Source organism: Pelobates fuscus, chromosome 4, assembly GCF_036172605.1.
Source record: "Pelobates fuscus isolate aPelFus1 chromosome 4, aPelFus1.pri, whole genome shotgun sequence".
NCBI classification, from domain to species: Eukaryota; Metazoa; Chordata; class Amphibia; order Anura; family Pelobatidae; genus Pelobates; species Pelobates fuscus.
Genome location: NC_086320.1, coordinates 377,124,541 through 377,268,719, shown reverse-complemented (window position 1 = coordinate 377,268,719; position 144,179 = coordinate 377,124,541). Strand labels below are relative to the sequence as shown.

General features: G+C 40.1%; 1 protein-coding gene across 2 annotated transcripts; it reads right to left on the bottom strand.

Annotated features, from left to right (window-relative positions):
• Positions 1-25,085: 25,085 nt before the first annotated feature.
• WNT9A (Wnt family member 9A) lies at positions 25,086-133,931 on the bottom strand. 2 transcript variants are annotated; one of them, XM_063450832.1, is made up of 5 exons: positions 133,765-133,931; positions 93,983-94,108; positions 53,962-54,209; positions 39,191-39,453; positions 25,086-26,491 (listed from the first exon to the last, which is right to left on the bottom strand). In XM_063450832.1, the coding sequence occupies exons 1-5, from the start codon at positions 133,848-133,850 to the stop codon at positions 26,009-26,011; spliced, it is 1,206 nt and encodes a 401-aa protein (XP_063306902.1). In that variant the 5' UTR covers positions 133,851-133,931; the 3' UTR covers positions 25,086-26,008. The 2 variants fall into 2 exon arrangements, with proteins under 2 accessions (XP_063306902.1, XP_063306904.1); XM_063450834.1 differs by lacking the exon at positions 93,983-94,108.
• Between the last annotated feature and the right edge of the window lie 10,248 nt (positions 133,932-144,179).

Below are 144,179 nucleotides of genomic sequence, written 5' to 3'. Positions count from 1 at the left end.
ACACTTACTTCTTTACTTGGTACTGGCTCCGTCTCCACACTCTTCAATGTCAGCAATAGGGGTAACCTAGTGCGCATTAGTCCTTCCCTTAAGAAAACAATATAAGCATTGCAATTTCTCTCAAACTGCCATGTTTTACATTAGGGGGTTAAGGGAACAGGTACAGTGCACCCAGACAACTTCAATAAGATGAAATGGTTTGGGTGCCCATAGTGTCCCTTTAACAAAAGCTCACTGACATTTACCTGATGGCAGGTATTACATATAGATTAAGGGACTTATTTGCTAAATAGTGCGTTGCCATGACTTGAGAAATAACATTCAGAAGAAAAATAATCTACACTTCATCCAAGTTCTACCAATCTGTCATGTCTAAATATTCCAGTTGGCAATCCACTGCAATTTACTGTTTAGCAAACAGACCCCAGAAAGTTACCTGAGGGTCTTCACATTCCTGTCTACTGCATGACTGCCTGAGGGATGAGTAACAAATCCCAGACATCTGTCTGAACTCTCAGGAGTTAAAAAGACCTGCCTTGAATTAACCCTTTCATGTCAGATGCCATGCTAAAGTGTCATCGTATGATGGGATTCACCTAATCCCTTGGTTTAAATGGGTTAAAATAAATGAAGTTATTAAGCGAGATGAATTGCATTCAAATATATGACGACACAAAAGTGTGAGTAAAATATACCATCTGAGCGGCCCAATCAATAAATAGATGTAAACATGTCTCAGACCACCTACAAACTGAGACGGCAAATCCCTACGAGAAGTTTCCACTTCTTCTAGGCGATGGCCCCAAAGTACAGGCGTATACGAGAAAATCCCTCACTTACCTCGAGGAAGCGATGGGTCCAATAACGCTGGTGGAAACACCTGTAGGGTGACTTAGTGAACGAGAAGAAAATGAATGAGTGGAAAATAATTTAAACAAACAGGAAATGAAGATGACGAAGTGCTGTTTGTCGAACGTTGGAGATTGCATGGCGCACATGGCTGCAGTGACTCTCTTAAGATTTATGATTTGGTAGGGTAACCTTAAAAAATAGCCAATACATCAGTAATTTCACGCTGCATTGAAAGGCTGGTTCACAGTTTCCACTCATTGACCTTTTCCTCTCCCATCCGCTATCTGCATTATGCAAACCTTGTGCACTTTACGACTCCCTGGGAGACCACTGCCTGGTTTATGGCAGCTTTAAGTAATCTTAAAGTATATTTAGGCTTTTTTCATCTCTTGCTTAGCATAATGCTTTTAGTAGTTGTACATGTAAGATTGCAAAATTATAAAATAAAACAAAAACGCATATTACTTTATACATATGTCTGTACCTATCATATGTATTTTTATTTTCTGTATATTGTTTTTATTTATTACGTGTTGTGTTATCAATAAGATGGAATTATAATCATGTTAAAATATTGCCCTCCACTGACTGACATTATATAGCAAAAATAGGACAGACTATAGAATATAAGCAAATTATTTTATATTTGAAAAATAATTATCATCAGCCACACAGGCATAACTGTGAACCTAGGGATACATATATACAGCTGTGCTCAAATGTTTGCATACCCTTGGAGAATTGGTAATATATGTACCATTTCTAAAGAAAACATGAGTGAGCAGGCAAAACACATTTCTTTTATTTCTTATGGGATTCCTATTCAACTGTAGGTTATAACAGAATGGCAAAATCATAAAACAAAACATGGCAACAAAGAAAAAAAATTAAATGACCCCTGATCAAAAGTCTGCATACCCTTAGTTCTTAATACTGTGTATTGCCCCCTTTAGCATCAATGACAGCATGCAGTCTTTTGTAATAGTTGTCTATGAGGCCCCTAATTCTTGCAGGTGGTATAGCTGCCCATTCGTCTTGGCAAAATGCCTCCAGGTCATGCAAAGTCTTTGGTCATCTTGCATGAACTGCACGTTTGAGATCTCCCCAGAGTGGCTCGATGATATTAAGGTTAGAGGACTGTGATGGCCACTCCAGAACCTTCACCCTTTTCTGCTGTAACCACTGGAGGGTCAACTTTCCCTTGTGCTTAGGGTCATTGCCATGCTTGAAAGTCCAAGAGCATCCCATGAGCAGAAGAAAATTGTCTGTCATTATTTCTGGATAACATTCTGCATTTATCTTGTTATCAATTGTCACAAGATTCCCCGTGCCTTTACAGCTCACCCCCCAAAAAACATCAGTGAGCCACCACCATGCTTCACAGTGAGGATGGTATTATTTTCACAATAGTCCTTGTTGACCCCTCTCCAAACTTAAGTTGTTATTGCTTAAATTGTTATCATAAAGCTCTATTTTGCTCTCGTCACTCCAAATTACAGTGTGACAGAAGCTGTGAGGCGTGTTAAGGTGTTGTCGAACATATTGTAACCAGGCTTTTCTTGTGGCATTGGTGCAGTAAAGAATTATTTCTCACAACTCAACCATGCAGCTAATTTTTGTTCAAGTATCGTCATATTGTTCTCCTTGAAACAACCACCCTGTCTTTTTCCAGAGCAGCCTGTATTTCTCCTGGGGTAACTTGTGGGTTCTACTTTGTATTCGGAACAATTCTTCTGGCAGTTGTGGCTGAAATCTTTCATGGTCTACCTGACCTTTGCTTGGTATCAAGAGATCTCCAAATTTCCACTTCTTAATAAGTGATTGAACAGTACTGATTGGCATTTTGAAGGCTTTGGATATCTTTTTATATCCTTTTCCATCACCTTGTTATGCAGTTGTTTTGACAGTTCTTTTCTGCTCCCGATGGCTCAGTATCTAGCCTGCTCAGTGCATCAAAGTGAGAGTCTCCTTCTGCAATACAAAGACATATAACAATGTTATTTTACAGCTTGCAAAACAGAATGAAAAAACATTTACCACTTTTAGAAGCACGGTGCCTCTATAACCAAAGTACTCAAGTAAATGTATAATTGTGTTGGATCATTGCCAATATATTGCATATTTTAATGGCCATGACAACATATGTGTTCACATGAATCACTTCTGCATTCCCAGGCAAACATATTAAGGGTTTACTGCGACATTTCATTAGCACCAGGAGAGAATGGAGCAACATTTGGTAAATATATGAAATAATATTGCTGCTGACTTTCATGATAACCATACATTTCACCCTTACTCCCAGATTATTATTTAATAACAGAGCATAGCCGCACACCATATTCACAGAGGCAGCTCAAGTTGAACTTATGCTACCTCATGCATGGCTATGTTTCCATGACATGTTTTGTTCACAAATTGTGCAGGTTGATACGATGTTGTGTCATAAACGAGCATTTAGCCATGGCAACACAATTTTTAACAAAGGCAGTTTACGTTAATATGGCACTTTATGCATGGGCATGTTTCCATGACAACATATGTATTTTACATGCAGGTAGTGCAAGCTGATACATTGTGCCTGCTGCCATTACAGGCCGAGACACAGTGAAAGTGCCTGGATTACTTTAACAAACAAGGATTCTGCTGAGCTCAGCAAAGCTCTGGCCAGAGTTGAAGTAATCTTATTGTCACTAATATTTTCTGTCTGGTGTCGTTTAACTTTTGTGAAACAAAATATAAATTCCAAATTTTTACAATATGTGCTCTTGCTGCACCCACTTCCTCTGTGGGAACAGCTGTCAAAACGCAGTGCATCGCAGACTACTGTGGCTTTACGAATCATATTAGCAGCTTCTTAGGAGTCTGGCGAAGATTGAGATGTGAGGTCTGCGCCTAAGATTTCTTATTTTAACTCGGGCAGGAAGTGAAGCCCTGGGTCATGTCATGGACATCGGGGTCAACGCAACAAGATGTACTCATTCCAACACCATCCTAATGGTACGGTTTATGCTACACTAGAAATTAACCCGTACACACTGTTATGAAAATGTATTTGACAGGTGTATAGTTGCCATATGGGCAGACGGAAGCTAACAAAATAACCCCCACATACATAACCCAATAAAACACAGACACTAATGTATATGAGTCAAAATTGTCCACAGCTTTAATTAAATAAATATAGAACTGGTAATAAATTAACATAAAATAACATAAAAAACATTGCGTCACAATCCGTCATACCACATCCGTATCCCCACAGTTAGATATAAAAGCCAATGACCCATATATAAGCACATAACATATAACAGTATTTCAACAGTAACATAAATTAAAGTGCCAACATTTTTTAATTAACCATGGTAGGGGTATGTCAGGGTACCTGTGGTCTCTACCTCCGAAAGAGGTAGAGACTTAGCCGTTCCTCCATCCAGACGGTCTGATGGCTTCCTTCCTCGCGGTCTATCCGGTCATGTTAAGCCGGCCGCGAGGGAGTGACTGCCTTTTACTGCATCACGACCGGAAGTCGACGGCAGGACGCTACCCGAAACGACCTGTCAGTCAATTGCTGCAGGACCAATCAGGACGCCTCGGAGGCATGGTTACTTTCCTGAACAGGGTATTTAACGGAGCATCTTTCTTTAGCTCATTGCCCTGTCGTGGTTCTAGCTTGTTCTAGTCACTCAGTGCTTGTTTTCTGCTTTTCCTTTTGGTTTTGACCCGGCTCGTTTATCCTACTCTGCTTACCTCTGTACCCTTGATTCGGCTTGTCTCTCGCTCACCTGTCTTCTGTTACCCTCGACCTCGGCTTGTCTTTGACTATTCTCTACAGTACTACTTACGTTAGTCCGGCCATTCTAAGGTCCGGTATACGTATCTGGCTACTGTTTGTACGCTGCGTGTTGGATCCCTGTCCCGATCCTGACATTACGACAGGGCCAATGGATCCTGCAAGTACAAACAGTCAGCTTGCGTCTCCTGATCCTAGGTTTGAAGCCATGGATCATAGAATGGATCAGATGGCGCTTGCGCTACAGGCACTTTTATCTTGTGCCAATAACCCACCAGAGGAGATACATAATACCCCTATTTCTCCTGTCGGTTCAGGTCTAGAGGTAGCCACAGTGGGTGCTTCTTCTCGCATTACCCCCCCAGTACGCTATGGCGGGGCTCCTGAGAAGTGTCGTGGTTTTTTAAATCAAATTAGTATCCACTTTGAATTGCAACCTCGCTCCTATCCTACAGATAGGGCTAAGGTAGGATTTATTATCACCCTACTTATTGAGAAGGCTCTGAGATGGGCCAACCCATTATGGGAAAACGAAAACCCATTAGTGTATAACTATAATGCATTTGTAGCTGCTTTTAGAAGAACATTTGACCCTCCAGGTAGAAAGGTGAATGCAGCCAGATCACTGTTGCGCCTGAGACAGGAGAACCGAACACTTGTGGATTATGCACTAGAGTTCAGGTCTCTGGGGTCAGAAGTCAAGTGGAATGAGCAGGCATATATGGATGTATTTTTGAATGGCCTATCTGATGTAATCCTTGATGAGGTTGCTACTAGAGAACTCCCTGAGAATTTAGAAGACTTAATTTCGTTCATCTCTCGGATAGATGAACGTTTCAGAGAGAGACAGAACACTCGAGAGAGGAATCGGAGACCTTCTTTTAGGTTAGCCCCCGCTTTTCCAAGTCCTGACTCCACAGTATCTTTGCTTCCTGAACCTATGCAGATAGGGTATACCCGCCTCTCTGAGGAGGAAAGACAGTACAGGAGAAGAGAGGGCCTGTGTATGTATTGTGGAGCCAAAGGGCATTTACTCTCGAACTGTTCTAACCGTCCGGGAAACGCTCGCACCTAAGTCTCTCTAGAGGACAGGCCTTGGGTGTTTCTATTTTGTCCTCTACTCCTAATTATAAAGATCACAGGCTTCTGCTACCAGTTTCCTTAACTTGGGAGAAGGAAGTAGTCAGGGCTATGGCTTTGATAGATTCCGGTGCTGCTGAGAATTTTATAGACCAAGCCTTTGCTATTAAAAACAATTTCCCATCCCAGCTAAGGGAGACACCCTTGGCCGTTGAGGCCATAGATGGTAGACCACTACTAGATCCTGTTATCTTTCGTGAGACCGTACCCATTAATTTAAATGTTGGTATCCTACACGTGGAGAATTTATCTCTTTTGCTCATTTCGTCCCCTTCCGTTCCCATAGTTCTGGGGTACCCATGGTTGAAGAAACATAACCCTATTATCGATTGGGAGTTAGGGGAGATACTCTCGTGGGGCCAGGGCTGCCAGGAGAGGTGTTTAGGCAAGGTTTCTCCATTAGCTAACATTAACATACCGGAGAATCCTACTCAGTCCACAGAAGGACAGATACCAGACCTTTACCTAGACTTAAAGGCAGTATTTGACAAGAAGAATGCCGATTCTTTACCGCCCCACAGGTCATTTGATTGTAAAATTAAGCTTCTACCCGGGACTATGCCTCCGAGGGGTCATGTATATCCCTTGTCTGTTCAGGAAAACTCGGTTCTAGAAGAGTATATTCGGGAGAATTTAGAAAAGGGATTCATTAGGAGGTCTTCTTCTCCGGCCGGGGCTGGGTTCTTTTTCATTAAGAAAAAGGATGGCACGCTGAGACCTTGTATCGATTACCGAGGCTTGAATAAAATAACTGTCAGAAATGCCTATCCTATCCCACTGATTACAGAGTTATTTGATCGTCTTAAGGGCTCCAAAATCTTCACTAAGTTAGATCTCCGAGGGGCATACAATTTGGTGAGAATTCAGCATGGTCATGAGTGGATGACGGCATTCAATACCCGGTATGGTCACTACGAATACACGGTGATGCCATTTGGACTTTGCAATGCTCCTGCAGTATTTCAAGATTTGATTAATGAGGTACTTAGGGAGTTTCAACATGATTGTGTTATTGTTTACCTGGACGACATACTAATACACTCTAAGGAGATTGAGACTCACCATAGACAGGTCAGAAAGGTATTACACAAACTTCTGCAACATGGTCTATACTGCAAATTGGAGAAGTGCAGGTTTGATCAGTCTCAGACAGACTTTCTTGGGTATGTGATTTCTGGGGAAGGTTTTAAAATGGATCCTGAAAAGCTCCAATCCATTTTAGACTGGCCTTTGTCCAAAGGACTCAAGGCTATTCAAAGGTTTATTGGTTTTTCCAACTACTATAGGCGCTTCATTAAGGGATACTCCTCTATCATTGCGCCTATTACCAATATGACCAAACAAGGGGCTGTTACTAAGATCTGGTCTAAGGAAGCTCTCGTTGCTTTCAAGACTCTCAAGGAACTTTTTGCCTCGGCTCCCATTCTAGTCCATCCGGATACGACTCTGCCTTTCTTGCTCGAGGTCGATGCCTCTGAGACAGGAGTTGGGGCTGTTCTGTCTCAAAGGTTAGGGGTGGATAAACCATTACACCCTTATGGTTTTTTCTCTAAAAAATTATCTGGGCCTGAGAGCAGATATGACATCGGGGAGAGGGAACTCTTAGCGGTCATTAAAGCTTTAAAGGAGTGGAGACATTTACTGGAAGGGACATTACACCCTGTTACTATTTTAACGGATCATAAGAACTTGTCTTATATTGGGGAGGCTAAGCGCTTATCCGCCAGACAGGCTCGCTGGTCATTGTTTCTCACTCACTTTAACTATGTACTCACTTATAGACCTGGTTCCAAGAACTCCAAAGCTGATGCTCTGTCTCGTCAATATGAACCATCCACTATAACTGAACCAGTCCTGTCCTCCATAGTTCCTACGGGGAATATCATCGCAAACACGAATCTCAGGATTCACTCTCCATTGCTTTCCGAGATCATGAAGTCTCAGCATTTGGCACCTAAACAGACTCCTGGGGATCGACACTTCGTTCCTGCCGCTCTCCAACTGGAGGTGCTACGCTGTCTCCATAACAGCAAAGTGGCTGGGCATCCTGGCATCTGCAAAACATATGCTCTGTTCTCTAAAGATTTTTGGTGGCCTGACTTACGTAAAGATATTAAAGAATTCATCGGGGCATGTGAGGTTTGTACCAAGACCAAGCTACCTCATTCGTTTACATGCGGATTTCTGCACCCTTTAGAAGTTCCTGAGAAGCCTTGGTCCTGCCTGGCTATGGACTTTATTGTTGATTTGCCTATCTCGAAAAAGCAGACTGTCATCCTCACTGTGGTGGACAGATTTACTAAAATGGCTCACTTCATTCCCTTACCTAAACTACCATCTTCGCCCGAATTAGCGGAGCTATTCGCTAGGGAGATTTTCCGTTTGCATGGGATACCTTCCCAAATTGTCTCTGACAGAGGCTCCCAATTTGTTTCCCGCTTTTGGAAATCTTTCTGCTCCCAACTAGGCATCAAATTGAATTTCTCCTCTGCTTATCATCCTCAGTCCAATGGAGCTGCTGAACGCACTAACCAAAAAATTGAACAATATTTACGTTGTTTAGTTTCGGAACACCAGGACGATTGGGTCGGTTTGATTCCTTGGGTGGAGTTTGCTCATAACAATCTCATTTGTGATTCTACGCATTCTAGCCCTTTTTTCTTGAATTATGGCTTTCATCCCTCCATCCTTCCTTCGGAGTCTTCTTCTCAGGGGGTACCGTCGGTGGATGTTCATGTGGCCAATTTAAGGAAGTTGTGGGATCAAACTCGACAAATCCTGCTGCACAATTCTATGCTGGTTAAAAAACATGCTGACAAACGTAGAAGGGCAGCACCGGTGTTTGTTCCTGGCGATAGAGTATGGTTAAGTACCAGAAACATTCGGTTAAAAGTGCCGTCCATGAAGTTTGCTCCTCGATATATTGGACCTTACAGGATTCTCTCTCAAATTAACCCAGTTGCGTATCGTTTGGCGTTGCCTAATGCCTTACGCATTCCCAATTCATTTCATGTTTCTTTACTAAAGCCTCTAATATGTAACAGGTTCTCCTCCGCAATCGCCCCTCCTCGCTCGGTTCAGGTGGAGGGTCAGGAGGAGTATGAGGTTAATTCCATCGTTGATTCTCGAATCTCCCGAGGGAGATTGCAATATCTGGTCGATTGGAAAGGTTATGGTCCTGAGGAGAGAAGTTGGGTACCTCAGGAGGAGGTGCATGCTCCCCGTCTCCGCAGGGCGTTTCACTCTCGCTTCCCTTCTCGCCCTGGTACCTTCCGCCCGGTGGGCGTATCTGAGAGGGGGGGTACTGTCAGGGTACCTGTGGTCTCTACCTCCGAAAGAGGTAGAGACTTAGCCGTTCCTCCATCCAGACGGTCTGATGGCTTCCTTCCTCGCGGTCTATCCGGTCATGTTAAGCCGGCCGCGAGGGAGTGACTGCCTTTTACTGCATCACGACCGGAAGTCGACGGCAGGACGCTACCCGGAACGACCTGTCAGTCAATTGCTGCAGGACCAATCAGGACGCCTCAGAGGCGTGGTTACTTTCCTGAACAGGGTATTTAACGGAGCATCTTTCTTTAGCTCATTGCCCTGTCGTAGTTCTAGCTTGTTCTAGTCACTCAGTGCTTGTTTTCTGCTTTTCCTTTTGGTTTTGACCCGGCTCGTTTATCCTACTCTGCTTACCTCTGTACCCTTGATTCGGCTTGTCTCTCGCTCACCTGTCTTCTGTTACCCTCGACCTCGGCTTGTCTTTGACTATTCTCTACAGTACTACTTACGTTAGTCCGGCCATTCTAAGGTCCGGTATACGTATCTGGCTACTGTTTGTACGCTGCGTGTTGGATCCCTGTCCCGATCCTGACAGGGTATACCCGGATACCCCTACCCCACCAGGTTCTGAGCCACCAAACATACCAAGAACTATCTTAACCATTTACAAACCATCTAAAAGCAGAGCCTATTTCCTATTCTTCAGCTCCCTATCCCGCCACAAACTCAGACCTTGATCCCTTAAGCCATCTGGGAAGAAACAGCCCCTCCTGCCAACCCAGGTTCAGAAGGTCCCACCCCACTTCGGAGAGGTGAACTCCATCCGAGTGACCTGTCAACCCAACCTCCAACTCCCTATGCCTCACTACCAATTCCCACAATTTTCCTGACAAAACTAGCCATCAAGCTAATCACCTTTCCTTGGCAGCAAGTGATAGCTAACGAATCCCGCGCTTCCCACCACTGTTGCCGCGGAACAATCTCCGACCAAACAAACATGACCCCGGGAAGCATGCTCCTCAACCTATTAAGGTCCTGCTTCATCCATTTCAAGAGCTGACAATGCGGTGTTAGGCCCAAATCATTCCCCCCTGAGAGTAGAACAAGAAAATCAGGCCTACCCCCACGCATCACCATCCTAAACACAGCATTACATATGTCCCCCCATCAAAAACCCCTGTAACCAAACCAACAAAGTGCTAACTGGTCCTTCAGAAAGCCCAGCTGCTGACGACGTAACTCGAGCTGCAGCCCTCCTCTCTGTCCTGAAAATGAATGAATGCCGATGATCCAGGTGACTCAACATAGGTAAACAAGTAAAAACATCACCACCGACTCCCATTACCCCCATGCCCCAGCCTTCTCAATCCAACAGACCCAAACACACATACAAGTGGAACCTGACCGACTCCCATCTCCTAATAATCTTGACTAAAGCCTCCCCCAAGCCCAAACATGCTACCCCTGTAGCAGCCCCGATGCGGAAGGAATGAGTCCCAAACTTACCAGCATGTAACCCCAGTCTTGCCAGGCCTAACCGAAAAGCCTTGGTAAACTGAAAGCAAGACAAGGAAGAACCATCCACATGCACCAGCAACGACCACCCAACCCCGGGTCTCCTTGCCAGATACTGCAACACTGCGGGCACCAGGCACAATGTGGATCCTGGCAGAGCACCCAGTATCGCGTCTCTTTCCACCCCCTTGACATCGGTCTTGGACCAGGCCAGGTGAAGCACAAGTCACCCCTCCTGCATGTGCACATCGGATACCTGAAGACCCCCACTAGCCACCCGATTAGCACTTACCAGTTCCCCAAACCGAAACGCACTAAAGAAGGCCAAGAGAAATGCCGCGCTAAACAGAAACCCTTCATATTTGTTGAAACAAACCTCGGGTAACACGCGAATGAGAACCCCTAATACCCTCATGGACACCAGCCTCCGAGCATTAGGAACCCTGTATCCCCTCCGATACCCCTTAAGCACCTGGTGGATCACAAAGGTCTTTGTAAGATCTTCCCACCCATGTAACTTGAACCAAAATGCCTTCACCACGATATTCCTATCCACCACAGCCAGGGATGTGCCCCCCCTGCTAACAACCTGAATGTAAACCAAAGCAAGGCATTGAGTCGCGATTCCCCCACAAGCGCCTGATCCATCCCGTCCTACAAGCGTTCCAATGAGTCATAGACCTTATTGTATGCAGCCCATGTCCTCTGTGCCAAAGACGCTCTCATGCAATACCCTCCGAGCTGGCACATCTCGTCTGGGCATGCCTCCCCCACCTCCTGCGCTCCGGGTGCCACCGTCTGAAACTGGGACCTCTGCAAACGAGACAAAGTGGCAGTCACCATGCTCAAATACCCAAGAACATGCTTGGCACAGAAAATCCCATTGAGAGACATACAGAGTAAAACAAAGCGCCGCAACAGACGCACCACAGGTTTTGACAAGGTGGACAGATTATTGACTGCGTGTACAATGGACTTGTTATCCGAAAAGAAGACCTTTTAGTCCCGAAGCTTGTCACCCCAAAGAGCGAGCAACACCACCAAAGGGAACAGCTCCAAAAATGCCAGGTTATGGCACACCTCCAGCCACCCCACACCTCCAGCCACCTCTCTATGCACCAGAGGCCACCAAAATAAGCCCTGAAGCCCACGCTACCCGACGCATCAGTGAAGAGCTCCAGATCCGCAACTGAAACCCCCGCCTTCCGAAAGAACACCATACCGTTGAAATACCACAAAAATGAATCCCACTTCTCCAAATCAGCCTGCATGGGCCACAACACCATGATAAAATGGTGCTGCAACCACACACCCGCTGTAGCCACAGACAGGCTCCGGCTGAGAATCCGTCCCATCGCAATCACCCTAAAAGCAAAGTTGAGCTTCCCAAGGAGCATTTGCAGCTGTCGGAGCGTCACCTTCCATTCACAAAGAACCTCTGCTATCACGCCCTGCAGCCCCACCAGCTTATCCTGAGACAGCCGACACTCACCTAGCTCCGAATCTATCTCAAGGCTCAGACAACTGAGACACTCAGTCGGAGAACTCCAAACTGCCCCACCACCCATTCAATGGTTTGCAGCAGGTGAAGACAGGCCAAGGAGTTTGCCGGCCCCGCACAGAAGTAATCATCCAGGTAGTGCACCACCGACTTACTCCCCGCCTCCATCCGTACCACCCACTCCAAAAAGGATTGGATTACTTTAATTACTCGATTTAAGAGCAAGAAATCGAACAGCTCATCGGGAGACATAAGTTGACAAAATACCCCCCGTCAAAGAAGCAACCCAGCAAGTGATGACAGTCCGGGTGAACTGGAAACAAGCGAAAAGACGCTTCCACATCAACCCATCCTTCATAACCAACTCACATGTTGGAATCATGCATAAGAGACCAAGAATAGATCCTAATTGATGTCGTCATTCACCAATGCCCCCTTGGGTAGGAGGGGTGGTGAATGAGTCAAAACTTCCCAAGGTCTTTCTTGGGAACCACCCCAAGAGGAGACACCCACAAATTAGCCAGAGGAGGCGCTATGAAAGGGCCCACCATCCTGCCCACCTGCACCTCTTTTGATAGTTTCTCCCGCACCACCCCCGGAAACTTGGTTATTAAGTAATCTCCATCGTGGTTATTCAGTAACCTTCATCTTGGCTATTCAGTAACCATCATCTTGTTCATTCAGTAACCTCCACCTTGGTTACTCAGTAATCTCCATCTTGGTTATTCATTAACCTTCAACTTGGTTATTCAGTAACCATCATCTTGTTCATTCAGTAACCTCCACCTTGGTTACTCAGTAATCTCCATCTTGGTAATTCAATAACCTCCATCTTGGTTATTCAGTAACCTCCATCTTGGTTAGTCTATACCCTCAATCTTGGTTATTAAGTAGTCTCCATCTTGGTTATTCAGTAACCTCCATCTTGGTTAGTCCTTAACCTCCAAGTTGGTTAGTCAACATCCTCCATCTTGGCTAGTCTGTAATCTCAAACTTGGTTAGTCAGTAATCTCCAACTTGGTTACTCAGTAATCACCATCTTGGTTAGTCAGCAACCTCCATCCTGGCTAGTCTATAACCTCAGACTAGGTTAGTCTATAATCTCAATCTTGGATAGTCAGTAATCTCCATCTTGGTTAGTCAGTAACCTCCATCTTGGCTAGTCTATAACCTCAGACTAGGTTAGTCAGTAATCTCCAAGTTGGTTACCCAGTAATCACAATCTTGGTTAGTCAGCAACCTCCATCCTGGCTAGTCTATAATCTCAGACTAGGTTAGTCTATAATCTCAATCTTGGATAGTCAGTAACCTAAATCTTGGTTAGTCAGTAGCCTCCATATTGGCTAGTCTATAACGTCCGTAATGGTTAGTCAGTAACCTCTATCTTGGAGAGTCAGTTACTGCCATCAAGATTAGCCCGTTATCACCATCATGGCTAGTTAGTTTATTTTATCTTGACATAAACATAGCGAGCCACTGCTTAATAAATGTAATTAATGAAAATGTATCAATTTATAAATATTTGCTTCCTGGCTATAATATTTAAAGTGTTACGTCAAGCATTGTAACCGCTAATGCTCACTATAGTGTCTATGATGCCAGGAAACTCTGGCCTGGTTCCCCAGCAGCAGGGGGGAGGGATACTGGGGATTTGAACATTGAGGGAGGAAGAGGCCTTGGAAAAGAATGCTACGTAGCGAAATGCTACACTTGCAGACTCCAGGCACCGTGTTTGGAGTAACCCTTTAACGCAAGATAAAGAAATTGCATGATGGAATGATGGATACTGGCAACTAGGAGAGTATAAAACAATGAGCCATGAGCTGCAGAAGTTGGATGTGAGGGTTGGGGCAGGTAAGTTACATTTATTGATTCACAAGTTATGTGGTGCCAGGATGTGTCCACAGAGAAGGCATGCCTGGTGCAGCACAAGAACATAATGTTCCAGAAGTACTCATGCATGGGTAGCAATCCCCTCAAGCACTTCTATTGCAAGAAAAAAAAAAAGAAAAAAGCAGGTTGGTGGTGCAGGTTCTTTATCAGGACCGTCCTGCCAGATCTAGGACTTGTGGCTAATATCTAATCTATCCGCTTGCTTTGCTTCCACTCCTCGGAACTGATGGAAAACATCACAAACATCTTATGAAAATACGTTGATGGATAAAACCTAATTCTTGCAAGATTTTCCAAAAGGTGGAAAGTACCTTATTATGCCATTTTTTTCTTTCCTCAGAGTTTTCTTCGCTTACTCTTATTCCCACACACAAAATAGATCTCTGAGCCGTTTATAACCCTGATTCATTGTAATAACTCGCACTTTCCGGAAATGTTCTATTAACACCCAAGGCAAATCATTTTAATTGTACAGTCATTTCCCGTATTGTAGAATTGAACCTTATGACAAATCTTGGGGTGTTTTCTTTTTATTTATTTTTTTATAACAGCATCCTGTTATAATTGGTTGTTCATTTGTCTATTTTTATCAGATTTTGTGGATTTGGCCACAACAAGGTTAAAACAGGAAGAATGAATGAGTCGAATCAGCACAGATTTACCGGCAACTGGCAGATTGAGAACGGAGCCAGCATAGGGAGAAGCAGTGCACGCAAAGGTTAATAATGGCTAAATATAAAAGGCTATTATAAAACGTGCTCACTTACAGATGTTTTCATGTAATGTAAAGGTAAAGCTGGGCCTAGCCTGGATTAAGAGAAAAAAGTTGAAGACTGACTGCTTATTTTTCTCCAATACTCTAAAACGTGCCTTCCTGAATATGGGCATTTCACTAATTTCATTAGTTTCTATATTTGTTGGATCTTATTGTTATTGTTACCTCTATAATGATATTCATTTCAGGTTTGTTTAATGAAACCTTCATATTTTACTCATTTTATTTCAATACATTTTGTAAAAGCTTTCAATAATAAAAAAGTTGTGTTCGGCACCTGGAAAATTATTTTTTACTGAATTATACTAAGGTATATCACTAATGAGATAAAGGTGTATGATTTGGGTTTACAATTTAAGTCATTAGACTTGGAGATTTGGTTGGGTCCAAACTGAATTTTAGCGAATTTGGTTTCCAAATTCTGAACCAAAATGTATTTGAATTATGAACAAACCGTGATAGTGGGCCATTTCGTTCAATGCAGAATTTAGAAAAGATGTTATGGTGCCTACTGTCACAGCCACTTAACACTTAGACTTTGAAACATTAATTTATAGTTTGGTAACTTTTTTTTGTTAAAGGAACACTATAGGAGCCTTTTTTACTTCTTTTTAGGATTTCCACTAAATCAACTGATCTGAATTTTTTTAATCAAAATGAATTTTTGACCCAAGGATTAAACAGCGGTTTTATGTATAGATGTCTGTTTGCAGATACCTTGAAAAAAAATATCATGCAAAATTGTATTTATATTTTTAATGTATCTGTTTATACTTTACACAAAGATTAACAGAGGATTATATACATTAGATTATATACAATATTTTACAGTATTTCAGTATCTGAAATATTATCATAAATGCAAAAATACCACTTGAAAAACTGAAACGTGTAGATGGTCTGCTTGTGTTTATTTATCAGAAGCCTGGTAGCAATAGCATTTTTTTTGGAATAAAGTTTTTCTAAAATATCTTCAGAATCGAAAAAAAATGCATGTTGGTCAGCTCGATACCTCTGCATAAAGTCAGTACAGTTATTTGACAAATTTGAAACATTTTCAATTTAGAGAGTTGCGGTAACCCCTCTTCCCACTATTCCTTGACTGCTAGAATTCAGACCTATTCTTTGATACAAAGGCCTCTGCAAAGTATCGAATAGCAATAGGGAGGGTGATAACACTTAGAATCCCTCTGCAGAGATGCAGAGGGGATAAGTGGAATCCTTTCAGAGAAATGTGTTTCAGTTCTTAATGAAGACCTGCATTGGAACAATTGGGAATGCAAGGTTTCATAACTAAATTTAGATTTGACTTTGTCTCATAGAGTCTCGGAGCGAGCATCTCTCCTTTGTTATGTTGGGTCTCGCTATACTTGGCAGAGTCTAATGCGATCTCCCTCTCTAAACATGCTTCAAATAAATGAAAGGGTCTCCATCAAAATGAAAGTAAACAGCTTTCAGTTTATTGAGAACATTAGGTGAAAGCAACATAATTTGATGTCAGTGATCACATTATTATATATGAGATGTTTTTTCTTTATTTATCGGATCATTGCCCTGCTGCCTTGTTACCTGATCTTCTGCAGGTAAAAGCAAATGAGAGAACACAGATTAAACATATAATTTAAAATACATTTATTGTTTTTCTTTTTTCTTTTTTTTTGTTATACAAAGAAGTTAAATAACTTAAATACATTCAAAAAACAGCCACCCAGAATCAGATTTATACCTACAAGCTGTACACATGAGGTAGAGAAAATATAATTTAGGCTCCCAAAAGACAATGAAACATTAAGTACAAAAAAAGTGTTAATCCTTCATCTCATGGCCCTTTGTAAGGAAAATGCTCTCTCAAGTGCACAAAGCAAAGTCCTAAATCGACATTCATTCTTATACTGAGAATGGTGCGGTATAATAGAAGCAGGTGCCTTGCAATTGTTTACATTTCCGCTATGGCGTCTGATCCACTATCAGCGTTCCATAACAGGGCAGATGTTTAGTGCATGCGGAGCTTGGGTGGCAACTAATTAACTAACCTTAGAAAAGTTATCTCACGTTCACCCAGGTTAAGACAGCTTTGACTGTAACGTGAGCTTGGCTTTTGTTGAGTCTTAATCATACAATAAATTTTATCTAAAGACCTGGATTTCAATATTTACCTGTATGTTGGTAAATATCATTCGATTGAACGACATCTAAACCCTTCCAATTGGAGCATTCCTGCATATATTAAATGTATTCACTTCTGAGAATTCTTACTTCAGGATAACTTACTGTCCTCCGGGATTTAAAAAGCTTAGATCTCAGACACTTTTAAACACTCATTGACTTCAATGTGAACGCAAGCGTTCTATTTTAAAGTTTAATAAATTCACCAGAATCGACTTCTGTCAATTATTCCCAAGTTGAAAAATTTGCATTAAAATCAATAGTATAATCATCCATTTATACAAGAATTTGCGAGTTTTACAAATAATATTTTCTTTTATTGTAACACCATTCTAGGGAGTACCGATGGCAAATAATTATTGTCTGGCTTCATGGGTCAGATTGGGAAGTATGTCAAGAGATAACTGCACTAGGACAGGAGATGTTGCAATGTAACATACTGAAATAAGCAGACCGAGTCAAAAACTGAAATTTAATCCCATCCTACCATTTATGTTACAAAAACTTTAAGAACATGGGGGTTCACAAGGACAATCTATCCTCCAACCTCCACATTGCACATCTCATTCCTACGGGAGCAAAAATGGAATCATTTATTTCCCAGCCCTAATCCCAAGGCACCTTCTTGTTTTATTCTTCTTTTCTTTTCAGATATTGCATTTTTATTTATTGGCAATTTAGTATTGATATTTTTAATCTAGTCTATCACATTTTATATTTTTATTTCAAAATAGAAATATTGTTTTATCTAAAGCAAATGAGCACACAAGGGATATTTTTAATCTTGCTCCATTAGTACATTTGTATGAGTTACAGACTTTGTAAACCTACATTTCTGTCAAGCTTGAGAAAGCTGATCTATGTTGGCACCAAACACTAATACAGAACATACTACATATTGGTGCCCCCCAAAATTATTTTGAATAGTCTAAACCCTCTAAAAACGAAGAAATGGATAGAATTAACTCATGTGATAGCGAAATAGGCATGTCTAGTTTAAGGCAACGTTAGATTAGAGATTAGAGATTGTCGGAATACGAGCTGCAGGTAATGTTGAAATATGGAATTCACACTATTTTCATGGGGGAAAAATGACCTGCACATTAAATAGAGCAAGTCAGTTAGCTCTCTCTGCAAGTGCACTTTTAGGAAATCACAGAACGTGCGAGGGGTTTATTTTTTATTAAGAGTGTGCTATGGTTAGTGTTTGTGACAAATAAATTACAAAATTTAGAAGAAAACTGTGAATTTGGTAAGAACTCTCCAAGTTAGAAATATTGTTTATGGTTCTAGTCTAAACTCTGTAATCAACAATTAACTTACGCAGTCTCACTATCTGGTACATAAATTATTAAAGGGACACTATAGTCATCTGAACACCTTAAGCTTAATGAAGCAGTTTTGGTGTATTGAACATGCCCCTGCAGCCTCACTGCTCAATCCTCTGCCATTTAGGAGTTAAATACCTTTGTTTATGAACCCTAGTCACACCTCCCTGCATGTGACTTGCACAGCCTTCCATAAACACTTCCTGTAAAGAGAGCCCTATTTAGGCTTTCTTTATTGCAAGTTCTGTTTAATTAAGATTTTCTTATCCCCTGCTATGTTAATAGCTTGCTAGACCCTGCAAGAGCCTCCTGTATGTGATTAAAGTTCAATTTAGAGATTGCGATACAATTATTTAAGGTAAGTTACATCTATTTGAAAGTGAAACCAGTTTTTTTTTCATGCAGGCTCTGTCAATCATAGCCAGGGGAGGTGTGGCTAGGGCTGCATAAACAGAAACAAAGTGATTTAACTCTTAATGACAGTGAATTGAGCATTGAAATTGCAGGGGAATGATCTATACACTAAAACTGCTTTATTTAGCTAAAGTAATTTAGGTGACTATAGTGTTCCTTTAACGCTTTTTACCACTGACTACACCGATTCTGCTACACAGCTTTAGTGCTTTGCAAACCACTTGACTTTAGTTTAGCCAAGAGAATTCTCTCTGATTCTAAAGAATTATTTGTGGAAAATGTAAAATCCTTTTTCTACAGCCAGTGGTAGTTTACCAACCATAGTGCACTTAATGATAAAACCTAGTGCTTTACTATAGCAAAACTATTTTCACAAATCAAATTCAAATGTTTATTGACTATGATCTGCAACTCACAAAAACTGCAATATATCAGTATCTACAGATAAATATTACATATTAAATAGTATCATTTTAAGTGGATTTTCCCCTTTAGATAAAATATTGCCTCCGTGATAATAAAATATGATTTTTGCAAATTTTTGAGACCGGTCTGTCCTATATAACAAATCTTATAACTTATAAAAAAAAAAATGCAAATAACTTGAAATTTAATTTTCTTTTTTTAGACTGAATTTGAATTACACCAATTTTTGTTACACTACATAAAAGGTATAATGTTGAATAAATAATGGCTTTGTATGTCATTGCAAATCCTGTTTTCCTTTAACTACTTTATTCCATGTCTATGGGAATCCAAATAAGAAAGAAAACAGACATATGTACAATACAATATAATACACAGAAGGAATTTTCTCACAGCTATATATGAATGCAGCTGGGCTTACGTATTTCTAATTTGTAGCAAATGCTCTAAAATGCAGAACTACTGAGGGAATTGAGTTTCTGACAGGGTAATATTTTGCATAAAAGTGCAATTTAAATTACAACAGGAAATAGGCATTTGGAAAATGCACAAAATTACGTAATCGGTAATCTAAAGGTTTTCTCCCAAATGAAAGATTTTATAACATTTGTACATGCATTAATAACAATATAAACAAATGTAGAGTCAGTCATCATGAGAATCACTCCTCTGGACTCTGTTTAGCAAATTTACAGTTAGTTTCCGCTTATTTCTTGTTTTACCAGAAAAAAAAGTAAATGACAAGAGCAACAAAAATAGTGTACTAATTTCATATTTCCAAATAAATCCACAAATAAATATCAGTTCAGGCTGGAAGTCTTTGCAAACAGAACAAATTTTAATATAACATACTGAATATTACACAGTTTTGATTATATATATAGTAGCGTTCCTAATAATTTGAAACTACTACACTATTTTGTTTTTCTTGTCTTTTTTTTTTAACAAAGTAGGAAAATGGTGTAAAATGTAAAACACATTTACTAAATATAGGCCAGAGACAGCAAGCTGAGTATATAGGGGAGTTGGGAATAAAAATCTGAATACATCCTCTTCAAAAATGTAGACATATCTGTTTCTGTTTTCCTGATGGGTATTGTTGAAAATTACTAAGGCACAATTAGGTGTGGTGTCATAATTCTGCTCCTCTAGCATTTGCAGCAGAGAACCTCCATATTTAAAAATGAACTCAATCTATAATTAAAAATGCATTTAAAGAAGAACTGTCACCTCCCAGGATTGAGAATATTATGTTTATTTATCCCATATATTTAAAATGCGTTTATTTGTGTAGTGTATAAAATAAAATTAAAAAAATAGTGTAGACACCTGCACCTGGGCACTGCCATCTTTGCTCCCTGGCAGTTATTGTTATACGCTCTGTTTTTTGCACCTGGCATTTAACATTGAGAGAGAATACAGAGAAAATAAAAAAATGAAACAACGTTTCTATTTCTCCTCATTAGCAATTTGTGCCTTAAATTAAATGGATTGTGATATAATGTGCCGAATGTTTTCTAAATTTAAAAGAAACTGCAGCATCACATGAAAAAAAAAAAGGTTAACACAAATTATAGTTGGTTTTCAATGTTTTATTGAGTTTTATTAATTTCCAGAGAAGTGACAGTTCCTCTTTAAACTCCTCACGACTCTAGGTGTTTGCTTATTCTTATTGTCGATCCGGATTTAAACGTGGAAATGAACATAGAATGCATAGGAAAGGATTTGTTTCAATGACATCAGACATACAGACTGAAAATAACAAATTAAGGCTGGCGGGTGCAAATAGTATGTTTTGTATAAACATTTCTGTTACAAAAAAGAGCAAACACTCTCTTAGTTTGGAGGTATTAAAACACACAAATACACTGAAATCTCCAGGAAAACAAAAAATACAAATAAATCCAAAACATATTCTTAAATGCTTAAACTATTTGTAAAAATGGTATATAGTGCGAATATGTTGCAATGACAAAAACATTCTACCATCTTGCATATTGGTACATAAAATAATAAATAATTTTTAAACATCCTGGTGTGATTATATTCCAAAGCCAACGTAGAAACCACGAGTTAAAGAAAAAGATTTCTAATATGCCAAATTAATCTGGCAAAATAAGGATTAATTATTCATTTGTGATTTATTAAAATAATTTAAAAATCTACATAGTTTTGTAATTTAACATTTTATAATGTAAAAGTTGACCATATTTGACAGATAGAATAAGTTTTTTTTGTTGTTGTTTTTTATGGTGTTCTGTGTTAAACTAGTCCAGTGGCAGGGAGTGAATTGTATTTTTGTCATTTATACGCAGATTGAAAAGCTATTTTAAAAAGTCAAAGTGAATTCCAATTTTCAGCAAAAATAGAAGAATTGAAAACATAGCTTAAATGGAATTTTTTTTTTTCAATTCAGCTGTTTTAGCCTACAATTTAAAATTTACGCAAATTTTAGAAACTTCACACTTTAAAATAATCTAATGTATCCATTACGAAAGCAGAATTGTACTGTTCCTCTGGGTCTTCAAAGTGTGAATGTCTTGTAAAAAAATTCACTGCACTATTTATCTGCTTAATATGGTACATGCTAATCTTACAAATCAGAAGGGGGGACAAAATATTTTTTTCCTCTCTTAATCCGCCAGCACAATGCTTAGTCTGAGGTCAGTTCATGAACCAGTGGGTCGTGTTTACTAAAGAACCAACTTGGACATTTAGGACAATTTAGCAATCTACGGCAGCTATTTTGGCCTGGATAGTGCGTCAATTCTTAAGTCAGGCTGCGGTAGTGTTTTGTGTTCTACTATGAGAAGACACGTTCTCTCGGAATTTCTTAATGTTAAAAATATTTGCCTTAAATCAAACTTTGTAGTTCAGCCACTGAGAATATCCAAATACTCATTGCTCAGCCGTTCGCATTGATTGCTATCTAGAAAAGGAAGATTTAATAATCAATTGTAGAAGATTGATATAAAAAAATAAAAGACATGTATAATTACGGTCCTCATCACCTAAATCGAATATTACTGCATTTTATACACTAACACAATCAGTGATACTCAACCTTTCAGCCCTGAACCATGGAAGTGTAACAATGCCTTGCTTGCTCGTATAGCATAATTGGTCATTTAAGGAACAGTGAGAATCCCACGGAAGTGCTATAAAAGTATGAATAAGTAAATATGCTTTATAAACATTTATTATTTATCACCTGGTTACTAAATTTATGTACAAAACAAGTGTGCACGTTATGGTGGGTACTCTGTGTCAACCAGGTCCTCAATAGATCTAGTAAGGTGTCTTTGTTTTGAAAATAATCAGATTAATTATTCTATATATTATAAGAACGAGATCAAGTATGTTTAGTGAGAATTTTAAACCATATCAGAACGAGGCTACCTGTGATAACTAGTCTGTAAAGCAAATGTGAAATGTGTTGGCGTGAATACACTCAGAAAATGTTGAACAGATCACCGTGAATTTAGATAATCAATTACAATCCAAGAAGAATGACTATATCATGCACACAACCTACATGTTTTTCATTATCACTCCATTTGTCAGCTTTAGGTATAGTTGAAAAGGTCGATTTCATCGCTTATATTTAACGTACAATCATTTGCCAATTGATTTTCATAGTAAATTACGTTCATTAGCAAAGGTTGAGTATCACTGGCCATTTAAAACATGTGCCTGCTACTATTTAATTTTATTTACTTTTTTATTTTTTATATACCACAGGAAAATAAACCCAATTATGTACAATATATAACAGGAAAAGCAATATATCCACATTGTTATAAATACATTTTAAATACAGAAAAAAAAAGCATCCAGGCTTCAGTGCGTGAAATATATTACACAATTGAGCTGTCCACTCAGTAGTTCATTCACTCTCTCCTCCTCGAATCTCACTTTGCATTTCACCCTTACTAATGATAAAATGTCATTAGAAAAATACTATGTGCACACTCACTTTATCAGATTCAAACATTTTAACACGATTCTCAATAGAAACACAGACATGCAGGGTTTTTTGTTTTCATACATATTGAAGGCACAAAGTCTGTGTCCGCTCTGGAAAAACATAATAATATGAAAATAAAAATAAAAAATAAACAAAATCTACTTGAAAAGGATGGATGGCAAAAGGACTTCATTGGCTGTTATAATGGGATGTAATACCACATTAAAACCATGGTAAAATCCTTCAAAATGCTTTCTGAATAAATAATTGTGTATATATACATACACAAATATATGTGCATATGTGTGCATACACACGTGTATACATATATATATATATATAAATATATATATATATATATATATATATATATATATATATACACACACACACACACACACATATAGGCATACATATACATACACACATTGCATAAAGTATAAAGTTCACTGTTAATGACCAGACAATATATATATATGTTTTATATAATTAAATACTTATGTATTTGGTCAATGCTATAGAGTCCTGGGTAGAAAGCTCTACTGCAGTGTACACGTTGAGATGGCCGCGGCTTGGAACATAAAGCACTGTCAGTATTTATAAACATGGGATATCTTGGCCTGTGCTATTGCTCAGCTATACTATACACAAAGTGTATACAACGTAGCCATTTGGCCCGTCACTTTCTTTCTGGTACGAAAGAGCATTGTCAATGTGATTTAGTTCCGTGGAACGTTTAGTTTCTCTGCAGTGTAATTACATATTCCATAGCTAATAATACTGTATTACAGTGCTATTCAATATAAAATTCTATAAAGTTGTATAGGCAATAGGCAATTGTCACATCTCCCTTTTCAATGATGAAATTCAATGACTGAGATTATAATTTCCAGACTGCTAGACTAATACATATGACATGTATCTCATGTTTAATCTGTATATTTGCAATCTATTGATATATACTACACTATATTATCCCCAATACAGGGTTGCTGGATTAAGCCATCGTTGCTTATTACAATTTAGGTAGCTTGAATTATTATAGCACAAGCTGCAAAATTAGCAAAAACCCTTTTTTACTGCATTAATTACCATGTGACAAATTAATAGAAATCTGGTTCCAACGTAACACAACTTTAAACTCTCTTATCATATAACTAAAATTGCCTCTTATCAGGGGTGCAAGTTGCAACACTATTTAAAACGGCCTCTTGTTTGTTTGGCTAATATGCAATATATATCAGAAGATTGCAACGTATTGTATTTACAAAGAGAGTTAGCAAAGCCTAGAGAGTGTATTATGTATAGAAAAAAGTGTTACTGCCCATGTACGAGATATTGATAAACCGGTCTTCTAATTTTCAGACCTTTTTAGAAATTTGTGAGTAAGGACAGAGTAGAACCCCTACCATTCCTCACAAACCATCCAACATTATCCAATCACAGAGGACCACATTCTACAAAAAGCTGTCAAATGGCTTAGCAAGCTTTGTAAATATCAACCTAAATTATGTAAGTGTCGCTAGACAGATTAGAACACATCATCTTGGAAGATTGGCAGGCATTCCATCTAATTCTGGTTTATAAATATTTAGAATCAACTCCAGTAGCCCTGTCCAGGTGATAGAGTAACAAGGTCAATATGTTCCGACTACTTTCATTGAAAATGCCCTGAACTATTTCACAGCTTAGAAGAAAATGTTCTAATTTTTTATTTATTTATTTATTTATTTTTTAAATGTAAATGTTGGGCATTTTACTCCAAGATTGCTATAGCTGGCACATTACATTAACATTATGAATGCCAGAGGTATGAACGATTTATTGAATAGCTAGAGAAGTCAATATTTGTTGTACGAACCTCTGACATGTTGTGTCAACAGTGCCATAGTCTAGTATCTAAGTGATTTTAATGATATTACGTGTAGGAGGGTATATTACTCCTGACTGTTGTGTATATGGAATTGCATATAAAAACATGAATCTATATGGGTCAAATCAAGTATAGAATTACATTGCCCTCAACAACGATGCCCAAGTATTGTATGTTTTTGTTTTTTTCCGATGAACGCTAACAAGCAAATATTTGGAATATAAATCAGGGTCATCACAATAGGACTCTATAATAGAGAGTTTGTTTAAGTAACCCTTGTGGGCATAGTTTTAATCAAGGGAAAAGCAAAATATATACGTCTATATATTTATATATTTATACAATGAAAAATAAAAAAATTCTAGTGGTTTTTGAGACAGTGATAGTGCTATAAAAAGGTATTTGAATTTGCAGATTCTGAAATCTAAAGACTTTTGATCTTTACTCGTCTATAAAGTGATAAGATCTGCAGTTCAATGTTTAATTAATAAAGTATATTCTCCTAGCGTAATACAAGACCAAAGTTGTAATTCGGTTTTGTATGTTTGTTTGTTTTTTCTTCTAAATGCATACTAAACAAGAGTTTTGCACAAAAAAAAAGAAACGAAAGAAAGAAAGAACGAAAGTAAAAAACAAACAAACTGATAAATATATTTGTTTTTCTTGCAAACACCCAAAGGCCTAACTGGATGAAATGTCCACACAGAGAAATAACTGTTCTCTTTTCTCTCCAGTTATATGCTACCAAAAAAAAAAAATAAGTTTATGTCTCCAGTCAAAAATCCAGGTGTAATTTAGATGTTAAACTTTGTCGTCATTACAGAACCTAAATGTTTGAAGAAGCTGGTGAGAATTGAAAGGACCAATACAAAAGTAACATTAAGAAAGAATGTCCACTATCTACATAGGCACTTAATAATATTAAGGATAGATTCCAGCTCAGCCTACAAAACCAAAACAGCAACACGTTCGGGTCTTCGGTACCCTGCGAAGTGCGTGTGTCTGAATATAGTTTTAGATCCATAATGTCAATCAAACCCTGTTTGTCTCCATCTGCTGTTTATGGACTCATATTGCAACATAGTCTACATACATTGGCTAATCTTTACAGGTGTAAATCTCTTCTCTTTGTGTGCATTGTTTGCACTCCACATAGCAGCACCAGCGGACTTGGCACTGGCACGGTCTGGTTACCACTTTGCTCTGAGTATTATGTCCTCGGCCACAGCAAAGGCTTTCACAGTTTTTTTCTTTGTAACACCTCCTCCCAAAGGTCCCAGGAGAAAACTTGCTCATTTTACAAAAGTTTGGAGAGTCTTCCATATAAATTAAGTCTGTAGTCCTTGGAATTTGGTCACTGTGGCCCGCAATGGGCTTTTTTGGTGGAGCAATTTCTCCATCTCCTGTTGCTTCATTGGCCTCATTGGTGGTACTTCCTACTTTTAATGAAGTTTCATACTTTAGCTTTAGTTGTTTTCCAATTTCATGAAATGGCGAAAGTTGTCTCCAACACGTGCGTACTGTGCAAGATCCCGATACGCCATGACATTTGCAAGTGGTCTTAACACCAGCTTTTATTACCTAAAATGAATGGAAACATGGATAATTAGTCCATAAATGTAAAACAAACAAAACAACTCAAAACAAGAGAATCAGTTACTTAAAGCAAACATGCAGGTAAATTATATGTTGACTACAAAAATAATAATCATTTTGTTATAAACAAACATAGTTCAAGTAGGATGCACAAGAGTAAAACTTTCCAAGTTTTGTTTGGAAGATTAATTTTACTAAACCAACATCCCCTCAAAACCATTGTGGGCTAAAAAATACAGAAACAATTAAATGATGGAGGCAAGCGAAAATTGTTTAGGTTGGAGGCAAAAGCAGTGAGCAAATTCTAAATCAAATTGTTTGTTTATAGGAACACTATAGGGTCAGGAACACAAACATTTATTCCTGGCCCTATAGTGTTAAAACCACCAACCAACCCCCTGCCTCCACCCCTCCCCTCTTGCCCACCTAAATATAGCAAAATCTTACTTTTATTCCAATCTGCTACTGCTGGGTCTGCCTTTGGTCTGCCTGTCCGGCTGACATAATCAGAAGTGATTCTCTGAGCCAGTCACAATGCTTTCCCATATGATTGGCTGAGCTTGTCAATGAGGCAGATCAGGTGCAGAGCCAGCACAAGCCAAACACAGCCCTGGCCAATCATCATCTCCTCATAGAGATACACTGAATCGATGCTTCTCTATGAGGAAAGTTCAGTGTCTCCATGCAGATGGTAGTGATACTGAATGGCAGTGCTGCACACTAGGCAGGACTTCCCCAGGAAGCACCTCTAACAACCATCTGAGGAGTGGCCACCAGAGGTATCCTCTAGGAAAGCATTGGGTTGGCTTATGCTTGTCAAGGAAGCAGATCAGGGGCAGAGCCAGCACAAGTCAAACACAGCCCTTGCTATCTCCTCATAGAGATGCATTGAATCAATGTATATCTTTTTAGGAAAGCGCAGGGTCTCCATGCAGAGAGTGGAGACACTGATTGTCAGTCACACTGTGCAGCACTGCCACAGGAAGCACCTCTAGTAGCCATCTGAGGAGTGTCCAGTGGAGGTATCCCTAGGCTGTAATGTAAACACTGCATTTTCTCTGAAAAAAACTGTGTTTACTGCAAAAAGCCTGAAGGGACTGATTATACTCACCAGAACAAATACAATAAGCTGTAGTTGTTCTGGTGACTATAGTGTCACTTTAAAGGTACCATCAAAGCCAAAACCAAAAGTCAAATGTCATCTTAATCTATTGGTTGGTGCATAGATCCTGCCCCCTCTTTTAGAGAAATGGCAATGTTAACATTTTGCTGAAAACGTGCCTGTAGTGGATGTCTGACAGCAGCTAGAGGCATTTTCTCTCTGGGTCTTCGATTTTGTGCAAATATTTACATTTGGTATCAACACACAAAGCCCAAGTTTGAGGCATTGGATTGGTGACGGGGATTGCTGCACATGTGCCATAGGTCCCAAATGCTTCTCTATGAGAGCAAATGGACTTTTCAGATTTGATCATCAAATTAGGAGCAGCTGTCAGCATTTGAATTACAGGTAAGTTTAACCCCTTAAGGACCAAACTTCTGGAATAAAAGGGAATCATGACATGTCACACACGTCATGTGTCCTTAAGGGGTTAAAGTCTTTTTACATTATTTTTTTTTAACTTGAGATGATCAGTAATCTAAACGCATTGAACGCACACTAACATTAATAAGAAATATATATAAAACACATGCCTGTTTTGAGTCAAAGAAGCAAAAGATTTGTAAGATCAAATAACAAAAAGTTCTCAAATTCATTGTATGCTCATCATCGTGCAACGGCATTGTAACACGCAGGTACTGCATTTGTCAAAATCAGCCAATGGAACAGACACAGAACCTCATTTATCACACACATGGGGGTGGCTCTCGCTGTTATCACAGGAGTTGGTCATTTAGTGAATTGGCACTAGCACTGCAGAAGAAGTACATTGATAATTAGGGTCAAAATATAACTAAGAATTACGTCTTACATCATTATTCCTGGAAGTGTTTGTATACGTCTCTCTAGCTTGTATGTATAAACCTCTCTCGCAAGAATTCCTTTATTGAGCTGCTTCGAAGACCAAAAAAAACATTACTATTTATTGACATTTTCTTTATTACTTGACTGTGAAGACTGTGTTTAAAGTAGGCAAAGTTCCACTCGTCCATGTAGCTCAAATTGGCCATTCGTGCATGTAGCTCTAATTGGCCATGTGTGCACATTTCTCTAATTGGCCCCTTGTGTGTATAGTTCAAGATGTCCTCTTGCCAGACTCAACTTTTGCTACACAGCATTGTAGGAAAAAAAATATATAGAGAGAGAGATCCCTGCACTCACTCATTCACCAAACAGCAACGTCAAAGCTCACAGAATAGAATAAAGGACCTATAACACCTGTCAAAGGTAGGCGCCTCATTCAGGGACACTATTTAACCTTGCCCTGCAGAGAATCCCAGGAGGAAACTTTTCCAGAGTAATGCAGTGGAATAGGTAGTGGATTAATCTCATAAGAGCAGGCATTAGGTTCCTCAAGTAGGACCTGCCAAGAATGGGGTACATTGACGTTGTGTAACTAAACCCCCATTGCTTTTGTAGAGGTTAGGTTTTTTTTTTTTTTTGGTTTTTTTTAAATGCTCCTAAACATACTGTGAGCTTTGAAGTTGCCGTTTAGTGAATTAGTGAGTTTGCTTGATCTTGTGTGTTGTATGAGTTGGCCATAGCCAGGGCTCGAGTCCTGCAGGAACGCGTGGGAACGGCGTTCCTGCACTTTTTTCACAGGAGGAACGCCGTTCCCCCTGCAGGCACTCAGGGGGCGGCAAAAAATGCCGCCCCCAAATTCCCTGTGTTCCCCCTGTCATGGAGGGGCCACCTGACTCTCCCCCCTCCCCCCGGCGGGCGGCTCAGCCTCTCTCCCTGTCACACGCGGCGAGGGAGCTGTGTCCTCTCTGCTCCCTCTCGCCGCGTGCCGTTTTCTGATGCAGGGAGCCGGAATATGACGTTATATTCCTGCTCCCTGCATCAGCAGACAACCCACGCGGCGAGAGGGAGCAGAGAGGACACAGCTCCCTCGCCGCGTGTGACAGGGAGAGAGCCGCCCGCCGGGGGGGGGGAGGAGGGGGGCAATCAGATGGCCCCCCCATGACAGGGAGAGAGCAGCCCGCCTCACTGCAGCCCCACTGGACCCCAGGGACCCATCCATGCCAGCTTTCCTAAAAGGTAGGGAGGCTGGGTGGGTGGGAAATGTTAATTTTAGTAATTTTTATATATGTATGTCAGTGTATGTGTGTGTGTATGTCTGTTAGTGTATGTGTGTGTGTGTGTGTGTGTGTGTATGTCTGTTAGTGTATGTGTGTATGTCTGTTAGTGTATGTGTATGTATGTGTGTGTGTATGTCTGCTAGTGTATGTGTGTATGTCTGTTAGTGTATGTGTGTGTATGTCTGTTAGTGTATGTGTATGTATGTGTGTGTATGTCTGCTAGTGGATGTGTGTGTATGTCTGTTAGTCTATGTATGTGTGTGTATGTCTGTTAGTTTATGTCTGTAAGTGTATGTCTGTTAGTGTATGTGTATGTCTGTTAGTGTATGTGTGTGTCTGTTAGTGTATGTTAGTGTATGTATGTGCCTGTTAGTGTATGTCTGTTAGTGTGTGTGTGTGTGTGTGTATGTCTGTTAGTCTATGTATGTGTGTGTATGTCTGTTAGTTTATGTCTGTTAGTATATGTGTGTGTTTGTGTCAGTGTGTGTGTATGTATGAGTGTATTTACGTCTGTTAGCGTATGTACGTGTGTGTGTGTATGAGTGTATGTGCTTCTGTTAGTGTATGCATGTGTGTGTGCGTATGAGTGTATGTGCTTCTGTTAGTGTATGCACGTGTGTGTGTATGTGCTTCTGTTAGTGCATGTTTGCGTGTATGTGCTTCTGCTAGTGTATGTTTGTAAGTGTCTGTCAAATCAATGAGAGTCTGTTTGTCATTTAGTGTGTGTGTGACTATTAGTGTGTGTCTGTCAGTGTGTTTGTGTGTGACTCTCTGTCAATGAATGAGTGTGTGCAAGGCTCGAGTCCTGCAGGAACGCGTGGGAACGGCGTTCCTGCATTTTTTTCACAGCAGGAACGCCGTTCCCGTTGCTCCTACAGAAACCCCCGTGTTCCCCCTGTTATGGGGTCCAGTGGGGCTAAAGCCCGGCGGGCGGCTGTGGTGGCTGATACACGCGGCGAGGCAGCTGCTGGTCTGTCTCCTCTGCTCCCTCGCGCGCTGTCTACAGAAGCCGGAATATGACGTCCCAGCCCGCAAGGGAGCAGATGAGACAGACCAGCAGCTGCCTCACCGCATGTATCAGCCACCACAGCCGCCCGCCGGGCTTTAGCCCCACTGGACCCCAGGGACAAGTCCACGCCAGCTCTCCAGGTAGGGAGGCTGGGTGGACATTTAAGCATTTTGTAAAAATGTATGTTTGTGAGTGTATGTGTGTGTGTGTGTGTCTGGGAGTGTTTGTGTGTGTGTGTCTGCGAGTGTGAGTTTATGTGTGTGTGTCTGTTAGTGTGTTTGTTTGTCTGTGAGTGTGTGTGTGTCTGGAAGTGTGTGTGTTTGTGTGTGTGTCTGAGTGTGTTTGTGTGTGTATGTGTTTGTCTGTGAGTGTATGTATCTTTGTTTGTGAGTGTGTGTCTGAAAGTGTGTGTGTGTGGCTGTTAGTGTGTTTGTCTGTGAGTGTGTGTTTTTGAAGTGTGTGTGTTTTTCTGTTAGTGTATGCAAGTGTGAGTGTGTGTATGTGTCTTTGTCTGTGAGTGTATGTATCTTTCTCTGGGAGTGTGTGTGTGTCTGTGTGTGTGTGGCTGTTAGTGTGTTTGTGAGTGTGTGTGTCTGGAAGTGTTTGTCTGGAAGTGTGTGTCTGTGAGTGTGTGTATGTGTCTTTGTCTGTGAGTGTATGTATCTTTCTCTGGGAGTGTGTGTGTCTGTGAGTGTGAGCTTATGTGTGTGTGTGGCTGTTAGTGTGTTTGTCTGTGAGAGTGTGTGTCTGGAAGTGTGTGTGTCTGGAAGTGTTTGTCTGTGAGTGTCTGGAAGTGTATGTGTGTGTCTGTGAGTGTGTGTATGTGTCTTTGTCTGTGAGTGTATGTATCTTTGTCTGTGAGTGTTTTTCTGTGAGTGTGTTTGTCTGTGTGTCTGTGAGTGTGTGTGTATTTGTCTGTGAGTGTATTTGTGTGTGAGCCTGTCAGAGTGTGTGCGCATGAATGTCATCAGTATGTGTGGGTGCGTGCGCGCGTCTATCCATACAAGTGTATCTTTGGGGGGGGGGGGGATCTCGGGTGAGTTCCCACACTTTTCCCCCCAGGACTTGACCCCTGGCCATAGCAGCAAAGACTAAAAGAATGCCCAGATGGAGGCACCCAGTTGCAGAATAATACGGTGGGAAAATCTATATTTGATTCTATTTTGAGAGCCCACAAAATTCAAAATGCAAACACAAAATTTAACATGACCCTGTTAAATTTATCAATACTCCAAATATATAGGGGTTGCTGGAGAATGTCTGACTAATAAGCTGGACAGATCACAGACACTGCTTAAAATGGTTTATTAGGGAATGTTTTAAAACAAAATAGCACCTATTCTACTGATCTTGAAAGTATAATAAATGAAAACATTTAAAAATAAAGAATAAACAAATAAAAGCTTTTGTCTTGGAACATGCCAAATCAAATTGCAGTTCTGTTTATTCATGAAGCAGAAGAACAAAAAAAGCACGAAAATGTGCCAATTAGTGTGCTGCAAAATATATACATAAAATTATAACATCTTCCCACCATTTGGTTCACAGATCAGCTGATAAAAAGTAACCAATAATGTAGAGAAACAAGGGGAACGATAAAAAATAATCTGTATTTATAAAATATAGATTTTATTGATTTATTTTTACTGTCCCTCCTTCCCCCCCTGCATTACTCACTTTTTACTTGATCTGTGAATAAATCAACATTTAGTGGCTGTCACCAAGCCATCAATCATCTTTTTCTAATGTGGTTTTTTTTTGGTGCCATCCAGAATCACCACCCCAAAAAAAACAAGTTCTGCATTTCGAGTTTCAGTTAATTCGGGTACAGACCGGCTTAAAGTCAGGACATTCGTCCAATCACCTGATCAGTCCAAATGCAGCCAAATTGCAGTTCATTCTCAAATGATTCTCCAAGTCTAATCATATTGCATAGCAAAGAGCTAAGTGACAATGTTGGTATTTGAAATGCATTTTAATTAAGTCATCGGCTTGCTGCATTTAAATGTCTTAGTGTGTCTCCTTTATTGTTTTTATTTTGTTTCATTTCTACAACATATAAAAGTCCCTCAGGTTAGAGAGAAGATCACAAAAATCTAATGACTTAGCAGGGGTGCGCACATTTTCATGCACAGTGCAACATTCATTGGCTAAGAGTGGTCAGCTGATGCTCTCGGACAATGAATGGAGACTGGATCAGCTTTTGGCTTCGGCAGCTCTGCAAAAGCTGAGAGAAGATCAATAGACATGGAAGGAGTCTCAGACCCTGGTGGTGGACTCATTACTTGGCGAACCTGGGCCAGGGTGCTCCTGGCACCATAACCACTGAAGTAAGTTTGGAGGAGTGTAAGTCTTAAAGGAACACCTGAGAGTTAAATATATTTATTTACATACATTTTTAGCACAGTCTATTTTTTCTTTTCTATTTTACCAGAATTGTTGGCTAGTTGTGTTTTAATGATCGATAGGCAATCTCTAGCACTTCAGCTCTTAATAACCTGGTGAGAAAGATATGATTTGTAGTCCTCTACAGCTGGAGCAACAGTGACTACCTAGCCATAAAATGACAGCATGTACAAATGATGTCTGCTTGTTGAGTTACAGAAATGCCCCGATATCTGCTACCTTGCTCACTGACCCCTCAAATTCAGGTTCAATTATGTAAGAGAATCACAGCACATTCAAAAACACTGGGTTGCAGCCAAGTACGTCTTACCTATCCCCAACCAACAGATTGCTTACCCGAATACAAGATGGGATGATAAGTGTATGTGCTATTACCCAGTAAAATTAAATTCATACGATGCAATGAATGCACCCATTCAGTGCTCCAAACTAATCTTCGGAATCAATGGCAATTTGTTTTATGAATGTAACAAATTTTCCTGAATAATACAGTATCTTTAATACTATATGCATATGTTTATGATCCTAATTGGTTTGCTGTCATTAAATAAAGTGTTTTTTGTGTTGTAGTGTTGGATATAATTGTCAAGGCTTATTTCCTCCTCTTTTTTGTACATGATTAAATTATTAAGTAAAAAAAAACATTGAAAAATCTGTATTTCTTCAGCATATCAAGCTGGCTGTGTGGTTGTTGAGGGGGGCAAAAAAAATAAAATAAATCAGTATTACTGATATGGTACAATGCCATTCCTGACTAGGTAACTACATATCCTTTTCATAGTACCCCTCACATTCGTACGATATGGTTGACCAGACACACCTCACAGAAGGTCAGACCTCGGGGGATTAAGAAACTTAGCAACGCTCCTGAATACTAGTTTGAAAGTCGTGCTTAATGATACTTTGCTGAGAAACAAGTACAAATTTAATTAAAACATCTCATACTGCAGCCTGAAGTGGAACATGAGTTAACCAAATTAAATTTGTTGCTGGAAGCGTTCTGTGAGCCTGGCGATGAATTTCATGCACTTTGACCAATAATAAACATAGGACGGGATATTTCTAAAAGTGTCGCTAATCAAGTAGTCGGGCAAAGTTCGAAAAGTGGAGCAATCGTCATAGAAACCAGTTGAATCGACAGCAACATTCCATGTTTGCTGTAACTGAACTTTTTAGAACATTCAACAAATTTTGTGCTTCAAACACTTTTTATTGATTCTGTCCACCACGACTCCTCATCCGCAGCAAACATATTTCACACTGGATGTTTGTAACAGAGCAAGTCCCATCAACAACCTAGAGCACTCCAGTTGCTAGCAGATTACCAGTCCTATTACTGCCAGACCGCAACTGTCTATTTTGTGGATCCTAGTGCTGAGTTTGTTTTTCAATAAGGAACACAGATAATTGCCTAAAATAAGGGAGCCGGCACATTTTTGTAACGCTCAAGCTCTATGCAGAGGCAGAGCGTCTTTTATGCAAAGGTTTAGAATGAATGCAATGTTAATAACTAGGGGCTTCATGGATTATAAATCCACCCAAACCAGTTTTAGAATACTAGAAATCCCGTCTATACACCACAAAGAGTATTATCATATGGTATCTAAAAAAAATACAGCAATACAGCAAAAAATGACCAAGCAATGGACAAAGGATAACTATATCAGTAATATGCGGAACAGGGGTTCAACACTGTGCTATTTATATTCTTTAGATTCTTGGTAACAAGATCACAATGATTGTAGCAAAAAAATGGAAAAAAGGTATCCGAAATGCATCTGTAGCAATATCATGTTAAGGTTCCTGAGACATTTTTCATTTGCTTAGATCGTAGCAAGATATGAGCTAGTTTCTGATTTGCTAGGATGTTGTTTGTTTCCTTTTTAGGATATAGTGCGTTTGCTTATACACTAATCAGCCACAACATTAAAACCCCCTGAATAATAATATGCAGGTCCCTCTCCTGCTGCTAAAACAGCTCTGATGCATAGAGGCATGGACTCCCCAAGACCTCTGAACGTGTCATGTGGTATCTGGAACCAGGACATTAGCAGCAGATCCTATCAATCAGTCCTGCAATTTGCGCAGTGGGGCCTCCATCGACATCACATCCCACAGATGCTCAATCAGATTGAGATTTGGGGAATTCGGAGGCCGAGGCAAGACCTTGAACTTTTAGTCATGTTCCTCAAACCATTCCTGAAGAATGTTTGCAGTGTGGTGCATTATCCTGCTGAAAGAGGTCAATGGCATTAGGGAACACCATTGCCATGAAGAGGTTACGTGGTCTGCAACAATCTCTAAGTAGGTGGTACATGTCAAAGTAACATCCACATGAATGCCAGGATCCATACGGCCATCCACATGATCTTAAAGAAAACGTAATTCCTCAGACCAGGCAACCTTCTTCCATTGCTCCATGGTCCAGTCGTGCTTTCAGTAGTGGATGGAGGTCATCATGGGCACTCTGACTGTCCTGTGGCTATGCTGTGCCATACACAACAAACTGCAATGCACTGTGTGTTCTGACACCTCTCTATCCTGGCACGCATTACATTTTTCAGCAATTTAAGCTACAGTAGCTCTTCTGTGTGATTAGACCAGATGGGTTAGCTTTCCCTCCCCAAGTGCATCAATGAGCCTTGGGCACCCATGCCCCTGACATTGGTTCACTGGTTGTCCTTCCTTGAAGCACTTTTGGTAGGTATTAACTGCATAGAGGGAGCACCCCACAAAACTTGCCATTTTGGAGATGCTCTGACTCGTACATCTAGCCATCACTACTTGGTCCTTGTCGAAGTCACTCATTTGCACATTTTACCTGCCTCCAACACATGAAATTCAAGAACTCGCTGTTCACTTGCGGCATAATATCTCCCACACCTTGACAGGTGCCATTATAATGATATAATCACTTCACCTGTTAGTGGTTTTAATGTTGTGGTTGTTTAGTGTATATGTTACAGATGAACCACTGCATATTGCTAAAGACTCGCTGCTGATTAGACCCTACGTTTCTATAGTTTACAGATAATATTTTGATAATGTTACCTAGCTTAAAGGAAAACTATGGGCACCATAACAACGTCACTGGAATGGTGCCAGGAGGTCCTGGATGCTGGCTTACCTTTAGGGGGTTAAACCATTTACAACCAGTTTAACCTCAAAGTCCAGTAACCAACACCAGTTAGCTCTGCCCTTCCTCTGCTCAGAATCTTCAAACAGGTCATCTTGGACTGCCATGGCTAGAAATGCTGCATATTAGCTGAAAGCATCTGCTGACACTATTAGTCAATGAGTAGTTCCCTTTCAAAAAAACAGCTTGAGAAACATATGTATTTTTTGTAAGCCATTTTATGAATGGGGAGCTACTAACTGGCTTAGAGTGTTGGCTGCAGCACTCTGAGGATTTGTGTTTTAAAATTCTGAGCAGCAAAAGTACAGGAGTATAGCTAGCCGGAGCTGGATACTGGACTTCGGAATAAACTGTTGGAGAACAATGGGATTGTTATGGTGTCCGCAGTGTTATGGTAAGGAAATAACAAGGTGATATTGCATATATTTTCTAATGGAAAGAACTACTCAAGCATAAGGAGAAAAAATGTTCTAAAATCTTCATTCGACTATAAACTACTAAACAACTATAAATGTCACTAAAGTAGTACAGACAGAAAACAATAAAATGCAGATCTCAATCCTGCTGCCAACACTGGGTCTATTTAAATACACTCTGAGATACCGATAGCCAGGAAATCGTGTTTTAATAAGTAGCCCATTCAGAGCTCATGATTCCTAATAAACTGTGGTTTGAAGAAAATGCTTGCTCTAATTACTTCATACCCTGCCAGACAATATTACCCTTTCATTAACCCCGAGGTCACTGAGCAAGACAATAGGCCGAGCGGGCGGCTCGGTGACTTCATAATGTAAAAAATAACTCAGCAGACAAATTATAATGGGGAGTTTAGCTTAATGAGACACATTAACGATTCGTCATGCGTGATATGAGCATGTCTGTTCTCTTCTACCACATACTGTGCTTTACACATTCAGATAGTATTAAAGGCACACTCCACTGCCCAAATACAAACAAAAATGTATAAATAAAATCACTGGTTAGTAGTTAAACCCCCAATAAGAACCATGCTTTCATTTATTTATTCATTTTTGATTGGGGATAAATATATAAACAGCTCGCAAAGCCCTATCTCTTATCCCCCTCAGAATTTATTTGGCTGCCCAATCACAGACTTCCTAATGCAGCTCAATGAGAAGACTTTGGGCTATTGCTGACTCTTGAATTTAGCTCCATTGAGCTAACCAAACCAGGAAGTAACAGGACCGGGTGTCTGATTGACAGCCAGTGGAGTGACAAGGTTCATTTATCACAGTGACAATTTCTATCATTATTATTGGCATTTATTTCCGAAGTGCTTTAGCCATCTGGAATGTCCCTTTAAGTAATAAAAAATACTATTTACTTTAATTGAAATGGTAATTACCCAATCTGTAGCTCTGTACAACAATGGATACATTTTCCTGCAATTGATGCACTGAACAACGGCTACAGAAATGTCTTTCTGATTTCATTCGAAAATGTCCAAATTTTCAAAGAACTCAGCATGCACAATAATTCATATGAGTAATTAGTAAAACAATGGATAAGAACAGGAGTAAAAAGAGACTTGTGACTTATATTGTAAAATATTGTATATTGTAAAAGAGACATAATTAGAATAATATATTAAAATAGCATAAATAATCTGTACATTATCCAAGCAGGAACTCTGGCAGACGTATAGATTTTGAGATATACGTATTGTAAAATATGATCTTTCCCACAGCCGTCAATCCGTTCTCAACATGTCGAATACTAAGTGACAACGGAGAGCAGGAGAACCCTGCTCTAAGCAGTTCTCCTATTCTTCATCACAGATATTTTCACAGATTCACAAATAAAAACAGCGACCCCTCTGTCTGACATATAACTGCTAACTAGGCAAAGGACTTGGTAAGCAGTGTTTATTTTGTTAACTAACAATTTTAGTCAAATTGTAGTCGACTAAAATTTTTGAGATTTAGTTGACTAAAACTAGACTAAAACTAAAAAAATTCAGATGACTAAACTACAACTAAAAATAAAATGGCTTTTTAGTTAAAAGACTATGACTGGAACTACATTGAAATTTGCCAGCAAAATTAACACTGCACAGAGGGGCTATGGAAGGGGCAAAAGAGACAGACCAGGGCTTGGGAGAGAGACACCTAGAGGGGCTGAGAGGACACAAAGAGACAGACCATGGCTTGGGAGAGAGACACCTAGAGGGGCTATGGAAAGGGCAAAAGAGACAGACCAGGGCTTGGGAGAGAGACACCTAGAGGGGCTGAGAGGACACAAAGAGACAGGCCAGGGTTTGGGAGAGAGACACCTAGAGGGGCTATGGAAGGGGCAAAAGAGACAGACCAGGGTTTGGGAGAGAGACACCTAGAGGGGCTGAGAGGACACAAAGAGACAGACCAGGGTTTGGGAGAGAGACACCTAGAGGGGCTATGGAAGGGGCAAAAGAGACAGACCAGGGTTTGGGAGAGAGACACCTAGAGGGGCTGAGAGGACACAAAGAGACAGACCAGGGTTTGGGAGAGAGACACCTAGAGGGGCTATGGAAGGGGCAAAAGAGACAGACCAGGGTTTGGGAGAGAGACACCTAGAGGGGCTGAGAGGACACAAAGAGACACAGAGGGGCAGGGTAAGGGGAAAAAGAGACAGATAGAGGCTTTAATTAAACCAATTAGATTTTAGTTGTGTCGACTAAAATCTACTGGAGATTTAGTTGAATAAAACTAGACTAAAACTAAAACAATTCAGATAACTAAAATACAACAAAGTGAAAATGGCTTTTTAGCCAAAGACTATGACTAAAACTACATTGAAATGTTCCGCCAAAATGAATATTGTAGGTAAGTGCACCCGCTGAAGTCAGCCATTTATAATTTCACAGACGTTGTGTTGCAATGTGTGGGCTCACCTTGATTCCCACATTAGTGTTATGTAAATCCACTCGTGCTCGAAGATCTTTGCTGTTCTTCTTCCCCAGAAACTCTTTGACAAACTTGTTGCTGTATTTCAAGTTATCCCCACACCCGCCCCATTGCCAGGCTTCCTTATTCTCCAAGTCAGGCGCCTCGTCACACGTGCAGCGTTCCATGCGCCCAGCGCTGCATGCTTTAGCCATGGCATGGGTGAGACCCGCAGAGGAGATGGCATAAAGGAACGCTGTTTCCTTACAACCTGAAACAGAAACCAGAAATAATAAGTTAAACAAATCTGGATTATTTTATTCTCTTTTAGTTTTATATACGTGCCAGTGATGAGTGTTTAACGAGAGATGACGAACACGTCAGTCAAAAATTACCATAAAGGTTTGATAATATATACATGCTATAACAGGTGTATTTCATATGTATCCTGAGCCCTTTATGTTTTATTCAATTTGATACAGCAGAGCAGATATTCCAGAAGACGCTCCATAGTAACATTTTATCATAATAAACTAGTTTGCTTTTAAACATTTTTAGCCTCAACGTTTCTCGTGTCTGTCCACCGTATCAATAACTGTAATCTCCTCAAACTCCATGTCCCAAGGACAAATAAATGGAGTTGGTAATTACACTCCCGTCATTTGCATCAAAACACAGTAATTACTAATGGTCAGAGACAAAGTACCAGCAATGTTTTATATATAAATTCAAACATTCTGATAGTTTGAGTAAATAACCGTCTGCACTGAAACTACAACCACTTGCCTGTGACTAGTGGGTGAATGAAAATGAGTGAAAATATTAATTTTCAAATAATAACAATTATTATTATACTAATGTACATATATACATAATACAATACATAATGTTTACAAACAAAACTTTTTCTTTGTTCTTAAGTATAAGTTTTGATATTTTTTTCCGGCACTTCCTCGAGATATCCTAGATTTATTTAACTGGTCCTGGCAGCTGCATACCTGGAGCTCATCTGATAAACCCACCTTTACACTATGCCAATTACAATTATTTAAATAGCACCAACATAATCTGATGCGCTGTTCAATAAGAACTGTGAAGCGGGATGTCGAGCGCGGGGTAAAAGGAGGCAGAATCAGCACTGCCCAAAGAAGCAGGTCCTTCTAGAAAAAGAGAGCAGGTCTGACCAAAGAATTTTTCCTGGCAATATAGGGTTATTAGGTTCCCCCTCCCTCAGGGCCCCCCTCCCGCTGAGCTTATGGGGTTAAAATTGTTGGGAAATGGCAGAAGAAGGTAATAGGGGATGTGGAGTTCATGAGGATAGCTGATAGGCTTCTCTAAAGAAGTGTGTTTCAAGGGAATTTTAGAAGGACTGCAAAAGATGTGGATAATCGGATGTCCCCTGTCTCCATAAAGAAGGGGCAACCCTGTACGCGCCTGTTTTTAAACTAGACTGGCTTAAAGGCTCACAATGTAAACAGAGGATGGTTTTACAAGTCTTTAACTCTCGAGAACCCTATATATCATCCATAGATTTCTTGTTATCACAGTATAAATATTTGCTGGTGAGCTTGGCATCCTAACTCTGATTCCCGCCATCCTCTACTATATTTATTTAAAAGCATAAAGTGTTTGAGTAAAAAAAATAAAGAATACATTTTCCATTTTGGAAGCAGTCTCATGCCTTAACCCCATTTCTTTGTCAGCCACTCTCAGTATGTTGAATTTTTTGTGATATATTCAGCACTGCGGTGGTCAGTTCCTAATTTTGTGAAATGAGCAACGTGTAACAGTTTTTTATTCTGATTTTTTTTTTTTTGCTTTTTTTTTTTACAGGAGAAACATCTGGAGTTAAAAAAATAAAAAGAGAACTGGAGACATTCGAACAGAAACAGAAAGTTAACAATGGTTTTGCGTACACTTAGAGGGTTCTCCAAGAACCCTGATAACTTAATTGATCTGAAGTAGTCATGTTGCCTGGAGTCTGTATGTGCAGCGTTTCGCTTTGAAACTCAGCGCAAGTGAAGTTTAAACCCTGTGCTGCCTGAGGGGTAACTGCACTCCCAGCAGCAAATCCTAGTTTTAACTTACAATGAAGCTGTTAATGACTGTCTATAGTCAATATGAAATTAGTTACGATGTAACGTGTAATATTTTGAACATATTGTCTATACACAGCAGCTATTTTAGAAGTGGGTTACGCTCACTATGCAGAGGATTTCTCCAATTTGGAACTTTTCTATTTAATTAAAGTTTATCACTTTGCGGGTTATTCCCTGGACAGATCTACTGATATTTAACTGACTTGTATACTATATTTGGTCTAAGTGTATATCGTTTTTCTGTTCATGTTTTTAAGAGCGATGAAAGGACCAAAATGTGACCCTTATCTCTGTCAGTCCCGATTACACTGTGCTGATCTTCTTCTGTATGTCAATCATTATATCTGACAATTCTTTTCTCCTCCGATCCATTTAGATGTCTTCATTTATAAATCCTAATTTCATAAGTTTTATCACAATGCCGGTTCTGAACATTTTATATTAACACTGATCCCTTATCACATGACCTATCACATGACACAGACATGTTGTACGAATTATTTCTCTATGCACTTAATTTATTCATATTGTTCATTGAATTATTCTTGGGTTGATTGTGCTATAAAAGTGAGGATTGATGGGGTGGTGTTTTAGCCTTGACAAAGGTCTCATAGTGAGACCCAAGCAGTGTTGTTAATCCTTGTGATCCAATAAAGCTGCTAAATCAAAGTTGTTTTGTGTTCTGTCTATCTTGAATTATTGGAAATTATACTGCGGAGCTTGCCATGTCCTTGTCTGAGTTGCACCAACTATGACTTCTGGCTGAGTGCAGTCCCCTTTTCTACTCTATAACCTGAAAACCTGGGTACATCTTATTCACCTCCTGTGGACGTTTATTAAACTGCAAGATAAAAAAAAGATAATGTAGCAAATTCTTTAAATAAAACCAATAAATTCTGTGCCAGCTCATTGGTTAGACCATTAAAATAGACTGAAATGGTCCTATGTCTCCTGTGATAGGGAGTAATGGGGGCCAGCATAGCATGGCTGGACACACAACGGTAGCTATCAAATTAGATTGCTACCATTTCGGATAGTTGTGAGAAATTAATGGGTATTTTAAACAACAGCTCAGCACTAGCTTAATAAGGTTTTCCATTAACTAAATAAATAATATTTCCCCAAATTAAATCCACCCGCATTGGTCTAGCTACGCTCCCATCGGATCCTGGTCAAATCTACCAAGTTCATTTGACATTTAGTTAGTGGCAGAGCCGACTGTCCCCATAGCACAGCACTTGATTGCACAAGATATTTAGTAACAAGATAATAACTCTATCTCAATGCATGCATTCTAGCTTCAGGTGTCTCCAAAGCCTGCCACCCACAGCTATCCGATTTCGGGGCTTTTCACATCACTAACCAGACTATTAACCCTCCATTGGATGAGGGAACAGCTACAACTTCATAATGGATTCTTCTGCAAACTTTTCACAAGGGTTAAACGATTTGGGTGGAAGACTAGATACAGAATGTGTTTCTTTATGATTCTATTTTTTAGTCAATGAAAGTAATTTGTGCTTATTCTGCTGTGAGCTACAAATTGTATGATAATTACAGGGTTAAAAAAAAAATTGGGCTGACAATTTTTGGGAAGAATAAAGTCAGGGTGCTCAAAGTTTCAAATGTGAGGGCTAACATTTCCCTAAATGCAACAACCAAAAGTTGAAATATATTTTTCTTCTCTGTACATAAATGTTTTTGGGTCTTGCAGAGTTGTTAATTTGTCACCAATCGCCGAGAGATTTGCTACTGCTATTATGGCAGAATATCGTCCAGGGGTAAAGTACTGGTTTGGGGCATTCAGTATAGTAACCAATAAAAGCTGTTTATACAACTTATACCAATTTTCTCTCCATTTGTAAATATGGCTTTGATCGTCTGTGTAATTTGGTCACTGAACTCATGAAGTTACACCGGAGTGATTATTTGGTGAGCAATGCGCAATCACATAAAAAATAAAATAAAAATTAAGAAAATTAAAGTTTTACTTAACTTTTTCCAGCATTGCTCACCTCTCCATCTCCAGTGACGTCATCGAGGAGGTAAGGCCTGTAATTCTCCTCATAGAGGAGCATTGAGGACTGATACGCATGTGCCATGTGTCAGTGCTTTAGAGGTGGCCCTAGTGACTGTCAATATGATAGCAACTAGAGATAGATTTAACCTTGCAATGGAAACATGTCAGTTTCTAAAAATGCAAGTAATTAATCAACACATCTTTTAATGATTTTAAGCAGCCTCTTAAAATGTAAAACTGTATTGTTGTTGTTTTTTGTGCAATGCAATGTTTTTACATTGCAGGGTTACAAGGACAGGACCATGGCACCCAAACTATTTCATTAGGATGAAGTGGCCTGCAAGACTTTAGCGGTCCTTTCAAGGGACACCTCACTGCCCAAATGCAAAAAATATATAAATCAATACAAATAATAATAATAATAATCAATCAACACTTGCGTGCATTTAATAATACATATTTTTAATTTGGGGGGAGGGCGGGGTATATCTAAAAACAGCTTGAAAATCTCTAAATCTCCTTTCTGCATCCTTTGCAAACCCTCCCCTTCTAACCCCACCCATACTTTCTGTAACTGTCCAATCACAGACTTCCCAATGCCGCTCAATGAGAAGTCTTTGCAAGGCAGGTGCTCTGACCAATTGTGCCTCGTGTGTTTAGCTCCACTAGGCTAGCCAAACCAGGAAGTAACAGGACTGGGTGTCTGACTAACAGCCAGGAGAGAGTAACAAGATTTATAAAAGTGTAAATTTGTATTGAAATCTGCACTTTTTGTAAAATGAAAAAAAGAGGAAACACTCTTTACACATAAAGCACTTCAGCAAGCTAACGTAATTTAGGGGTCTGCAGTGTCCCTTTAACGCATTCCAGATTTGTAGATCTATCCGCGGACATTTTAAAGGAATTCTAATCTTCCAAATGCTAGGTGACATTAATCATCTGTGTGAACTGTGATTATCTCTGAGGTCTCAAGAAAGAATTCGAAATATAAAAATGTAATTATAGGTTTTAACAGCATTATAATCACACATCTCCTATTTACAATGTTATACATCTCTGGGTAATACATTTGAATTAACGAGTTTAACTTAAACAGAAACTATAATTATAATACTTTATTGTTTTATAGTACAGAGATAATGGTAAACTAACTTTAGATTATCATAGTGCAGACGTTGAGTGTTTTCCCCCCCATAATCTTAGTGTTGATACATTGCTCTCACATAAGATTACGGTAGGATCATCATAATTGTCTACATAAATCCCAGACAGCAAACTCTCACTTAAAGCTTACATAGAGGATTCACATAAACTGACATGGGGGGGAGGGGGGGGGGATTCTGGGGACATCTGCTGGACCCCTAGGACCTTAAAGACATCATAACATCTGCGGTAAAAGTTGACCACAACAACGCTCTGTATGCAAGGCTACAGGCTATAGCCTTTACATGTCACACAACCTCAAGAAAAAAAGTAGCTCTGTCACATTCTGGGGTCTTTGCATATTTTGCAAATACCTGAGATGGTGACATTGCCACTTAGGGGGAGGGTGGGTGAGAGAGAACCAGGGATGCAGTAAAGTTGAGTTATACTTACCTGATGTTGTCCCCCGCGTGCGCATCCAACTTTGATTTTCAGCTCCTGGAGCTTACCCACTCCGCGGGAGCTTCCACGCCTGTCTTGCAATGAGCCCAATAATGCCTAATTCCCCACTGCCAACACTAGAAATGAGGGCAGTGTGGCTAGGGAGCATACACAGAAACAAAAGTTATTTAACTCCTAAATGGCAGAGAATTAAGCAGTGAGACTGCAATGGTATGATCTATACACCAAAACTGCTTCATTAAGCTAGAGTTGTTTTGGTGACTATAGTGTCCCTTTAACATCAATCTGTAAATACTGGCACGAAGGCAGCAGACAAACATGACCTCAATGAGCTAATAATACAAATTAAAGAAAAAGCTCAGTTCTAAATAACTCTATAAGTCATAACCGGAGTTGGTCCTTTAAGGATAGCGTTCCACACTCGAACTAGTTAATCCAAGCACTGGCTATATTATTACTGCCGTGTAACAGAGCACACTATTACGCCTTCATGGGTCAGAGTAAATTAGATAATTGGAAATGTAGCAGTTGACCCAAAAATGTTTAACAATAATTATATTTATAAGGTTATTAGACTCCCCGAGCATTTTCGCTGATGATCGTTTATTTGAGTAACAAGAGAGACCTCCCCTTAGAAAAACACACAGTAATTTGGATACAGCTTCAGCCATCTGAGATACTCAATACAGATTTCAACAGTAATTTGAAAAAACAAATAAAGATATCAGCAAACATAGGTAAACCAAGATTCATTTAGCAAAATCCTACTTTTGGCATGGCAGGGAGACACCTTGTTTTTAACCCTTTAGGGCAAGGATGAGTCCCATCATTCACTTCCCAACCATCAAACACAGTTTGGAAGAAGCAAAATGGTTCACGTTCACTGGGCCAGCACAGTGAGCTCAGCAAGTACAGTGCCAGCACACCATGCTGCACATGGGCGGCCCTTTGTGGAGCTGGTAACCACGTCTCCATGTCAGCTTGTTGTACATTAATGCCATTGTTGCATTCCATTTGCAAAAGTAGACAACCCAGGGTCTTCAAAATGTCCAGTCTTTTTTATTAGCCTCTTAGTCACAAACCCTGGTCTAATTTAGTGTTCATATTAGTTTTTTTTCCACTTTTCACACTTTCACTGATGATATAATTGTCATTATACAATTAAATGCTCTAAAAGATTCATATTAGTGTTCAGCAATGTATCACAAGTACAACAGTACCCTGCATGTCTTGGTTTACACTTAGACTGAAATATATATATATGTGTATGTATATATATAATTATTTTAATTCCAAGTGTGTTTTGATGTTAATATATTTCATATTTCACATTTCACGGTAATTGTGTAAACATATATTATTTCGATATAATGAGATTATTATATTAATTCCATATTGGAGGACGTGTCTGACAACCCAGGCAGTCCACCGCAGCCAATCCTGCCCATCAAGCTGGTCCGGGTCATCACGACCACATGACTCCGATCAGCTGGCTAGACTGCAGGGGGAAAGTCTGGGCTACTAGGAAGTCCCCCAGATCGAATCATCATGACCACATGATGCAGATCGGCTGGATAGACTGTAGGTGGGCTGCCTGAGTTGTCAGGCAGCCCCCCCCCCCCCCCCCCGATCAGTTCCGCTGAGGTGAGTATGATTTGGGAGGGTTGCAGGGGCACAGACATTAGAACGTGTCATTACGTCCAAGCGTCGTTAAAGCCCATGTCATTCAGCACATAATGACACTTCCTAATGGCCTCAAGAGGTTAAATAGACACTATTAACACCAAAACAACTTTAGTTTAATGAAGCCATTTTGGTGCATAGATCATTCCTCTGCAGTTTCACTGCTTAATAGTCTGCTATTTAGGAATTAAATCACTGTGTTTATGCAGCCCTAGTCACACCTCCCTGCATGTGTCCTACACATGTTTAATATTTAAACTTTCTTTATTGCACAGTTTATTTCATTTAGAATGTATTATATAATTTTCTGCTAATTGCCTGCTAGAGTGTGCAGCTGCCCCCTCTGTGTGAATAGAGTTCAATTAACAAAGCCAAGATACACATTTCTAAAGTAAACACACGTTGCTGTAAGAGCTGATTGAAAATGAAACCATTTTGTTTTCACGCATGCTGTGTTAGTCACAGCCAGGGGAGGTATGACCAGGGCTCCTAAAAGTTATTTAACTCCTAAATGGCAGAGAATTGAGCAGTGAGGCTGCAGGGGCATGTTCTATACACCAACACGGCTTCATTAAGCTAAAGTTCTTTTGGTACATATAGTATCTCTTTAATTAGTAAATAAGGAGTTAGACACAATTTTAGGTTCATAACATTTCCTGACTTTGGTGGCATTACCAGCATAAAAAGGAATACATTGTAGGGCAATTCTGTCTGAAGGAAACGCTATTGATTAAATATCGGTAATGGGTTGTAATTAACCCCAAGATTTGCTACCAGTGGTAACAGAATAAAATACTAGAGCTGAACACAAATTGCCATCAATGTCCTATTCTTGGCAGACCTATAAATCCCCAAAACACTCCACCTCAAAATGGAACTCATGGTCAGTAAGCTGTTGTAAAGGGAACATTTGCTGCAGTGGTTATGGTGTTTGCTGTAATCTTTTAACTGTGCTATCAGGGTTGGCATGTTTAAAGTCATGATCTAAATTGAGAGCACATCAAGGGTAAATCAAGAGCAAGTACCCAAGTACCAAGAGTTTGGAGACGGGAGCCTTTTAAGTAGCAACACCTGCAACTAAATAAATGTATTTCAACCAGTTACATAAGGAAAAAGCTGGCTGGAGATTTAGAGGGATTATACAAACTTTGTAATTACACAGCGGATACAACGTGAGTCTTTGTTGCTGTAAATGAAAAATCAACTGTTTCTAAACAGTCACCGATCTAAAGAAGGAAGAAGTAATGAAATGAATGTGACTGCAAATACGCGTGTCTGGTGGGCTCACTGTGTGTTCCAGCACCAGCTAAAAGCTAGAATGGGGGTGCAAGCAATGACGAGCATGGCTGCCAGGGTTCACTGGCAAAGGATGTCAGCATTGAGAAAAGCAGCTGTATGGGGCAAGACAGATATCCACATTAAAGGGACACTCCACTGCCCAAATACAAGAACGGTTTAGTAGATATACCCCCAATTAAAACATGCATGCATTTAGTTATGCGTTTTTGCTTGGAGAGTATCTAAAACCGGCTCGAAAGTGCTGCAGATCTCTTGTTTGCAGCCTTTACAAGCCCTCCCCTTCTAACCCCGCCCAGACTATCTGTGTCTGTCCAATCACAGGCTTCCCAATGCAGCTCAATGAGAAGTCTGTGCAGGGCAGGTGCTCTGGGCAAGTTAAAGTGCTTTATATCTGTGAAGTGGTCCTTTAAGAACTAGAGTGAAATTCAACTTAAGCAAAGTGAAAAACATCCTTCAAAGTATATCTGAGGCTTGAACCTTTTCTATCCCATTGTCTTAGCCAAATTGGAAACTACCTCCACCTTTCCTTATAATGCCTCAATAGTGATGGGTTCTATGGAAAAGGAGACGTTCTAGAGTAGAGGTGAGATCGATGGAATGTTAATGCTCAATGTTCCACCACTGGAATGTTGACCTAGAATAAATGTCCACATATAGCCCAACAGGAAATGTGTAGCTTTAAGAAACCAGGAAAGACCTGTAGTACCTTTAGCTGTGGTTGGCTGAGGTTACTGAGAGTTACAGTCACACACAAGATGCAGGTACACAGGCCCCACATCTCCAGCATGATTTTCTGTGCACTATGACACACAAACAGAACGATTGCCAAGCACATGCTAAAGTGGTTAAGTTATTTTGGGAAAAATCTTTTTTTTTTTTTTTCATTAGGGATGAACAGGTTTGAGTTTTAGGGTCAAGAAGAAGTAAAACACGGTCAAAAAGTCAGAGGAAAATTGTAATTCGAAATGAGCAATCTGAGATAATTAGCCATCTTAGAGAATTTTGGCTCTTATAAGCAGAAAGTACTAATTTGCTGCTTCAAGGGAAATATTTTTTAGAAATTAAGTTAAGTCATTTAAGAATAATCTTCAGAATTTCTGAGTTCTGCAGTTTTATAAATAAATTAAACTTTGTAAAAATAAGTCTTGTTGAATGAAGGGCAGGACCAAAACTAACGTTATCCTACAGAGTTGCCCTCCAGGATTTAACACTTTTTATATTTCATAGCTTTATTTTTTTCTATGTTTTTTTTTTTTTTTTTTAATAACATTTTTGCATTATCATTTGTTTATAGTTTTTGGGAAAAAATTATCTGCCACATTCTGGATCTTAACTCCCCCATTAATGCCCCACCCATCCTTTATGAAAAATACTTTCCTGACTTCTGTACTTGGCATGTGATATCACAAATTCATTAAAGGGACACTATTGTTACTAAAACAACTACAGCTTATTGTATTTGTTCTGGTGAGTAGAATTATTCCCTTCAGGCTTTTTGCAGTAAACACTGTTTTTTTCAGAGAAAATACAGTGTTTACATTACAGCCTAGGGACACCTCCACTGGCCACTCCATATGGCTACTAGAGGTGCTTCCTGGGGCAGTGCTGCACAGCGTGACTGCAATTCAGTGTCTCCACCTTCTGCATACAGACACTGAACTTTCCTCATAGAGGTGCATTGATTCAATTTAACTCTATGAGGAGATGCTGATTGGCCAGTGCTGTGTTTGGCTTGTGCTGGCTCTGTCCCTGGTCTGCTTCCTTGACAAGCTCAGCCACTCGGATGCTTTCCTATAGGAAAGCATTTTGATAGACTTTGATCATCACTTCTGATGATGTCAGCCAAGCACGCAGACCAGGAACCGGGCCAGCAGCAGCAGCAGCAGACTGGAATAAAAGTTATATTTTACTTTATTTATGTGGATGAGGGGGGGCTGGGGGACTAGATGGTGTTTTTTACACTATAGGGTCAGGAATACATGTGTGTGTTCCTGACCCTATAATGATCCTTTAATTTGTACTCTCTGTCCTTCCCTTCTAACCTGCAGTGTTTCTCCAACAACGTAACTGCATATGTCATCTTCAGGAAGCACAGCAAAGGTTTCTGGGAGTTGAAGTTCATCGAAATGTTTTCATAAGTAAAAAGCTGACAACTGAACTGCTGGTCCTTGCAACCCATGAATTGAGCAGAACTGAGAAATCCGCTAGTCAGTCCCTCCTGCTACACAACCTGTGCTAACGTGCATGTGATTGGAGATAAACAGATTTGAGATATACAGAGAACGTATTTCTCCTTTATAGGCTGTGTCTCTCACATTTCTAATATCTTTAATAATTATTATTTTATTTACATTAAGGGCTAAATCAAGCCTGGAGTCCAATTTCAACAATAAACACACAATCCACCTTGTCTAGACACATTCTATGTGAACGATCAGTCCTCCATTTGTAGCGCAGAATACTTTTTTAACAGAAGATTTTTACTGGAATCAAACACATTATCTATTTTGTTTTTCTTTACATTCACACATTTCCACCGTTTTTTTTATTCATGTAAATAAATGTTGTTCAGATGTCTTTATAAGTTCTACCAGGGGGCATATTTTTGAGGAAGTCATGCTTAGTGGTTGCACATTGATTTACAAACACTTGGAAGTATAACGTCATTTACAATTCCCATAATACTTATCCAATGACAGACAGGGAACTTCTGTCTGACAGAGTTTGCTGATATTTTATGGAATATGAGTTATTAAAACAAATAATGATCAGCCAATAGCGAACTCAATAGCGAACTCATTGACAGCTGTACAACTCTTAAGATCATCATCAAGCCAAATGGTTAGACTTTTACGAATACTGTTGGTTGCCCTTGGTTCATAGTTTCATTCTTGCTATTTTTAAAAACATATTCATATTTAACCTTACTCCATTCAGAGAATGTATATGTGGAAAGTATACATTTTTATTGTTTTGCATTCAATGTAAATCAAATAAAAGATGGTTAGAAGTTTGATGTACAAAGAACTTCTCTGATTGTGGGAATATGTACTGGCAGTCACTGGCCAGACCTCTGCTTGATACCTGACTGCTCTACGTAACATGTATTTGAAATATTAAAGATAAATAAAATTAGTTACGTAGAGTAGCGTTAAGCCACAATAGTCATTGAATGACCCATATATAAATGGGAGCCAGCCTACATTATTTAAGGAAATATTAATGTGGTCTATTCATTAAAGCAAGAATTTAAGGTGAATTTAGAGTGAATTTCAGAGTTAAGGTCATAGTAGCCAAAGCTAGGCTTTCAGTTGGTCTTTTTGGATGCTCACTTTGGTAAATAACCCTGTAAATAAATTGACCTATGAGCACCTCACAAAAAACCTAAACCCCCAAACTAAAGGTGTGTTAAGTGTTAGTTAAATGTATCGCCATATCATCCTACTATCCTGCTTTGGGATGACCTCAATGGATCGCATGGTGAGAGGATGAGTCAGGTTGCAAAGCGTTATATATTTAGCTGCATATGTGGAAATTATTCTGGGGTGGTGTATGTAATATCTCCATTGGTGCAAGTTTAGTACATGTTCAACTTGTACAGCCGAAACAATGCACCACAGTAAAAATCTTAAAGGGAGACTCCAGTGCCAGGAAAACGATACGTTTTCCTGGCACTGGAGGGTCCCTCTCCCTCCCACCCCCCAATCCCCAGTTGCTGAAGGGGTGAAAACCCCTTCAGTGACTTACCAGAGGCAGCGACATGTCCCACGTCGCTGCTTCCTCCTCCCCCGCCGCTCCTCCTTCTGCTTACGTCGGCCGGTGGGCGAGACTGATCCCGCCCGCCGGCCAAGGAGACCTAATGCGCATGCGCGGCAATGCCACGCATGCGCATTAGTGCACCCCATAGGAAAGCATTGAAAATGAATTTCAATGCTTCCCTATGGGGAATAGAGCGGCGCTGTGCTAAAGAGCAGGAAGTTCCCTCTAGTGGCTGTCTAATAACTGCAATAATTACACTTGCAGGGTTAAGGGTAGTGGGAGTTGGCACCCAGACCACTCCAATGAGCAGAAGTGGTCTGGGTGCCTGGAGTGTCCCTTTAACTGCATATTCAAGTTTAAATGGATAATGCAGAACATACAATCACATTTCTCTTGGCATAGGACTTGTATGTTAATTTTACTTTTATTTCTTATATGACAGCAAAGACCGAACCTAGGGAATGGAAAAACAAATAGGATACTTAAAAATATCGAATACAGAATTAGAACTGTTAGAATTTCTAATAAGGAGATCAAGTATTGCCTAGAAGCAGCAAGGAGCCATTTGATTAGGAATCTATTTGTCCTGCAGGTGTCAGAATGAGCCTGTGAGTTCACTGCACGGAATCTCTGCTGGAAGAGACAGGAAATGATCATCTGGATCGAGCAGCAACTTGCTCTGGAAGGACAGAAACCCTGAACCTCAACTTTTAGAGCCCTCCAAAGATTTTGCTGCACACTGAGATTTTGCACATGGAAATGTAGTTCACAAACACTTGCAGAACTAAGGCAAGTCATTTCATTGTGTTACCCATCTTAATGCTACTCATTGCGTGGACTTCGGAAGGATGAAGGGCTGAGCTGAACCTGTAGATCTAAACACATTTTAAGAAGCAGTGGTGACAAACTTGTGGATCCCTTGCAGTTTTTACAAAGACCTCCCCAAAGAATATATGTGCACTTATATGGTGACACCTCGGGGCAGCAAGAAATTGAAGGGCTCAATACTGCTGTCTTGTGGTCCAGCCGGCTCTTTGGCTCCTGACTTTTTCTTCTGGCACAAATCGTGTCTCGATCCTTTGAGACTTTGGGATTCTCTATAGATTTTTTAGAACGTGTACTATGGCAATATCTATTCCTATCAGTCTGTTACATTTTTGGCAAATGGCTAATATGTCAGGCTGTGTGAGGCTTTGCATTTTGCCATAATTTGCCAAAGATAAGCTCATCCTTAAGACAAAATGTTCCCTTCCATGTGTTTGATAATGCAAGAAGTTCTGTGATATCCCAATGCAGTCTGTACATATTCCTCATAAGCAATCAGTTTATATTAAAAAAAACACATGAGCGACAAAGCTAATTGCTTGACACTAGCGTCAAGGAGTTCAGTTATTAAGGATAAATACATCACAGGGAATGTGGTCACCATTTCTGTGCACAGTCACTGTTAGTATGGGCATCGTGAGATGATTCTTAACCCTTTGGTCTGGATTCAGCTCATTCATCTGATCTCATGTTCATTGCAAAACAGCAAAAGTAACAACAATAAGATGCTCTGCAGAACTGAATCTAGAATATATTATATTACCAGTCAAAAACGGAGAACCAATCTAATTTTACAATGAAAGAATGGGACACTAAGAAAATCCTGGTATACAGTTTGCATCCCTGTCACCAAGCATTACGTCCCATTGAAACGTCTTTCTTAAAAAATGCACATCGTGTATTCATGATATAGGAAAAGCTAAACAATTATCTAACACATAATAAAACCATCTCCAAGCCAAGATCTTCACCAAAAACAGAATATCTCAACTTGCTATCTGGGCTACTCTGTCAAGTATCACTTCAACTGATCATATGTTTGTGGCATCGTCACCTCAATAAATCAACATTCCGAGCCAGTGCATTCTGGAGAACGTAAATATTTTTATAAATTATCTCATCAAAATAATCCCAAATTAGCAGCCATTTCTGAGGCACCAAGAGTATAAAAAAATCAACTAGTAGAACGTTTAATCAACTGCCAGAACTTTTCTATTTTCCAGCAATAATACTAAGTGCTAAGTAATATTAGTAAAAGCACAGCTATGATTGCACACCATACGGGACCAAAATATTTAGTTTTCAATTTGTTTGTGAACTTATCAGCTTTAGTACATTTGAATATTTTTTTTTGTTTATTTTTGTTAACACAATTCTTCTTGTAGCATCTTGTAGCTCATTGTATTTTGGTAAAGTGACAGGTATTTAAACCTGCAATTAACCTAGAGTTCCAGCATTTTCTCATTTCATGAAGCAGTCTTAGATGTACCTTTTTTAAGTAAACTGGCTCTGTATTTCCCCTCCAGAGTGCAGTTCCAACGTTCAAAATGAAACTGGTACTCGCACTCTTGCGCGCTCATGCTAATAGCCTCTATGAGGGTCTCTGCTACGCCAGGGTCACGTCGGCACATCTTGCGTTGCTTTCGTTCAAGCTTCAGCCGGTCACAGATTTGGACAGCAGCTTCCTCCGTTTCTGAGGTCAGAGGGAGGATGGTCAATGGCTCATTTCCTGTCAGCCTGTAAAGGACATAAAAATAGAACGCGTTAAGTGGCATACACAACATAGTCACAATAATATTAGTGTTTCCAAGTCAAATTGCATGAGAGATATACACTTTATATACCTATTAAGTATCATTAGATTGTTTCAGAGTTTGGTGTGAGAAACTCGAAGACAAAGATCTTCTCCCAGTAAAGTCGAACCCTTGGAGCTCAGTTAGGACTCCAATCTGCTGCAATCTGCTAACCTGTAGATTCACCACAACCAACATGGTGATGGCAACTATACTCAGCTTCTTAAAATCACTCAAGGCAAGTAGATGCAAAGTTCGAAAACTCATGTTGTGCAGAGAGGATAATTGTCAATTGTCATGTCAGCTTTGCTTCTGATTAACAGTGAGACCAGTATGTCGAAGAGCATGTTGCAAGGCTGACGTTGCTATTTGTAAGGTTTAACTGTGTGTAACTGAAACTCGGCTACACTGATCAACATTGTGCCTCTTCACCCTCGTGAGACAATTATTCCTGCTTTAACATCTACCTTCCCCGTTCACTCCTCCGCCTGTAATGAATCCAGTTGATGCCTTCACTTACTGAGCTGGGAGAGACCAGGGAAGACAGAGCAACTTAACCTTTAGAAATGGTCAACAGGGATTGTATGCTTATATAGCAGACAAAGCATATAAAGACTTCAAAAAGTGCCCTACATTGAAAACTCACACTTGTTTGTTATTGCATTATATCATGAAATTGCACATGGCATATCTATATATATGTACAAAACAGTCCAGTCCTTGCACTCAGATATATCCAGCAGTATTCTGCAATATGTAGTTGCCGGGTGCAATAAGTAGCCACAAACAAAAATATATAAAATGTAAATATGGGCTAGCACTCACGGTCTTGAAGTAAAATGGTTCTTTATTGAATAATCTTAAAATCGATTTTTAGATTATTCAATAAAGAACTATTTTACTTCAGGGCCGTGAGTGGTAGTCCATATTTAAATTTTATATATATATATTGCACACTAACATGACCTTACATGCATAGAACATAATGCTTCAGCCCATCCTGATATTACATCTATATAGCATCACGTCATGCCGCCTATAATGCACATACATCATCAGGTACTGTATGACATCAGACATGTGGTATATTAGGAATGGAAGTACAGTACCAGCACGTGCTATGGGAAGGGCCAACCTCAGACATGGGGAGACCATGGAGAGTCCCCCTACAGTTATTAACAATGACTAGCACACATTCTTATGCCATCCCCAACACAACTTTTACTGGTGTTTGGAAAGAGGACCTCCACACCAGTTTAGAGTTGTTCCCAGCATTGTTTTGTTTTCTTAACAGCATTATTCTTACTCTTTATTTTTTTTAAGATGGCGGCCGAGAAGAATTATTTTAGAGCCAAACAGGTCCAGGAGGCTTATTATAGTAAGTTTGATTTTTCCAAAGTCCGCTTATATCAGGATTTTTTTCCCCAATACACAGCTGCTAGAACTCCTCACGCAGACATCTTGAACCAACCTGATTGAATTTTTTTTTTTATTGAGTTCCCTTTGCAATTCAGTTGAAAAACTAGGCGTTAGTGAATCGACCTGTCTTTATTTCTCCGGCAGCCTAATCGTACACACAGCGGAATACTTTCTCCCACCAGTCGTAATACTTTGCTGAATAAGCAGGTTGCTCGCAGTAACAATGGAGAGCAGCGGGGTAACAGCTGCCGCCGCATTAAAGATTCAATCTGTTACTAATTCAAGAAGAGGAATAAAGACCAGATTTTTGCAAACGTACAAACTGGGACCGAATCCTGAACTGACTGAAGAAATATTCCATGTTTCATTCTGTCATTATCACTCACATCATAGTATTCCATCTTAGAAGCTGTTAGCAGGGTATTAGGTTTACAGAGTTCTTGTCTTCAAAAATGTGCTGGGTCAGCTCAAGTACAGCGCAGTAACAAAGGGCCGATGGTGAACACGTGATTAAAGACAAAGTCTTCTGCTTTTATATACATCCAGGAACTGTCAAAGGTGACAACATCAAGAGATACCTACTGGCAACATCAGAATTGTGAATCAAAGCTTTCATTTCTCCCATTCAGAGGTGCAATGGGGTAGCCAAATATATAAGCCCCTATAAAAAAAAATATATTGAGGCCTTAAAGGGAAACTGCAACCATCCTGGAATGTTTATATTTGTTACATTAATTTATAAAATATTAAATTATTAAATATTAAATTATTAATATATATTTTTAATATTAAGTATACTTATTCTTTATTGTTAATAACGTGTATAGGTGTATGTGAGAGACGAAAAATTGCAGAAATCAGTAAATGTCTGTATTTACCATTGGACTCTTGCAAGATTTACGAACATTAGAATGTTCTTTATCAATTGAATATATTGAAAGGAAGTTCAAATGGCAAAATGTGCGTTTAAAAAAAAAAACGAGTTGGAGAATTTCCTTAGAGAACCTATTCTAGACTCAGTTTTGCTACCTGGTTTTTAATTCCATGCATTTCAAAGGTTAGGGAACACATTCATTTGCATTGGTGCCCAATATGTAAGTATTCTCTAGTGATCGGTGAATTTCACCATCAATTAGACGTTTTATTTGTTTGTTTTTTTAATTATTTCTATTTAGTAAAAAAGGTGTAAGCGGGGATCTATAATAAATAAATAAATAGTAACAAACCGGAGATGATTAGGAGTCTTGGAAAAGAACATGTGAGTAATAAAATATCGCAGCACACCCTGTAAACAATCCCCAAATTCCCAGGCAGACACAGCACGTACCCCGTATACCACACGCATCGCAATGTGCCATGATGGACACGGCAATGGACCACATGTGGAATTTCTCCTCGCTTGGCTTGCTGACTGCTTAACCCTCTCATTGCTGGTGACATACAAAATGACGTTAACCCCTCTAACGAATCCATGTACCTCAGTATACAAAGAGATCTTTCCAAGCCTTGGTTCCTAACAGGTTAATACAAGATTTGTCAAAATCCCCAGACCTGACCCACAGGCAGTGAGAGGCAAAACAATCTGTGATATTGACTCCGGACAACTTAATTAAAAAAACTTGGCATGGACCAGGCTTCCAAATATGCCTCCTGCAGCTGGGAACTTTGGTCCACGATGGCACAGTTTGTAACTTTGTATATTTAGCAGAGCAGCCCAGTGTGTTGGGTTATTATCTGACCGTATCGAGAACTCAGCTTGTGCACACAGAACTGCGCTTACTGTAGCCCCATGTAGCTAGAGCGCAGCTAAGCGGAAAAAGGCCTTGACAGGGGTTAGGAGGCGGGCTTAGGAGGAAGTAAGCAAGGGTTGGATTATGGGTAAGTAGGATTGGCTATTTAAATGAGCAGCCATTTTAGGTGAGTCATTCTAACTTTCTACCTGGTTGAGTTTGTCCCACCCACCCTCCCTTTGTTTGTTATGTGTTTATTTAACCCGTTTCTTTCACAGCGGCGGGACGGGGAGCCGAAGGAGAGGAAATAGGCTCCCCTGGATGAACGTGAGGTGGAATAACAGATTGTGGTCATCGGTGGTTAAGAGGTTTCGAGTCCTGGAGGTGACTCAGAACCTGGTGGGGCAGGGGTATCCGGGTATACCCCTGCCGTGGTTAATGGTTGGTTGGCACTTTGGAATGTTGGTGTATGTTATAAATATGTTATAAATATGTATAGGTGTTATTATATGGGGGTCATTGCCTTTTGTATGGTAGCCGAAGGAACAGGATGCGAGGGGGCGGAGTATGGGGGGCAATGACCCATGTTAAAATATGTTAATTTATTATTGTTATTGTTATTATTATTATTATTATTATTATTATTATTATTATTATTATTATAATTATTGGTTAATAAAGCTGTGGACAAATTTCCCCATAATACTTAGTGTCCGTGTGTTATTGGGTTAGGTTATGGGGGTGGTTTGTCCTGGATTCCGACTGCCCAAATGGCGACTATACACCTGTCATGTATTTATAACAAAATAAACTCACTGACAGAGTAAATATTAGCCACCTAAAATGTTACAAATTGGATTCTAGAGCTCGGTTTACAAAAGCAAGAATCATCCAGTATTTAGGATGTAGAGGGCCCTATGGATCTTAATCATTATCTGTGTTGGAAGAGCTTGGGGATGTCTAATGTACACTGTGAGACCGTCGGATATCACTGGATACCGAGCACTGCATTATCTCACAAGCACGTTGTGGCCACATCCCGTAAAGGGGACCGGGTGTGATATTTATGGACTTTATCATATTGTACCGGTTATATCTCAGCATTGCTTTATATATACCCAAAAAATATGTATTCAACAAGTGGCTACAAAATAATTTTTATTTTATTTTAACGTTTCGGCCTTTGTGGCCTTTATCAATACAATGAAAAATATGTATTCAGAGAATACGTAACACAAGTGTAAAGATGACTTTCCTACACTCAATTGCGATATACTTATTGGTCAGACTGTCACCTCGTTTTATTCACCACACAGTTTTGCACTTTACTTGTTTCCCTGGTAACCTAGCAACCGATGATTTGGGGTCCGTACGCGTTTACAGGTGACGTCACTTCTTTCACTCATTCCGAGGACACGGCGTCACTACACGCGTTTGGTATTGGCATGCCCTCGATATGCTATATATACTCAGCTTACATTTTCTTTGTCTTAATGAAGTCCCCAGAGGCCGAAACGTCGATAATTGATTTTGTAAGCACGTATTAACTACATTTTTGACACAAGACTCTACAAGTGCTCTCATTCTTTGGTTTATGTGTTAGATCACTGGAGCAGCAAGTGGGCAAATACTGCTTTTATACTTTCAATGTGAGTGCCAGACTTTTGTTTTTTGATTTATATATATATATATATAACACATTTATTTTCTTTTTCAGTTTAACAATTTAGGCCGAAATAGACCTGTAAGTGAAAGTATTGAAAAGTGGTTTAAAATGCCTTCTTTAAAAAACACTTTATCACCACTCGCAAGCGCAGATGCACATTGGAAAAATTGATACATTTTACCCAATAAAACTAGATAAGAGGTCACTTTATCATGCTTTCACTGTGAATATACCATCCATACCTAAACCAAGATGGAGGTGATTATTCTGTAAGCTGGAATTCGGGGAGTCCTGACATGGAAAATGCAAACTTTAGCACCAAATCGCTAAATTAGAAACATTCTCAGACTCTGCTATTTCAGCCAGAAAAAGTATTAATCCTCTGTCAGTGCGTCACAATTCTTGCTTTATTCAATAAACCTCCGACGATATTATGATATTCTAATATTGGACATCATTCTATTGGCCAAAGGTCGGAATTATATAGGGACAACATAGTATGCAGTGAATAATATAACGACAAACATGTTGAGGTGAGAATAGCCCGATGGCAGATGAGCTTACAATCTAATGGACTGTTATCAAACATAGATCAGTGGGAGCTCATTGCTGACCAGTGACGTGGTTTAATGATTGAGGGGGGAGTCAATAGCTGAGACCACGTGGACGGTCCTGTCTGTTCCCTATTTCAATCCCTGATCGGTTTACTTTGTGCAAGAATAAGTGGAACCCAGGCCAGGCCGGTGGATGTGAAATTCCTCAGCAATTCTCTGACAGGCCTGCTGAAATACTGCCTTCCACCAGCTTGCCTTTGGGCTATTAGCATGCCTTTTTGTTTAAAAAGGAGCCTTTTTCTTACAAATCTGAGTTAATCCTTACATGACTCCTGTGCAAGCCTTGCCAGCCATTCTGCTAAGCTAGGTCTTCCTCTGGAGCTGTGCAGGCTCTAGGTACAAACTGAGCCCCCTCTGGGTGAAGAGTTCAGGTCGCTGCCACCTTGTACTTTTAACCCTTCCCTACCTGCGAGTCACAAAACATGAGGCAACCGACATGTTACAAAAAAGAAAAATATAGACTTCCTCATACAAAATAATAATAATAATAACTGACTTTTTATATAAACCACAGCCCTGTATAATGCACTGGGAAGGTTGAGCTCTGCAGGAATATAGAAAACACCAGTATTTGAGAAATTAAATTGTAACAAATAGGATTCATTTAGCTTTCAGTCGTTTCCAAGCTCACAATGCTATAGGTGGAATGTTAGGGACACAGTGTTATGATATTTATTGTAACTGGCTCCTGCCCTCGGGACTCTCACTTCTAATTTACCTCAAATGACTACTACAGCTCCAAGACTTGTTTGGTTAACATGAAACAAGTTAGTATTCTGAATGATTAATTACTATGATATATCTCAGCAATCGCAATCCGTCACTGCCCAGCACTCACAGCCAGTCACTGCCCAGCACTCACAGCCACTCACTGCCCAGCACTCACAGCCAGTCTCTGCCCAGCAATCGCAATCCGTCACTGCCCAGCACTCACAGCCACTCACTGCCCAGCATTCACAGCCACTCATTGCCCAGCACTCACAGCCACTCACTGCCCAGCACTCACAGCCAGTCTCTGCGCAGTACTTACACCCACTCACTGCCCAGCACTCACAGCCAGTCTCTGCGCAGTACTTACACCCACTCACTGCCAAGCACTTACAGACAGTCACTGTCCAGCACTTACACCCACTCACTGCCCAGCACTTACTCCCACTCACTGCCCAGCACTCACAGCCAGTCTCTGCGCAGTACTTACACCCACTCACTGCTCAGCACTCACAGCCAGTCTCTGCGCAGTACTTACACCCACTCACTGCCAAGCACTTACAGACAGTCACTGTCCAGCACTTACACCCACTCACTGCCCAGCACTTACTCCCACTCACTGCCCAGCACTCACAGCCAGTCTCTGCGCAGTACTTACACCCACTCACTGCTCAGCACTCACAGCCAGTCTCTGCGCAGTACTTACACCCACTCACTGCCCAGCACTCACAGCCAGTCTCTGCGCAGTACTTACACCCACTCACTGCCAAACACTTACAGACAGTCACTGTCCAGCACTTACACCCACTCACTGCCCAGCACTCACAGCCAGTCTCTGCGCAGTACTTACACCCACTCACTGCCAAGCACTTACAGACAGTCACTGTCCAGCACTTACACCCACTCACTGCCCAGCACTTACTCCCACTCACTGCCCAGCACTCACAGCCAGTCTCTGCGCAGTACTTACACCCACTCACTGCTCAGCACTCACAGCCAGTCTCTGTGCAGTACTTACACCCACTCACTGCCCAGCACTCACAGCCAGTCACTGTCCAGCACTTACACCCACTCACTGCCCAGCACTTACGCCCAGCACTCACAGCCAGTCTCTGCCCAGCACTCACAGCCAGTCTCTGCCCAGCACTCACAGCCAGTCTCTGCCCAGCACTCACAGCCAGTCTCTGCCCAGCACTCACAGCCAGTCTCTGCCCAGCACTCACAGCCAGTCTCTGCCCAGCACTCACAGCCAGTCTCTGCCCAGCACTCACAGCCAGTCTCTGCCCAGCACTCACAGCCAGTCTCTGCCCAGCACTCACAGCCAGTCTCTGCCCAGCACTCACAGCCAGTCTCTGCCCAGCACTCACAGCAACTCACTGCCCAGCACAGCCATAACAAGACTTTAAAGAGACAGTTGTGATTTTTTTAATAATAAAACACAACAAACCCAAAGCCAGGCAGATGCCCACAGACACCCAAACAAGGGACAGGAGACAATTTGGCATTAGGGTGCACACCTTTGATACGTCTGGTAGTATACTCCGCACTTCCTACAGATCTGAAATGGCACTTTATATGTTCCCATGTAGACAGCCAGGCTTTGTCACAGAGTTACTGTTTGATCAGCCCCAATGGCTGATTAATAAATAAATATATTATCTAAAGCCTACCATTGGTTTTCTTTCTGTTTTCTTATCTCCTATTTGCCCGTTCGACTACTGTACGGTATTTAGTTATCAATGTGTGCACTCATTTCAAGCTTGCCTAATCAAACACTGAATCAAAGCATAAACAGGCATAATAGAAGGTTTCATCACATATAACATGCTGTTAGTACATTATACAGAAATCCATTTCCTTTTTACACACCTTGGCACATGGCTTTTTAGGTGCAGCATTTTTTGAAGCTAACCGAATGTCAGATCTCTGTCAAGAAGGTTATCCCAGGTGAATCAAGTCCAAACACGATAAACAAATTGCACGCTAGGTCGGCACGCATTTGTAGAACAGGGTATCCATCTATTATATCAAATCAGATATCAAAATTTTTTTAACTGAAAATGGATGTCAAGATGTCATCCGCAGTCACTAGATCGCAGGGTGGTGAAGTTCAAGACATACTTGGCAAAATAGTTACCAACCTCTCTGGTAGAAACAGTCAAAGTTGCTGTTTAGTGAGGCCAGTCTAAAGCGTGCCAACCTAGCGTGCCAACCTAGCGTGGGGTAGGCAACCTTTTCACAGCACTGTACAGAAGTAAAACGTTGGAAGTCCCATACCCATCCCCATTCATTATTGATATCCAGATACTAAGTCAGAAATAGGCAACAAGAATAGAACCCACCAACCACACAAGTGTGCAGGGAATCTGGTTCTACCTTTACGCAGGGAAGTATAAAGACCAACGTGTAGACCAGACAGCAATCTTGATAAAGACTGTTGCAGTATTCAAAACTTTGTTATTCTACACTTTGGGCACCTGAATAAAGGGACACTGCTTCCAAAAAGAAGTGCTGAAATGTATTTGTATACTATCCCGATATTAAGGCTGTCAAAATGTGTAATATAAATTTGTAAAGGACTGGGTAATACGATATTTTTTATAAATATAGTATATATATGCACACACGTGTACACACATATTACATGTTCTACAGTGATGTACTTAAACAAAATACAATCTCGATACAAAATGTGTAAAGAAAATGAAAACAAAAAATTGAAATCACTGAAATAGTTTTTTCTGAATGTTACATTTTTCTCCCACAAACATTAATAATCGTTATTTTATATTTTTGCACTGTATATCTAACCGTCCTGTCCCAGTCAGAACATGTAAATGAAATTAATCATCAGAGTGAAATATGTCTGTTTCCATTATTTTTCTGCATGTGTCTGGGAGTCCACGATCACAAGAATCATCAGAGGTAAGTGCATTTATTTAGTCCTCACTCCAGTAAGTCTCCGCATTTCCCGGGTCGAGAGAGTGAGGTACTGTCACTTCCAGAGGAGTGAGAGTTCTGCTTTCAGGAGATTGTGTTAATCTCGGCCAGGCTGCTGGACTGTGTCAACCATTCTACACTGTGGCCATCGACACAGCTGATGAACAGATTAACACTGCACATATTTCAGCTAGTGACAAGGAGCTGAAATTTCAAGTCAGGTGTGAACTATAGACATAAATACTTGCAATTACTTTCCTAATTCGGGGTAATTTTTCCTGATCCATCAGTATATAAGACAAAAACTTCAAGTGAACCAGTCAACCAGAATGTGTCTTCTGCGTCAGTGACTTATAGTATTGCTCCCACTGTTCCACTTTCGGTCGGAGCCCCCCAATTCAGGGTGCTGTCCTGCTGTCCTGATTTTGTTCCCTGTGTCCCACATCCGGGGGCGCCAGGGAACTATCCCCGAGCAGCACAGCATGAGAGCATCATTAGACAGGCTTGCACTGAGCAGCGGTCACTAAGACCACACAGAGACCACTTTAGCAACGCTCTCTGTATGGTCGCGTATTATGGAGGGGGCCGAGTGCTTTCTGCAGGTTCGTGTATGGAGGGGCCGAGTGCTCTCTGCAGGTTTGTGTGGAGGGGCCAAGTGCTCTCTCCATGGTGGTGGATGAAGGGGCCGGCTGTCAGTGAGCCTGGAATGATTGACACATCTCTTCAGGGGCTGTCCTGGCCCCTTCCCAGGATTAGTAGTGGTTATGGTGTTTGGAGTGCTCCTGTAAATTGTGCCGTTCCTGAGTTTTTGTTTTTTGGGGGGTGAATACTCTTACAAATGTCCCAAAGATAAACACACTTATTAAGTTTGTACAGAGCACAAACCATAGGATTTCCATCAACTGTAAGCTGATATGTCAGGCCAGCATCTCGTTCTATCTGGGAGTACAGTGTACGTGAGGTGAACAGCCAGAAATAGGCCCTAGGATAGATTATTCACCAGGCATTACTTTCAGTAACGTGACCTTGATTTTATTCCTGAAAAGAGAACACACCAATACTCGCTGAATTCTAACAGAACTCTGTGGAACATTTTAACTCCTGGAAAAATAATGAGAGAATACTATTTATACAGATGAATGAAATCGGCCTCTTGCTTTATTTTATCTGAGCTTGCATTATCTGTTCCATATTTTAATTAATACAAATCCCCAGGTACAGCCAAATTGTGCGAGCACCTTCAGGGATATCACTTTCAATGACTAATTAGTAAGCATGTGATACGCCTACCTGCTATTTCTTCATTGAAAGCAGCAGGCGTATAGGGATTTGCTATGAGATCACAGACAATTGCAATTGATTATTTTGTAATCTTTAGATCTGCATGATTATCCAAGCTCTAGCAGCGTCATAAGAAATCCGTCAACTTTTAAATCATTGTTTTGGTTTTAATAAAATAAATTAAAATAAAGCAAAACAGATTTCAGAAACATCTGCACACTATCTAGGCAGATGCTACAGTGTTATTCCCTTTCTTGCATGACTACAGTCCACAAATTGTGACATAAGGGATAAAGTACCTCCGAACTGCAGAAGGTAGAAACACCCATAATGCAATGATCCACCCTCTCTAGCAACTCCTCTAGAATACTCTGTGCAAACTACCACCATCCAACCAAGATTTGTTTTATTGATTTTTTTTTCGCAAATTGGGAAGATTTATAAACGTGTCACTAACAGGAAAGTGTAATAAAGTTTTAGAACACGTGAGGTTGCCATGGCTACTAATGAAAGCTACAATAATACTTTATTGGTTTCCTTGGTGACTGCCGCACTTTTGGATATCTTTGCATTATTATGCTTGATGGATGGATGGACAAAGAAACGTGGTATCAGGTGAAAGGTCTGCTTTAAGATAACTAATAGTACATTTCACAGATCAATATTTCCAGATGGACCTTGAGGTATGACTCATCCCATTATTAGCTATGCCTGGCATGGATATCTTGGCTCACACAAGAAGTCCATGTGGCAATGCCAGTCTTTTTTTATCTACAACATATGACTTGCAGTGAACTGACTGGCTGGCCGTGAGGCTGCGTCTGACAGCTGTATCCTGTGCCTCGACTGAGCTTACTGACAGAGGCTCTGTCTTACAAATGGAAATCCAATTGATTGCTCTTGGACAGCCTTGTGGCTGGGAAAACGTCATGGAACTGCCCCATTCTCATGTCTCAATTTGACCCAGTAACCCAAACATTTTTAACATATATCCCCAGAAGATTAATATTAATATCCTAGCAGTAGTGAATTTAGCTGCTGTTCCAATTTGAAGAGATTACCATGTTTCAGGTGATATTGGCTCACGATTTAGAAGTCTTTTTCAGGGCAGAGAGCTACTGGTCACTGAACGGCCAGCAGCCAGTCAGACGTGTGATTATCTCTTTACATTCTTTACATCCTTTCAAATGGTGCACTATGCCCAATGAACACAGGTTTAAATTACAGGACTTGCAGGTTAGATAGAAACCTTGTATTCAATTTACTAATGAAATCCTGATTTAAAAAGTGACACAATGAATGCAGTAGGCATAACCGTCTTAGCTGTAATCAAACATTATCCTGCTGATTTGCTTAGTAACTAAATATGTTAACGATATTTCTGCTCATAAACAAACACTTTGTTAGCATTCTGTATGGACATGGCTGCTTCTGCGCCCGGGTGGACACTGCCATCCTTGTACTCCTACCAGCCTGGGTAACGGTACATTAATGGCCGGGCATGTTACCAGTGACACTGCCAAGGGCCACCCATAGATAGTTCTATACTGTGACGGTAGTACCCATCACCTCTACCGTCAGACAGACTATTAATATAGGTTGCTGTACCCAGTATAGGTGAAGGGTGTGTGCAATGTAATTGTTTATATTGTGTGTGTGTGTGTGTGTGTGTGTGTACTGTTAAATAAATTGCCTGCTCTCCTGTCCTGCTGAGGATTGCTACAAACTAGGTGGATTTGGCTTTGGAGCTTGTCTAGTGCCCTCTGTTGGTAGCAACAGCAATATGCACTACCTGAATAGCTGCTTAATTTGCATATTCAAGTAGATTTGCATATTGTTAATTATGCAGGCAGGAGAGATATTTTCTCTTAATTATTGTCTTCCCCACCCCTTTATAAATATGTCATTGTGTTATAATAATTTGCTGTATGTTGTCTGATTTGACGGATTGTATTTTTAATGAGTTATCACATCAATGTTTATGTAATGATCATATAGGCTAGTCGCAAGTTAAATTGAATTTGAATGTTATTTCCTTTTGTAATTTGTGTCCTGTGTGGATTTGTAGGGATTCCAGTGACAGATTCCTTGGACCTGTTAGCTTGTTGCAGGATCTCTCTATCCCTGGGATCAAGGAAGAGAGCTAGGTCTTAGTGTTTCAAGTGTCTTTATTGAAAGAGAGCTGCAGCTCTTGGTGGAAAAGCTTCACAAGGACCACAGTCAATGTTCCAAGTGTCCCAATTTAGGAGGGGCAGTCCCTATTTTTTGCCACAAATCTCTCTGTTCCTCTTTTCTCTCCTAATGCCCCTCATTTCTAGAAGCTCCATATTGTTGGTGTGTCTGAGTGTATAACAGAGCTCCACAGCAATAATACTGCCAGTAATGTGTCTGAGTGTATAACAGAACTCCACCATAATAATACTCCCAGTAATATGTCTGAGTGTATAACAGAACTCCACAGTAATAATAATCCCAGTAATGTGTCTGAGTGTATAACAGAACTCCACAGTAATAATAATCCCAGTAATGTGTCTGAGTGTATAACAGAGCTCCACAGCAATAATACTCCCAGTAATGTGTCCGTGTGTATAACAGAGCTCCACAGCAATAATACTCCCAGTAATGTGTCTGAGTGTATAACATAGCTCCACAGCAATAATACTCCCAGTAATGTGTCTGAGTGTATAACAGAACTCCACAGTAATAATAATCCCAGTAATGTGTCTGAGTGTATAACAGAGCTCCACAGCAATAATACTCCCAGTAATGTGTCTGAGTGTATAACAGAACTCCACAGTAATAATAATTCCAGTAATGTGTCTGAGTGTATAACAGAGCTCCACAGCAATAATACTCCCAGTAATGTGTCTGAGTGTATAACAGAGCTCCACAGCAATAATACTCCCAGTAATGTGTCTGAGTGTATAACATAGCTCCACAGCAATAATACTCCCAGTAATGTGTCTGAGTGTATAACAGAGCTCCACAGCGATAATACTGCCAGTAATGTGTCTGAGTGTATAACAGAACTCCACCATAATAATACTCCCAGTAATGTGTCTGAGTGTATAACAGAGCTCCACAGCAATAACACTCCCATTAATGTGTCTGAGTGTATAACAGAGCTCCACAGCAATAAAACTCCCAGTAATGTGTCTGAGTGTATAACAGAGCTCCACAGCAATAATACTCCCAGTAATGTGTGTGAGTGTATAACCGAGCTCCACAGCAATAATACTCCCAGTAATGTGTCTGAGTGTATAACAGAGCCCAACAGCAATAATACTCCCAGTAATGTGTCTGAGTGTATAACAGAGCTCCACAGCAATAATACTCCCAGTAAGGTGTCTGAGTGTATAACAGAGCTCCACGGCAATAATACTCCCAGTAATGTGTCTGAGTGTATAACAGAGCTCCACAGCAATAATACTCCCAGTAATGTGTCTGAGTGTATAACAGAGCTCCACAGCAATAATACTCCCAGTAATGTGTCTGAGTGTATAACAGAGCTCCACAGTAATAATACTCCCAGTAATGTGTCTGAGTGTATAACAGAGACCAACATCAATAATACTCTCAGTAATGTGTCTGAGTGTTTAACAGAGCCTCACAGCAATAATACTCCAAGTAATGTGTCTGAGTGTGTAACAGAGCCCCACAGCAATAATACTCCCAGTAATGTGTCTGAGTGTATAACAGAGCTCCACAGCAATAATAATCCCAGTAATGTGTCTGAGTGTATAACAGAGCTCCACAGCAATAATACTCCCAGTAATGTGTCTGAGTGTATAACAGAGCTCCGCAGCAATAATACTCCCAGTAATGTGTCTGAGTGTATAACAGAGCCCACAGCAATAATACTCACAGTAATGTGTCTGAGTGTATAACAGAGCTCCACAGCAATAATACTCCCAGTAATGTGTCTGAGTGTATAACAGAGCCCCACAGCAATAATACTCCCAGTAATGTGTCTGAGTGTATAACAGAGCTCCACAGCAATAATACTCCCAGTAATGTGTCTGAGTGTATAACAGAGCCCCACAGCAATAATACTCCCAGTAATGTGTCTGAGTGTATAACAGAGCTCCACAGCAATAATACTCCCAGTAATGTGTCTGAGTGTATCACAGAGCTCCACATCAATAATACTCCCAGTAATGTGTCTGAGTGTATAACAGAGCTCCACAGCAATAATACTCCCAGTAATGTGTCTGTATAACAGAGCTCCACAGCAATAATACTCCCAGTAATGTGTCTGAGTGTATAACAGAGCTCCACAGCAATAATACTCCCAGTAATGTGTCTGTATAACAGAGCTCCACGGCAATAATACTCCCAGTAATGTGTCTGTATAACAGAGCTCCACAGCAATAATACTCCCAGTAATGTGTCTTTAAACTACAATAAATGTGTTTAGAAATCAGTCTCTGTAAATAAGATACATTGTTCGTGTTCTAAATTACATTCAAGTAATATAAATTGTTATTAAGAAATCACCTAAAATTTCTCAGAACAGCCCCATCCATACTCCCACTCAGAACAGCCCCGCCCCTATCCACACCCCAGTCACGACTAGAACTGGTCTGACCACACCCAAATCATAAACATAACAGCTCCACCCCTGGCCACACCTCTAATATTAAAGGGTCTCTCATTACCCATGCGCTCTGTTGGGAGGTGTGTAGTTATGGCGTGTGAAATTTACAGCAGGCAAGTGATAATACAATGATTCTATATACGCCGTGAATGCGTCCACGTTTAAGCCTTGGCTTTATTGTTAAAAAAAACTTAAATAATAATTTGTTTTTGTTTTTCTTTATATTCCAGCATGAGCGTGGACACGGGCAAAAAATTCCACGATTCTTGGACTTTATGAAGGAAACTGTTTAACGAATAAATATGCCTGCTTTGGCCAATGAAAAACTGTATCGCCAGGCAAACCCAGGTCTTGTGACTGTGTCACCACTATTGGACGTGACACTGAGAGTGGGACTTTGCTCTTTAGGGCATTTGGCTACGTCTGTTGATGGCGCTGTAGGCTGAAGGTCCACCATCCATAATCCGAATTGTTTGCTAACCTATGAGGAAAGCTAGGGGCACTGAGCATCCAATACACCCTGCACTGTATACAGCAATAAGCTGTGTGAGTGTTTGATTCTCGGTGAGTGTAATACACAGGTGTGTTAGAGGGAATTCAGTCTGTGGCATACTAAGCTCTCTCCGCTCATCAAGTCATCTGCTCTATTTTTGGAACAGTTTACTGTAATGTAATTCCTCCGGGGAAGAGCACAGCAAGCTATACTGTATCACTTATCCCCGGGACGTAGTATCGTTTTTTTTTCTCCTTGTGGTTAGATAAAAATGAAAACAGGTGTAATAACAAGCGTTACAAGTGCTGGGGGGATGGGCAGCTAGGACGAGGCATGCCACTCAGGAGATGACCACTAAACACACAAGTAAATACAGAGAGCTTGTTACAATTTACCGTTATTATTAATATTATTATTTTATTATTTGTAAAGCCCCAGCAAATTCCGTAGCGCTCAATGCTGATTGCATGAATACTCTGCGAACACATTATATAAACCAGCAATATCACTGATTGGTGAACATACACGGAAAAACTGGCAACAAAATGGTCAGTTCAGTTACATGAACACTCATTATCACACAATCTCGATTTAACTAAAATAAGAGGGTTTTCTCCTAAATTAAGGGGAATTGCAAATAATAAGGCAATCTGGCCAAAATATCCCATCTCCTTTTTCTTATTAGGAGGTCCTGGGTTTTGTCAATGGGTTTTAATTGATGTATTTATTTTTTAGCATTTTATTGCAGCAATAAAAAATCAGTGAGCCAAATCATTTAATATAAATCACAGCAAATAAACAAATTAATCCCTGAATCTGCCCAAATGGACACATTTTTATCTCTTGTATGGACAAAAAGTGAGTGTGTTTATTTACTTCACACCAACTTCTAAGTTTGCATCGGATTTAACAAATATGATTGTCTTGTCCAGTTAAGTTATCATACCTATATTTTGTAATTTACATATTTATTTGGAACACATTAACCCCTTTTAACGACCCCGCAGCCTTTGCAATGCTAAGGATTATGGGAGTAGCAGTTAATCCTCCAGCTAGGTGGTGCAGTTTAGCTATACTCCAGTCTTGCCACAAGAGGAAATACTAATCCAATTCTGATCCCATTTCAACGCTCTCTCTGGGATACAAGGTATCAAGTCCTCGCCATGTCTCTGCAGTACAGAAGTACTATTGTACAGATAAAAACCAGCTCATTTCCAATCATTTGCAAGCTACTAATTATTCATTCTACGAAATGGCAAATGATAAAGAAAATCAGAGTGTAACACATCCAGGTAATATTGTATATTCAGACAGTAATACCCTGTAATTACATACGTCAGTTGGGGAGCACTGTCTGTACCGCAGAATGCTACTTGTGCAGAAAGGCTCATTTTTATTTCCTCGTACGATTGTCTAACATCCTCTCCCTTCTTCCCATTAATCTGAGTTTGTTAGCAGAGTGAAGCAGTGTATCCACATGGTTTAACTATACAGATATTCATTACACCAGGAACGCTAAGGAGCTAGTCTTGTGCACCTTGGGATTGTTTGCTTTGGCCGGATAATTTTTCCACAAATTGAAAGTTTGTTTGGGTGTCCTACGCTCATTCATGTGATGGTTCGTATATATATTTATTATTTAAATATTGAATACATAAACATAAACATATTTTTTGTTTATCTTTTCTCTTGTTTTCCTCTATTGGTCACTTCTCACTTGTTCTGTGAATAAAATCAACATGTAGTGGCTGTCCCCTAGCCATTAATAACCTTTTTTCCCAAACATTTTTTTTATTTTGGTGCAAGGGAGGTTTACCTCAGAATATCGAATGTTTGGCCATTGAACTATTCATTTGCCATACAGATTCAGAGATGAGAATCACAACGCGAACAAATATGAATGCACAAGTCAAAATAGCCAATAAAGCAAAATTCTACAATTCAGCAACATCTTCAGTTTTGCTATTTTAGACACTTCGGCATAATTCATAGTTTAGTTTAATTAGTAACAATTTACTCAGATTTTCTTTTAAGTACATGTTTACGGAGTGACTACGTATAAAAAAGGATACCCTCATGCGCGCAGCGTTTGTACGTGTGCTGCTGAGCCAATTGGGTGGAAAAATGAGGCTTTGCCTAAGGCCACAAAAATCCTTGCACCAGCCCTGCCCTCATGCAATGCTTTATGGGAACACAGTCTGATGGTCTCTGAGGTTCCCAGATGTAGGACACCAGACAGCAAGCACCATACCATATGTAGGAAACCAGACAGTAAGCACCATACCATATGTAGGACAACAGACAACAAGCACCATACCATATGTAGGACAACAGACAACAAGCACCATACCATATGTAGGACACCAGACAACAAGCACCATACCAGATGTAGGACACCAGACAGCAAGCACCATACCAGATTTAAGACACCAGACAGCAAGCACCATACCATATGTAGGACAACAGACAACAAGCACCATACCATATGTAGGACACCAGACAACAAGCACCATACCAGATGTAGGACACCAGACAGCAAGCACCATACCAGATGTAGGACACCAGACAGCAAGCACCATACCAGATGTAGGACACCAGACAGCAAGCACCATACCAGATGTAGGACACCAGACAGCAAGCACCATACCAGATGTAAGACACCAGACAGCAAGCACCATACCAGATTTAAGACACCAGACAGCAAGCACCATACCAGATGTAGGACAACAGACAACAAGCACCATACCATATGTAGGACACCAGACAGCAAGCACCATACCAGATGTAGGACACCAGACAGCAAGCACCATACCAGATTTAAGACACCAGACAGCAAACACCGCACCAGATGTAGGACACCAGACAGCAAGCCCCATATTCAGAAATGTCTGACAAAACCCCAAAATGTTGGGAGTTATGTTGCTAAGTTACATACAAATTAACATTAATTTATAACTATTTCATTTTTGGACAAAAACGCTGCATCACTCATGTTTGTAAAAAGCAGCGTCCATAGATGTCAAGTTTGGTTTTGCGTTTACTGAGCAGCATTTCTTTACTACAAATAATAAAGCGGGGCACGCTAATTACCATAACCACTACACCTCAGCGTAGATTACTATACTATACTATGAGCTTGATACCAGCATGTCTGGTTTCCTGGCAAACCATTTGAGTACTTTGAAAAAAAAAACAGATCTCGTCCTGACATCTACAGACTCTACAGCCACTCTGATAATACTGAAATTACAGTTCCACATCATCAGCCAACTGCGGACTAATTAACAAAATAAAACGTGTGACGACAGAGTAGATTTCACTGACTGGCTGATTTACTGAACTAACTAAAGTGTAACGCATCAGGAATTCACCAATGAATTCCAAGGTTTCGTTTAAAATAACTGAATTAGAAAGAGTCTCCAAGACAGCTATGTCTCTGGCTGAGCTAGCTTGACCTTTGCAAATCCTTGATCGCTCAAAACATATTTTAGTGAATAACTAAACCAGAAATTGGCGAGAATTAGGATGGGAATTGCACATTTTCTGGGCTATTCCCGTTTGCTTGGTGTGATTTCTCATTTTCCTAAATAAATGTGAAAGTTTCAAACAGTGTATTATTTCCACAATAGAGATATAGAGTATTCCATCTCAGCAAAATCCTGCTTAATGCCTTCTTTTTTCCTGGGTAAAACTGAACCGTATATATCCACCCGTCATGTTGCTGCAGGGTGAGCAAGCTCTCAAAGGGTTAAGATAAAAAAAAGAAAATAATCTTATTCAGCAATATCACATTGTTCAAGAATCTATCAGCAAACGGGATATACTGTGAGTAAGGAGCAAGTCGGAACACAGAAAAGACATTTCAGTTATGTATCTTATATAAATAGCTTGTCATTTGGCAGTGGGACAGACGGATTAGACAAAAGCCTCGGCTGACAATAGAGATAATTGCTTGTTCCTTCAGGAGGTTCTTTAGATATAGCAGTGATGAAGCACTTTGTACGTTGATGCAGTCCTCAGTTTATTTTTGGTTTTCTGGTTTGTACATCTGAAGTAGGAGAAGCAACCTTGTGGTGTGTCACTGTATCGAAGTAAATCTTTGAAGTCCCTTGCATACGTTTAAGTATGTTGGAGAATTCTGAATGTGCATGGCTGTCGACCTGCTCTACGAGGCTTTATGTTTGTGTATGTGGGCTGTATCTATTGTCTATGTGTTGTGTATGCTTGTGTGTGTCTGTTTATAGATTGCCTATAGTGTGTGTGTGTTGTTTGTCATAGTTGTGCGGGGATGTCTGTGGTGTTATGTGTGGCTTGTTTGTGGTATTGTGCGTGCATGTGGGTTGCCTGTTGTGTAATGTATTTATGTTTGCTGTGTGTTTTATGATTCTGTGTGGTTTTGTGTGTGTGTATTGGGCTGTTACTGGTATTGTGTGTGTGAAAGCTGTTTCCAGTGTTGGGCTACCTACATTGTTGTATGGGGATTGTCTGTGGGGAGAGATGTCTGCGGGGATGATGTGGGGGACCTTTAATAAATATAGCTTAGTTTTATAAAAACGATTTTAATTCCCCCTCCCTCTTGCATAACTTTAGCCAAGGAGGGGGCATTCATTTTAATTAATTCCTGGTGACCCAGTGAGTAGATCTTACAATATGCGCCTTTCATGGAGGCAGACTACTTGGGCCACCGACTCTGTCCTGGCGATTTACCCGCTAGACAGATTGTTGTCATCATAACATGCAGCAATGCTCTGAATCCCTGAGAAACGCCGGAGTACAAGGGGGGTTTACCTGTGGCTACTGCCCCTGACGGACATTCAGACCACAGACTGTGGCACAGCCCCAGAGGGGATCTCCACGCTGTGCCATAGGCTGCCAACCCCTGATACAAAGTAATGTTTCATTTCCACAGATCAACATGTTAGCATAGTAATGAAGACAAGTATTTCCAGGGAAGTCTGTTCAGTAAAAAGTGAGTTAAGCTAACAAGACATGTAAACAATGTAACCTTGCAGAACAATTTTAAAATGTTTGTAAAACATCTTCATACTGGGATAAAATGATTCCCTGGGGATCCCCGGCTGACTTTTCACACTCATACTGAGAGTAATGATGGCTGTCCCTTAATGAGTAAAATAGTCAAATGCAACATAGTGTCTCCACGTACACAGACTGATGTTGTTGAAATGAATTGCTGCCCAATTGCGTCGTCAAGTCTTGGCAGAGATTTTAATTGGCAGAATGGGAGTATTTACAATAAAATTTAGAGCAGTATATATCTGCTTCAAAAATCACTGACTCTCAAAGCTTACATCTTGTGCCAGCATCGTTTTCTACACCAATATTCTAAATTACTCACAAAAAATATTGTTTTTAACCAAGTAAAATCTCAAACAAAGGAAACAAAACGATTGCTGCTTTGTTTGTTTAGGGATAAGATGTCTTGGACATTGCCACAATGATGAGGCTTCCAACTTCTTAACCCTTAAAATCTAAAAGGGAAAAATGAGCAGCATTTACATGAGTGAGGGAAACTCTATAGTGCTCCTTTTGCAACTCCCAGAAGCCTTTGCACTCTCAGTTGAATTAACCTTTGAAATGCTGTAGTATATTACGATGCAAAGTTTTAACAGTCAGAGCCCTCCTCCAGCCTTTCTAATGTCACTGAGTGTCCAAGCAGTGCATATCAGACTTAACCCCTTAAGGACCACACATGTCTTAAGGGGTTAAAGGGACACTCCAGGCACCAAAGCAACTTCATAAAAATTAAGTTGTTATGGTGCCAGACGGCCCCTGGAGGCATTGTTCAGCTGATGCTCTCAGCAAATCAGTGGCTCCCCCTTCACTAAACTAGCATGAGAAACAATATTATATTCTGCAGGAAACAATATGTTAACTTTTCAATGTTTGGTTCTCAAACTCCATGAAAAAAAAAACATGTACAAGCTAATAAATTAATCAAAACCAATATTTTTTCAGTCTTGAAGAAGTGTAAGTTAAATAAAGAGTGTCTAAAACCGGGGCACTTGGGGATAACGTCATAGGGTAAAAACAAACCAAAAGAAATGTGGAGAACTGACAAAGAAATTGAAGATAAAGCTTTAAAATAAAGCAGAATTCCTAATACAATATACAACCTGTGTAAATGTGAAACACTTCTCATGTTAGTACACACGAGTTAGGAAGGGAGAAGTTCCTCTCATTGGAGAGAAGAATGGGGAATCAGAGCCAGAACCATTTGCAGAGCTTGTTTCACGACCATCACTGATTTCACACGATTGATCCACAAACAAGGAAGTCCGATCCACGCATTACTAATGTTCCTACACATCTATTATCCTAACAAGCTATTCTAACACCCAAGGGGGGAATTTTGGAAAAGTAATGAAATACAATTCGTCCCAAGAACACTGAATGCGTATTGTTAATTTCTCAGAATTATTACAGAAAGGTGTTGGAATTACATTAAATCCACAATTCGGCTTTGAGAATTGTTTGGATAGCATTAACGCCTTTCCATCTGCTGCAGTGATAATTCGATCATTCCCACAGCTGAGGCGCTCCAGCTCAATGACTTGCTCCAGCGTGCAAAACATACAGTGGGATTTGGGGTAACGCTCCCACATTGGTGATCTGCCCGCCCCATTCAAAAGATGCGATTAGGAAGGAGGAGAGAACGTCTCTGAGGGCAGATAGGGTTCAGCACATGCAATTCTCTCCCAGCCAGCATTACAGGGTTATTCACCAAAGTAAAAATTCTAAGTGAATTCCAGATGTAAGGTCAAAATAGTCAAACTGGAATTATTCTCTAGTTCAGCTATGTTTTAGTTTGGCTACTCCTGCCTTAAATTTTAGTAAATTTACATTTAGTTCACTTTAGATTCTCTGTTTAGTAAATAAGCTTTAGATTGTGAGCTTGTTTGGGTAGAGCACTCTTCACTTATATTAAGGTGAGAGCAACCTCCATGGTGATAGAAAGATAGACAGACAGATAGACCAATCGATCATTAGATAGGCGGACAGACGGAGAGAGAGAGAGAGAGAGAGAGAGAGATAGCAAGAGATGGAGAGATAGAGGTATAGAGATAGACTACACAGCACACACGCACATACTACACAAACAAACAAAAAATAAGTACAATACATACAATATACAATGCACACACAACACGCGTAGCTCCTATAGCACAAACACAGAACTCACAGCGATATGTAGGTAGAATGACTGTACTGCACTTTGGAACATGCTAATAAGGACTCTTGTTGGGTTAATAAGAGAGAAGAAAACATTACAAACACACAGAATAGCTTCTTTTGTTAAAGCTGCTGGAATGCAAACAATGCGCCCAGGTGAGATCAGAAATGTGTCTACTTTATCAATGACATCAGACAAGTAGCTGTCATCTTTGAATGGTCATGCTCTATTAGAAAGAACAAAGTGAGTGTTTGCCAACCATTCATCATGCAGCGTTCTTACTGCTCGTGCATTCGTACTTGTGTTTGTTGGCCGAGTCCCACCAGTGATGGAGAATAATCATGAGCATTTGAAGTGCTATGTTCTTCTAGATAAAGGAAACTCATAGTACATCTCACAATTATTTTATAGTTGGGTTTGTCTAAAAACTATGTAATGGGGCATATAGATAGATAGATAGATAGATAGATAGATAGATAGATAAATGGCTGTGGGTGCTATTTATGTGATGTAATGGTTTATTGCGCGCGCACACACACACACGTAGAAATTTGCAATGATTAATAAAAAATATGAGATCTACTTCAAATCTTCATTACTGGAACCCCCAAAACAGGCAAACCCACCCGGGTAAGGGGCATGTCAGCCTTCCAATCATGCTAGATAGCCGCACTATGGGGCTCTGTGCATTCTCCGAGTGCCCTTTCCTGACTTGAGACAGTAGGGTGGCCTGCATACATACACTGCACACTCTGCCACATCTCACACACACTGCACCCTCCTCAGTATATCACCCTACACGCTCCTCTGTATATCACACACTGCACCCTCCTCAGTATATCACCCTACACGCTCCTCTGTATATCACACACTGCACCCTCCTCAGTATATCACCCTACACGCTCCTCTGTATATCACACACTGCACCCTCCTCAGTATATCACCCTACACGCTCCTCTGTATATCACACACTGCACGCCGCTCAGCATATCACACACATCACATGGAGTTAACAAACTAAATTTTACAAAGCAGAAATGGACACCCCCAGTCTGCCTCTCTGCGCTATTTCTGAATCTTTTTATCTCAGGATTAGGGGATTTATCAGTTTTTATTTCTCGTGAAATTCTTTGAATGTTAAACATAGTGAGCACCAAGAGATTACTAAATATTAAGAAGGGCTTACGGAGCGGATGAAGCACACACATAATTAGCAACTTGCTAACACTTTACTACCATCAGGTAAAGCTTCCACTGCTATAAATAGCCCAAATTAAGGATTGGTTTAAATTCCACCGAGCCACAAACATCAGAAACAAGCAGCTCTCTTGTTTCTTGTACAAAGTGATAACTTCACTGAAAGCACAGAGGATCAGGGCTTGGACAATGCAATCTGCGTGCAGGGAACAGACTGGCACCATGGCCACCAATGGGTGTGTGGTGACAATTTGTCTGCTTCATGGCTATCAACGGATGTGTGGTGACCATCCGTCTGTTTCATGGCTATCCACAGATGTGTGGTGACCATCCGTCTGTTTCATAGCTATCCACGGAGGTGTGGTGACCATCCGTCTGTTCTATTGTTATCAATGGATGTGTGGTGACAATCTATCTGTTCCATGGCTATCCATGGATGTCTGGTGACAATCCGTCTGTTCCATGGCTATCCATGGATGTTTGGTGACAATCCGTATTCTGTCTGTTCCATGGCCACCATGGATGTTTGGTGACAATCCGTATTCTATCTGTTTCATGGTCACGATGGACATGTGGTGACAATCCGTATTCTATCTGTTTCATGGTCATGACGGACATGTGGTGACAATCTGCATTTTGTCTGTTCCATGGTCACCACGGATGTGCATGGAATCAGCTAAGACAAGAGAGCTTCTTCACTTAATAATTTGCAAGTGGTATAAATAGAAGTTTGCAGTGTTCATTTATTATAAGATGCATTTGTGTTATTTTATTTATTTTTTGACAGATCCTCTTAAAAAGAGCCCTCAATTCTTCAAAATCCACTAAGCTAATCAACTGTCACAAACAAATTCCATTTAAGCTGTTTTACTTAATGAAGTCAATCAGTAAATCATAAAAAAAATATTTGGCATCAGAATTTGTAAACTCAGATCATCACACACAAATAGAAAAATTAGACTAGTCATTGTCTGGCGTTTTCATTTGAGTGCGTGCTTTTCTTGAGAGCACTACCAGCAAAGCGGGCTAGGATTTGCACCAACACATGAGTTCAAGAGAACTTCATCTTATGTTCCAACGAGCCCACGGTAATTTCTGATAACTTTTATTAGTATAGCAGCACCAATAAAATCTAATTTTATAATTATTTAAACAAAAAAGTAAAGCCAACAATGACAAATGGCTTGATTAAGTGACACTCGGCACTCGGGCAGCCCTGGTTGGCTACTTTCAAGGCTGCCAGTAAATGTGGAACTCACCATTACGGACAATAAAGTCAATCCTCCTCTGTTTCTGATTTTACAAATCTCAATGTTATTATTATTATTATTATTATTATTATTGCCATTTATATAGCGCCAACAGATTCCGTAGCGCGTTACAATATATGTTAGAAGGTATGGGTGCTTTTAGAAGTAATATAAAATAAATAAATAAGAAAAATCATTTTCTTGGCCAACAATCCTTTGAGTTTAGAACTGACAAGTAGCAAAATGTTTGAGAACTATGAAAAAACACTACAGGCCCCTGTTCCGCATTCATGGTATGGGTCGATCAATGACATTTTAAAATTTGCACATTTCCCAAGAGTCCAATTTGGCACTCCTGTCTCACTATCTCAGTGAGCTCCGAAAGCAGAGCACTATCGTTCAAACAATCTCTCTACTGCACTTGGCAAGTCCCATTCACACCTATGGTATACTAGACTCCTTTAGCAGATCTCTGTGTAGAGGAGCCATACTTGGCTTACTCACTCAGAAGCATTTTGGCCATTCTGGCATAAACCGGTCACTCGCATGCCCCCATGCCAGCCCTGCTGCCACAACCCCAAAGTATGAGCTCCGAGATGGAAGATCTGTTTTTGACCAGCAAAGCAATATGCCCATCTACATCCATGGCCCATAATTTAATGCATCCTATTTAAATAAATAACGTGAATGTTCAATACAGCCTGGAGACATGCAATGAGCTTCAGCATATTTAGTATAATAAAAAACTAAACATGATACTTAGATACGGGAATAAATGTCATAAATATCCACTGATTCACTCTATATCCTGTACTCTTCAACTTAAACTAGATAAACATGGGTGGTCTGTGACAAAGCCAGTTCTTAACATGCAGGAGGGCAGCACAAATAACACGATTTTCTGAGACATTTTTACTTTTATACAAATGACATATTTTTATGCCAGAGGGTGAGGACCAGTTCCACGATAGGTAGTGTGCGTAAATGGATAATTGACTGAATTACTAACATCAAATGTTGGATGGAGTTTACCACTACAAAGCTCAGCTTTGCTCTAAATGTCAGTGGTCGGTGAAATAAATGCCTCCTCAACATATCTCTAGACAGGATTAGCATCTTCCTAGATAGAGCATCAATAATTGGCTGTAACACCTAGAACCTTTAAAAACTTCTGACCTAGAAAGCTACCTATTTCTCTTCCAATAAATGCAGGCTGGACAACAGAAGCAGCATCATAACTTAAAGGGACACTATAGTCACCAAAACAACTTTATCTTTATGAAGCAGTTTTGGTGTGTAGATCATTCCTCTGACATTTCACTGCTCAATTCTCTGCCATTTTTCGGAGTTAAATCTCTTTGAATGCAGGCCTAGTCACACCTCCCTGCATGTGACTTACACAGTCTTCCTATACAATTCCTGTAAAGAGTCATCTAATATTTACACTTCCTCTATTGCATATTCTGTTTAATTTATAATTTCTTATCTCATGCTCTTTTAATAGCCTGCTAAACCATGCAGGAGCCTCCTGTGTGCAATTAAAGTTACATTTACAGAGCAAGAGATTTAAAAAAAAGTAGATTGCATCTGATTGAATATGAAACCATTTTGTTTTCATGCAGCGTGTGTCAGTCACAGCCTGGGAGGTGTGACTAGGACTGCATAAACAGAAACAAAAGTGATTTAAACTCCTACATGGCAGACAATTGAGCAGTGAAACCTTAAAGGCATAATCTGTACACCAAAACTGCTTCATTAAGGTGAAGTTGTTTTAGTGACTATAGTGTTCCTTTAAGAGTCACTTTACTTTTAGGGAATTAATTGGGCTGTGACCAGGGGTGTGGATGTTTAGAGAAATATTTAGGTGAATTACTAATAACAATTTATACAACTAAAATGTAATTTATACCAAGAACAATGTCTCTTATTTACACAAACTGATTTCTAAACACATTTATTGTAGTTTAGACACATTACTGGGAGTATTATTGCTGTGGAGCTCTGTTATACACTCAGACACATTACTGGGAGTATTATTGCTGTGGAGCTCTGTTATACACGCAGACACATTACTGGGAGTATTATTGCTCTGGAGCTCTGTTATACACGCAGACACATTACTGGGAGTATTATTGCTGTGGAGCTCTGTTATACACTCAGACACATTACTGGGAGTATTATTGCTGTGGAGCTCTGTTATACACTCAGACACATTACTGGGAGTATTATTAATGTGGGGCCCTGTTATACACTCAGACACATTACTGGGAGTATTATTGCTGTGGAGCTCTGTTATACACTCAGACACATTACTGGGAGTATTATTGCTGTGGGGCTCTGTTATACACTCAGACACATTACTGGGAGTATTATTACTGTGGAGCTCTGTTATACACTCCGACACATTACTGGGAGTATTATTAGTGTGTAGCTCTGTTATACACTCAGACACATTACTGGGAGTATTATTGCTGTGGGTCTCTGTTATACACTCAGACACATTACTGGGAGTATTATTGCTGTGGAGCTCTGTTATACACTCAGACACATTACTGGGAGTATTATTACTGTGGAGCTCTGTTATACATTCAGACACATCAACAATATGGAGCTCCTAGAAATGAGGGACATTAGGATAGACAAGAGGGACAGATGGATTTGGGCCAAACATAGGGACTGTCCCTTCTAAATAGGGACACTTGGGAGGTTTGCTCTGAGTGCATCACTACTGCCTCTAAAGGGAGTACCATTGGTTGGAGCAGTGTTGAGGAGGAAGATATTAGAACTGAATTGCACTTTAACCCCTTAAGGAGAAGTTTGGTCCTTAAGGGCTTAAACTGAAGATACCAATGCTGAAAGCCAAGGAAATTAGCCGTTCTAACGTCTTGTGGTTGCCATCATTATGGGCCAAGAGAAGTAAAAAGTTAATGTGTGAAAGGATAAACCAAGTATACATTCTCTGCAATCACTCTAAACGATAATAAAATATAATTTACTGGGATCAAATCACAATGCGGGAGAGGATAGCTTAGAAACATGATTGCTTACATTAAATAGAGTCCTTTGGTCATTACCTCATATATTCGCATACAATGTGTCCATTGCATGTACTTGTAACCAGTACATAAAGTGTGATAGCCATAGTAAGCCATTGTTACATTACCTGTCACATGACATTTTATACATTGTCTATCTTTGGGAAGTCCGATCTTGGCATTGGAAATGTAATAGACTGTTATATTCATTTCTCCTTATTCACATAACATGACATTTTGGTGAATTTATAAAGAAATTATATTTGATCCAAACTTGCCAAGGTGGGACAAAATTCAAAATTTGCTACATCTCGTTACTTACAAAATGCCACATGGTCTCATACGAGTTGTTCTCATACGAGTTGTTCTCATACGAGTTGTTCTCATACGAGTTGTTCTCATACGAGTTGTTCTCATACGAGTTGTTCTCATACGAGTTGTTCTCATACGAGTTGTTCTCATACGAGTTGTTCTCATACGAGTTGTTCTCATACGAGTTGTTCTCATACGAGTTGTTCTCATACGAGTTGTTCCCATACGAGTTGTTCCCATACGAGTTGTTCTCATACGAGTTGTTCTCATACGAGTTGTTCTCATACGAGTTGTTCTCATACGAGTTGTTCTCATACGAGTTGTTCTCATACGAGTTGTTCTCATACGAGTTGTTCTCATACGAGTTGTTCTCATACGAGTTGTTCTCATACGAGTTGTTCTCATACGAGTTGTTCTCATACGAGTTGTTCTCATACGAGTTGTTCTCATACGAGTTGTTCTCATACGAGTTATAAGAGACCATGTGGCATTTTGGAAGACAAGTAAAATATATATATATACTCTTTAACTGAAGTGCTTTGGAAGCTATAGAAAATCAGCAAAATCCCCCTTGTGCCTGCTGGGAGTATAATGAACAACTACCAAAAAGACAAGTTAAATGAGTCTTTAAGATGCCAAACTGTAATGTATCTGATGCATATATCAGCTTCACAGGAACACTCGTGGACTCAGCAAGGAGATCTGCTTGCACTTAAAAGATTAAGGGTAATACATTGGGAAAACCCTAAAACAGCCAGTGGTCACGGATTTAGAGTGTATCTGCTCACTTGGCTCCAAATATTGCTTCTAATATTTTATATGAAATACAACTTTAGTATCGGAACCAGGAAAAGCAGGAAATTCTGAAGATAATAGCGAAGGTTTTATGAAGATATGGATTCAAAAATGTACTCTTTGCGTGTCCGATGCCAGGCACATAACAGTAACAACTAACAGAGGTCATTCTCAGAGATCGAGAAATAGAGGTCAACAGAGGTCAATCTAAGAGATCGAGACATGTGATCTGTACAGAGAGGGCAGTACGTAGCGTCCACAGCAGGTTATTAAAAAAACATTAAAAGTATCTTGGAATTCACGTCATGCAAAAAGTAACCTGGGTTAATCTATACATCATTTTTGCCAAATTGCTAGAATAACCACGACATAGTAATTACAAATACAGCGCTGTTGGCAGCTGTGTATAGATATCTTGCACCCAAATGATGTGTTGCTTCACTCAACATTTAGTATGGTGACTGCAATATCTCCATCTCAGAAAAGGAGCAAGTTATGTAGTCAATTCTCTGGACATTACACCATCGAATAAAACATTGATGCTTTGAGATGAGATGCTTTGTTAACTCAAATGTATAATAAAGATGTAGCAGTCAGGGCACACATTGCAAAACACAGGAGAAAGAGGAACATTTCTCCTTTTCTCTGTAGTCTCTCTCTATGCTGACTGCCAGGTGCTGAGGACAGAGTTTATAAAAATGGCTGACAGGGAGCTAAGATGGAGGCGCCCAGGTACAGGATACAGAGGTGTGGATTTCTACAGATAATGTTATCTTTCACACTAAACCAATACTTATTGTTAAACATAGCAATAAGTAAACAAAATATAAAGAATCCTGGGAAGTCACACATCACTTTCCAGGTAACGTCCTTGCAAAATGGATAAAAAAAAATTTTCTGGGAAATATAAATTTTACAGTAAACTCAAGTTGTGGAGTTGTGGAACTCCTCTTTTAGACTGTATCCTAGCGTTACATTACTTTTTCTGTGCTGCTCATAGCTGCCTATTCCTAGCTGTAGAGTCTATACATTATGATATGCCAAAATAACCTTAAAGGGCCACTATAGTCACCCAGGCCACTTCATGTTAATGAAACAGTCTGTGCGCAGTGACTCAGACATTTGTACCCTGCAAGGTAAAACATTACAATTTTTTTTTTTTTTTTTTAGAAACGGCAATATTTACACAGCAGGGTGAAATCTTCTTCTAGTGGAAATCCATAGAGAAACACATTGATTTAAGGTTTTCCTATGGGAAGCTTGGATGCGAGTGCAGCTTTCACTGCGAATACACATCGGTTTGCCATCAGAGACAATGTGTCCTCTGTGGCTGTTGCTAAAAAGGATACTTGTTTTCAGTGTCATTGTGGGATGTGGGAAGGTAAGCAGCGCAATGGGAACCATGGCCAGACAAAAGGTAAGTAAAACTTTAATTTTCTTTAGCAAAGTGGGAGGTGGGCAAAATATAGATATATATAATACAGCTTTGTGTTGTTAGTGCTCCTCTCACATTAATTAAGTCTGGTTCCTGGCACCCATCATCGTTATTATCTGCTTTACACCTGTTTATCCTGACACTTTTGTGGCATATAAATGTATATCTTAGCTTGTGTCTTCATTGAGTACCACAGGACTCTAAATTCTGAGTGTTGAGTATAGAAATAGAATTTCTCACTTTTTGGCACACATAAAAATTCCTGGGGAGGGGGGGCAAAAGCCCTCACTTGCCCCTACTGCAGATGCCCATGACAATATCCATTCCAGTTTGTCAGTAAGTAGATATTGACTTTGCAGAGCAGCTGGGCATATAACAGTTTCTGTTCTAAGTCACATTTTCGGAAGTAAATCAGAGTGATCACACTGGCTGTACAGAACCGGCCTGTTCTGTAAGGACAGTCAATCAGAGCGTGAACTCGATGCAATGGTTTATACATCTTTACATACAGACAAGCTCCATTGCAGAGTAGATTTTGATTTTGTTTTAAGTTATATTTTTGCTATTAGGATCACTGTGTGATTGCGTGTCTCTTGGCTTGGTAGTATCCAAAATTGCTATTAGTTGCAGCCGCTCTTGTTTGCATACTCCAAATAGTTATGAATTTAATGTTAGGCCAGTTTGGCACCTCTCATGCCGTTCCCATGATTATATCACTCTTTTACCACATTTTGATTGTGTCAGTGATTGCGTCAAATACAATTCTTTTTGGTTTGAAAGCCAAACTGAATGACTCACAAACCACACAGGGTTATTGAAGGACATCCTTATGGAATAAAAGTCTGGAGAAAAATGTCATACGTAAACAAATGTGAGCATGCACAACATCAAACTCTAGCATTAGTCTTGTGAGTGCCTTAATCATCAAGCATACGACATGCTTCGTGACTTTCTAAGGCCCAATAAAAAGAAAGCCCCACAAGGCTCTGCTGGGAATGGCCAAAGCTCGCAAGGTTCCCTGGTATGAACATACATTTTGATTAGATGAGAATAAACATACCATCAGAGAGCAGTGCTGTCCAATGGGAAGCTGGGCGTGACACATTGATTCCACTATGGCCCCAGTCTACCTACAAATTTAAAAAGGCTTTATTATACTAAAACATTATTTATTGGGGTCCCCACCCCTACCCCCAGCATAGGTATTTTCCATTACTTAATGGGGTTGTAAAAAATAATCTAGTTTACTAATCAATAGTGATGTCCCGAACTGTTAGCTGACGAATAGTTCCTGGCGAACATCGCTTGTTCGCATTCGCCACGGACGCCACGGTCCGCCCCCTATTCATCATCATTGAGTAAACTTTGACCCTACCTGTACCTCACAGTCAGCAGACACATTCCTGCCAATCAGCAGCAGACCCTCCCTCCCAGACTCTCCCACCTCCTGGACAGCATCCATTTTACATTCATTGTGAAGCTGCATTCTTAGTGAGAGTAGGGACAGTGTAGCTGCTGCTGATTTGATAGGGAAATTGATAGCTAGGCTAGTGTATTCAGTGTCCACTACAGTCCTGAAGGACTCATCTGATCTCTGCTGTAAGGACAGCACCCCAAAAAGCCCTTTTTAGGGCTAGAACATCAGTCTGCTTTTTTTTTTCTCTCTCTGTGTAATGTAATTGCAGTTGCCTGCCTGCCAGCCTGTGTGTCAGGCTCACATCATATACTGTGCCCACTTGCCCAGTGCCACCACTCACTCACTGGTGTCACAATAGCTTGCATTTAAAAAAAAAAACTTTTTGGACTGTAATATAATAGCAGTCAGTTTCCTTCACGAGTGTGCGTTTCAGGGCCTGCCAGGGCACAGTGTCACATCAGTGCAACTCATATCTGGTGTAACAGTAGTGTACATTTTTAAACAAAAAATACAATTTTGACTGTAATAGATTGAATAGCAGTTATTTGTCTGCCAGCGTGTGTGTCAGGCTCACAGCATATACTGTGCCCACTTGCCCAGTGCCACCACTCATATATGGTGTCCCAATAGCTTAAGCTTGCATTTAAAAACAAAAAAAATTTTTTCACTGTAATAGATTGAATAGCAGTTAGTTGTCTGCAAGCGTCTGGGTGTCAGGCCTTCAGCGTGTACTCTGCCAACCTCTGCAAGTGTACTTTTCCACTCATATCTGGTGTCACAATAGGTCCACACTCAGAGAACGACTCGACCGACAGGTAGCAGACTACCTCGCCTTAACTGCAGATATCGACACTCTGAGGAGCGATGAACCCCTTGACTACTGGGTGTGCAGGCTTGACCTGTGGCCTGAGCTATCCCAATTTGCGATAGAACTTCTGGCCTGCTTCAAGTGTCCTGTCAGAAAGGACCTTCAGTGCAGCAGGAGGTATTGTCACTGAGAAGAGAAGTCGCCTAGGTCAAAAAAGTCTAGATTACCTCACCTTTATTAAGATGAATGAGGGATGGATCCCGAAGGGACTGACAGTGGGCGATACATTCGACTAAAAAAGGCCTGATGAGGGGGACTACTTAACACACCACTCCTATCTGGTGGCACATTAGATTGCACGCGCAGTGCCCCAAATTTGAAGTAGGAGGACCGACCAAGCATCTTTTTCCATCTCCCGCTTCCTGGGTGGAGGAAGAGAGACCTTCAATGACATCAGTGAGGACAAGGAACGGGACATGGCTAGCTTGGTATCCAACCTTGTGCAAATGGGGAGTTTGCGGTTGTGCAAATGGACTGTTTGCGGTTGTTTGCGGTGCGTTAAACGGGGAGTTTGGTCTGTCACTGTGAAGCGGGCGTAACCCTTACACTACCTGATCGATACAACATCATACCTGATGTTTTAAAGCATGTTATTCCAAACAATTTAGGAATGTTAGGCGTTAGGTGCATCAACTGTTTAATTTTCCATGGGAGTTTCCCCCTCCGGCATGCCACAGTCCAGGGGTTAGTCCCCTTGAAACAACTTTTCCATCACTATTGTGGCCAGAAGGAGTCCCTGTGGGTTTTAAAATTCGCCTGCCCATTGAAGTCAATGGCGGTTCACCCGTTCGCGAACATTTGCGGAAATTCGCGTTCGCTGTTCGCGAACCGAAAATGTTATGTTCGCGACATCACTACTAATCAACATTAAAGCCTTTGCATATCTTTTTTTGTATTTAAACTTACATTTTTGGTCCTTATGAGTCTCTGTACGTTTGTATTGCAAAACTTGATTTAAAATGTAATGTTTTTTTTAAAGCACTTTCTGTTAAGCCTCTGTTTAAAACACTCTATAGGACTTCTTAAAGTGTTGATAAATATGAGCACAGTTTGATGAATTGCATTTTAATTACCATAAAGATATTGGTCAATCAGTAGTATTCCTACTTTTGAAGATCCACTCGCTAAAGAATCCAAGGTGGGGATTATACCACCTATGCTACCAAAAGTGAGCAATATATTCTACTCCCTTAAATGTGAGTATAATACCTTTTATACCAAACTTTTTATACATATTTGTTTATACAGTGAGCACTATTTCTGTTTTGTTTCTTCCTCCTTGCTGGGACACCTTCATTCCGAGAAACCTATCAATAACCATTACATATATCCTACCAGTGGGGGGTTAACGCCACTGAATGCCAGTTACACAAGAGCTTGTACTAGCTCTCATATAGGTGAGTAGGAATACTAATGATTTTGAAGTCCCCATTGCGTGCCTGTGACATACTACATTATTTGAGTTTTTTTTCTCCATTTGCATGTTAAAACCGGACCAATAATTTTGAACTACCTCAAGACTCCCACGAATTTAGATCTACACCACATTTAAGTACCTCAAGAAGTTGGACTCTCTATTCATATACATGTTACAGTCTGGACCTTAATACATTTCTATTTGGATTTTTAATGTAGGTATATATTTTTACATCTTTATATCATCTGTACAATATTATTTTATTATTCTATTATTTTTTACTTTTGTTTTATTGTATGGCACTAGAATAGGTTGTGGAGAAATTAGAAGTACAAGCAGTAAAGTCTTGAGCATGTGGTCACACAAGGCTTGTCATGAGGCATAACTTTAAGGATTGTTCTCCTATTTAGCTTCTGGCTTACGTTGAAGTCAGTGTGTTACCTCTGAAGCAGGAAGACGTCAGAAGAATGAGCGTGAAATGGTGAATTTTAATTTATTTAAAAAAAACAAAAACAGAACGAATAGTTACAAAGTAACATTTAGCCTGAGCAACGTGGGAAGGTTAAATTGCAAAACTGCACACACCACAAAAAAAAAAAAATTAAATAAAAATATCCTTGACTTATTACTAAAGAATTTCAGTGCCCACAAATGAGAATTCCACATGTGGAATTAGAGCCTATAAGGAGATTTCAAAGGTTTCGGATTTCAAAATTAGGCTTCCTTCTGTTTTAAGACACTGGGCAAAGGGAATGGAGGTGATGTAGTGTGCAGTTTGCAGTTTAATCGGTCAACAATTCACCTGGATAGTGTACGGCTGTGAAAGCTATACAAACGCTCTATTGACTTTCATTTTTCTAGGTGCTTGCAGCTCTGCCAAAGGCTCTTCGAGACCACCCAAAATGTACACCTAATTTTCAGTTCTGCTGACAGGAGCAGTGCAGTGGTTGAGTATTGGAGGTAGCCAAGGATACTATTTAAAACAGTACAACAAACCTATATTTTGGAAGTTTAACCCTTTAAGTGCAAGCAGGAGTTCAAATATTAAGTTAATTACCAAAAATATGCAGACTTCCCACTTCCTTCTTGGGCAAAACAAGAAGTGGAGTAATCAGCACAAGCATTGGATTCTATGACGACTGTTCCACTTTAATAACTGCCCCCGAATGACTCTTCTTGCACAATGTGCAAGTACAGGGAACGGAGTGGTGCAAGCTGTTTATTACGGATGGATTTGATGTCCAGGTATAATATTTACCCAACACACATTGTGCGAGGGCAGAGGCATGGGGTGACCACAGCATTTTACAGTGTAGAGTCACGGTGAAAAAATTGTACTAGATAAGTTCTACATGTATGTGCCAGTAGATTAGGGACCCCCATAATCATTGTTAAACAGTCCAAATCTCACAGTCACAACCACAGCTCTATTCGGTTTTATACTCAAACATGTTATTGTTTAAATAAATATAGTGGGTGTCAGACCTACAATTCTGAGTATCCGAACGCGTTTACCAGCAACAAGATGAGCTCAGTGACAACTCATTTCGACAATAAATGGGGGGAGTATGAAGGGAGATTGGACAATTGGATGGACTTGAAGAATGGAAAAAAAGAAACAAGGACTATAAGATATCATGCAGGAAGGCGGGGAGTGCTAGGACGGCTTACATTAGGGAGGGAAGGGACACATTTTAATTGATTCATTAATTTGGGCTGTGCTTGTGTGAACCACACGCATAATGTGCTACAGGCTTCTTATTGCAAGCACGCTCACCACGCTAACTAAACGAGAAGAAACTCATCGCGTGCTGATGGATTTTATGCACAGAACTGACATTACTCAGTCCAGAAGACAGTCGCAGGCTAAAACGCTGCACATGCAGGTTGCTTACACCAACACCATGACCACTTCTAAAACGCAGAAGTAGTCATGGTGGTTGGAGTAACACTTTATGCTACAAATTACACTGTTCCACAAATCCAAAATGTAAATATAATTATCAATAAAAAAAAATAATAGCATATTATTTTTGAATATCATTCCTATAATTACTGGGGATTATTTATATTCTGTAGTCATGTTACAGCAGGAGAGGACAGGTTGGTAGGTACTGAATCCTGCTGTGCACCTCTAGGGAATATTTTGACTATTAAATAAATAGTCGTAATTCTAATTTAATAATTATATGGAATATGTTTCCTTTCGGAACAGAAGAAAACTTCCTAAAAATGTCCGTGTTGTTTTTATAGTTTGAAAACCCGTGATAAAAGAGCAAAATATGCTACATTTTCTTTCCTCTGCGTGAAAAAAACACCTATGTAATATTTTGTCTGCGTCAAAGAAAGCCATTAAAGGAAATATAGGATAATATACTCCCCAATAAATTTGATAAACAACGTAATGATATAAAGATGTTTTGCACTCACAGTCTTCATGCAAACTTATTTTTGTCCTGCTCCACCACTATACTACAACCTGTGCAGCCGCTGATTTGGCTAATGGCTTCCATCGAGCTGCTGTTTTTCTCATCACAGGTCAGGGAAAGGTTTACAAGGTTCCTTTGAAGTGCTGTAGAAATCTGTAATCATTTTAATGCAAGGGGCGAGTGCCCTCCTGCTGTGCTATGCTGATATAAACGCACTGAACTAGTTGTAAGCCTGTGTACAATGGGATTCCTGGATTAAAAAGACCAAAATAGCCTGTCATTAATTGCAAGTCTGTGTTCCCATGTCAGACCCAATTATTCCCAACCAATTACGAAACTTAAACTGCTGGCATTAAAACAAAAATGCTCCAGTTGGTCATGTGTGCATATGTCAATAGGCCATAACCACTAATCATCAACAAGGCTAATTCATCAGAGTCGGCATGTCGTACGCAAGCGAGATAAGACCAAATCAAGGGCCTATACATTCACTGAGGTTGATGTTCTGATATATACGTGACTATACTTCCCATTCGGGTTTCTAGGCATCTCTAGACCTCAGGGGAACCAAAGGAGCATGAGGATATCAAAATACAGTTTTAAAAAAAAAAAACAGTGGACAAAAACTAGATGTGATCTTCTAAAGACAAGTTTTACGTCCTAGATAGAAATGCTTGTTGCTACAGTGGACCAAACTGAGGAGAACTTTCCTCACTACAGATAGTTTGCACAGTATAATGGACTGACATAGTGCATATTATGCCCTCTGAAACAAAACAAATGCATTAACCAGTAATATTTGTAAAAAAAAACGATAATTAAACTTTTTCCGTGCATAAAAAAATAAAACCCTAAGGTTTTTCTAAATTTTTAGCTAGGAAGAGAGCTAAACATGTGAACCTGAAGGCAGCTCAGAGGGAATATAATAACATTATACAAATATAAATGGGGCCAGTACACACAGTTCCCTCATAATCTGTTTATTAATAGGACCGTACAAAGGACAAGAGACTTGAAGAAATGAGATTTTACCCACAGAAAAGGAAAGGGCACTTTACAGTAAGAACTATAAAGAAGTGGAATTCTTTGCCTAAAAAAGTAGTATCAATTCTGTACAGATTTGTTAAACAATGTCTGGATGTTTTTTTGTTTGTTTTTTACTTGGAAGTAAAAGTGAAAAATCATGCAAAGTATAACTAAGGTTATTGCACATTCATAATTACTATGCCATATTGTTTCTATCAGAGTTCTTGCTCCAAATGCCAGTGTTAAAGGTAAACTGCAACTAATGCTTGGAGATTGCAGAAGTAGTCAGAGGCCACTGTAGCTAATGATCCTTGTTACTTTAATTTGATTACAAACCCAGCAAAGCAATATATCCCCAGGCAACCAAGATCTCACAGTAAATGGGGCCACTCATGGAAAACTAAATTACTAGACTGCATTAACGGGACATAGACATGAAAAATATATGTTTATTTTATTTACTATCATTTTATTATTATAAATCTCTATTATAAGAAGGATTCTATACAAACTACTAAAATCAATGTCCTATATGCTCAATACTACTATACAGGAGAGAAGCCTCATAACTCGCGTGAACACAGAGATCTGTGACTTACTGATAAAATCAGCTCTGCTCTAGAAGAGGAATGTATACAGAATATAGTGTACAGGAAATGAGCAGGTGACAATATTATAGCTATTACTCTGTACGGCATGTGATTCACAGGATAGCTATAGGGATCTGTGCCATAACAGGATTGATATATTGCCCCACTAAAAGAAAACATTGGAAACAGAAATCATTTTCAGTTTTTTTCTTAACATTTGTTGTTTAGATGTATTTTCTGGAATGCTGATTAATGTGGTAGCAGAGGATTTACAATATGGCCCTGTCAAAATGTTATGATATTTCGATGAAATAATCTGTTAAACTGTATTCATGCAAGAGATGTTGTATTATTCTGCTTAAGATCGTCATTGCAGGACGTCTAAGAGAAATGTAATCAGTCGATCACTTCGCTGTCATTCGAATCACCCTCTATCATTTTATAGAAATGCACTCAGTCTATTAAATCCACAATCCTGTAAGAACGATATTACGGCTACTGATAATAAAACCACAGCTCCGGTTATTACTGCTGAATCAGTGTCATTAACTCACTTTTAAAAAATCCATATCCTCGGGGGCAGGAATTAATATTTGGGTGTGTCAAGCATAATCCAACCCACTTTTATTCATGGCCAAACCCATATATTATCCAAACATGATTATTTTGGACAAATTATGCTCATCTTCTCGACTTCCTCTTGAGTGAATGGGCAAATGGTAACCAGCAAAATGTATTTATGTTCTCAAATTTCTTAATCACATAATTCAGTTTATAGTTTTCCTTTAGCCACAACATTTAGTCAACCCTTTAATACCCCTCTCATTGGTTTATATCACTGCAAACAGACCTGCTAAATCCTAATCCCATGTTTTCTTAGTCACCATGTGCTATAGGAATTTGGACAAACAGGACTGATTAAGTCCATAAGAAAAAGCAGAAAATTCACAGTTTGCACATTAGAAATTCCACAGAAGAACTTTGATTAGCCAACAAATTAATAAGAGAATTGGTCCAGTTTCTTTTAAGAAAAAAAATAGGTACAGACTCTTCTTCATCTCATATATAAATGTCAAAATAAATGGGTAAAACTTATGATGACCAACTTAAAACTACACTGAAAAACTGTCCGTAAACCAAAGTGCTGAAGAGCCAAACACAGCAAGATGTGTTAAAGTTAAATACATTTTATTGGTTACATAATGATGTGTGTATAATACATTCTGTACATTGATATTTCATATTATATACAAAGATATACATGACAAAAAGGGCCAGATTCTAAATGGTTTCAGAATTTACTCACGTTCGGACGTACGTTCCGTGGCTTGATGCTTCTTCAAAAGACCCGAAGGGGTGTAGTCTCTGGCCAGTATTCTGCCCCTCCGCAGGCAATCCTGTATGGGCACGCGGGGGCATAGGGGCTCGAATTCTAGGGGCACGCAAAAAAAAGGGGGAAATTCAAATATGGTCAAGGGAATCCCCTTTAGCTGTGACCATATAAAGAAGTCTCAACCTGCTCTATATTAAAGCAGAAGTGTAATAAGTGTAATAATGAGTTACCCAGCTCACCTGGCATCAAATCTGTCAAATAGAGAATTCAGAGAGGGTGTCAGGTGAGGCACAGGTGTGCGTTGGATTTACCATTGCACCTCAGCTGCAACTTGCAATTTTGTTAAATTATTTGAATTGGAACATGTTTTCAAATATATTCACATTCTAGTGAATTACAAATTTGAGGCCTAAAAACCTGAATTGGAAAGTGGAGAATTACATGTTTTTCCACTTTGGCAGTTTATTCCTAAAATTTGCAACTCTATTGTCAGTTCCCTAGAATGCCCAGTTTAGTAAAAAGAAATGTGCACAGGTAATTGTTATGAGCCATGAATTTCATGTCACATGTGAAGGGGGTCTCTTCACCAATTGGTGAGTACTTCAGTGGTTTGAAAGAGTTCCACTGGAAAAGCTGTGCCAGGAAAATATTTTGACTCAGCCAGGCGAGACTCCACTGTCTAAATCAAAATAAACCACTGTTTAGTAGATTTACCCCAATGGAAACATGCATTTAATTCTGCATTTTCTAATTGGGATTATATCTAAAACAGCTTGCAGAAGTTGCAGATCTCTTGCCTGCAGCCTTTGCGAGCCCTCCCCTTCTAGCCCCGCCCAGACTTTCTGTGGCTGTCCAATCACAGACTTCCCAATGCAGCTCAATGAGAAGTCTTTGCAAGGCAAGTGCTCTGGGCAATTGCTGCCTCTTGAGTTTATCTCCACTGAGCTAACCAAACCAGGAAGTAAAAGGACTGGTAGTCTGGTTGACAGTCAGGGAGTGTAACTAGGTTAATTTATAAAAGTGACAGTTTCTATTGAAATCTGTACTTTTCGAAAAATGAAAAAACGTGGGCACCCTCTTCAAACATAAAGCACTTCAGCAAGCTAAGTGCTTTAGGGTTCTGCAGTGTCCCTCTAAGTCTAAATTTAGCAAATTACCCAACTCACTGTTTAGCGAATAGACCCCTATGTATAAATGAAATTAATATGTAGAATGTTTCCAATTGCTCTAAACCTTTGATCAATAGATATACGTTTCCATAATTAACACAATACAGGCAAAAGAGAACTCTGCATAAAACCTGCACATTTCAATTATTCAATTAATTACTATACATTTAACAGTACAGCAAACTCTGCATTAATTGCACGCATATCCGCTTTAACATGAGGACAGCTCCCACGGAATAGCACGCAGTCTGCGGTAGTGAAACGTGATCACTTTCTAAGTTTAGAAAACATGTTTGGCTCAGGCTTAGATTACTCAAGGCAGTAATATTCCCTATAGGATTCAGATTCGAGATAGGATGGGGGGTTCCAGCTCTTTTCCAAGATTTGTATTTGTTCATTTGATAAGAAGGGACGTTTCACAGTTTAAAGCAACAACAAAAATTAAAAGATATATTGTCAAAGAAAAGAAGAGAGAGTCATTTCATGGCGAAAAATGGATATACCTCTCCATACAACATGGATATTGAGAGAAGCAACAAATATAGGTCAGCAAGAGCTACAATGTTCTACAATGTGTTCCTCGACATTTACTTGCATAATTTGAAGGCTACATACAGCAGCAGGCGTATGAAGGAGTAATCAGCACCCAGAAAACATTGTACCTCAGTCTTCCATAGATCTCGCTATTTAAATACCAGATTTTACATAGCAAAACACTGTAACAACCAGAGTCGTGTATTGTTTATCTGATTTTGTATTTACCTAATTTTAAGATCTGCTAAGGAATAGATGATTGGTTTTATGCTCTGATATTTAAAACCATAGAATTCACAGAGGGTGTACTTTCTTTTTCCCATGATGGTATGTACAATAACCTTTTTGTGCATTTCTCAGACTTGGTACTCTGCGTAATATGTCAGATCATGTCATCGGTGCCAATTCTGCACAGTGTAGCAAGATGTGTCATGGTTCTGTACGTAAAGGGACATTACAGTAACCAGAACAACTACAGCTTAAAGGAACACTCCAGGTACCAAAACAGCTTCATCTAAACTAAGTTGTTATGGTGCCCTGTGGCCTCCGGATGCACTCTTATCTTCAAGGGTTAAACCATTTTCGAACAGTTGTAACCTCGTAGTTGCCTCCAGTCCCGATCTCAGCCCCCTTCCCCCTCGGTGGCTTCCAACTTCTGCAATTTCACTCTCATCCAATCAGTGACTCCCCATTCACAAAACTGACTCGGAAAAAGTATGTTCCTTTCCTAACCAGTTTTGTGAGTGGGGAGTCATTGAGTGGCTGAAAGGGTCACCTGGCCGTTCTCAGCCTATCAGCGGCGGCGATGCCACAGCGGCACTCAGCGCTTCCTAAACATGAAAATCTTTTCACTGTGCAGACAGGGGGGGGCGGCACACCAGCACTATAGTGTCAGGAATACGTTTGTCTTACGGACACTATAGCGTTCCTTTCATTATTGCTTTTTTTCTGTAGTGTAACATAGGTTCTCTACCATAGCCTGGTTTTAGGTGTGGTTAGCCTTCTATCTGATCTGATGTACAGCTAGCTCAGAACAGGGCAATATCTGTATGACTGGCAAAGCACTGAATTTCACTAACAATCTAATCGATTGGTTTCACCATGGGATTTAATGGTACACTTCAATGGGTTTCTACCCAAATGATACACACTACATTACTATGGCAAACCCCCACTTCAGCTGCGAAAATAATTCAAGTGAGTATTCTAATATACACTAAAATGAATAGCACTTCATTAGTCTCTTCCCAGTATCCAAGGGATATCTGTAGCACTTAGTTGTTACAATTTCAATAACCAGTGTATTGTGGGTAATTACCCATGGTCAGTTAAACACGGGGGGGGGGGGGGGTCACTGATATCGCTTGATCAAACTATCCTAAACACATTGGGTTTTTTATTCAAGCATACTTAAACTTTAAGACAAGGTATATAAATATGAATGTATCCTGTAAGGACAGGAAAAAAATCCATGCACAGTATGAGGGCATGAATTAATGCGTACACCCTGTACTTTATGGTCTCTTTATGGTGACACTGCACTGATTGACATGGACACGGGACCAAAATTAGGACTGACTGACCGAATTCGGGACTGTTGGCAGGTATTGTACAGACCACAAGACATCCCTGCAAATGTGTCTGCGCTGTTAACGTAAGACATACTAAGAATTCTTCGTCGGATATAGCTATATTTCTTACTCTGTTATTTGGATCTAAAATGTGCGATCCCCCTGTCAGCTCTTCATGGATCCCAGTTCAGTGATTAAACCCCCAGCAAACATTGACAGTCCCAGACAGATTTAATACACGTTTGTCTTGCGTTGCTGAGTTAAAGAGCCATGGGTTTGCGGTTCAGACGCCATAAAACGTGCGTGAAACCACTCTTCTTGAGCCTGGTTGGTTTTTGCCAAGTCCATTAATAAACAGGGGAAAAAAAGAGCATCTCTGTGTGTGTTCCGCTCAACATTTCCTGTGGTTGCCTCTCTTTTGACTACAGGTACATATATCCCCGAGCATTCGCATATCAGCAGACTTTTTAATGGACGCGATGATGTTTTTGCTGGCCGGGACTCTTGGAAACGCGGCTAAGGGAGGTGGGTTTGTAGAGTAATAGACAATTCATTCCATATAGCTATATCTAATCATCAGGCAACCAACGTGCAAAGTGCCTGGAAGTCCTTTGCATATTGCAGTGTCCAGTATAGAAAACTCTGCGTTAACTACAATTCTCATCATCCTGTGCCAGCCACAGGATCCTAGATCAAGGATGACGTAGCTCAGCGCCCATCCTTAAGTATGTGTGAGGAGAATGGGAAATAGAATTTGCAAACATCAGGGAGGCCCAGCTATGCTATCCGTGATCCATGAAACATTATGATAATAACGGCTGTGAAATCTATCAGAGGGTCTTTAGAAAAAGAAAATAAATATATCTAATGTATTAGCCGGAGAAATGTGCTGAACTCGGGGTTTCCCAGCTAAAACTCCCAGGATCCCCTGCCAGCTGCAGCCGTAGACTGCTGTAAAAGATGGCTGCCTTGATGCACGATGGCAGATGTATTGAGCAGTAACCTGAGCGTCTGAGTTTAGATAACACTGTGTCTGGGATTAGTATGTGATTACGGCAGGAATTCAAAGTCTCTGACAGAAATCTTCTCACTGGTTGGCGGGAGTACAACTAACATGTACTCTCATCTTGTGTATTTAAAGAAATAGCAACATTTCACTTAAATTATAATATCCCGTGTTTATTATATGTATTATACGTTTACACAAACAGCTCTGTATGTTTAAAATAATATGTGAACATTGAAAGATCTATTAGCTAAGAAACGAGCTGGGAATAAACCAATTTATTTTAGCCTAATTTTTGGAAGCCAGTTTTATTGCAGTCACAACGGGACACATTTGAATAGGTTTTTACATGCTAGCAATTAGTATGGTTTTTCTTCTTAATATACTAACTACTTTCTTATTAGCTGAATTTGTGTTGAATGCAAGGCTGAGTTGGCACTTCTTGGCATTCAATGTAAATTCCAAATGTCCCATGATCCCTTGTGTGAGACCCATAACTGCACATGTATAAGCACAAGTCTCCCAGGCCGCTCCCTCCACTTAAGAAAAAAAAAATACTTCAGTAGTATTTAGAGGAATGAGGGATAGATGAAGGGTCTCCAAAGAAAAAATATAAGCATATACATTTTTCCACTTTCACCTTAAATATGAACGTTACTGTCAAAGACAGAAGACAAAGAATCTCTTATTTCAATAATACGTTTTTCAATCTTCATATTATTTCACCAATTCTAAAGATTCCCCTGAATCAGGTTTTGCCAGCAGACAGTTTAGCAAGCCACATATGTAAGTGAATTTACACGTGTTGATAGATGGACGGGTTATTCCTAAAGGCTATGGTTTGGCTGGCGAAATGGAGAGATTTAATTCTCCTGAGTATTCCCGAAGTCCTCATTCCCTCATTTTCTACACCCTCGAGTTTCCTGGAAGCACAATGAATTTACAGATTTTTCCCAGAACTGGCACCGTTTAAAAAAAAAGCGAAAAAAAAAAAAAAAAAAGCTATTTTACTTAACAAGAGCTGTATACATAGAATTCCATCTAGCTGTAATTAGCAGAGACATTAAACATAAGTAAATGCTGCTTTGAAACATTTTTAGGGTTTTCTTTAAACATTTAAAAAAAAAAAAAAATGTAAAAACAAAATGAAGGGAACAAGGCATTTTCATGTTAGATGATGAAATAGCTGTATGCTGTGCATACGTAATATTTCATAATGACAAATTCTATGTTTGATTCCTTCAGGAGATATTATTTAAATATTCTTACTCCCTTTACAGTACTGATGCCACTGCTATCAAAGTAGGTTAGCGGGTGGTACAAGTATGGTGAACACCCACATCCTTTCATTGATACCTACCTGATTGGCTGAGCCAGAGGAATGAGCACAGTAACCGCAGGGCACGCACTGGAGTTGCTGTAAAAGTGGTCAGTTTAGCTCTTACTTTTTTACTTTTCAAATGGCAAGATTGGATAAAGTTTATTATTTGATTAAAGATCAATCACTAGCATTCACACCTACAACAAATCCTGCTGGTTTCGGACCCATATCTTTCCAGCTATTTTTTTTTTTTTTTGCACCCAGTATCTCGGAACTCGTAATAGTACACCCGTAGTTGTTGAAAAGGGGTGCAAATGGCTCTGTATGAATATGTTTTCCTTCAAAAGATAGATCGATAGACAGACAGACAGATAGATAGGGACAGACAGACAAATAGATATAGAAACAGAGATTTAGAGAACTAAAATTAAACAATATTGGGGCTTATTTACTAAGTACCCAATTGTAATAAATTAAAAACTGAGCTGCAACATTTAGACTTCAATAATAGATTTTGAAACATTCTCCAATTCAATCGCAATAATATTTAGCTATTTTGTCTAAAATTCATAACAGTTGGGTGTTTAGTGATTGCACCTCACATATATATATATATGAAAAATAGTGATTTGTCTTCTTCCAAAATGAGTCAGTGGATACCCACGAATGCGCCCAGCCTAAATGATAATTACCACCACTTAGAGGACACTGAGATACACGAGATCAGCAATGGGTATATATACCTCTAGGGCAGGCATAGGCAACCTTCGGCTCTGCAGATGTTTTGGACTACACCTCCCATGATGCTTTGCCAGCATTATGTGTGTAAGAGCATTATGGGGGATGTAGTCCACAACATCTGGAGAGCCGAAGGTTGCCTATCCCTGCTCTAGGGAAATGGAAACGCTATATAACTATATTTATATAACCATTTAGCTAGCATGATGTACAGGTGAAATTAAGAGAACTTTAAAACGAGACACGAATTCTTTAATAAATACTGAGACAAAGAGTAAAATAAAATAAAAAGTGAGAACATTGTAGTGTGAATATTAAACAAGCAGAATGATGCAAAAGATCGCTGCCCATATAGGCAAAACACTCCTATAAAATGTACGCAATGTTTTTGTAGCTGGGGTAATTTGTGTGTGTTTCTGAAAAATATTGCTCAGCAACACATTCATAAATTAAAACATGGAAAGAAATTCTCGTTTGAGAAATTTATAGCTTGTTACAGAGTTTCCTGTTCTACTTGACAGTGAGAGTCCTTTACAATTCAAGTAGCGTCTGAGTCAGATTCCTGCTTTCTCCTGCCTCGCACTGTCAGGATTTCAAGCCATCTGCACTGGCAGGCGTAAGGCTATGACATCATCACTGACTTCCTATTGACCAAGAACCCTTCAGTGCTCAAGAACTGGCCAGTGTCTTGTGACTGACGGGAGAGGTTACATAAACATCTCTCTTCCAAAGTTGATCCTCATAGGAACCATTACTGGGAAAAATAATCCCATCTCCCCCCGACTCCCTGTTTTTATTGAGATTTAGAATTTCAATATAAGAATTCACATTCGGCTACAAAATGAATGAGCTTCATTGCATGGGGGGGATAGATGTTATACTCGCTGTGTGTGGAGATGTTCATTTGTAAATTCCTTTTAACACACAAAACCAAAACAGAGCTTCATTTACTAAACCAGGAATTGTTCAGAAAGAGAAATATAAACTTAAGAACAAAAGGCGCAGAATCTGAAACATTTTCGAACTTCAGCTATTTTTTTTATTTTAAATTTCCATTTCTTTTGTCGATTGACTATAATTAAAAAAAATGTTTTTGAATGAACCGCACAGACTTTCTATAAACATAGTAGACATCAGAGGTTTTGTTTATTTGGTTTTGACCATCACGTTATAGCCCAATGTTGTAGACGGACATTTTCTACTGTTATATATTTAATTCATTTGGTATCAATTTTCTCCTTACTACATCCTTACCAATACTCCTGAATCAAGTAGGACAGTCCGGAATAATCAAATCTGAAACCTGAGGAAGTGTCAAAAAGTTCAGTGAGACTCCTACCCAGTCCGAATGCAGGGCATTCCTGCTAATGCAAATATGTTTTCGCAGCACCCTGCTCGGACACATTACTGGCATGCTCCCTCTTGGGCCACACCTTTACTGAACCAATTTTCACAGATATGTTTTACAGGAGATATGGCAAGATAAGGATCAAATACACAAAATGCGGACCTTCCAAGTTTGGGAGGCATGAAATAGCAGTGGGTCGGCAAGCCTTCAAGTGAACAACATCAGTGACCCAACTTGAGTCACTGGAGACACCAATTCTGGTCCCCAGCGAGTGCAAAATTCTTAGGAACGCTGGCCGTTGCAGTTCTGGCTTTTATAAGAAACTTACCTTTGCCCACATCAAAGATGGCGCCAATGTGCGTGCGACGTCACGTCATAGACTGGGTTTAGGGGTCAGAGACAGCCAATTACAGCCTAAAGAGGGTTATTTAAACCAAAATTGCCTTTTTATCAGTGCCCTGTCGTGGTTTCCACTAGCTGGTTATCCTACAGTGTGTTCCTGTTTTTTTTTGTGTTTTTTCTGGCATTTGACTTTGGCTTTGTTTTGACTTCCCTGTTTTCTGGTATCCTTGACTTTTGGCTTTCTCCATCGTTGTGTCTCTTTCTGTGTCCCTGACCTCAGCAAGTATTTTGACTATTCTCAGGTTCTAAGGTCCAGTTAAACATTATACTTAGTCCTAGGTGTGCTACTATTCTACGTGCTGGATCAACAGTAATCCTGACACCAGCCAGAGAGTGCTGCTGAAGATCTCTCTGCATGGTCTTTGTGCCAGTCTAATTAAACACTCGTGCTTTTTTGCACGGGGACAGTTCCCTTGTGTCTCCGGATGTGGAACGCAAGGGAATTAAATTTAGACAGTGGGACAGGACCCTGATATTGTAACTTTCTAACTGACCAGGTAGCAGTCCTGAGAATGTGTCAGGAGTCTTGCTCTTTTTCTCCCCTTCCTGTATCCATTGGAAAGTTTGTTTGAGGCATTCTCCCCTTCTGGAGATCCTGCTAGACTTGTTGTATGTTGGTATCTGAGTCTGCTCCTCAGCTCCAGGCATATCTGGCTTCATTTAAAGAATAACAGCTTCATAGTTATATGTATGACTCCATGGATACTTTGCTTCTAAATGATTGCTCATCAGCCAAACCATTAACCAAGATCTCCAGCGTGATCTACTAAATGTCCAACCATACGTCGAAAGGCACCTACAGTCTAAAACTACAGCCAGGAATCTTTCAGGTCTTTGTATTTAACAACAAAGCATCTGGTTTGTGTAAAGGAAGGAACCAGTGGATTAAAAATATGAAAAATGAAATACCTGCATCTTTATTTGAACATCTCAAAACAGAATCTTGGAAACATTGATTCTGGAATGTCTACCCTTTACACATGCAATTACAAATTGACGTGTTTTAAAGAGCTACACAAAGCACTAAATATAAAAAGTGCAAACTGTTGTCACGAGGCAGCGTGATTTCAGTGACTTTATAGCCAGTGATGTAAATGAAAATGTAAGCTCCCACTCCCAAAACAACTTTAGCTAAATGGAGAGTCTCTGTGGATGCCATCTTACCTTCAGAGGTTAAACTGTTCCAATGTCAGCTGATGCTCTCAGCCTATCACAACTCCCCTAGTTAGCTTTCCTAAACATAGAGAGGGGGCAAAGCTGTCCGGCACAAAGAGACCACATTTGAGGTTAAACCACTGGGAAATGGTTTAACCCTTGCAGGTAAGATTATTATTGTTATTATCATTTAAATAGCGCAAACATATTCACTAGCCGGGCCTGGGTTTGCCATAAGGCCATCAAGGCCGTGGCATTGGGGCAGCAGGCGGATAGGGGAGGCACAGAGTGCTCCACCCTCCTTCTGTCTTGTTTGCCCTTATCAGCTAGTATTTCTTTATGCATCTTTTTTTCCCCTTTCTTCTAGTCCAGGGTTCCCAAACAATCCAGGATTTAGGGATTAACTTGTTGTGTCTAAAGTGGAAACACCCAAGACACAACCGGGTAATCCCTAAATCCCGGACTGTTAGGAATACTTGAGGACTGCTTTGGGAACCACTGTTCTAGTCGATTTGACTGGTACCATGTCAATCAGTGTGGCCTCAGGGCTGTCCACTATAATTACCCCCTAAGACAGAGGCACCATCCATCAGGATAACCATCAGGAGCCTCACGGATGGTGGGCCTCTCCCAGTGCCCACTGCTGCATCCTCCCTGCACAGCACTGTGTATGGGGAGGAGAGACATAGAGGGAAAGTGACATCACATTCCCCACTCTCTCCTCACATGCGGGGCACAGTGAAGGAGCATGCAGGCAGAGAGCACTGCCAGCATGCCAGGTATGCTGAACGGGGAATACTGGAGAGATACAAGGGTAGAAGGACAAGATAGATGGTGTGTTGAAGCTGTGAATGTGAGTGTATGTTTCTAAATGTATTGCTGTGTGAGTTTTTGTGTGTGTGACTGTGTATGTGTGTGTCAGTGTGTACATCTATGAGTGATGTATGACTGTGAGTGTATGTCCTTGAGTGTGTCTGTATGTGTGTATCTCTGAATGTGTGTCTGTGTGCATTTCTGAGTCGCTTTCAATGTATGTGTGCATTTGTGAGTGTTTTTTCCTGATTCCTTAAGGGTGTATCTGTGAGCCTGTATCAGTCATTTGCAAACAGCCTGATCCACACACGACCCCACAACAACCTCCCTCTTGCACACGCAATACTGCATGCAGCCTTCTACCCTCATGCACAACCACACAAACAGCATCCTCACCCACACACACAACCCTGGATGCATCATTCCCAGAAACAATTAACACCACAGGTAGCTGTCCTATAAAAAGAGACAATTGAGTAGAAAAAAAAACCTCTATGAATTTGGATCCCAAAAATGTGACTACCGCTTCTAAATCGAGCAGGTGAACCCGGCACAGGCTGATCTGTTTTAAGTTTCATGAATTAAAATGTGTTTTTAGCAAAATGTTTTGGGCTACATTTGTTCAGCGAAAGCAGCAGTGGGCGTAGTGTGCACTATTTTCTGTTGATTTTGTATTATGCAGCATTACGGGAATCTGCCCTGATACTTCATGTCAACTTGTCTACGCACATCAAAGTCTCCCTTTTAAATATTGGTTGTCCTGCATCGCCCACGTCGTTGGCAATGCCGCGCTATGCGGGCGCAATATCTGTCCAAAGATAAAAAAGTAAAATTATTTACTTTGCACATACTCTTCCCAAAAGCTGCCAATCATCTTGATAAACTGAAGTGGTACCCAATAATATTTTGCAGAGATTCTAGAATGCTGAATGGCAGATTCTGTGGACTTGTGTTACATACAACTGTACTCTCTGCCCTGGCACAGGTTCATTTGCCAGAGCGATGCCACACAACACCACTTTAAGTATAAACATTCTTTAATCATTTGTGAATTATTTTTTTTTACTTCTTAGAACGAAGCCGTTAAAAAACTCTGCCCCCTTCCAAAACAAACATTTTGTCTGCCATATAAATTTCAATATTTACATGGTTAGTCCAATCCTTCCCAGCCTGCCAGTCACTGCTGAACTATTGTTGCTATATTACGGTCACTGACCACTTTCGCCAATGTGTTTCCTCTGTGTTGGCGAAGAAGGGCCAACACCCTTCATGGTTGTAAATGGTGTCGGGGAAGATGCAATGTCTCGCTTCCATTTATGTTCAAATCGTGTACTAATTTTAGACTTTGAATAATAAGATACAAACTATAATAGTTATATTAAAATGAATAACCTCAATAAAAATCCATAAACTGACGAAGCCAGCCACCAATTACTATTCTCCTATCTGCTTTTACTAACTTTTTTCATTTAGCTTTCTGTGGAATTTTATGAGATATTTAATTTAAGAAATGTTCGTGTGTCTGCTGAGGTGGGTGAGAATCAGCACCAGGAAAAGGATGGAAGTTTCTTTGTTTGTTTTTGTAAACTGTTTTTTATCGCAGTATGATGTGCATGTGGCATTCAGAGTTGTCGGATTAAAATTCTACGAGTGTTGGCATCCATCAATCTGATTAATGTATTGCAGTGTCACTTTAAGAGGGTAATCATGTTTCCTGTTATAAAGAACTTTATCCACAATCTATCACAGATATGACTTAGTTCTTTTAGAAACACAAGCCTTCATAAAGTGAGCTTTGTCATAGAGAGGCCACAGATATCCCCAATATTAATGTGGCACTGATATCCGATCTTGGTTACTTCTAATATAAATATTTGAATAAAGCGAATAATATGTTGGTATTTTTGCAATCTTTGTTCGCAGTGCCTTGAGTACACATGAAGCGTGTCAATAAGCCAGTATACCTTGTAAAGGCACAAAGCGGAGACTCATATTTTGTCGTCTTTACATTTCGATACAAACTGATAGGTTTCACTGGCGGCAAGAAAGACTTGTGTTTGGAAAGACTTGAATGGAAAGCCTTTTTTTTATTCTGTTCCATCAACAACTTTTTTTGCAACTTCTTCTTGCCAACTGCTCCCAGATCTTCTATAAGAGTTTTTCTTAGCTGCACTTGAAATTATGACTTTATAATCTCTAGCTAACGTGGGTGCTGCAAGGAGGGCTGAATGGTTTTATATACGCAGCATGTGAGTCGAATAGAGCAAAATATATTCATGTTTTTATTTCATTTTTTAAGCTTTTCCTAGTCTGTATGTCAACCTGGCCCGTATAGATATAAAACTGATATATAAAGGAGATTGTATATGCTTAGATCAGAGTATTATTTAATTCTGGGGCCAGTAAGATATCACATTGTTTTAGCTTGGATTGACAACTCACCCGGGTGCCTTTGGGCTCTCGTGCTACATGTCGTTTTATCCAACAGGAAAAGTCAGATCTCATTTTGGCAAAACAGGACTGATGCAGGACAGCATTTTTTGGCTGAGGTCATTCAGTTGACGCTCTCTCTAAAACTCCAGTGACATCCAGCTTCTCCTACTAGAGAGGAGCCCAGGTAAGTTGTCAGAACATGTAGAAACTCTTTGACATCTTATGTGGGATGGCGCTAGGGAACTACTGTCACCATAACCACTACAGTAAGTTGTATTAGTTATGGTGATTGGATTGCCCCTTTAATCTAGAACCTATATATATATATATATATATATATATATATAGTATATATTACTGTTCCCATATGTCACACATCTTCTGTTAGCATTGTATGTCTTGCTTTAACTATTGTGCAGCACTGCAATGCATGTTTGTGCTATATAAATAATTGTAATTGCTAAATAAGTGGTTTCATTGTTGAGGAACGGATTTCATTAATTGATCAGACAGTCAGGTGATACTGGAGAGTCAGAGATATTTTCACATATATTATATATGTATAAATGCACCACACAGTCACTGTATGCAAACGCACAAAGCGTGTTGTAGACATTATACTATCTCAGGTGGACAAAGGGTGTGAGATTACAATCTGTTATCTTTTATTTGCCAGTGTAGCTACACTGTGCATCTCACAGCCATTATTATACCTCTCACAATGAGGACTTTACTTGACTTTGTACACTCCTTATTACCCTAACTAGAAACTTTGTAAAATGAGCTTTAAGGGAAACTTCAGTCACTAGAACAGTGTCTAGTAAAACGATAGTATTTATATTGCTGCCTGGGGATACCTCCAGTGGCAATCATTTAGATGGGTGCTTCCTGGGTCAGTGCTGCACCCTGTGTGTTATGCATGGAGGAACTGAACTATCCCCATAGGAATGCATTGATTCATTGCATATCTGTGAGGAGTTTCTGGTTGGCCAGGCAGAGCTGGCTCTGTCACCCGCTTCGCCTCCTTGGCTGAGATAATCACAATTGGTAATCTCAGCCAATCCAATGCTTTCCGATAATTGGAATTACTACTTGTTTTAGGTTTCTTGGCATAATTTCAAACCAGTTTCATTAAACACCTTTCTAATCCAGAGTTAACTAGATTTAAGTTAACTTTGTTCTCTACCAGTGGAAGACCAGTGGAGGCTCCTGGAGCATCATGTGAGCTTCACAATAAGTGAAATCACTTCCAGCTGCATTGTTACATGGGTAGCTAATCATTTATCTCCTTACTTTTACTGATGGAAACTTCCAACAAAGTTCATGCAGACATTTGGCTTGCTGAGCTTCATGAGAAGTATTGTTCATCAACACAACCATCACTGCTCTACCATATCCAAGCATTGAAAAGTCCAGCTGGACTACTGTATCATCAGTTGGGATTACCCTTCGTAAAGGAAGTAGATCCTATTTGACCTGAAAATCTCTATTTATATTGTGACTATAGAAAAAAAACTGCCAATCCCAGTTATAGATTTTGGAAGTCAATGGCTCGTGCACAAGATATGTTTTATTTAGAGGGTTACTCCAAACACCATGACCACTTCAGCGAGTTAAAGTGGTCATGATGCTTGGAGTCTGCACTTTTAAACGTTGCACATACAAAGTTTAAAGTCTCTGTTGCCGGAGGTGTAACTCCAACTCCAGGACATCATTCAGGAGTCCTCAGCTAGTAGCAACCTGGAGTAATGTCACTTCTGTGAACATTTCATTGTACAGAATTGCATTCACTGGCTTAGAGCAATCAGCTGACACTATCAGCCAATGAAAGAAGAAGGCTGTGGCTTCAGCAACAGGCTGTAGTAGTTTTGATGCCCGGAGTAGCCCTATGAGGACAAAGGGTAGGTGTATGGCATTGAGGGGAGCACCTGAGAAAGACTAAACCTTTGCAGAACAGAGGGTAATCTTCGGTCACAGATTCAAAATCTAGAATGAACACATGCTAGAGAATGCGGGTCAGCGGGTGTTCCTGAAAAATATTCAAAGAATGGCAATAATTTATTAAAATGAATAGAACAATATTCTGTTAGACCCACGCAGAGGTTGAATGCATTTTTACCTGTGGCTACAGAATGATACACAGACCACCTAGAACTGTGATAACAAGTGTCCTCTCCAGAGACAATACCAAATAACGTGGTACCAGTGGCCTTCAGAGGAACTCGCCTACGGTAATGTCTGCACACGTAATACAATACTCCCACAGAGGGAATTTCTCAAAATCTATAGATGACATCAGATGGGTCTAGAGGACAATAACATCCCTGAGGATGTACACTATGCTTTTTTTCTCTCTCCTTTATTTCTTCATCCTACTTGTTCCCAAACAGACAAAAAAAATGCTTCATGAGTAACTTGATTCATGAGTCAGGACAAGAGATTGAAATGAGTAACTGTCTGGGTTTCAAGAACACAAGTGACAACAAACTATTCAATTTGTCACACTGAGAGAGAGATTTCCCTGAAATGGTGACAATACAAAGTAACGACAGTCCACTGGCAAATCGTCAGCACTGATACTGAACACGTGGCCGATACCAGATATCTGACAATGACAGTGGATGATATTTATCAATCTGCAGATTCTGGCCTCATCTTTGTAGACCAGCATTCACAGGGTGTAATAGGGTAAATGTTTCATAGCCACTCATGTTTAGCTCCAACAGCCCTCCATAGCCAAAACATTACACCCTATAAATGCCCGGTCCATCCTGTGTGCAGTGGATGGGAGATCATGGGGCTCCGGGTGGGCACTGAAGCAATTTGTGCCATTTCAGTTTTGCATACTTGCGTTTATATTCAAATGTACACAAACATTTCTATTTTTTATTTGGGGGCGGAGACTTAATGCTAAATTATTAGCGTGTTTTCTTTTAGTGTGCACGCTTCATTCCAGCTGACTGCGGCTCACAAGAGGGAGGAAATTAGAAGTTAACACCCAGTGACATCACATTGAATGATTTGACTCTTTCTACACTTAAACCAGGAGTCGTGGGGTTTCTGCCAGTGCTGCATTCAATCCGAGTCGGTACCAGAGAGAAGCACACCATAACTAAACAGTGCATTCAATCCGAGTCGGTACCAGAGAGAAGCACACCATAACTAAACAGCGTATTCAATCCGAGCCGATACCAGAGAGAAGCACACCATAACTAAACAGTGCATTCAATCCAAGCCGGTACCAGAGAGAAGCACACCATAACTAAACAGTGCATTCAATCCGAGCCGGTACCAAAGCGAAGAATAATATAACTAAACAGTGCATTCAATCCAAGCCGATACCAGAGAGAAGCACACCATAACTAAACAGTGCATTCAATCCGAGCCGATACCAGAGAGAAGCACACCATAACTAAACAGTGCATTCAATCCAAGCCGGTACCAGAGAGAAGCACACCATAACTAAACAGTGCATTCAATCCAAGCCGGTACCAGAGAGAGGCACACCAAAACTAAACAGTGCATTCAATCCAAGCCGGTACCAGAGAGAGGCACACCAAAACCAAACAGTGCATTCAATCCAAGCCGGTACCAGAGAGAAGCACACCATAACTAAACAGTGCATTCAATCCAAGCCGGTACCAGAGAGAAGCACACCATAACTAAACAGTGCATTCAATCCCAGCCGATACCAGAGAGAAGCACACCATAACTAAACAGTGCATTCAATCCAAGCCGGTACAAGAGAGAAGCACACCATAACTTAACAGTGCATTCAAAACGAGCCGATACCAGAGAGAAGCACACCATAACTAAACAGCACATTCAATCCAAGCCGGTACCAGAGAGAAGCACACCAAAACTAAACAGTGCATTCAATCCGAGCCGATACCAGAGAGAAGCACACCATAACTAAACAGTGCATTCAATCCAAGCCGGTACCAGAGAGAAGCACACCAAAACTAAACAGTGCATTCAATCCAAGCCGATACCAGAGAGAAGCACACCAAAACTAAACAGTGCATTCAATCCAAGCCGGTACCAGAGAGAAGCACACCATAACTAAACAGTGCATTCAATCCAAGCCGGTACCAGAGAGAAGCACACCATAACTAAACAGTGCATTCAATCCCAGCCGATACCAGAGAGAAGCACACCATAACTAAACAGTGCATTAAATCCAAGCCGGTACAAGAGAGAAGCACACCATAACTTAACAGTGCATTCAAAACGAGCCGATACCAGAGAGAAGCACACCATAACTAAACAGCACATTCAATCCAAGCCGGTACCAGAGAGAGGCACAGCAAAACTAAACAGTGCATTCAATCTGAGCTGGAACCAGAGAGAAGCACACCATAACTAAACAGTGCATTTAATCCGAGTCAGGAGTGGTCAGCAGAATATGATAATGGAAAAATGCTTGCAAAACACACACACACACATGCCCACCTTTTTAAATGTCTAAATAGTTATATGTAGTTAAAGCAATTGAATTGTGGTCACATTGAAAGTAGTAACCACTTGTTTAACCCTGTGACCTCATTCAATTATCTACCACTGAATGGGCCCTAAGGCAGTTCTTGATAAGTCTATGATAAAGCATGCATTCATTAATTATTAAGCCAATTCCTGGCGTGTGGTTAACGTGGAAGTTTAGCTGCACTCCATTGATGTGGTTAGAAGCTTTCATAAGATGGTAAATCATTAATTGCACATCGACCACCGGGGTTTTAATGTTTTTAGTTTCCTATTTACACATCTACAGACTCCAGCATAGTCTTTTGAAACATGATTTTGACCTGAACAATGTCTTGTCTACTAATCAAAGATAAAACAGCAGCAAATCGTCAATGAGAAGGACTAAGGCAATATGGACCACATGTTCTACACAATGTAGATGGGGTCATTTGGAGGAACACGACAGAGCATGCGTACAATTGCTGCAAATGTTTTTACAGCAGTATCTGCCCTTTCAGTGTTTGTGTTCCATAGAAGGATGGAATTATATTGGATGTTACAGTACTAAGTTCTATGTGTGCCATCCAAACACGTTCCTCATTCTAACATTACCCCTTATTTCATAGCAACCACTGAACAACAAAATACATTCACTCTAGAACTATTATACATAATAATATGCTAATGATTTATAAATAAGCACAGGTTATATAATCAATAAATTAGCATATTGGTGTATAATCAATAAGTAATCAATAATTGCTTTAAGCTGCTTTATTTTCTCTTTAAATGCATGTATCCACCATTTTTCTCTTCTAAAAATATCTAGTTAGTTCTATCCAGGACATGAAGTCATTATTACCCAGTTACATCAAATTATTGACCTTAAAGGGACACTATAGTCACCAAAACAACTTTAGCTTAATGAAGCAGTTTTGGTGTATAGACCATGCTCCTGCAACCTCACTGCTCAATTCTCTGCCATTTAGGAGTTAAATCACTTTGTTTATGAACCCTAGTCACACCTCCCTGCATGTGACTTGCACAGCCTTCCTTAACACTTCCTGTAGAGAGTAATTTAAAGTTTATCCTTTCTTTATTGCAAGTTCTGTTTAATTTAGATTTTTGTATCCCCTGCTATGTTAATAGCCTGCTTGACCCCGCAAGACCCTCCTGTATGTGATTAAAGTTAAATTTACAGAGCAAGAGATACAATTGTTTAAGGTAAATTACATCTGAAAATCAGGTTGTTGTTTTTTTCCATGCAGGCTGTGTCAGTCATAGCCAGGGGAGGTGTGACAAGGGCTGCATAAACAGAAACAAAGTGATTTAACTACTAAATGGCAGTGAATTTAGCAGTAAAACCTGAGAGTCATGATCTATACACTAAAACTGCTTCATTAAGCTAAAGTTGTTTAGGTGACTATAGTGTTCCTTTAAACAATTGAATAAACTTAGTTTAGAAGCACTGTTTACTCTTTAATTATTATAATGTTTAACTATGATTAGAAAAACATTGATCGGACAAGTAACAATGTATGTTGAACACATGCCGAGTACTAATATACATTGTATACTTATTATTACTTATATTATTAAGATCTCATTTAAAAGGCACTTGTTAACTATACTCCCATCAGCCGTGGATCCCTACCTAAAAGCTTCTGTTCATTACACAACTGATGGAATCCCCGGTTCTGGCTGCTGGGAGTATAATTAACAAGTGTATAATAAATAGTGCTAGCTTGTTTCTATGGGATGTCTCACTAGTGTGTCCATTTCTCCTTTGGACAGGAAACTTCACTGTTCCGAATTAGAAGCTCGGCTAAGCCGCTGAGATAAATTTGGAGAAGGTAAATTGTAATAACGTTTTGTAACAAATAGAAAAAAAAAATACAAATGTTTCTGCCACACTCGATGCAACGGTATGTGCAATTTTTTAAAGATTGTAAAAATTATTATGGTCTGGTATATATTTTCCCGTTTAATGTAAATGTTTTAAACAATTTCTAACTAAAATCAGCATCCCGGAAGGAAGAGAGGAAGGAAGAGAGGAAGGAAGGAAAGAATCTTGTAATGATATTCAGGCACAACACGCTATTCTTTTAATTATAGAATTTCTCAGAAACCCGGGAATGAGCTAGCGTCGGAGTGCCCAGTTCATGTAAATAAAATAAGGGAGAGTCAATGAAACAAGCAGTCTCTGCAGCAGCTGTTCCTGGCGGATCAGAATGTTTTAGCTATGAGCAGCGAGTCTGACATCTGGACACCCCGAGTCCCCAGGTATTAAAGGAAATTTTAGAGACTTGCTTGCAGATGGCAATCGCCTGCCAATTGGAACGTATATACATTCCTTCTGCACGTGTCACCTACAATGAATGTTCCTGCCTTTTCTAACTCCAGTGATCTATACCAGCCATTTAACCCGGCGTTACGAATCACAGCTGCACTACACACACCCTGGATCAGCACAGGATGAACTCCGGGACAGAGGCAATGCCTACGACATCATCTAAACTGTCAGCTCTTTGGATCACCATCTTGTTTTGCTCCTACCAATGTAGTTAGACTGTCTATCACACGTTATAGTCAGTGCAAAGAATTTCATGAAGCCACAAACTCATAATTGAGTTTAAAAAAAAGCAACAACTTGGCAATGAAAACATAATATTGCAATTGCAAACTGTACTATGTGTGAATTTTACAGTTAAGGATGCAATTTATATTAGCCTTACAGTTAAAATATTGTGTAAGAGCCCAGGATGGTTACTTGCACCACAGTGCATGCTGGTAATCCCTGATGGAAAATGCAATGATCTTTACTGAGAAAAAAACAGGGTTCATTTAGTAGAATATAGTAGGCAGTACACAGTTCCAGAAAGGGTCAGGATTGAGTGGATGAAGAGGATTAGAAAGTTCACATTTCCAGAGAGAGTCAGGATTAGGCAGGTTGGGAGGGGTTTAGACAGTTCACAGCTCCAGAAATGTTTAGGATTAAGTAGGTGGAGGGGATTAGACAATTTACCTTTCCAGAAAGGGTCAGGAATGAGTCGGTGGAGAGGATTAGATGGTTCACAGTTTTGAAGGCCAGGTTTAGGTGAATGGAGCAGTTCACAGCTCCAGAAAAGGTCAGGCTTGGCTGGGTAGAGAGGACATTAGATAGTCCACAGCTCCAAAAAAGGTCAGGATTGAGCATGTGTAGTGGATTAGACACTTCACAGCTCCAGTAGGGGTTAGGAGTGGACAGGTGGAGAGGACCTTAGACAGTTCACAGCTCCAGTAAGGGTCATGATTGAGTGGGTGGTAGGGATTATACAGTTTTTCATGTATTGAAAGGGTCATGACTGAGTGGAGTAGGATAGACAGCTTCAGGAAAGGTCAGGATTGGTTGGGTAGAGAGGACATTAGACAGTCCACAGCTCCAGAGAGGGTCAGGAGTGGGCAGGCGGGAAGGACTTTAGACAGTTCACAGTTCCAGAAATGATGAAAAACGCGATTTGACAGTTCCCAGTGCCAGCAAGGGTTGTGATTGCATGAGTGGAGAGGATTATACCGTTCACAGCTCCAGAAAGAGTCAGGGTTGTGTGGTTACAGGGGATTAGACAGTTCACAGCTATAAATAAAGTTAATGAAGTGTCTGTGTCTGAGTGCCATCCACGTGCACATTTAGGAAGGATAGTACAGTGACACTGACTCTTTGACCCACCTAGTCTGTGAGTTACATCTTCACAGATTTCTTTAGACTGGTTGGGCATTAGGTAGACTATTGAGAAATGAGAAGACAGTCTATATGCTCCAACCTTGAATGGGGCTGAGCTCCTCCATCTTGTCCCCTGTCAGTCACTATCATAAACTCTGCACCTGACAGTCATCAAAAAGAGAACAGAGAGAGGAGGAGAAATGAAACATTGTGCTTGTGCGCTCCCGATTGTGCCTGGTCTGAACTGGATTGTGATCACGTCAAATGCTGCATCTTTTTATATATTTGAAGGAAATTAAAGCATCACCAAAAACACATTTACAAAGTAACAGATCAGCAATTTTTAACCTGTGTGGTCTGACGGTTCCACATGAAATAACTGCCAAAATAAGTGATATTAACAAACGAAAAACAATCTCTTTAATTATACAATAGTATAACTTATCAGTGCGAATAAAACAAAAATGCAATTTAGAAAAATCTGAGAGGTTGAAATGATTGCGCATCGTTGCAGTCTTATTATTAGAATGCTGAACCTCGCCTTTACGAGGCTGTATTGTCATAATGTAAAGAGAGAGGGGCGAGAGCCAAGTTTAAATAAGGCCCGTATCCTATAAAATGAAACCAGATGTGAGTCTTGAAAGATTTGGAATGCGAGAGTGACTTTTCCTCCCCGTCTCATTGCGAATGCGACAGTTAACGTACACATCCAGTGGGATGGGTGTTTGGTTACAATCCATGGAATTGTGCAACGCAGAGAATTATGTTTGTAACATCAAATCCAGTTGTTTTCCGTCTTTAAGTTCGTAGCATGCTCGGATCTGTGTTTTATCAGATGTGACCTGGTGATCAAAGCATAGATGCTGGAAACCTAAAACCCCAAGGGGAGCTCGGACTCCATTTTCACTGTAGGTACCTAATGACTTGGAGTCTTCAGGTTAACTCCATAAATTGCAAAGTGCCTGCAAGCATATGGCTTTTATTGAAGGCCATCTCAAATCAAACCATTAAGCGTGGCAAACAATAGATAGGGCTTCGTATACTGAGGGGAGTTTGGTAGAATGTAAACCCTTTTAGTGTCGGAGGGCGCAGGCTAAGGACAGAACGAGTAACTTACTCAAAATACAGATTAGGAAACAGCGTACACACACACAAAAAAAAGGTTTCTTAAAATCACCTATCTTAATAAACAAATATGGGGATTCAGTTCCACCTTATGGCCGTATTGTGTTAAGCCCACCGCTACGGAACCCCAATATTAATGAGTCCTACACTCATCTAAACATAGGAGATCAACATGCTAACTGCAATGCTAACTGCTTCAACTGGTTCCAGAAACTCTCCTCAAATGTATGATTTCTGCAGTGTGGATCTCCATATGTGTTTACTAAGACTGGCAATTTTTAGGTAGTAAACCTGTATTTTTTGAGTGTGTGCTATTCCTTAATTTGTATTTTGTATGTATTTTTGTTTTTACGTCAGCACCACTACGGAGGAATGCATGTTCTGGGTGTGACACCCCCTCTCCCCACCCCCTGACCCCCCAACCCCCCAACCCCCTCCCACAATTCCCTTTTTTCAGGGCAATTTATTCATTCACACAAAATATTACAGATACTCCTGGGATAGACAATTTACAGATGGATGACCAGATTAGGAGGGGGTTAATTTATGAAAACACGGGTGTAGATTACAAATTAATTTGTGCAGCAACACAGAGATCTCAATATACAAGATTATGCTTATTTGTCATGTTTCAGTTACTATTAGTAATTGTGTAAGTTTGAAACAAACTTATACATTTTGTTATTTTTTTCTTAGTTCAGTCATAGACATCTGAGGAGGAAGCATGGGTATCCATGCCCACATAAGTAACTGCGTTTTGTGTGCCCACCGGGTAGCGCACGTTATAACAGTCACCACTGATGTTCACTGATCTTTTAAAATGAAAACTCTATACATTTGTGGTTCTGTTTAAATACGAACTGTCACTTCTCTGAAAGTAATACTTTCTTAAAGGGACACTGTACTCACTATAATCATTTCATCTATTTGAATTGGTTATGATGCCTGGACTCCCCTGGCACTTTCTCTCCATACAATGTTAAATCATTTTAGCAGTTTAACACTAAATGAGGGATCCAGGCCACCGGCCTCTTCTGGAGGTGTGGCCAAGGCAGAGATTACACACTTCCTTGTAGTCATACCCTTCATATCGTCAGTTGGAGCTCTGATGGGCTAAAAACAGACAGCTGACACTATCAGCCAATCATAGCTGGCCATTGCTGCTCAGGCTAATACTTCCTCATTTGCCGAAGGAGCACAAAGGGGAGGGGCTGCTGAGGACTCTAATTTAGTATTGAAACATAAAAATATGAAAAACTGTTTAATGCTGAATGAAATTATGGAACTTGGGAACTCCGGACACTATAATCAGTTTAATAAAATGAAGCAGATACAGTGCCTACAGTGTCCCTTTAAATTGACACTGTAAGCACAGTAACGGCTTCATCTCATTGAGGTGGTTATAGTGTTTGGAGTACCCTGGTTCCATTCTTCAGTCAATCAGTGTTAATCCACCTTTACAAAATTCATGTCTAATCAAACCAAAAAAGTGTATGATATTTATGACTTTATATGCTGCAATACGAAAAATTTTATTTATCTGCTCGAGTGCCGATGTGGCCTCCAATATGTGGGGATGACCACAAGGTGCCTAAAGATAAGACTGAGCGAACACTGCAGAAATATTAAAAATGGATACCTAAACCATACAGTATCCAAACATTTTATTATGCACAATAAAGACCCACGCCTACTAAAATGTATCGGTATAAAAAAATGCTCTACTTCTTGGCGTGGAGGTGATATAAAAAAGTTACTTGGAAAAACAGAGATGGAATGGGTGTATAAACTTCAGACTCTTATACCCCATGGCCTCAATGCAGATTTTGACCTACACAATTTTCTATGAATATTTATGTAACTTGATGCCTGTACCTTTAAAGTATGGTTTTACTGTCATTTATTTTATTTACATATATTATGGTTTTACTGCTACCTTTTACAACTTATCTTTTATTTATCCTGCCCATTTTATTTGTATTGTCCCCTTTTAATATAAGGTGTACTTGTTCCTTTTATTATTAATGTATAGATTCCCCATATTATTTCTCTTATTTTACTAGTTCCCTTTGGGTATTTGCCTCTTAGTTCCTACACCAACTAAATTTCCCATATAGCATTTCGGCCATTATTGCCGAAAGTCACGTGACCACTTTTTGCTGTTTGAGATTACTGTTTGGCATCTTCGTTTTTGTTAATCTACCCCTGAATTTACATTGGACTAACATGTAGAACTAATATGTCTAAGCTTAGGTGATTTTAGAAGCGCCCGTTGCTCGCGGCCAAATCTAACTACATTTCCCATAGAGCATTGCGGCTATACTTCCGAAATGCGGAAGTGCCGCCGGTCATGTGACTATTTTTAAACTTTTATTTTTATACTTTCCCACCCTCGTTTTTGATTCATATATATTAGAATCATGTTGTTATATTACAAACAAAGCTTTTATTAAGTTATTAATGTATTTTAAAGTTTTAAATGTGCTTTTATTTTTGATTGGATGGACCAAGTTTTGGCGCCAAAATTCAAGTAATTATGTTCCTATATAACATCTATGTGCCAGGTAAAATATGTTATTCCATTTGAAAAAGTCCTTGTGTGACGAAACGCGTTATGGACATTTAAAATATTGTGTTTTATATATTAAAGTATTTTTTGGTCATTTGTTTGTGCCAATTATCTTTTTTATAGACACATAACTTCTCCTTTTTACCCTGGCCTTTTATTGTTATTTTATCATTTTTTACTGGTTTTATAAGAAACCTTGATAACTCCTGGAAGTCTCCTGTACCCAAATAAATCCTTAGGTGGGGATCAATCCACCCAAGCTGTCATCAAAGAGCAGTGTGTCTGCTCTTATTTTGTAAGTACATTTCTTTTATTATCTTTATTTATATTGCCATACAGTGAGCACTATTGGCTGTTTCTTTTTATCCCGAGAATTGAATACCATTCACGGAGAGGAACCTGCTTTATATCCCATAAGCGGGGATTAAACCGCTGTACGCGCTTCACTCCAGAGCTGGACATTAGCTCTGGTAAATGTGAGTTTTATACTATTATTTTTTTAGTCTATATCTGAATTTTACGTACTACACCATTGGTTGCCTTTTTTCCCCTTTTATCTTTCATAATAAGTGAAACCACTACAAAAGTAGAAGACCTCAACAACCAAGGACATTTGTAAGGATAAAATAGTTGGACTTCTTCTTTCCTTTTTAATTGGATTTTATTTTTATGTGCACAGCCTTTTATATTGTGTTTATTTATCTTGTTTTAAAGGGTCTGAGGGATTCCCTTTTTTAAGGTTGCTGCCAATAGTTATCTAGCGCTGTCTCATTCTTTTTATTTTAATGTTTTAATGCTAAATGAGAGTTCCAGCAGCCCATCTCTCTGTGCTGCTTGGGCTAATGAGGAAGCAATAGCTCGAGTAGCAATGAGCAGCAGTGATTGGCTGAGTGCCAGCTGACTGTATTCAGCCTATCTCAGTGCCCAATACTGGTACGAATAGTTATAGCTAGCAGGAAGCGTGTAATCTCTGACTAAGCCACACCTCCAGTGGGGGCCGGGCTGTGGGCCAGGGACCCTCATTCAGGATAAAACTACTTATAAATGGTTCAACACTGAATGGAGGGACAGCATTAGGGGACTCCAGACATTATAACCAATTCAAATGGTATTCTTCTAATGTTACTGAAGCAGTTACTCGGCTGAGTGGAGTCGAGGTCAGTATAACGCACACTTACCTGAGTTACACTTCCAAATGAGTGTGACATTAACATCGCTCTCTGGTAACTGCTTATAAAGTGGCGTATGAGAATATGGACGATTGGACATTCCACCATAGTTCATGCGCATAGAGTCTGAAGTACGCATCTTACCAGGTGTTTATATGATATAGAAACTTCCTATAGACCACAATGAGTGGCCTCTGATTGGCGAGCCTATTTCTGATGAGGTAGAGGCTGCTTTATATTGTCTGTGCAAATACAATGACTTCACACATTTTAAAAAGGAGATTTATCTTTTATTATTAATGATATTTGTGTATATTTTAGGGCACTATCTTCAACTTGCATTAAAATACATTGGGGCCATTTAAGCTTGTCACATCCATTTAAAAGTCAGGACCTACACTAATCAGCTTGTAAAACATAACAAAAATTATACGTACAATGTTTTAACAACAGAACAAATTCCCACCCTCATTATCAAATGGTTTGTCTGCTCAGGCAGTCTGGCCTTCTTAAATATCAACTAAATTGGTTCCTGCAAAGCTCCACCAACTAGCCATCATGGCTGACACATAATTGTGCGCTGACACAATCCTGTTAGTGTACGCCATGGAGGATTTGCGTCCTAATGGTCTCATTTAATGTGGGCCACACATTGGCCGATGTGGCATTCCTTTCCTCCTACCCTAACACAGAAGAGATTACCCACAGCTGTCTGCTGTCTCCCTCACCCCTGCAAGGGATGGGAGAAAAACTCATTGTAATCTCTGTCTGATATGCAGTGCTGGTACTAATCGCTGCTTTGCCATAACATCTTTTCAAACTTCAGACGCAAGACTGGATTATTGCAGGGTAAGGGCAGGTTTACACCTTTTGTGGCAAGCAGGTCATTTGTGGTGTTTATTAACTGCTGACTGATCTATGCCAAGACATTGCATATAGCGTGTTTCACAATGCCAAGCAAGCCACCAACTAACAATGGCTGTCACTTTATTCTGATGAACAAGAAGTCAGGGCCAAAGCAATCACAGTCCCAGCACTGAAAGGGTTATGTGTTCCTGTTGAGAGGTTCCTCATTATGCCCCGAGCTACAGATTGAAATATTTGGAAGCTTGTGGTTTCTTGTAGGAATGGGCAAAATGTCCCACCCAAAAAAAAGAAATAGACAAAAACTGACACTTTTTGCCTTCTTCTGAGAGCTCCAGTGTAGAACACCCAAATCTGCTCCTTTCTCCTAATTTTATTTTTAAATATTTATTCTAAATCACATCATGTAAAAAAAGGGCACTTTTAACTGAATATAGAAAGTGAATTTCAAGTTTGAATCTAAAATAGCAGTTGTAAAAAGTCCCATATTCACCTGTACTTTCTGTTTAGCTAACCGTGCCTAAATGTTCAATTCGTGGTGAATTCCACTTGATTTCCCAATGACTCCCACTTAAGTGAATAGCCCGACCCCTATTTTACGTTCCCATGTCTTTAATTTAATACATAAACTCTGTATGGTAACACAGGAACTGGAGGGATGTAAGTGAATTGGTCCACTTAACTTGCTAAATTATCTAAAAAAAAAACAGCATTAACATACATTTCTTAATAATATTTGACCTTATCTATTTTAGCTGTAAAGCAGTTCCAGGTATCTACTACCATTTCAATAGTGGTAGCAGTATATCTCTATCACCTACTGCCTGTTCTGTAACTAATCAAGATTAGTTTAATAAAAACCTCAGAAGGAGAAACAAACTCCCAAACTGTAAATGAATGATTGTTAAGAAGTTGGTGTAAAGTGGCAGCTGGTAGCGACTTTGTAAAACTAATTCTGAATGAATGTAATCAGCACAGCTATCACACTATCCGGCAATTTGGAAAAATCAATTTTGGGACTTGGAAATTTGGTAATGCACCGATTCAATCGAAAATGGTCCAAATTGCAATTCGGACCACACTGAAGTCGAATAACCAGGCTTTTAAGTGTCCTTCCACTTAATTGGGTTCTGCGGAGAAATGATAAAGGAACTGTCAAACGTTTTTAGACAAAAGTCCAAATTAGAAAAATTCTGCAACTCAACTAATTTTTAATTTTGCCTTAAAATCTTTTATTCTCCATTTCTAGTGTACAGAATAAACCCCCATCTCCAAATTCTGCAAAACCCAAGTATCATTGCTGGCAGTAAGGATTCATCAATCACTGAGACATTTATTAAGCAATGACAGCGAGTAATGCAAGGTATACAACCAATGGCTTCCTGGAGCGTGGTGTAATTTTACATCCAAAATGACTTCATGTATCTATTGAGGGATGTCCAAATGGCTCGTTTTATTGGCTGGTCAGGAGAGGAAAACATCACTGAATGATAAACCTGGTGAAAACAGTAGCAAAGACAGTATTTCATAAGAAACACCGGTAATTAAAAATCAAGAATAACTTAGACTTTATTAACCCCTTAAGGACACATCACATGTGTGACGTCACGATTCCCTTTTATTCCAGAAGTCTGGTCCTTAAGGGGTTAAAGCCTTAAGAATACAAGTCTCTATTCCTGATGCTATATTGCCCCTTCCCTTATTTTGATTAGTGACACCCCCCCCCCCTTTCCCCTCTGCAATAAAAGTAAAGGTTTTACATGCCTTTTCTCCAGCACTGAGACTCTGCCTGTACTGCTGCCGTTTGTCCTTCAGTGATGTCATCATAGAGACTCTGCCTCCCAAGTGATTGTCCAATCCAATGCTCCTTTTTGGGGAGCAGTGGGGAAGTAATGCGCATGCATCCAATCAAATTCTTTTGAAAGGAAAGCATTTAATTCAGTGCTTCCTATGAGCTGCATTTCATTTCATTCAACATCCTCATGAACATTCGAATGTCAAAAAACATTTTCGCAGTTTCACTCGGAGGGTGCCTCGAATGCGCCTCTAGTGGCTGCCAGCATCATAGCCACTAGAGGTTTGTTTAACCGTTCAAGGTAAACATTGCCTTTTATACAAAACAGCAATGTTTTACATTGAAGAATTAAAATACTGGGCCACTGCACCCAGACCACTTCTTTAACCATAATGGTCTATTAATTATATGATTAAAGGCCACAACTGGGGGCATTTACTCAACGAAGCCTTGGAAAGGGACCTTCGATCTCCGGCTGGCATCAAAGCTAGCAGGTAACTACCATCAGACTGAGATTGGCATTCAGGCTTGCAGAAAATGTTCACTGCAGTTAGTCATCCAAGATCAGTTGGATTACAGTGAGGAATCATCAATCACTGAAATGTTTTAACTCACTTTGTTGAGGGACTGTAATGGTGTGAACCAATATCAAGTACAGACCACTTTAAGAGCACCCTCGAGGTCTCCCCGGCAAGAATTTCAAAACATTCAGACCAAAACAGTTCTCAATTCTCAATTCAGTTATTTTGCCTTAAAATGTACAACTCAACCTGGAAAATGCTCCACAATTCTCATCTTATTGGATTAACCCCAATGTATTAATTCTATGGATCTGCTGAAAATGACCGTTAAAGGGTTAGTCCAGGCGCCATGACCAGCTTTGTAATTTGAAGTGGTCGTGGTGCTTGCCATCTGTATGTGCAGGCGTTTCACTAAGAAACTGTGAACACAAAAAGTTTAACTTATTTGTTGCTGGTTTGAAATGTTAAAACATTTTGACAACTTTCAATCGGTATCACTGGCTCCATAACAAGTACAGTGTGCTGTAGTAGTTGTGGTAGTCGGAGTGACCTTTTAATGTAAACAAATGTCACTTACAATTTCAATTATTTATAGAGCACAAGCATATGCCACAATGCTGTACAACGGGGAAACGCCGACAAACAATTATGTCTAACAAAACATATTTGTCAAACAGGAACAGTAGATGAAGAGCTTACAATCTAAAAGTTTACAGAAATGGCATTAGATATCCAGAACAGCCTCCGAGTGAAAGCTGTAAAGGCTAACAGTGATATAGAAAGTGATATAGAAAGGGTAGTAGATACCAGGAATAGCCTTCCAGTGGGAGCAGTAACAGTGATATAGAAAGGGTAGTAGATACCAGGAATAGCCTTCCAGTGGGAGCAGTAATGGCTGACAGTGATACAGAAAGTGCAGTAGATACCTGGAATAACCTTCCAGTGGGAGCTGTAACAGTGATATAGAAAGGGTAGTAGATACCAGGAATAGCCTTCCAGTGGGAGCAGTAACAGTGATATAGAAAGGGTAGTAGATACCAGGAATAGCCTTCCAGTGGGAGCAGTAAAGGCTGACAGTGATAAAGAAAGTGTAGTAGATACCTGGAATAGCCTTAAAGTGGGAGCTGTAAAGGATAACAGTGGTATAGAAAAAGTACTGTAGTAGATTGATAACTGGTGCAGTCTTCCAGTGGATGTGGTAAATATTGAAGAAAACTACCAAAATCAGCCTGTTTGATTTCGGTAAAATGCAAGCATTGTCTGGGTCACACAGGGGCTCCTTTTGCCACCAATCAGAGACCTTTAAGTCTGTCCTTAAGGCTCTGCACTACTGTAGTATGATTTTATTCATATTAATACTTTGGCTGAATAAAGGATGAAGAACACAGGAGGAGCACGCCAGTGACAAGTCAGTCTGTGGAGTCCAAACCTGCTTTGGGCAGACATGCTACAAACGCTGTAATCACAGTAAAACCAGCTGCAGGGTGTGACGTGAGCTTCTCAGCTCTCCATGGCTAGCACGTCCTGTGTACCACGCTGTCTGCTGAGACAAGCTGACATGTAACCTACCCTTAATCAGAGGACCACGACCCAAACGATGGCATTGGAGGTCACGGCTAACAAGCAATTCTGGGATATGTTTTTAGTATGGTCCATGCTCCACACCACTGCTCTGCAATTCTAAAACATAGTTAATAATTTAACCCCTGTGTGACCAAAATATGACTAGCATTCTGGGTACTTTGAAAGATCACGATGCTTAATCATTCTTCTGGTTATAAGATACTATAGTATAGTATTAAATTATACATTTAATATTTTTAGACAAAAAAAAAAAAAAGACCAAATCCTGTTTCAATCAGAATAAGGTTACAATATAAGGTTACCTTGTAACCACGGCACTGGCTCCATCTCCTCCACCTCCTCCTAAGTCATGGCAATGGAGGAACCAAGTGCCATGTATCATTAGGCCTTCCCCATAGGAATTAATTGAATCAATACTTTAGTGTGAGGACTTCGAAGACGCTGGACATCCTCACGCACAGTGTGAGGACATCCAATGTCATTTTACGGAGTTAAACTTTGTCAGAATGTAGGAAGCGCCTCTAGTGACTGTCTAGAAGACAACCAGTACTAGAGCTTGTCTTAACATTGCAGCTTTTCTTAAACTCCAAGGTTTTACATTGCAGGGTTTAAGGGACAGTGACACTGCACCCAGACTACTTCAAAGAGATGAAATGGTCTGGATGCCTAAAGTGTCTCTTAATCGACACAATTAAAATAATATCTTCACAAATGTCCTTATTACAGCACTCCAGTCACCTGCTACTGATACAGTTACATTCTTCATAAACCAGAGCCCTGGAGGTCACATTATTCTGTTATTTTCTATTGTAGTATGTTGTGAAGTTAAAGGCAAAGGAACACTATAGTCAGTCAAACCATTTAATCCCTGGGTGCAGGGGCCCTGTGTTCTTAGCTCCGCAATGTAACACACTGCAGTTTTTCAGTAACTTCGATATTTCCATTACGGGGTTAGATCCACCTATAGTTGTCTTACTGACAGCCACTGGAGGCGATTTTGCTGCACTGACCAATTTAAACTCTGTCATGGGACGCGGAAGCTCATAAGAAAATACTGAATACAATGCTTTCCTATTGTGAAGTTTGGTCTCCATGAGGAGCATTGATTGGACCATTGGGAGGAAGCCATGCCTCCTCCATGACATCGAGGGTAACCGAAAAGTGAGCAGCCCTAAAACATCCTTGGCGCTGTAAAAGGTGAGCAAAACTTTTATTTAGTTAATTTTTATAGCACATGGGGGGAGGGGCACTCTGTAAAGAACAAGGGACAGGGACACTATGACATTAAAAATACAGATTTATATCCACAACGCTATAGTGTGCATTTAAGGCAAAACAAGCAATGACTCAGCAAGTCATAGAACCAGGGTAAATAAAATATTTTAAAATGTGATTGTATGTATATAAATAGGTTGTTCTACGTTGTGTATATTTAAGCTAAATAAAAAAATACCAGCAAACACAAATGACAGGTTAGCTTCAAACGTTAAAGTACCTAACAAGTGCAAGAGACGGCATGCATGCCAAGTGTCTCGAATCTGTCAGGACTATCATGTTTTGGGGGCACCTGTCCCATCATTCTATTTTTTGTTCTTCCATTGCCTGGCTTCTGTTGACGCAAGAGAAAAATCACCATAAGGTGCTATTCAGTTTCTGCCAAAACAAGAAAATATCTTATTAAATTCTGCTCATTAATTAGTTTATTCTCTTATATAAACCAGGAAGGCTGCTCTATACATTAGGCATGCTGGATACCAACATTAACCTGCCCCATAGTCCCCCTGATGCCAACCATGTCTTGCAGGGCTCATGGCAATAACCATGCTATGGCTTCCACTGGGTTATCATTGGCCCCAGGGAGATATCCGATAAGAAAATGTTGGCACGTCAGAAGCCCTATGTCCAATATGAAATGTGTTAACTTGTAAATGATGTCAGTGGTATGATGTCATAGTTCATATCATTTCAATGAGGGAATCAGGGGATAAAAAAAGGTTGACCCACAACTACATATCCCATGATGCTTGGCGAGCTTGGATAATTTTGACACAATTTTCAAATAACAAATAAATAAATGAATTACATTCAATGCATCAAAGAATTCTGTCTGTTTTACTTAACTCCACGTTTTGATTTCATCATCCCTTCCAGCACACAAAGGTTTAAGAACATTTCCGAGTCTGTGCTGCTGTTCCTGTTATTATCCTGCTCCATAATTAAAGGTTGGCTGGTCCATTTTTTGGAAAGAGAATCGCAAGTGTCCTTCATAATGTGCTCCTATGTGGTGGCAGGGAGGGGGCGGACTGACAGCTGGATTCCGCACAGACATCCAAACTGCAGCATCTTCACATCGCTCACTTGCCAAATTGTGGACAAAAACACCCCCAACAAAATCTCCTATCTTCAGAATGATCAGAAACGTGGAGCCCTATGTTATCAGACTAAAATTCTCATTACCCTCAGCCAACCCAGAGAAATGCAATGTCCGGATGATTATTTGTTCCCCCAAAGCAATTTGTGTGCACGTTAATTAATATAATTAAAATGATGGTTCTAAAAACTGCGCAAATGTCATGTCTGTAAGCCAACTCATGCTGCCTGTGGGTGTTTGGAGTTGTCGCCTGGCTGGAATGCGGCAGGTGCCATGACAATGCTCTGCATCGATAGTGGGAGACATGCTCATGGTGAAATAATGACAATTGCTCACTAGGAACATGACCTGCGGAGTCATGTGAGCTGCCTATAGGTAGGGCAGGCTGCAGGCCCTTGGCTATGAAATCAAGTCAGATCCTGTTGCAGAGAATTTGACAAAAGAGAAAAAAATGCAGGGATTGCGATCCGTGGGAGCACGCCGCCTACTGACACACAGAAATATGTTGTTTATTTTACATACCTGGACGCAGGTTTTAATCTGGATGGAATCTCTCAGAAAGAGAAGGCTCACAAAGTTATTGCAGACATATTGGGTGAATGGTTAACCCCTTCAGTGACAAAGAAATATGCAACAACATATAATCTCACTCCTCAGGCACTTATCCAAACTCTGTATACTTGGTAGAAGTTTTACATAAAAAAAAAAACTAAGAACAAAGTTACTTGCCTCCTATCTCAAACCCCTGAGCACATTTTAAAACCTGCAGGCTCTTTAGTATCACTCCAATAGCCATTTAACAGTAAACTCAGATGTTATACCTGATTGATTTAGCAACAGTCGTAACCTGTGAGGTTATCTTCAGGATGGAAAGGCAACATCGGACACTAGATCAGCCTCGGATACTAGATCAGTCTCGGACTGTAATGCCTATTATCACTATGGCTGAGAGTGATGGCTATATCGTTAAATAATGGTTTAGTAGTGGCCTGAATTATCTGCCATTTGTTTGTGGGACAAGAAATAAAGACACCCAGGATGAATAGGTCAGGTCTGGCCCTAAGGTAATCAACGCAGAGGGGCAGATCTGGCCCCTACATTAAACAGGACAACAGGTGATCAATGCAATGGGGCAGGTATAGAACCTAAGGAAACAGGACTGGCATTCAACAGATAATCCCATCCCTATGGCAAATTATTTTTGATAATTTTGAGAATTACTGTATTTGTTGGCAAAGCTGAGGGGAAAATGGGCAAAAATAAACGCCAATTTCTGCCCAAGAAGATCCATGCCTGCAGGGTAGACGTGGCACGTTGGCAGGTGTAGAAATACTGTCCGGGGGTCAGCATCTATTGGGGTACAATGTATTATCTGTCATGGGTTTTACATACATTGGATCTATTTCATTCAATCCAGCCACCCTCAGTATGGCAGAGGTAACCAGCAAACTCAGGTATGTCAAAGCACACTGTCAGAGTCTCACTCAATATGGACCCACACCGCTTAGCACAGACTCCGTGTTACTGAGTTTCTACCAATTCCACCTGCACTCACGGTGTGTTTGTTATAACTCCAGGGTGAAAGCATGTCATCCTACTCAAACACATCCTCACACTTCAATATTTACCCCATAATACAACCACATCAATACAAGTGATATTTCCCGTCCTAATGTGCTTTACACCCCACCTCCTATAGACTGTAAGCTTGTTTGAGCTCTTCAACATATCGTTCCTGTAAGTTTTTCTTGCAATTGTCCTATTTATAGTTAAATCCCCCTCTTGTAATATTGTAAAGCGCTATGGAATATGTTGGCACTATATAAATAGCAATAATAATAATAATACAAGTAAAAACTACGTGCAAATTATATCAAATATGTAATTTTTGTAATAATTGAATTGGGTAACCGAATGTATTAAATTTATAACACCCCCGGTTAAACATGCAATGCATAGAAAGTGTTAAATCTATTTGTATGTAAGCTGTATTCAGTAAATAAAAAAAAACAGAAAACATACAACTGTTAAGCCAGTAAAAGTGCCTGAAGCCTTACTAAATCCTGAGGAAGGTTCATGTTCACCTGAAAGGTTGTCGTTTTAGCCATGCATGCTCACACCTGCTTAAATTCTTCAAAAAAGTGTCCTAGCATGTAAAGGGTGCAATTCCCCCCTTCCCAGACTGCACATCATTATTTAACCCTTTGTGTGCCCAAGGTGTGCCCACTAAAATACAATGTGTTGTGCACACCTCTGGTGCTCAATGGTTTAAGTTACAATACTGTATCATTTTAATACCAGTGCTGTGAAGATAAAGAAAAAAATATTTTTTTCTTTGCAGCTACAACTGATTAACTTTGCTTTTTTTAACTCCTTAGTGTAACACATAGCTCCCAAGTGCCCCTGTTTAGGAGGACCAGTCCCTATTTTGTGTCCAATTCCTTTGCCCCTTTTTTATACCTTAACGTCCCCCTTTTTTTAGAAGCTCCATATTATTGGTTTGTTGGATTGTATAACAGAGCAATAATACTCCCAGTAATGTGTCTGAGTGCATCACAGAGCTCCACAGCAATAATACTCCCAGTAATGTGTCTGAGTGCACAACAGAGCTCCACAGCAATAATACTCCCAGTAATGTGTCTGAGTGTATCACAGAGCTCCACAGCAATAATACTCCCAGTAATGTGTCTGAGTGTATAACAGAGCTCCACAGTAATAATACTGCCAGTAATGTGTCTTAGTGTATAACAGAGCTCCACAGCAATAATACTCCCAGTAATGTGTCTGAGTGTATAACAGAGCTCCACAGCAATAATACTCCCAGTAATGTGTCTGAGTGTATCACAGAGCTCAACAGCAATAACACTCCCAGTAATCTGTCAGAGTGTATAACAGAGCTCCACAGCAATAATACTCCCAGTAATGTGTCTGAGTGTATAACAGAGCCCCACAGCAATAGTACTCCCAGTAATGTGTCTGAGTGTATCACAGAGCTCCACAGCGATAATACTCCCAGTAATGTGTCTGAGTGTATAACAGAGCTCCACATCAATAATACTCCCAGTAATGTGTCTGAGTGTATAACAGAGCTCCACAGCAATAATACTCCCAGTAATGTATCTGAGTGTATAACAGAGCTCCACAGCAATAATACTCCCAGTAAAGTGTCTGAGTGTATAACAGAGCTCCACAGTTATAATACTGCCAGTAATGTGTCTTAGTGTATAACAGAGCTCCACAGCAATAATACTCCCAGTAATGTGTCTGAGTGTATAACAGAGCTCCACAGCAATAATACTCCCAGTAATGTGTCCGAGTGTATAACAGAGCTCCACAGCAATAATACTCCCAGTAATGTGACTGAGTGTATCACAGAGCTCAACAGCAATAACACTCCCAGTAATGTGTCTGAGTGTATAACAGAGCTCCACAGCAATAATACTCCCAGTAATGTGTCTGAGTGTATCACAGAGCCCCACAGCAATAATACTCCCAGTAATGTGTCTGAGTGTATAACAGAGCTCCATAGTAATAATACTCCCAGTAATGTGTCTGAGTGTATAACAGAGCTCCACAGTAATAATACTCCCAGTAATGTGTCTGAGTGTATAACAGGACTCCACAGCAATAATCCTCCCAGTAATGTGTCTTCAAACTACAATAAATGTGTTTAGAAATCAGTCAGTGTAAATAAGATACATTGTTTTTGTTATAAATTATATTTTAGTTACATAAACTGTTACTTTTTAGAACAGCCCCGCCCCACCCCCTGGCCATGCCCCCCACACACACTCAGAAAAGCTCCACGCTTGGTCACACCCCCACTCACACTCAGAACAGCCCCACTCCAGGCCACACCCCCACTCACACCCCTAAATGAAAGTTTTCCTCTTTGTCCATTTGATATGTGGGGGGAGGGATGAGGGAGGTATAGAATAGAATTCAGAAATCTCTAATTCCAGTATCATATTGTCCTGGGGTCTAACATTGCAGCAACATTGCAGCAACAACATGTTACTAGACTGCAACTCTCATCATTTTCTGATAGCCTTAGGCAGTTGCAGAGAATCATGAGAGTTGTAGTCCTGGCCTAGACAGAATTCTACAAGGTCAGTGATTTTACCTAAATTCCAAATATTGCTACTTACAGAGAACAAAAAAAAAAGTTTTAATTGCAGTGCATTCCCAAAATACAAATGTACTGAAAGCAGAGAGCTTAAAGTTGTTTTAAAACAGTGCTATCAGCATTTTGGCAACAAGTTCAAATGTTTAAAGACGGCATTCTCCCAGAGAGAACATAAACTGGACGCTGAAGAAGAAACAGTAAAAGTGAGAAAAGAAAAACACAAAAGAACCTTCCTATTAAAAAATTGTATTTTCTTTAAGAACAGGATACACCTGCAGTCACTAGTATTATCCCCAAACCAGACAGTGCCATACTCATTAATGGGTTAATAGAACCCCCTTGTGGACAAACTGTGAAACGAGCACGGAATTCCCCTGATTTCTTAGAGAAGAGACTGAGGAACAGGTGAAAGTGGCATATAGAGAGAGCATCTGTCTTGGAGTTCACAATCCGTCCATCCAAACCGCGGAGGATCACCTCGCCAGTCCCATGTACAGAGACACGGCATTGACAATTACAGTGACCAGATTGGAGTGTAAGCTCCTGGGCCCAATTATTTACATTTCATAAATCGAAGAATATTACGTTTTAATTGTTGAGTCTTAACGTAAACCAAGGGTGTCCAGTCTTGGCCCTCCTGCTGTACACTGGACAATTCCCATGATCCGTACCCAGATGATGCACGGAAGAAAATTACAGGGATTTTTCCTAACTATAGATCGAGGAGTCAGACTGTAACCCCTGGAGAAAATTCAGAAAGGCCTATCTTACTCTCAGCTGTGAGACAATATAATCTGCTGCCAAGTGGAACACTGAAGCACAGTAATTATTTTTCCCATTTTTAAGGAAAAAACATGGGAGGGAATTGTACATGATATGTGCAAAATCTGTATGGCATTTTGTCGATACAGCAAACTTCCATTCTCTTTCTGTGTTCGTGTAACATGTGTATTTTTCAACACTACACCCTCATTAGCCCTTCCTGAGATTCCATTAGACGGTTGCACCCTTAACACTTTGAGTTCCGGCAGTGACGTAGCATTGTATTGTCCTGCAATCTTTTGGTCACCAGTCCGGCAATGAAATGGGTTAACGAAACCCGCAGAGTTTGCTAGCTACTGCTCAGAAACCAGAAAAATAAAGCTAAAAACCACTGAACTCTACCAGCTTCCAATGTACTGCCAGACACCAGTGGCACAAAAAGATTTAAATAAACTATGAATCCAGCTGTTGGGAATCAATGCTTTTCTCAAACACAATCAGATGAGGGGACGATGGGTACAGAGGAAGATTTTTGGAAGATAAACTCTGTTGTCTTGAGCGGCAAACAAAATCGACAATAAACCTTTGGTTTTCAATAGTAAAGAGGTGGACTGGAAGGACCAATTCCACCATCACAATCTACGTTTTGCTCATGCATTTTTTTGTTGATAAACACAGTAAGCAATCATTACACCCTTTTAGAATGCAATCATGGAAATTACAGTTTTTCCCAGAGCTGTCCGCAACATAGCTCCAATTCCCCAAGAAACACTTGCACGGAGGTACCTACTATCAACTTAAATCCGATACTTCCCGTTGAGGTAACGCACTAAAGAAAAATAAATTCTTTAAAATCCAAGTCATTTCAAATTGGAGTTGTACGAGAACATCTGGGGCGCTATGTCAAATGTACTGTTTATCTTTATCTTTTTTTTTTTTTTTCGAGAAGTTTTATATACTGCGTTCTGCACTCAACTTGACTCAATCCAACATGCAAGTCAGGAATGTTTTCTCCACACAAAAGAAAATAAATAGAAAAAAAAAATCCAAACAAAATGAGAAAATATGAAAAGTTAATCAAGGCTCTCGCATTACATAAACACAAAAGCTGTTTGTACCAAAACAATTAAAGAGTCTAATCTTTCTCTGAGTAAATGTCCAACAATATTCGAACATTCTTCTTCTCCCAATGCAAAAGGTTACCATGTTATACATTGACAACGGCATTAATAATCTCACCTAACTGAGTATACGCAGACATTATTCCTGCCAAGAGCAATATACACAGCACATATAAATGCATTGCAGACACAACAATGTATCAAACAATATTTATAAAACACTTAAGGAAACAATAAACAGCAAGAACAATATTTGGCTTTTAGACCCAGCATCTGTCATGTTCAATAAAATCATTATTACACATTCCATTATTGCTAAATTACTCTAATGTACTCAGGAAATATATTTGTTAGTTTATAAAATCTGGACCAGGTTAAAAGGCAGTCAGTGATTTAAAACAGCATTTACTTATAGGAACATGGTTTAGATTTAAACTTTATAGCAATATTCTCTTTTTTGGTTGTTTGATAATTTGATGATGCAAAATAGCAACACTGACCAAATGTAAAAAAAAGTATCCACAGGAAAGTAATGGGGAGATTAAGCAGCCATACAATGTGATACAATGTGATCCAGTGCCATGATCAGGACAGAGAGGGGAGCAATTCATTCTGAATGCATATGTGTAATCCAGCCCACAAACAGTGAGAAATTAAAGACAGGCTCAATCAACAAATATAGGCTCTAAGCAACACAACATGCTGATACTATAGATCAGTTACAATGTGGATATCACAGAGAGGGACTATGAGAGAGAGACAGTCAGAGCAGCTATGCAGAATACTCAGATATCCATCAACTGCAACAAGTATCCCTCAATTGGCATAATGACATCTCCTGTAATATAATATTAATCTACACATGCTCTTACAGTAATGCACCCCCACTGCAGGGTGTAGTCTATACAAGGATCTCCTTGGCAGTGAAGAGCTCTCGCTGTCTGAGCACTTGTCACTAGGTAGAAGGGCTGAGAGTGACAGCAGACAGTGTCCCATGTAGGTGACAAGCAGGAGACAGGCTAGGAAGCATGCAGTGAGTGGGGTCAGGTCTGATGGTGACAAAGTGCAATGACAGTAAGTTGGAGGTGCACACCTACCCAAAGTAAGCAGCTGTGGAGCCAATGGAGTTGAGGACTATAAATACCAATGACAGCCATCCCAGAAAGTGGTGTCCATCCAGCATTTTGTTCCCACTCCAGGGCTGAGCATTTCGTTGATGTAGTTTTCTGATGGGCTGCTGCCTGCCCTGAGCCTGTACTTATAGAGCCTGGGCAGGCTGAGGCGGGGCTCACACTCACTCACTCAGTGTGAGCAGGCTGCACACAGAGCTCCCATCCCAGCCTAGCTCCCTCCCTGCTCCCTCCCAGCTCCCTCCCAATCCCTTCAAACTCCTTCCCAGCTCCTTCTTAGCTCCCTCCCTGCCCTGCCCCAGGTCCAGCCCTTGACTGCCCCTCTGCCCCTGGACAGACACACGTGCCCAGTGCAGGGGGCACACTGAGTGACATTTCCCCTGGGAGGGGGCTTTGTGTTAACCTGTTCACTGCCAGGGCTCATTGTCAGACTGTGCTAGGTATGAGGAGCAGGGTAGTCACACACAAACACAAACACACACACACACACACACACATACACACACATACATTCTAAGGATCACATAGCAAAAATGAGATATTTTGTATCTTTAGAATGCTTTCACAGAGAGAAGGTCAGCTTCATGTTGGGCTGATGGTTAATACTGTTTGACTGTTAACCCTATGAATAGTGTGGGGATGGGATGATACATAGTTAATACTGTTTGACTGTTAACCCTATGAATAGTGTGGGGATGGGATGATACATAGTTAATACTGTTTGACTGTTAACCCTATGAATAGTGTGGGGATGGGATGATGCATAGTTAATACTGTTTGACTGTTAACCCTATGAATAGTGTGGGGATGGGATGATACATAGTTAATACTGTTTGACTGTTAACCCTATGAATAGTGTGGGGATGGGATGATACATAGACAGTGCTAACCTGGGAGTATTATTGCTGTTGGGGGCAAGCAAACTGTATGGCATTTTTAAAATCAATCAGTATTAACCCCTTAAGGACAGATGACAGAAATGTTGCATCACGTTTGGCTTTTAGTTCCGAAGCGGTGTCCTTAAGGGGTTAATAGTCCTATTAATACTGATGTGGTAAGTATAATGTTAGAAAATTACAGAAACATTGTTTGAATTATACAGTCCTAAAGACATTGTGTTTTTGTGTCAGGCAGGGGCTCCTAGCGCAAGATATCATCATTGAAGGAACCTTCCACCCGTCTCTGTTATATTAATTATATTATATTAACCCCCGGTGGTCCATGCTTCCCTTGTGGGAACGTTTTGCCAAACAATTGAAACTTTTGAACAGTTATTGACAAATGGAAGACAATTTTCATTTAAGTGTCTTCCTCTGGCCAAAAATGATCCACAATACGAGTTAACAAGGGGTTATGGGCAGACGTTCATGCAAACTTTTGTTTTTTTTCATCCATCCCTATATCCAGCCGGGGGAGTTTTTTTTTTTTTTTTTTTTTTTACCTCTGGGACGATACGATTTCCATTTAACTTAACTACTCCTAAAATTGACATTTAGTTTTGGTAAAACCACTCGAAAGCAGTTTGACCAAGAACTGGGAACAGTGCCTTAACACAATGTAATGACATGAAAAACAGACACACAGTGCCTTAACACAATACAACAACATGAAAAACAGACACACAGCGACTTAACACAATACAATGACATAAAAAACAGACACACAGCGCCTTAACACAATACAACAACATGAAAAACAGACACACAGCGCCTGAACACAATACAACGCCTGAACACAATACAAGACATGAAAAACAGACACACAGCACCTGAACACAATACAACGCCTTAACACAATACAACAACATGAAAAACAGACACACAGCACCTGAACACAATACAGCGCCTGAACACAATACAACAACAAGAAAAACAGACACAAAGCGCCTTAACATAATACAACGACATGAAAAACAGACACACAGCGCCTTAACACAATACAATGACATGAAAAACAGACACACAGCGCCTTAACACAATACAACGCCTGAACATAATACAACGACATGAAAAACAGACACACAGCACCTTAACACAATACAACGACATGAAAAACAGACACACAGCGCCTTAACACAATACACCTTAACACAATACAACAACATGAAAAACAGACACACAGCACCTGAACGCAATACAACACCTTAACACAATACAACAACATGAAAAACAGACACACAGCACCTGAACACAATGCAACGACATGAAAAACAGACACACAGCGCCTGAACATAATACAACGACATGAAAAACAGACACACAGCACCTTAACACAATACAACGACATGAAAAACAGACACACAGCGCCTTAACACAATACACCTTAACACAATACAACAACATGAAAAACAGACACACAGCGCCTTAACACAATACAACGACATGAAAAACAGACACACAGCACCTGAACACAATGCAACGACATGAAAAACAGACACACAGCGCCTGAACATAATACAACGACATGAAAAACAGACACACAGCACCTTAACACAATACAACGACATGAAAAACAGACACACAGCGCCTTAACACAATACACCTTAACACAATACAACAACATGAAAAACAGACACACAGCGCTTGAACACAATGCAACGACATGAAAAACAGACACACAGCGCCTTAACACAATACAACGACATGGATCGGTTATGATGCCTAGATAGACAGACAGAACAATAGAATGAATAAATCACTGACTAAAGGTCAAATCTTTAGAAGCAAAACATACTTTCTAAGTACCAAACCCACTATATATTGATGTAGTGGTTTTGGTAGCTTTAACCTCTTTTCTCTTACAACATAAAAACACCCATTGCTGTTTCTGAAAAACAAAAATTTTTCATTTGGCCAAAAACAGGCCTCTAGTGACAGGCCTCAGACAGACAGCCACTAAAGACACTTCCTCCTTCAACTTTCAAAGGACTTCTCGTTCAGTATCATCACGTTCATCATGATAATGCTATACACAACTAAGGCATCTCATTACCGCCGGACGTCTGCAATTCTACTCTGTAAAAGGCATCTGATTGGACAAAAGTCACCAGAACTGACTGTAGGATCGGCTGCTGTGAGGAATCTGTAATAAAGGTACGTTTTTTATTACTGACTTCAATTATTAAAAAAACGAGGTGGTCTAGTCTTCTAATAAAGGTAAGTTTAATAGTGACTTCAATTATTCAAAAAAACGAGGTGGTCTAATCTTCTTAACTTAAGAGGGACAAACTTAAAGGGATTCTCTAGTGGATTCTCTGTAGAAACCTGAAGGGCCCCCCTACCTCCCACCCTCCAACCCTTCAGACACTTATCTGAATCCAGCGACGATGTACCTCGGCGATGGGTAAGGCTCCGCTCACGCTCCTCCCCCGACACCGGCGAGGGAGACCTAATGCGCATGTGTGAAAATGGCAGCGCTCGCATTAGGGTTTTCCCAAAGGAAAGCATTATTCAATCTAAGAAGCTGGAAGTCCATCTAGTGGCTGTCTGATAGACCCTGCAAGGTATTTTATAAAAACTGCAATAATTACACTTGCAGGGTTAAGGGTGATGGGAGTTGGCACCCAGACCAGTTCAATGGGCTGAAGTGGTCTGGGTGCCTACTGTGTCCCTTTAATTAAAAAATATAGAGAGAGTGTTGCTTTAAAGTACATGATGTGTTAGGGTTAGGTCTAGAATCTCAGGCAGGATGTGACATGTATGAAATTGGGCATCCTGCATTGCATGGTGATATACAGAAGATTAAGGCAATTCAATGTAATCTCACATTGTAGCATTATGTGACATTACTGAATGCCTCTGACATATTAGTAAATGTTTCTGACCTGGAAGAGAGATGGAAATTTAGGAGACTCTCGGCCATCCGTAATCCACATTAGCACACGATGAGAAGAGAAAAATAGGTAATTAAGGTGTTTAATTCACTAAACTGCAATAACTGGAATGAAACATTTTAGCCATCTCAGCTAAACTGTAAGTGTATTTTCCAAGTCATCTACTTGGCATCTCGCTTGGTGATGATACCACAAAATGAAATGCTTATGTGTAGAATTAACTAGACTTCTGCACATCGAAAATTTTCATTTCTTCTAAATTGATACGGCTCAGATTTTTAAAATGAAATGTCAGTTCTGAAGAGTTTCAGTCGAACATTTTTTAGTTCTATTTGAAATTTCAACTATTTTTGAAAAATGTCAGAGTAATCCAAAAATGACCATGGAAATCTGGAAAAAAAAGAATAAAACCCAACATCTCTGAACATGTAAAATAGTGATTCAAAGTTGGTGTTAACATTGTAGGTAGTCACTTTGACTTCTTAACCGGGGCCTGCTGGGTGTTGTTCCCTGCCATCACTATTTCCAATGGAGAACCAAAAGCTAAGGCTCATCTGTTAGGTCTCCTAAAAATCCAGTGGAATCCCAGGGAAGAGGTCAAACCATTCTAGAACAGTTTGATTATTAGACTGAGAATCCGGTGGAATCCCAGGGAAGAAGTCAAACCATTCTAGAACAGTTTGATTATTAGACTGAGAATCCGGTGGAATCCCAGGGAATAAGTCAAACCATTCTAGAACAGTTTGATTATTAGACTGAGAATCCGGTGGAATCCAAGGGAAGAAGTCAAACCATTCTAGAACAGTTTGATTATTAGACTGAGAATCCGGTGGAATCCAAGGGAAGAAGTCAAACCATTCTAGAACAGTTTGATTATTAGACTGAGAATCCGGTGGAATCCCAGGGAAGAAGTCAAACCATTCTAGAACAGTTTGATTATTTGACTGAGAATCCGGTGGAATCCCAGGGAAGAAGTCAAACCATTCTAGAACAGTTTGATTATTAGACTTAAAATCCGGTGGATCCCAGGGAAGAAGTCAAACCATTCTAGAACAGTTTGATTATTAGACTGAGAATCCGGTTGAATCCCAGGGAAGAAGTCAAACCATTCTAGAACAGTTTGATTATTTGACTGAGAATCCGGTGGAATCCCAGGGAAGAAGTCAAACCATTCTAGAACAGTTTGATTATTAGACTTAAAATCCGGTGGATCCCAGGGAAGAAGTCAAACCATTCTTGAACAGTTTGATTGTTAGTCTGAGAATCCGGTGGAATCCCAGGGAAGAAGTCAAACCATTCTAGAACAGTTTGATTATTAGACTGAGAGTCCGGTGGAATCCCAGGGAAGAAGTCAAACCATTCTAGAACAGTTTGATTATTAGACTGAAAATCCGGTGGAATCCCAGGGTAGAAGTCAAACCATTCTAGAACAGTTTGATTATTAGACTGAGAATCCGGTGGAATCCCAGGGAAGAAGTCAAACCATTCTAGAACAGTTTGATTATTGGTCTGAGAATCCGGTGGAATCCCAGGGAAGAAGTCAAACCATTCTAGAACAGTTTGATTATTAGTCTGAGAATCCGGTGGAATCCCAGGGAAGAAGTCAAACCATTCTAGAACAGTTTGATTATTAGTCTGAGAATCCGGTGGAATCCCAGGGAAGAAGTCAAACCATTCTAGAACAGTTTGATTATTAGACTGAGAATCTGGTGGAATCCCAGGGAAGAAGTCAAACCATTCTAGAACAGTTTGATTATTAGACTGAGAATCTGGTGGAATCCCAGGGAAGAAGTCAAACCATTCTAGAACAGTTTGATTATTAGACTGAAAATCCAGTGGAATCCCAGGGAAGAGGTCAAACCATTCTAGAACAGTTTGATTATTAGACTGAGAATCCGGTGGAATCCAAGGGAAGAAGTCAAACCATTCTAGAACAGTTTGATTATTAGACTGAGAATCCGGTGCACAGTAAATTTCATCCATGTGACATTTCAGTTTGTCCAAAACAAAATCCCTCAGCGTCACAAGTGGTAATCACCGTCATGACCCAATTAGCATAAGGGAGGTATAAAACTTAATTAAAGTCTGAAACACTTTCTTCATTGGCCATTTACCTTGTTTCGATATATGTCCATTGGCCGTATCAGTAATTCGGAATTTAGTATGAAGTGTTGATTGCCCAAAATTTATACAAAACTTGATTCATCCAAAAGAAATGCACAAATCTATTGATTACTTAAAATGGGTTGTTTGTCACTCCTGGTACAATAACCACTGCAGTGTGTTGTAGTGGCTATGGTGCATGGTGTGTTCTTTTAAGTTAACCAAAGATTTGCTTTGTGGTCCATAAACCAGGCAGCAGTGCTAGGTAATATTACTGAATTTGCCTATTCCAGTGCTGATGTTACAATATAGTATAGTCTTATAATAGTAGATCAACTCTCTGAAACGCATAGGGTTAAACCCTTCTTAATTCTCTCTAGAATAATGAGCTGCTGTTTATTTCAGTGACATAAAGCACAAGGCGATAGAACAATTCAATGCTCGTCTGAGATAGCCTGAGGTCAATGGCCAAGGAGACACGTGGAGCCAAAGAGGCTCCTTAACACAGTTTATATTTCTTAATCTTTCTGTTTTATACATAGGAAGTCCCGGTCGTGCTGACATTAAACACTTAACACAAGCCGTGGTTTCCTCTTAAAACGGATTGAATCAAGAGGCCCTGGTTAACCACTGGCGTGCTGAAATGAGCTAATAGGAACACTTCCGAAATAGGCGAAAAAGAAATGATTAGATTTCAATTATTATTAAGAATTTTTATCTCAGGCAATAGATTTAATATGCTTATGGGAATGTGTATACTATGTGTGTATTTGTACCGAGTTTACATACTGAAATTAAAAGAGCGGGATTAGCCATTGACTAAGGTCTACATATTGCTAACGGGCCTAAAGGCTGTAAAACCGCTTTTGTGACATGCCTCGGGAGTTTAGAATGATCAAAGAATAACAACCCTTAAGGACCAAATACAACGTGTGCTGTTCTTACATTCTAATCCATTAATACGTCCTGCCAGCATAGACTGTCCGGCGGTGGCTCGCTCTGCGAATAGGACATTCCATTTCTGAACTGGATCTTTAAAGAGCAGAATGTTATGATGACCTAGTCATTGGTCCTCGAAGGGTTAAAGTGAGTTTGTTTTAGTGCACTCCACCAGTTGCTCTGATTGGCAGGTACGTTGCATGGGAAGCAGCCAATGGCCATGCACGTCTCTGGTTCTGCTTGCCCCGCTGGTTCCTACGCTGCATGCTTCATCATGCGATTTGATCAATTAAACCCATAATCTGACTTTCTGCCTGTAGATTGTACTTTCATGTTGACCGTCCATTAGGGTTAAAACTAGATGGACCTGGCACCCATACCACTTTATTGAGCGGATCCTTAGAAATAGCATAGGAAAGGGATTTGAGTTCAAAAGATGTAGCGGCTAGGGCAGAGGTTTTGTAGAAGGGGGCCAGGGCAGGGGTTTTGTATAAATGCGCCATTTTTGTAGAAGGGGGAAGACCAGTGCTTTTGTAGAAAGGGGCTGGTGAGAAACTTCTAGAAAACTCCTCCCCTGCCCCTTTCTACAAAGCCCCTGGTCTCGCCCCTTCTAGAAAACCCCTGCCCTTCGCCCTTCATATAAAAACCCTGCACACCGATCACATAAATTTCATACACTCCCTATACATAAAAACCCTGCACCCTGATCACATACATTTCATACACTCCCTAAACATAAAAACCCTGCACCCCGATCACATAAATTTCATACACTCCCTACACATAAAAACCCTGCACCCCGATCACATAAATTTCATACACTCCCTACACATAAAAAACCCTGCACATCCCCCTTAATTAAAAAAAAAAGCTGCACACCCCCTTAAAAAAACCAAAACCCTGCACAACCCCCCTTAATTAAAAAAAATCATGCAAACCCTTAATAAAAACCCTGCACACCCCCTTAATAAAAAACAAAAACTTTCACAACCCCCTAACAAAAAAACATGCACCCCCCCTTAATAAAAACCCTGCACACCCCCTTAATAAAAAACAAAAATCTGCAGTGCACATCCTCCCTTAATAAATAAAATACTGCAACCCCCTTAATTAAAAAAAACCTGCACCCCCCTTTAATTAAACATACCCCCTCTAAATAAACTTCCCCCGTGCTGCACCCCCTTTAATTAATCCACATCCCCTTTAATTAATCCACATCCCCTTTAATTAATCCACCCCCTCTTTAATTAATCCACAACCCCTCTTTAATTAATCCACAACACCTCTTTAATTAATCCACCCCCTCTAATTAATCCACAACCCCTCTAATTAATCCACCCCCTCTAATTAATCCACCCCCTCTAATTAATCCACCCCCTCTAATTAATCCACCCCCCTCTAATTAATCCACCCCCCCTCTAATTAATCCACCCCCTCTAATTAATCCACCCCCTTTAATTATTTCAGCCCCTCTAATTAATCCACCCCCATCTAATTAATCCACCCCCTCTAATTAATCCACCCTCCCTTTAATTAATCCATCCCCCCTCTAATTAATCCACCCCCCCTCTAATTAATCCACCCCCCTTTAATTATTTCAGCCCCTCTAATTAATCCACCCCCATCTAATTAATCCACCCCCTCTAATTAATCCACCCTCTCTAATTAATCCACCCCTCTCTAATTAATCCACCCCCTCTAATTAATCCACCTCCTAATTAATCCACCCCCTTTAATTAATCCACCCCCTTTAATTAATCCACCCCCTCTAATTAATCCAACCCCCTCTAATTAATACACCCCCTCTAATTAATACACTCAATACACCCCCTCTAATTAATACACCCCCCTCTAATTAATACACCCCCTTTAATTAATACACCCCCCTCTAATTAATACACCCCCCTCTAATGAATACACCCCTCTCTAATTAATACACCCCCCTTTAATTAATACACCCCCCTCTAATTAATACACCCCCCTCCTCATAAAGAAGGAAGTCCCGCCGGTGTTTGGCCGCAAAGGTGCTGCGGCTGTGCGCAGCGTAATGATGGGGGGTGACACATGACACTGGAAGTCATGGCACCCCCCTAGTCAGTGGCACCCGGGGCGGGCCGCCCCCCGCCCCCCCCCTTAGTACACCACTGATCCCAGCATCTCTTTCTTTCTGTCTCTTTAATCCCCACGTCTCTTACTCTCTTACACTTTCATCCCAGCATCTCATACTCTCTGTCCCTTTCATCCCTGCGTCTCTTACTCTCTGTCCCTTTAATCCCAGCATCTCTTACTTTCTGTCCCTTTAATCCCTGTGTCTCTTTCTTTCTGTCCCTTTAATCCCTGCGTCTCGTACTCTCTGCCCCTTTAATCGTCATGTCTCTTACTCTCTGTCCCTTCAATCCCAGCTTCTCTTACTCTCTGTCCCTTCAATCCCAGCTTCTCTTACTCTCTGTCCCGCTAATCCCTGCGTCTCTTGCTCTCTGTCCCTTTAATCCCTGCGTCCTTACTTTCTGTACCTTTAATCCCAGCATCTCTTATTGCTGTCCCTTTAATCCCTGCGTTTCTTGCTCTCTGTCCCTTTAATCCCCGCTTCTCTTACTCTCTGTCCATTTAATCACTACGGCTCTTACTCTATATCCCTTTAATCTACACATTTCTTACTCTCTGTCCCTTTAATCCCCACGTCTCTTACTTTCTGTCCCTTTAATCCCTGTGTTTTTTGCTCTCTGTCCCTTTAATCCCTGCGTCTCTTACTTTCTGTACCCTTAATCCCAGCATCTCTTATTGCTGTCCATCTAATCCCAGTGTCTCTTACAATATGTCCCTTTATTTCCTATCTCTTTTACTCTTTGTCTCTTTAATCCCAGCATCTCTTTCTTTCTGTCCCTTTAATCCCAGCGTATCTTACTCTCTGTCCCTTTAATCCCCACGTCTCTTACTCTCTGTCCCTTTAATACCAGCGTCTCTTACTCTATGTCTCTTTAATTCCCACGTCTCTTACTCTCTGTCCCTTTAATACCAGCGTCTCTTACGCTCTGTCTCTTTAATCCCCACGTCTCTTACTCTCTGTCCCTTTAATCCCAACATCTCTTACTCTCTGTCTCTTTAATCCCCACGTCTCTTACTCTCTGTCCCTTTAATCCCAGCGTCGCTTACTCTCTGTCTCTTTAATTCCCACGTCTCTTACTCTCTGTCCCTTTAATCCCAGCATCTCATACTCTCTGTCCCTTTCATCCCTGTGTCTTTTACTCTCTGTCCCTTCAATCCCAGCTTCTCTTACTCTCTGTCCCGCTAATCCCCACGTCTCTTACTCTCTGTCCATTTAATCACTACGTCTCTTACTCTATATCCCTTTAATCCCTGCGTCTCTTGCTCTCTGTCCCTTTCATCCCCGCGTCTCTTGCTCTCTGTCCCTTTAATCCCAGCATCTCTTACTTTCTGTCCATTTAATCACTGCATCTCTTCCTTTCTGTCCTTTTAATCCCTGTGTTTCTTGCTCTCTGTCCCTTTA

Bases quoted from the DNA above. Each gene is read 5' to 3' on its own strand.
- WNT9A (XM_063450832.1), bottom strand. From the start codon at position 133,850: ATGCTGGATGGACACCACTTTCTGGGATGGCTGTCATTGGTATTTATA. The intron at 94,109-133,764 runs GTAGGTGTGCAC...GCGTGCCCCTAG, and splicing joins TCCACAGCTGCTTACTTTGG to AATTCGAGCCCCTATGCCCC. The intron at 26,492-39,190 runs GTGAGCCCACAC...CATTCATTTTAG, and splicing joins ACACTAATGTGGGAATCAAG to GTAATAAAAGCTGGTGTTAA.